This window comes from Patella vulgata, chromosome 5 (genome assembly GCF_932274485.2).
Source record: "Patella vulgata chromosome 5, xgPatVulg1.2, whole genome shotgun sequence".
Taxonomy (NCBI): Eukaryota; Metazoa; Mollusca; class Gastropoda; family Patellidae; genus Patella; species Patella vulgata.
Window position 1 is genome coordinate 16123476 of NC_065883.2, and position 144179 is coordinate 16267654.

General features: G+C 36.4%; 3 protein-coding genes and 4 long non-coding RNA genes across 8 annotated transcripts; 4 read left to right on the forward strand and 3 right to left on the reverse strand.

Moving 5' to 3' along the window:
• Positions 1-1725: 1725 nt before the first annotated feature.
• On the forward strand, positions 1726-2543 carry LOC126821878 (uncharacterized). Its single transcript, XR_007680522.2, has 2 exons — positions 1726-1823; positions 2228-2543. It is a non-coding gene; the product is annotated as an uncharacterized LOC126821878 (long non-coding RNA).
• A 10226-nt stretch (positions 2544-12769) lies between these two features.
• LOC126821830 (acid-sensing ion channel 1C) lies at positions 12770-31302 on the forward strand. Of its 2 annotated transcripts, XR_007680507.1 has the most exons (7): positions 12770-13166; positions 23541-23642; positions 25238-25385; positions 27215-27280; positions 27399-27564; positions 29187-29278; positions 30273-31302. XR_007680507.1 is itself a non-coding variant. In XM_050550339.1 (6 exons), exons 1-6 carry the CDS (start codon positions 13078-13080, stop codon positions 27575-27577), a joined length of 1146 nt encoding a protein of 381 aa, XP_050406296.1. In that variant the 5' UTR covers positions 12770-13077; the 3' UTR covers positions 27578-29110. The 2 variants fall into 2 exon arrangements, 1 of the variants encoding a protein (XP_050406296.1); XM_050550339.1 differs by lacking the exons at positions 29187-29278; positions 30273-31302 and adding an exon at positions 18627-19188 and having other exon boundaries at positions 27399-29110.
• A 3867-nt stretch (positions 31303-35169) lies between these two features.
• LOC130012955 (uncharacterized) lies at positions 35170-37569 on the forward strand. The gene is made up of 3 exons (XR_008788194.1): positions 35170-35362; positions 36720-36905; positions 37458-37569. It is a non-coding gene; the product is annotated as an uncharacterized LOC130012955 (long non-coding RNA).
• A 242-nt stretch (positions 37570-37811) lies between these two features.
• LOC126821575 (multidrug resistance-associated protein 1) lies at positions 37812-61054 on the forward strand. Its single transcript, XM_050550031.2, has 28 exons — positions 37812-37934; positions 39055-39186; positions 39561-39622; positions 39977-40114; positions 40946-41224; positions 41700-41880; positions 42394-42562; positions 43026-43177; positions 43895-44032; positions 44849-44995; positions 45721-45805; positions 46475-46541; positions 46839-46965; positions 48266-48442; positions 48945-49112; positions 49730-49928; positions 50523-50619; positions 51119-51272; positions 52088-52325; positions 52762-53072; positions 54126-54325; positions 55231-55354; positions 55669-55770; positions 56561-56707; positions 57566-57724; positions 58183-58349; positions 58968-59162; positions 60844-61054. Exons 1-28 carry the CDS (start codon positions 37896-37898, stop codon positions 60956-60958), a joined length of 4269 nt encoding a protein of 1422 aa, XP_050405988.2. The 5' UTR covers positions 37812-37895; the 3' UTR covers positions 60959-61054.
• Positions 61055-84289: 23235 nt separating this feature from the next.
• On the reverse strand, positions 84290-91276 carry LOC126821797 (acid-sensing ion channel 5-like). The gene is made up of 8 exons (XM_050550296.1): positions 90850-91276; positions 89257-89797; positions 88068-88166; positions 87697-87859; positions 86569-86613; positions 85862-86024; positions 84686-84777; positions 84290-84475 (listed from the first exon to the last, which is right to left on the reverse strand). Exons 1-8 carry the CDS (start codon positions 90936-90938, stop codon positions 84294-84296), a joined length of 1374 nt encoding a protein of 457 aa, XP_050406253.1. The 5' UTR covers positions 90939-91276; the 3' UTR covers positions 84290-84293.
• Positions 91277-95406: 4130 nt separating this feature from the next.
• Positions 95407-100886, reverse strand: LOC126821798 (uncharacterized). Its single transcript, XR_007680500.2, has 6 exons — positions 100693-100886; positions 100305-100461; positions 99962-100012; positions 97983-98145; positions 96073-96164; positions 95407-95873 (listed from the first exon to the last, which is right to left on the reverse strand). It is a non-coding gene; the product is annotated as an uncharacterized LOC126821798 (long non-coding RNA).
• A 21980-nt stretch (positions 100887-122866) lies between these two features.
• On the reverse strand, positions 122867-137973 carry LOC126821832 (uncharacterized). Its single transcript, XR_007680510.2, has 4 exons — positions 137699-137973; positions 133795-134158; positions 126415-126471; positions 122867-124952 (listed from the first exon to the last, which is right to left on the reverse strand). It is a non-coding gene; the product is annotated as an uncharacterized LOC126821832 (long non-coding RNA).
• Positions 137974-144179: the final 6206 nt, after the last annotated feature.

The following is a 144179-nucleotide window of genomic DNA, read 5'->3' on the forward strand; positions in this document are numbered from 1 at the left end:
AAAATGGCCGCCCTTCGTTCTCAAATAGCGTAAAAATATGGTTTATCAAGGTTGTAGACCCTATAGAGGTCACAATTTTTATCCGATTTTGTTGAAACTTGACATGTATGTTTATAACCCAAAGATCTCGGATCCTTTTGATATTCGCGCATATCGGACTGTAACTTCCTGAATTATGGCCCCTGATTGTACGAAAAATCGCGTTTTTAGCTTGTGGACCCTATAGAAGTCATAATTTTTATCTGATTTAAAAAACCGTAGTATTATATCACCGTTAAAACCTAAGAACGGCTGAGTTCGAATTTCGTGAAAATCGGCCTAAAACTGACAGACAAAATGGCCGCCGTTCGTTCTCAAATAGCGTAAAAATATGGTATTTCAAGGTTGTGGACCCTATAGAGGTCACAATTTTTATCCGATTTTGTTGAAACTTGAAATGTAAGTTTATAACCCAAAGATCTCAGTTCCTTTCGACATTCGCGCATATCGGACAATAACTTCCTGAATTATGCCCCCTGATTGTACGAAAAATCTCGTTTTTAGCTTGTGGACCCTATAGAGGTCATAATTTTTATCTGATTTAAAAAAGCGTATTATTATATCACCGTTACACCCTAAGGCCGGCTAAGTTCGAATAGCTTTTAAAAAAATGGTATATCAAGGTTGTGGACCCTATAGAGGTCACAATTTTTATCCGATTTTGTTGAAACTTGAAATGTAAGTTTATAACCCAAAGATTTCGGTTCCTTTCGATATTTGCGCATATCGAATTGTAATTTTCTTAATTATGGCCCTTGATTGTAGGAAAAATCACTTTCTTTTTAGCTTGTTCTCTATCCATCTCTCGAAAATGTGGGCGTATTCTGCCTGGCAGCCGCTGGTTCATTGATTGTCATGCGTTTTATGGAATTAATCACAATATTTTGTACTTTTAAGTATTGACTAATGTATAAAAAGCCATAAAGTGAAGAATCCAGTACAGTGTCACAAAATCAGTTGATATTCAGTGTTCCGTTCTATTATAGTTTACAACTACGTCAAAGCAGAAGCTGGAAAGATATGCAACTGTCCTAGACCGTGTAGAATTATAAAATATGATGCTGTGATTTCACAAGCATTATACCCCTCGAAAGCAACCCATCGATACACAAGAGATGTGCTACATATGAACGCTACTTTAGAGGATTTAAGGTAAAACTAGTAATACCTACTACACAAAATAATTAAGAGAAAAAGACCCCCTCCCCCCGATGCTGTTTTATCGGCAAAATTTGTCGTAAAAATCCATGCATGCATATTTAATGATCGATTATTTGAGTAAGCACCTCAGCATGATTTTATGCTTGCTTTTTGAAACTTCGTTAATGTGGAATATATAGTTAAAATTCCAAATCGACTTGTTGATACAGATTCTTAATCCAATTACCTCTGCCCTTTTTTTAATCTGCTGTGAGTAAACTGCCATTGTCATGAGCATAAAACACATGTCAGAGGTCAACGACAAGATCTGCAAAGATCAAAATCCGGAAGTTATCACGATAACAAGCAGCTAAAGTCCGACGCTGGTTTCCGAAAATTAGAAAGCAATACTATGTGAACATGATTATTTTTCTTATTCTAGACATTACTATAGGCTTTTAAAGTACAAAAAATTTGTTACTTTTACTTGGCTTGTGATCAATAGGTAGCTACATCACTATGCATGTATTTATTTACTTGATTTTCTTTTAGAAATAATTTAGTGGGTTTGAGGATATTCTTCCAAGATCTGACATACAATGAGGTGGAGCACGTACCAGAATTCAACTTAAAAGGAATTTTCGGTAATTAATCTCCTATACTCCCTTTTCGATGACTTCTTTTTAGTGATGCCCTGACATGGTATTACTCTTCGTTAGTGGTGCAGAAGACACTATACTTGCGATAATGTTGATAACTTTTAACATTATTTTGCATAAACTGCCTGCTGTTTATTTTTGTAGGATTGCATTTATCATCAGTCCTCTGGGCCTTTAGAAATTGCAATAAAAATAGAAATGATTGAATGTAAATCAGTTTATATACATTCATATATTGCATTATATGGGTTGCGACTCATTTGTATTCATTTCTAGTTGCCAAAGAATAGCGATTTAGCTCCTTTAATACATTCATTGAAATGCACTGTTTATTGATTGGGTTTGTATTTTTACTTGTGATTAATACCTCTTCCTTCGTTTATCAACAGGATCAGTTGGTGGTCAAATGGGATTTTTTCTTGGTGCCAGTATGATATCTGTCACTGAGTTCCTGCTAGCTATTATAAAGTTAATGACCAATGGTCTACAGTGGGTGACAAACCAACAACCCAATAAGAAAGTTAAACCTTTCATCGACAAATAACTGACTTCTGTATTCTATCAATAGGGATGTGATGATACACCGGTACAGTCGGTATACAGTGGTACAAATATGTCACGTTGTATTGTATCACATGAAAATAATACCGGTGTATATTACTTCAGCAAATGTAAACAACAGTAAATAAAGTAATTAACAATCAATTTTGTTATTATTGTTCAACGACCCCAGTGCCCGACCCCTGTGCCGAAAAGCCTGTCCTGTTCTTATAGCTAGGTTACTTAGACGACTCCATTAAAACCAGTGACATACTTTCAAACATGGGATTTGACATCAAGCGTACAGATAGTCCTTACCGCTGCCCAAAGAAACCTATTCTTGGAACAGTGTACCATCAAACTCCAAATAGCACTGATGACCAGTACCTTTTCCACTCGGCACTCACTTCAGTCTTCCAGGTATTGACTTGAACATTAAATCCATCAATAGAAACAAATATCGTACTAAACCCAACCAGACACACCTTGACAGACAACAGACAGACAATATCCCACAATTTCAAGGAACGATGCAAACCTGTTTCATCATTAGACGAAAGCGACCATGACATTATTCTCTGTGATACAACAATCGCCCCGTTTAGGTCAAAACCAGAAAGAAGAAAGATCCAACTGTGAAAGGGAGTATCTGCAGTGACCTAAGCCAGTTTAGAAATTACTTTATTATTCCATCCTTCACAGACAGTGAACCCTTCAAAACTGATGTTCACCAGACGACTGAGAAGGAAGGTCCTTCTAAACTGACATTGGCTCGACACACCTATATCAATAGATCAATCAAGAGGAAACGGAGCATATCGGGAATCCAGGTAGATCGACATGAGGGATACCTTAATAGATTCAAAAGAATCCAACATGAAGTTCAATGGGAGACAATAAGTCAGACAAGACTGCTAGGAAACCATAAATGCCTTTCGAGTTTTTTTCAAACGTTTAGGACAGGAGAGGACTGGTGTACCCCCACCGATTTACAAGGAGGAATTCTTGAAAAGTGACAGCCAAAACAAGGCCAACTATCTTAATGAAGAGTTCCAGTATGTCTATGCCCAGGAGGACACAAGTACTGTGGTTAATAATTATCTCTTGCCTTTTTTTCTTATCCCTAACAAAAACATTAATTATCACTTCTAAATGCGCTTCACTTTTATTATCAAACAATGAAATAGCTTGTTAAATAGACCAGATACCCGTTTGTTTTGAAAGGCAAAAGTGTTTATTGGATTTTGTTGTTAAATTAGAAACTCAGTTTATCTAATGATTATTTTCAGGTACAAATCCTCCAGCTGTCATTAAAATGGAAAAAAAAAACGACTCCAAAATAAATAGATTGCCACCAAACAAAACAAATAAACAACCTATATATTTGAATATTATTGTCAAAAACCACTATCAAAGGGAGGGGAAATGTTGCCCTAGATTTAGAATCAGCGGTTGCCACGCAAAATAGGCCCACGTTTTGCAAGAGATGAGCAGAGAACAAGCTAAAGAAAATGTGATTTTTTGTACAATCAGAGGCCATAATACCTCCCAATATGCACGAATATCGAAAGGAACCGATATCTTTGGATTTTAAACATACATTTCAAGTTTCATCAAAATCGGATAAAATTGTGACAAGCCAAAAACGTGATTTTTTTTTACAGGCAGGGGCAATAATCCATGAAGTTAATATCCGATACTTGCCAACTTCTAAGTTTCGTCAAAATCGGATAAAAATTGTGAACGGAAATCCGGACGTTCAATAGAAAATGTGGGCGTATAAAAAGATACCAACCTACCTGAGCTATTAAACTAGACAAAGGAAAAGGTGCGGTTGATTGCACTTTCTTCTTGGCCAATTTCAATGGAAATCCTTTTAAGAACAAAAACTTAAAATTAGTGATGACTTTAATTTTGGTAAATATGCAGAAGAAATGATAACAAATCCTCACCCACCACATATATATATTCATAGTTGTCAAAAAGCATCAAACACCAGTTTGTCTCAACCATACAGCTCCTCCAATTTGCCTCAGACATTCATTCCTAACCACACTAACTAAACTGTTCTAATTCGTGTTCTTAGTGACATTCGATGGGCAGTTAATAACGGTGCGACAATTGGTCACAAATTGCTCTTAAATCTCATATTTAACAGACTGACACCAATCCGTTGTTATCCGAGCATCTCACACATCAGAAGCTGAATTAGCATGTGGTGTACCACAAGTTTTCGCCCTTGGCAAGGCTTGTAGGGTGACCCACGCACCTACAGAAATACAGTCAACCGCTGATAGTTCGAGACTACCACTGAAGCGTGCACATTCGCCGTGTCGAGGCCAACTTTCTGACAGTATGATACTATAAATAGCCATGGCACGTGCAATTCTCTACAAATCTATCAACTATTACAGCCGTAAAAAAATTATTGTTGACGATTTTGAATAGCAGTAAAATTAAGCTTCTTGGTTATTACAGCAGATTTAGAAATTACGTTCGTTTCATTTTTTAAATCGCTTTATCATTAACTGTACCGTTAAGAGCGGCATCTTTTGGTTTAGTACAAATAATATCTCAGAAACACTCGGGTTAGACAGGAACATGATACTAGCAGTAGTTTCATTTTACTTTTACAAGCTTCTTAAAACAATTGTTGAGCTAGCTAACGTGCTCATTTCTAAATTCAATTTCTTGTTCTAGCTTTCTGTTATGGTTCGTAAAAAAGTAGTCTTGATTATCCCGACCTGTCAATCAGCCCTAGAATGGTCGATAGACTGGTTAAGCGAGACTAATTTCAAAACAAGGGCACGTAACCTATCTTTTACTCAAAATTGTCTGGATGTTATGGACGACACATGGAACCAGTTTTCAGTCTATTATTTATAGATGATTAATGGTCATAGCTTATTAAGTACAACATGATCGTTTATTTAATGACTATAATTGTGTGAAACTGATTTGAGGCTTGGCATATATATAAATATTGTAGCGAAATTGTCGAGATATATGGAGATATTTATTTATGGTGGGTCACCCTACCAACTTGGTCCTATTTTTTTAACTCTATATACTACATAGTTACGCAAGTAATGAACAATCGAAACACCACCTGTACGCTGACGATACAATCAAACACTGTTTCAACTGGAAGAGTGTTACCCTACGGCAATACTATGTACCGGAAAACACCGGAAAACACCATTTTATACTGAATACTGGAAAACACCATTTTATACTGAATACCGGAAAACACCCTTAATACCGGAAAACACCCTAAATACCGGAAAACACCCTAAATAGGTAACCCGGATCCTGGTCCTCTGTGTGCGGTTTTGGACCAAGTGAGCGCCGATGAAGGAAGGTCAAGGTCATTACGATGTTCGTTTTACAAATAGACCCCCCCCCCAATAAAAATTCCGATTTTTTTTTCTCCCAAATTTTTTTGAACAAAAAAATTTTCTGTCACAAAAAAAATGGAATTTTTCCGAGAAATTGATTTTACAAAAAAACATTCCGTAGAAAATAATTTTATAGAGAAAAATACGGAAATTTGGGAGAAGAAATTGTTAAAAAAAATCTGAAAAGAAATTTTTCTTTGACCGTAGGCGATCGCTCGCTTGTATGTTAATGAACTTATTTCATCATCGCTCACCTGGTCCAAAACTACACACGAGGACCAAACCCCGGGTTACTAAATAGCTACCCGAAAACTTAGAAGAGTAAACTGTGCCCGAGATTTTTTTAGAGAGCGCGTCGCGCCGCTCCGGGAGGGATCATCGTCAGGTTGGGACGGGGGTGGAATTGTCCAGTCACGTGACGAACATAGATCTTCCGTTCCTCAACCCACAATATTTCCACAGTCATTGTCATTAATCACAAATTACGGGATGATATACGAAAATGCAGGTTTACTTTGAAATAGTGCAAATGATACTTTTCTATCTACAATCTTCAGATCAAAGGATGCAAGTTCTTATACGGTGCAGCATAATTTGTGCAACAGAAGACATCTCGAATATCTATTGTCGGAAAAAACATTTTCTCGGGGACATTTTTTTCCGAATACGCATTCGGTGTAAGTCTTCAGCCACCAGGATGTGGTTAACATAGTAATGTTTTATTCCGATAGTAGTACATAAAACATTTCACAAACAAAAACAACAGTTGCTTCCTTGAAAGTTTATCGATCAACCCTTTTCACAGACGTCTAGCTTACCACTTCCCGTCAATGCAGTAAGATAGAATATGTAGTTTTCTCATGGACAATTGGGCGACAGTTGGGGTTTTCTCAAGGAAAACTGGTCAACAAGTTGAGGAAAAAAACTCGAAAAGTAATCCAGAAAAAAATCCTGTGTGCGGCCCTCGGGATATGATGGAATATGTTGAATATTATTATGGTTCAAGTGATTATATTTGACCCTGGAATGAAAGTAAGCTCAGAAACAAGTAGAGTTTTAGCCCTTCCAACGAGATGGATAGCTCTTGGAAAGGATAGACACTTTTCAGATTACAGCCTGTCCGAGAATTGCGTGGCATCCATTTCGTTTGGTGATTAGGACACATAGCGGTTAAACCTGGAACTTCAACTCAGAGATTTATTAACTCGCTTTTGATGATACTTGCTGTTTTATGATGCGATTTTTTCTTACCCAGGGAGGAGTTGGCCTAGTCGTGCCTTCCACTAATTCGCACAACCCTGATGCCAGCGTTACTGGTAAGAATCAGGAGACCGGCGCAACCGGCATATAATGGGGCCCTCCGAGGGCAGTGTTTAATCTTCTGAAATACTGAAACACTGAAATCTACTGAAATTTACTGAAAACTAAAATTAAAATACAAAATAAAATATGGTCAATGATGGAGGTAGACTGATTGCGTCTTTTAAAACATTCAAAACATAATAGGCATCAACAAAAGTTTGGAGAAAAAAAAATCGGAATTTGTTTTTTTTTTGCGGGGGGGAGGCTATTTGTAAAACGAACATCGTTATGACCTTGACCTTCCTTCATCGGCGCTCACTTGGTCCAAAACCGCACACAGAGGACCAGGCTCCGGGTTACCTATTTAGGGTGTTTTCCGGTATTTAGGGTGTTTTCCGGTATTCAGTATAAAATGGTGTTTCCGGTTGTTTTCCGGTATATAGTATGGCCCAACACCCTATGATCAAGACTTCGGTGAACTCAAACTAAAGGAAAACAAGACCGAAGCTATAACATTTGGAACAACAACAAAATGTGTCTAATTACAATACAAACCCCATTAAAATTGCTGACTTAAAGGAGCTAAATCGCTAACATTTGGGACCTAGAAATTGACAAAAGTGGGTCGCAACGCAGATAATACTGTAAAATGAATGTATATAAACTGATTTACATTCAATGGTTTCCGTTTTTACGCCAATTTCAAATCAGTTATGTTCGTCGAAATGAGCCAGCAGTCTCAAGCCAGTGCAAATTTCTAGCGTCTGGTTATTCCAGTCTACACACGCCGTTTGATTTGGTGCAATGTGTCTAGCCTCGTCCCTTGATACAACTGGGAATGAAGCGCAATATGGTACACGATTCGTTTACCAATGGTAAAATGTTTATTTTGTCTTAAATATTGGATATCAAAAGCCCATCTTTTTCCGGTAAGATCACAACATGAATGTTGATTTAATTTGACAAATAAATCGTGTTTTCAATGTTGGAGATTTTAGATGATATTGAGTTAGAGACTTAGCTACTTTAAGCATCTGCCTCCTGTCTTAAATGCCATCGAAAAATCTAAGATCTGGTAAGAACAGCCCTATTGTCCCAAAATATAAACTTAGCTCTTTTCGAGCTCGCTCATTTGATGTTGTTGCTGCCAATTTCTGGAACTGGGTACCTGAAAATCTAAAAAACCAGCCCATCATTAGACCCCTTTACATCCTGTTTGCATGGAAACATAATATACTTATTTGAGAAATATTTGCAGGAGTGATTGTGTGTTTATGTAACGCTATGTGCAAGACTATATGTGGAATTAGCGCGATGTAAATGGACTTATTATTATTACTATTATCCAGCTCTAACTTGCCCCAGACACCCGGACCCGACTTGTCTAGGCCCTCCAGCAAAGAACATGTCTCTGCCACCCAGCTTCAGCCATTCAGTTCTGACTTGACCCAGTCACATAACATTAGGTTGTTTTCGCCACACAGCTCCAGCTTGCCGCAACCATCCGATTCAAGTTTTTCGCAAAACCAAAGCTCCAGATTGTCTCCGTCAACCAGGTCCGTCTTGTCTCAAACACACAACTCCAGCATGTGTCTACAACTCAACTCCAGTTTGTCTCAGCCATGTGTATCTTTGCTCATAGTGGTTTGTCAGATTCAGAAGATGAACTACCAGATATACATCGAGATATACCCCTGTATTCTGTAACGTCAACGGTTAGTGAGCATTCCCCCACATGATTTCATTTAAAAATTAATGTAATGCAGCCTGTAATAAAAAAAAAAACACAAAAGAGCCATCTGTTTCAACTAGTAAAAATATACATAGGGAGAATAATTCGGGAAGAAACTAATCAGAAAAGGTCGTGTTTTTGGCTAGTTTTGTACCCTGCGTATGTTTTTCACGTTAACTTACAGGTCAAATCCAAAGGGTTTAAATTTGATTGACAAACCAATGAAAACAGTCGCCCGAATTGTTATCTACGTGTAGGATTGGTAAATGCGGACAATATATGTAAACATTTGTTATTTACATTAACATATTACAGATTCTATGCAATGGATTATAATCATTCAGTAACAAATATAATGTTTACTTAGCAGCCAACGAAACAAATTGCCAATAAAAGCAAAAACAGAAAAAAAAAGTTATATTATTGTACTACAGAATTATACAAATTATCCAAATTGAACTTAAAATATACCAGTAGACAGTTTCCTGGAGTTAGGTTGACATGAAATTCAAAATAGAAAGTAGTGATAAAAGAAATGAAATGAAATGAAATGGGGTTTAACGTCCTACTGTTCTGCTAGTGATAAAAGAACATAAATGGTTTATCAGTACTATCATTATAATATAAACCCTTTTTATTTCTAGAAAAGACAGTTTAGGGAAAGTTTAATCAGGGATGTATTCCCAAAGACAGGATGGGAATAAAAACGACGTCATTAATGTTGACCGAGAAGATGTCTTTATAGGCACAGACTTCAAACCAGAAACGGGGAATGGATAATGGGGCACCCAGTCGATAATTTTACCGTCTGGCACTACAAAAATTTCAAAATTTATATGACCACATTGAAACGTTTGTTATTCTCATTGTGTATGGATAAATGTCTTACAAGTACACCAGACCCTATAAACTGTTACTGATTGACAGATGTTTGTTACATCGTGCATGGGGCACCATCGCCCGCTTTTTTCTCCGAATTAATGTACAATTTAGTGACATATGGGTAGGGCCACAGTCCTGGTTACAAGCTGCAGTTAGTTGTGCAGCTATTAATGTACTCAAATATTTTAAAAACAATGTAGGTTTGTGTGTGGTGGTATGGGTATGGTGTGCATGGGGGGGGGGGCAGACATGAAATGCTACAATAAATTCCTGTCTTAATTACCGAAACGTGGAAGTTCTCCAATATAGCCTTTTATTTGAGTAATTTCCCACCTAAATTCCAGGTTTTGGAGTAGGGAGGCATAAATGAAATGACGAAATCATTATCCGGTCGCTAGCGAACGCAGAATGTGCAAGGCGCTATGTTGGGCATATCCGAGAAAATTTTGCCAATCATAAGACCACAATTCAATGTGTTACCGAAATTGCAAAACATCATCTATACTATTTGAGGAGTTATCAGCTGAGACAATTGTATATTTATCGTGAAGGTATTTAAGACTATCAGTAATAGTAGAATTAAATCAGAACCTGCATGAGCTATTTTAGACCTTTAGAGAAAAAATTCTTTCGTCAGTGACGAATGCCCATCTTTGTGGTAAATGAAAGACGACGACGAGCAGAATGTAGTAGCAATATCTTGAACATTGATGATATATAAAGGGCCAATACCGATAATAATTTGGAGGATAAAACTTCCTAATTTTGTATTAAAATCCTCTATCTCAGGGCCGAACAACTAACTCAATGTATGTGATATGTTTTCAAACCCGTCAGCCTGCATCTGGAAATGGAGTCCGGTGGCCAAAGCTGTATCATGTGGTGTCTGGAAAAATCAGACTTATTTCATAAAAAGAAAATGTGTAGTAGGAGGTTGTAACTGGAAAAAAAATGCTTGTTTGACTCCCATAAAGACACGTGTGGCAGTTGGAAATCAGTGCACCAACCAAGTAGTATTTGGCGACGGGTTGCAGCATGAGCTTCAAATTCTTCTTAAAGTCTAGGAAGGCAAACAAATTTATTATCTTTCCAAATTCCCATTCTCTTACACTTGACATTTGACAGTTGAAGTTATTTTCAGCCGCCGTAAGATTAGCACCTTTAAAGGGACACAGTAAATTATTCCTTACTGGATACGCAGGATCTCCATATAATGCCAAAGACTGACCATTTGAAGTTTTAAAATCTTTGGTTTCTAACTGCTCTAGTAATCTACTAAGTTTTAAAAGTGCAAAATCATGTCCCCTTCCCTCAACAGGTCCAAACATGTTTACAACGAGTCCATTAGGAGTGACTACCGACTGAAACTTGAGGGCATGGACGCGCTTGTGGCCATTGTAGCAGACTTTTTGATTCTCTCGTGGTCTACAGACAGCTCTGACAGTTCCATCAATAAAGCCAAATATATTGTCAAGTGGAGCCCTTTTCTCATGTATGGCAACCGAATACTCTCGTAGCTTTTCTTCCCCTAACCATGGTTGATCTAAAGAACTTAGTATTTGACCAAATTCATTATAAATGAAGTCGAGAGTTGTACTTATGATCAAAGAGAGGGTTGATTTCGGCCTTCCAAATAATTTCTCAAGGTCCACAAGCCTATTAGGATAGACCAAACGCCGTAGCAAAATGCATAAAGCATCAACTCCATTTACCCGTGCCCGGTTTACACAAAACATCTCATCCGGAATATGAAGACTTGTGGCAAGACGGTGAATTCCATTCCTATCAGATCTGAAATGACACCTAATCTGTTCGTCTGAGAGGTTATTTAGGTTAAATCTTGGCCAGTCTGGATAGTAAGTTGAATTGGAGACATGGCTGCCAATACCAAATAGGATGACATAGTTTGAAGTCTCTTCATCATCATTTTCCAAGGCTAACCTTAAAATTTCGTCAGCGTCCATGTTCTCGTGCCTATCGTCTGCTATTCTTAGTGTCGCCACCTACTAAGTGTAACTGTAAGTGTGAATTTAGCGAAACGTCATAATATACAGTTACACTTACACTTATCTAAATGTAAGTGTAAGCGTAACTGTTAAGCTGCGAAACCTCTCTATTGTTGTAAGAAAGAAATACCTTTATTATTTTTATAGGGTAAATAAGTAACGGCTGACTCGGGGTTGCACGGTTCAGGCCCTCAATCGTAAGTGGTATTATGTCACCAGTCATATGATGCGCCCAAATTTCAGCCACGGGGCACCCTTAGTGTAGTCAACAGAGATACAACTAGAAATGGTGAAAAGACATCCAATGAAAGACATCAATTGTGCATTAATACGTTTTCAAGTAATTATAATCGTGCTGATCTAACATGTTGTGTTGAGTATGTCGAGGTTATGTTATAACTCGCATGACCACCACTGGTAATGAATTTAAATATGATGAATCATCGAGTGGATTTAATGTATTGTTTAAACTTATCATAAAATACACATCCATTTAAGTGATATTTATTTGCCAACCAATTCGATTGATACTACGTTTATCAGATCTGTTCTTTATGACACTTTATTCTACAAATAATGTTTCTACTAGCGAATTAACTGATTGATTATGATAACGTTTACAATGGTGTCTCTGTAGAATTAATATTGATTCATTTGGTACCGAATAACAAAATCAGTTACGGATTGTTTTGGCTTAATGAAGAACTGATATATTCGATTTGTGAGTTTGACGGGTAAGTAATATATACTAATGTTATCTATTCCTTACACTCATCTATACACAATATTGACATATTTCTGCCATGAACGGTCGGTTCGGTGACAATCTTTGTTTTAAAAAAAAGTGGTGAAATTGTATGCTCGGAGATAATAACCGTATTGTTATTTATAATTTATAGATCACAAATCGGGATGTTATCTCGTTATTACGTTTCTATATTTAATGAATGTAAACTAGACACACAGGGGATTTCGCAGAGTGTATATGAAATAATCAATGAAATTATGTATAATGAAATTGTTTAATTAATTTCCTCATTTACGCTGTAACTTTGAAAGTTTGTCCTCAATGATTGTTCTCGGATAGAAGAAGACCTCAAGAAATATTATCGTGGAATATTAATAATTTTTGGTTGTTCACTATCTAAATTTAGAAGTTTTTCAACTGTGTGAATACGGCGTGGTGTTGCAGATAGCGCTTCTGAGAGTATAAGGAGGTCTGATGGTCATATTTTGTTATACAATGTTGCATATAATCGTGTAGCTTATTATTTACAGCAGTAATTTTAATTATATTTAGTGAAAGAACATAAAAACAAAACATGGATAATCGGATTTTGTTGGAAGCTCTTAATTGATAAAATTTTCCAGAAGTAAAAATGAAAGCGGTTTGGGAAGAATTTGCTGAGGAAACGACTTGCCATGGTTGGAAATACGTTGCCAATAAGTCGAGTTCTACATACAGCAGGTACGTGCTTTTGAATCAATCTTCACTGTGATCTACTCAATACAGGTGTGTCGTTTGTATAATTTTATCTATCTCCGTTAATCTTTTACTCTCTTAAATGCATATAAAAAACAGTAGGACGTTAAACCCCATTTCATTTCATTTCAATTGCCTATAAAAAATAATGCTTTGTCGGGGGCCGTTTGTCCCGACTTCTATCTTAAATCCAGTAGTTTAAGCGTCTAACTCTCACTCTGTTTATAAAAAATGAATGAAATGGGTTTTTATATCCTTCTATGCTGGACAAATGAAGACGGGAATTGTGCCCGGACAGATGCGTTTTAGCATATCTCTCTTCCAGTTTCAGCTACCAATGGTTATTGTATGTGCACGGGTATTTTATGTCCCATTAGAAACGATAAACAGCACTTGAAAATCCCGATGAACTTTCTCTGCTAACTTTAGCGGGATCGATCCTAGGACCTCCTGATTAGTCAGCCAGTGATCACGCATTCTTTGATGTATTCTGAATATTTCTTAACCATTTGATTGATGTCACTTGTCATTTGAGGAGTTCACATATTTACACTTTATGTTTACTTCGCTGATTCTGAAATTTTAAATTTAAAATCGCCTAAATTAAATAAAGAATCGGAATGAGATTAATTGATACTCTACATTATCCAAACTTAATGTCGGTACTTAATAATTTTTTCTTTCGATAATATCTAAAGTTAGACCCCGCATTCAGTCCCAACATTTGCACGTAGGCATAAGAATTTAAAGTTACAATTTCATATTTTCTAAGAAAGTCAAAACATAATTATTTCTATGTCTTTTGCTCAATAGGTTGTCAACTCACTATTATACGATCTCACACAATTACCTCCCTTGTTTTCCTATTCCCCACCATGGAATAGCTATCTGGAAAAACGTTTGAATTTGATGTTGAAAATGATATTTTTGCCAATTTCTCAACTGGCAATAGTGAATTATAGGATTAATAGAATTATTCTTTAACGAGGTAGGACTTTTATAGATACTATCTATTTTAGGGCTTTATTTTAATACATTTTAAAAATATAACTTAAAAATATGAAATTGTAACTTTAATAATCTGACATATCGACATGGAAATATTGTATAGTAATATCAATAAAGATTTCTTAAAATTAAATTGTTGATAAATCTTACAATCCCATATATTTTGAAACTTCTGTGGTGAGAAAAAACACAGACTATATGCGTTACGATAGGATTGTCCCTATTTCGTCCACGATCTGCTACATGCAGATACGTTCGGATACGTTTCGTTACGATTGCAACGGCTGACCTCAATATACTATTCAAAAAAAGTAGGGGATATTTGATTTTGGGGGCATAATACTAAAATATGCAAATGACTACGAAAAAAGTCACTATAGAACCTAACAGAAGAAACATTTCCAGTTACATGTGATGCTCAAACGCACCAATAGCTACCGCATGGAATGCAGGTGATGCTTGGGATCATCATGGGGGTCCTACCCAAGATTTGCACGACTCTGACTTTGAATGTTACAGTCATTGTGGCATTGAATTCCAGGGTGGAAACATCAGTTTAATTGTTTTAGTGACCAGAAAACAAATTTTGATATGCGTCGGCTTACCCAAAATGAAAGGTTACGTGCCCTTGGCATGCTACAGATCGGCACAACACAGGCGGTTGTGGCGCGGACGATGAATGTTTCTCAGTCTGTCATAAGCAGGCTATGGTCCAGATACCGTGATACACAATCTGTACAGGACAGACCACGCTCAGGTCGACCAAGGGCGACAACTCAAGCCCAGGATCGATTTATCCGTACCTTGGCCTTGAGAAATCGTGTCATCACAGCAAATCAGATCAGCGCTCGTCTTCAAACAGACACTGGTGTGAGAGTGAGTGGCCAGACGATTCGGAATCGACTGCATAGGGGTCACCTTCGCGCCCGACGTCCTCGCGTGATCCCTTGTTTGAGAGATCATCACATTCAGGCAAGACGTCGTTGGTGTAGGGATCGTCAACACTGGGATAATCGACGCTGGAGCAATGTGATGTTTTCAGATGAGTCAAGGTTCACTGTTGATTTTTTGGACAGACGTAGGAGGGTGTGGCGTCGTCGAAACGAGCGCTTCCAAGACGTTAACGTCATCAGACATGATCGATTTGGGGGTGGTTCTGTTATGGTGTGGGGAGGCATCACTGTTGCTGGAAGAACGGCTTTACATGTTGTTGCAGGGCGTGTTACAGGCCAGTACTACCGGGACAACATCTTGGCAGTCCATGTTGTGCCGTTCGCACGACGTCATGGCCGCCGTTTCATCTTCCAGGATGACAACGCAAGATGTCACAGGGCCAGGATCGTTACAGGTTACCTCCAACAACAGAACATCACCACATTACCTTGGCCAGCACTGAGTCCTGACCTCTCCCCCCATCGAGCATGTCTGGGACATGCTTGGACAGAGGTTACGTCAACGTCAACAACGTCCTGCCAATGTCCAGGAACTTGCTGCTGCGTTGCAACAGGAATGGGACAATCTGGACCAAAATGACCTTAGACGTCTCATTAGGAGTATGCCACGTCGGATCAATGCTTGTTTGGCAAACAGAGGAGGATTTACCCGTTACTGACTTGGTTGTGATGCTGTGGTAACTTTGCTGTTTGACCCCGGGTATCATTTTACCCTTATAATGGTCAGTCTGTGCCTTACTTAGTCTAACGATCATTTGGAATAAATCGATGAATGTGAACTTCATTTCATTTTGTCATTTGTTTCTTCGTCAGTTTCATTAGGTGACTTTAATAACACTTAAAAATCAAATATCCCCTACTTTTTTTGAATAGTATATGATAAGACCTGAAAGCAGGCCCGTAACGCAAGAAGTTTCGCCCCCTCTGTGAAAAAAATTTTCGACCATAAAAAAATAGATATACATTAACATGTTGATGTGGTTGTATGTACATGTATTTGTCACTCGGTCGTCTCGTCCGTTTGGTCACACAAATATAAGGTGGTCGTTTTGTTTAGCTCATTCAAGGAAGACGATATTACTGATGTATAAAACACTGTTAACACTCTGCTCTGTAAGTCTGAATTATACAATTTTAATATAGTGTTCCACCCGATTAGATTTTATTACATACTTCGAGAAGGTATTTGTTGAGTAATAAAACCTTCTAGTAGTTTATCGAGGGCTGGCCGTCCTTACCGCACGGTACAAATAAAACCTTCTAGTAGTTTATCGAGGTTCGGGTGCTACCGGAGTCCAAAATGGCCGCTTTATATAAATGAGAATTTTGGGGATAACTAACCCGAACCCTAACCCTTTTTAAAAGACTGAACTTGGGTCTAATTTAGTTTTTACTTCTCTTAAAAGGGTTAGGTTTAAGAATTTGGGGTTAAGGTTTAGGTTTAGAAATTTGGGGGAGAGGTTAAGTCTCCACATAAGCACTGACCTAGGATGATGAAAAATTAGTTCGTGATATTTCCTAGTTTTATTAAAAATACATACAATACATTAGATTTATATACAAAGGCGATTTCACTGTTTATTGGTGTTGGTGGCGCTGATGGTCTTCCTTGGATGATGCTTCTGGTATTCTGGTATTATTGTTTCTGAAGAAAAAAGAAAATAAATTTGAGGCTCTCGGGAGAGAGCCACATTAGTGTGTTTCTTACTACGGATTGGATTTTCTAAAAAATCGTGTTTGTTCCACGTCACCGGGTTCTTATATCTAATTTTATTTACTAACGGTTAGGGATAGGATTTGATATATGGTTTGTTTTGGGTCAGGGTGGAGACTGGTCTTATTTAATCTAATTTACTGTGCACTAGGATGTCGTTCAGATTTTTATTTTCAGAATATACAATTATAAGTTTCTGTGTGAATATATTCGGGTGATTTTCTTGGAGATCAGTATAGTGTTTTCTGATGATTTTGGATGCACTTGCTGCTGTTGCGCTAAATGGGACTACAAAAGGAGCTATTGCGCTAGCCGTATGAATATTCAAACCTAGGGGGCTGTTGTTTTCAATTTGTCAATCCAGAATTTTTCTCTAGTTAGCCTAAACGTTTTAATTTCTTCTGAAGTTTCAAAGTCGCTCTTTGTCTTTTCTATTGGCGTGACAATGAGATCAGAAATGTCATGATTCGGTTGGTTGAAATGAATTTAGACAGGTTTGTCTTTTTTGGTGACTATGTCTGACCGGTGACCGTTAATTCTTTCCCTAAGTGAATTTTGAGTCTCCCCTACGTATTGCTTGTCACATTTTCTGCATGAAATTAGATAAATTATGTTTGAACTACTGCATGAAAGTTGGTCTAATATTGGGAATTTTGTGCCAGATGTTTTGTTATGGAAATGGTCGGATATGTTTAAGATTTTGCATGTTTGACATCTTGGATGGCCACAAGTTTTGGTTTTATGTGCTGATTGTATATTATTTGTTTCTTTGGCGGCAAGCTCAGCGAGAGTGTTGTTTTTTATACGTCGTAGATAGCGTTTGGAGTATCCCCTTTCCCTTAGTTTGCTAAATACCAATGTACATGCTGACTCAAAGTCGGTCTTCTGAGTACATATCCTATGAAAACGGAGAATCTGAGATTTTATGATGCCAGAGAATGTATGTTTTGGGTGAAAGGAGCTTTTGAACAATAATTGATGTGTGTCGGTTTCTTTGAAAAATACTTTAGTTTCCAAATGGCCTGTGATTTTGGTGTTGCTACTTTTAAACACGGTAGTATCAAGGAAATCTATGCTGTTATGGCTTACATTTGCGGTTAATTTGACAGATGGATGATGATTGTTCAGAATGTTGAAAATCGTCCAAAATTCGTCTAGTGTGTACGTCCAGACTATGAAAACGTCATCTAAAAACCGCCTATAGAAATCTGGTTTTAATGGACAGTGGCAGAACTTCCCTTTCCCACTCCGCCATGAAGAGATTTGCATAACTCGGGGCAAATCGTTTTCCCATCGCAGTTCCGGAAGACTGAAGGTATACAAATACTCATTTGTATAAAGCGGCCATTTTGGTATGAGTTCTGGCTTGTTCTGGAATTTACTGCTTCTAGTGGTGATAATATTTGTACCGTGCGGTAAGGACGGCCAGCCCTCGATAAACTACTAGAAGGTTTCATTACTCAACAAACAGCTTCTCGAAGTATGTAATAAAATCTAATCGGGTGAGTGTTCAGTTCATTGATACGAAGATGCCCGGGTTACTCTCCTTGGTTTACGAAACTTTTAAACAAATCAAATGGTCGAAGTTAGCACTGATAATGACTTAACTAGTAACTCCTACTGATTTACGACACGATGTTATCATTTATGATCAGTCTATTTCCCGTTCATGAGAATCACGTTTATTTTCTATTGTTGTAACAAACTGTCCAGTCACGTCTTTGTGCTGTTTCTCTTGGCCTAACATTCATAAATGTAATTATTTTTCAGATTATTATGGGCTGTGGTTGTGTTCAGTCTGATCGGTGGTTTGGTTTATACTTTAGTAACAAGTTATATCGCTTACACAAAACACAAAATTTTAACTGTTACACGGACAGAAAAAAGGAACCAATTAAATTTCCCTGCTGTTACAATATGTAATAAAGGCACATATGATAATAGCTCTGGCCAGATCTCACAGGCCGAGGCGAACTTTTTTCTTCGGTATTCCGAGCTTTACAATCCGGCTACATTCAATTTCAATATAAGTGAACCGATTTTGAATTCTTCGATAGCGGCCTTTCAGGCTAAATCTTCATTTGACTGGTCAGCGATTATACATTGGGTAAACTTTCATTATCAGTTTTTGAATCACACTGGCACAGAAAGATTCGAGTTTCAGGAAAGCGGTAGTTTAGGACGATGTATGGTTATTCACGGCCCGAAATATTTCAAGAAATTCGGGGATCCTGTTGTACAGAGCGTAGGAAGAAAAAGCGGATTACAGTTACTTTTAAGCACTTTACAAGATGGCTATATTGTTAATAATCAAGGAGATGCTGGATTTGAGGTGAGGGGTGTTCTCTATTCAATGGATGTATTCAGTTTGGTTGAAATTCACATATTCAACTTGGATTGGTGGGAGGGGAGTCCTGATGTTAACGCGGCATAATATTGATTTAATTTGTCAAAGAAATTATAGTTGACGATTAATTTGAAGATACCTGGTATCGCTCCCTTTGCGGTTCACAAAAAAAAGTTATAAATTTTTACACCCGCTAATCGGCTTGTTATCGTAAACTGCGTCCAATTTTACACAATGGATAGAATATAAAAAAGTTTTGGAGATTGATAATCTATTTGGTGAGATTAAGTTGAAACGTGTCATTAGAGTTTGAAACACCGTTGATGGATGAAGTCAAACGTTGTTGTTTAACGGTGTTGTGGGAGTTAAAAATTTCGGTTTGTACCAGGGATGCCGACAGACTGTTAATCCGTTAATTAATCATAAATCTATACTCTATTTCAAACTTGTCACTCAGGTATAGTGGAGGACTGTTCAGCCGAGTTCAGCGTTAATGAGCTTGATCCTTATTAATAAAGCTTAATAATTAATGACAGTCTGAACACATGAATTCGGTTCACCATATTATTATAAATGGATGGTCTGTGTGGAAATTATATTTATTTCAAAATGGCAAACGCTCAGGTTTACATTCGCTAATAAAAGCTATATTTGCAACAACCAATGCAGTTTTCTGCTTTAAGTAAGAAATGTACTATATCTTATAATAACAAGCGCAGCTTGGGATCCCCACCTACAGAATGATATCAAAAGAATCGATATGGTCCAACGTCGTCATCATCTACACACAAACAGACATAATAAGTCTTTTAGCATGGATTCCGCTGGACATCAGACGAAAACAAGCAAGGCTGATTATGCTTTATAAGATCCACAGAGATTCCATCCTCCGACACTCTTCAAGTCCAGGGTGTCTCGGGCTATGTGAGCTTCGACACCACGTCAATTTTATACGCCCACATTTTCATGTGGGCGTATATTGTCGTCGCCCCTGTCCGTCCGTCCACAATTGTTTGTGAACAGTCTACAGGTCATAATTTTTATCCGATTTCAATGAAACTTGAAATATAGGTTTATCATCATAAGATTTCGGTTCCTTTCGATATTGGCATATATCGGACTGTAACTTCATGGATTATGGCCCCTGGTTGTACGAAAAATCACGTTTTTAGCGTAAAAATATGGTATATCAAGGTTGTGGACCCTATAGAGGTCACAATTGTTATCCGATTTTGTTGAAACTTGAAATGTAAGTTTGTAACCCAAAGATCTCGGTTCCTTTCGATATTTGCGCATATCGGAACGTAACTTCCTGAATTATGGCCGCTGATTGTACGAAAAATCGCGATTTTAGCTTGTGGAGCTCATAGAGGTCATAATTTTTATCCGATTTAAAAAAAAAACGTATTTATTTATTATATCACCGTTAGACAAGGACGACTGAGTTCGAATTTCGTGAAAATCGGCCCAAAACTGACAGACAAAATGGCCGGCCTTCGTTCTCAAATAGCGTAAAAATATGGTATATCAAGGTTGTGGACACTATAGAGGTCACAATTTTTATCCGATTTTGTTGAAACTTGAAATGTAAGTTTATAACCCAAAGATCTCGGTTCCTGTCGATATTCGCGCATGTCGGACCGTAACTTCCTGAATTATGGCCCCTGATTGTACGAAAAATCACTTTCTTTTTTGCTTGTTCTCTATTCATCTCTTGAAAATGTGGGCGTATCCTGCCTGGCAGCCGCTGGTTATCCTATTTTAACCCTTCATCCCGTTTTTAACCTTTCATCCAGTTTTTAACTCTTCACCGTCATGCCGGCCATGCGCAACCCACGCCGTGTCAAAATTATCAAACATGATTGTGGACACTACCAAGTAGAAGTAGAAACACCATTTTCTTGGATTAAATTTGGATTAGCGGCAAATTACCATTCGTAAGGCGGTAGCAAGCACACCATACAAAAGTCGACTCGAAAATACGAAATTAGCGCTCCTTGTTTTGTTGTAACATTTTATTTTTCTGAAGTAGAGTTGCCCGCAGGCTCAATTATCTGTACTATATAAACTGACCTGTTTTAACAGCATGTTGTCAGGCGGATAAAAACTTCGATTATGAGAAAAGTGCTCTCACGGGCTCGCTCGTGCACTGTAAGCAGCAAACAGTCGCCCAAAATAGACATTCACGTGACAATATTCATTCACTTATTTATCAATGAAGCCATGTAAAAACATTATTCTTTACTCGTTGGACTTTTAAAAATAAGTAGTTAAGAACTAGATTAAAATTTTGGCTAAAACTGGGCGATTTAATTTCTAAGTTAGTTGATTGTAACCAATGACGTATATATTGTAACGGTTCTCGGTTCAGAGTCAACACATGTAGTTTTACACTTTTTCTATCTTTTAAATCCACTCTCGTGGCAACATACCGACACTGCAAGACTGTGAAAGTTACTTTTATTTAACCGTAAAACATTGTTGCTAGCTCTAAATACGCAGAAAAAATTTGAGACTGGAAATTAATTGAACGAAATTATTTTCCCTAGTCTCGATTAACCAGACGTGTATGGTTAAAATAAGGGTGAGAGGGAGAAATGGGGTTTAACGTCCACTCGACACAAACTAGGTCATTTCGGGACTAACACATGGTTTAATTTTATTTCAATAATTCGCTTGCGCATAGGGGTCTTTAGCAGTGGGAGGAAACCGGAAGACCCGGAGAAAACCCACGAGGTTGGACAGGCGACCCTACTCCTTGCCACGTACAACCGGGGATTCGAAACCACGCTAGTTGACTCAATGACAGACTTTATGGTACAGCGCGCACGTGCTAACCATTCAGCCATCCACCCCCCCCCTGATTAAAATAAAATTACGGTACTGGTCACAAGACTCGGATTCTAATCATTTTAGGGCGCTGCGAATTTGGCCTCCGGTTTTGTGCCAAATTTAATAGGTGGATGTGCCATTATGGCTATGCCATTCGTGTTTAGTATCCTTATGCATTTGCCATTTCTAACATGGTGGTTACAAAACGTTTCAGTTATTATAAATCCAGCAACAACTCATTTTTCTAGAACTGAAATATAACCAAAAAGACGCGCATTGACTGTTTCATAATTATTAAAAATATGAAAACGCGACACGATGCGTAAATTGTGCGTCTTACTTTCGAGAACAATAGCTATAAAACAGAAATTTACAGATTGATACATGTACATAATACGACACAACCAACCATAAGTGGTAATTCAAACACAAAGGATATATTTAAACTGAAATTTATCTAACATTTCACTAAAAGATCCCTATTGTAGAACTCCCAACTTATTATGTAGTCATTGTCATGCCGGGTTTTTTTAATAACAGAATTTTCCAGTCATATAACAGATCAAAGAATTTTTCGAGACGCATAATTGTCACGTATCGACTTCTATTTTTGGATTATCTGGCGCCACAAATAGCCCAATCATATCAAAAAGCATGCAGTTCCACCTTGAAATGGGTTCAATTGATTTACGGTTTATTCTATAATTTATAACACAATTTAGAGCACAAAGTGGAGGAGTCGCATTTTTGACTTCTAAGTAGATTCTTATACGGAATTCCGGATGCAATGCTAGACATTTGGACCACTGCTGCCGAACCGATTTGAAAATGCTTAAGGCTTTTTTTCTTTGCGCATGTCGTGTGCTCTTCTGTTTTTGATGTGTATGATTTTTATATTGTGATAATTATTGAAACAAAATAGGATTATCATAAAGGATATTTAACATCTACAATATGAGTACGGTAAGCACTCTCTACAAACTGTGTTTGTAAACCACGAAATTCACCCCTTATTAGAAAGTTTTAACTATAGTCTATTGCATGTAAACGTTAAAAAAATCAGCTCAAAATACAGACCGACCTCTCTCTCTCTCTAAGGGCTGCGCATGCGTACAAATGTTAAATTCAATCGTTAATTGTACGTATGTAAAAAAACGAAGAAAGCCGACTGCGGAAATTAAGAATTCGTTTTCCAGATCAAAATTTGAAACTTTGATGTGACCAAGAAACATAACTCTTTTTAATGAAAAAAATCTACCGCTGTAACGCTACTTGGGCGATCAAATTTTCCATATAATTAGAAAGTCCCATTCAAATGGCCAATTCACACAAATATCCAACTTAGCAATAGTTTAATTGTTAATGAATGATGATTTTAATGGTAAGTCTTATCATATTTGTTAAAATAAGCCCCAAATATAGCTCGTTTATTGGATTTTTGTTATTTGCACAAACCACTCTATCTGAAGTCAAGATAAGTCCAGTACTGATATTTCCCATTTCAGGTTTTCATTCACGAATCACACACACCAGCACCTTTGAACAGTGGTGGGGGAATACCCGTATCCCCTGGCTTCAATACACATATTGCAATGAAGCCTGTGGAGGTAGGTTGAATTAATGAGTTACCAGATTTGATTTACAAAATGCCCGCCAGGTAAGGGTTGAGATGGGGTTTTGCCAGTATGAATAAAATTAATAATTTGTTTTTTTTTACACTGGAATTTAATTTTTTTTTGTTACCAACGCCGAGGTCAGCAAATAAAAGTCCTATTTACACCAGCCAGCTATATACATACACCAGCTAGAGTCAGTCGTATGTAATTCTTTTAAACAAGCTTAATGTAAGAACCAAATATGCCTCCTGCGGGTCTTTTTTTTTGCTCCAAGTGTCATAAAAACTATTATCTAAACATGTATTCACATGCCAGGTCTATAATCGACACTCTCTTGAACATCGGATGGCAGAGATTTAAACGGATTAAAACACGATCGCCATTTAATGGCGGGGTGGGTGGGGCGGCCGAATGGTTAGCACATGCGCAGTATCATAAGGTCTGTTATTGAGTCAACTGGCGTGGTTTCGATTCCCCGCCTGTCCCAACCTCGTGGGTTTTCTCCCGGTCCTCCGGTTTTCTGCCACTGCTAAAGAACCGTGCGCACAAGGTCATTATTGAAATAAAATTGAACCATATGTCAGTCCCGAAATGACCTAATCTGTGTCGAGTGGACGTTAAATCTCATTTCCCTCCCTCCCTGCCATTTAATGGTTTATTTTAAAAATGATAAATCAGGGCGTAGTCTCAATTAACAAGTACCGTTGGTACGATAAAAACAATAGATGTCACATAGTGTCAAAACTTCAAACAGTGAAAACTACACCAAGAAAAACAAAACTTGACAGAAATGTTCAATATATTCATTTTTCTATTGTTGAGTTATTATAGTAAGAACGGTCAGCTCTTTAGTTAAGTCTTACATAATGCATATTCAATTCCAAAATACAACAAAGCTCTACTTACCAGTACAAACCATTTGATTGGGAAATAAGATCAGGTGATATTTTTTTAAAAAACAATATGCCAATTAAGAACATAAATGACCTGACCTTATTTTGGTGTATTTTAATCATTTTCGCAAAGGTGGTCTGCGTAGGGACGATATCGCAGACAGGTATTTCCTGAGCATGTTGCGCGAGAAAACAAATAAGATACATGTAGTCTCTCCCAGGGAAGTCTTCGTGACCATTAAGGTTCCTTCCAAAGGTGTTGCTCCCGGTATAAGACTTACAAGTATATCCCCTGAGGGCCATGATCTCGACGAGGCTGGATTCATATTGAGGGTCTAACTGAACTGATAATTCATACGCCATACAGTATGTTATGGGGGACATTTCGCCCAGACAGCGGCACTACGGCCTACTCTTATTTCGAATTCCAACTGTCAATATGTACACGGGATCTCTAGACTAGACACTGTTTCTTGCCAGGCACTAAGTCATGTACCATCGACACGGAAAACCACACCGGATAATTCAGGGGGAACTTCTCGGTCAACACCGGACCCGAACTTTTGGCCTGGTTAACGAGCCACTTTCTTACTCACTGAGCCACCGCGGCTCCCAAACCAGAATAGAAAACCGCGTCAAAAAAGTCGCCGCATAAGTAACTGAAATGCTATGTTTTTGTGTGTTTCTCTTCAGTATAAGTTTCTACCCAAGCCTTACAGATCATATGGTGATGTATTTTGTGAAGAGACTAGTCCGGGCTACAGCCACACTGCATGCGTGGATGAGTGTATTCAAAATATGACTGTCGATACATGTGGTTGTAAGACCATGCTAGAATATGGTATGTAGACCACGCATTGTCACCTGTGATATGGTGTCCATTCACGAAATATATCGGAAAAGGTCCCAGATTTCCCAGGAAATTACAAATAAATCTGCTGTCGAATGATGAATGTAACGCAATAGTCTATTTACCCTGTTAGAAAGTTTTAAATGAAAATATTGAGTTCTTCTAGTATGATCGCTAGATTTGTTTAACCTAGTCGGGTAACTGATTTAAGGCTGCTATTACACAGGGGTATTCGGTAAATACGTTTAGAGGTATACGCGAATACTTGTGTTCGAACAACAGAAATTTGCTTAGCGGTTTACATCGGACGATACGCGTATAGGGGCACGCTATACGCGTATACATGGTATCGTGCATGTTCGTTTTCTTTTCGGCGTATACTTGCTTCAGGGAGGAGTAAATTCCATGGGATGTGTAGAAAATGGGGCATTTGTGTTGTAGAAAGTTCGAATCAAACGTTCTGAACATTGATGGACATATCTCTAATCTCTAGGCATGGTAGACTCTTCTAGATTATCATGAACAGTGATTTCCAGTTATTCCCCCCCCCCCCAATATTGGAATGAGCCGACTCAAAGCCTGACCTTCACTCCACCATAATTTACGCCTCCGCAAGTAAAAACCAGGTCAGAGTTTCCTCTTCTTCTGTATCCATTATGTTTGGATATGAATGAGCCTCGATGAGGGTACCAAAATCGGTTGGGAAAATAACTGACCAGGCCAATATACCTACGTATAGTATATGCCGTGTAAACCGCCGTGCCCGTTTACCTTATACCGAATACCGTATATCGTATGTCTGCATGGCCACAGTTAATGATAAATCTTTGTGAACGTGATGCACGACAGAATTAAGAATGACATAGAACACGCGCAGTTCGATTTACAGAAATTAATTTTAGAATTAGCAAGAGCGACTTTTCCAAAACATTAATCCATATAATCAATATATTGTCAGCTATCCTGTCCACGTTAAGAGACAGACAGGCCCATTTTGAAATGAATGCAAGCTGACTAGGGCCATATTTATGGCTGACTGGGATCATGTGATTTTTTTTAGACATTTCACTAATTAAGGGATTGATCTATTCTCTGAGCTTTGTTCATACATTTCAATAGCTCATCCAAACAGATTCATGGACCCAATTTCAAAACAAATATCAGCAGTTCTAGTAGCATAATGGAAAATATATAATATTATAGACTAATAATCGTAGAAAAGCAATTACACTATTTGGCTTACCAGGTAGCATTATAGGAAATTTGCTATGGTATTTGTTAAGCCATAATTAAGCCATAAGTCTTGATCAGGTACATATCTATTAAATTACTGCTGTGTGCCAGAGCCTGAAATCGGTCTTATTAGGTTAAGACTATCACGATTCGCGCTACGATTGAAATCGGGGCTTTATTCGTGGAGCAATCGTGGTGATTCTATAAGGTCTTATGATACATTGAGTTCAGTCGTTGCAATCGTGTTGATCGTATCAAAAAGAATCCGAACGTATCTGCACGTACCAGATCGTGGACACAACAGGGACCATCCTATCGTAAAGCATCGCACGACAATGGGAACCAATCATAAATGTTTGATTTGTGTGAAAATGCTATCGTGACAGTAACTACGACCTTACTGTCTGTTGGCATAATAACCGGCCTGGCAGGAATGATCCGGGTTGGAGTCTCAGTGTAATTGGAAAGAACCCCCTAGGATACCCAATTGTGACAGAACACATTCGATACAACTTACATCTTGAATTATCCTCTTAAGTCATCAATTAATACAAGTAATGGATTGAATGTTTTGTTTCATGTTACAGATACACACCCTTCAGTGAAAAACTGTACATTTAAAGAAACATATGATTGTTATCTTCAAATAATAAGTAAGTATTTTCGTTGGGAATTCTTTGTTTTGTAATTGAGTTGTAAGAAGTTAATTTCCACATGCTAAGGGGTGGTTACAATATTAAAAGGTGTATGTTATTTTTGTCATTATTGTAGTTGCGAATTACATTGCTGCAGAAGCTGGGGATATATGTAACTGTCCGAGACCGTGTAGATTTATAAAATATGAAATACAGACTTCACAATCATCATATCCGTCAAAAGCCACTCACCAATACCTTAGAGACGTATTAAATGTCAACACTACATTAGATGATTTGAGGTATGCTGGGTAAATACGAGGATATTTTCGGAGTGGGGTTTGGTTGCCGAATGGTCTAACATGTGAGCTTTAGATCGTAAGGCCTGTTAATGAATCAAATGGTTGGGTTTCGATTCCCCGATCGTATGTAACAATGTTTCTCCAAATCCTCTGACTTCTTTCCTAGAAAGACACCTACGAACAAGCGAATAATTGCAATAAAATTGAATCGCATGTTAGTCCCGTAATGACACAGTTTGTGTCGACTGGACGTTAAAACCCATTTCTGTCTTTCCTTCTAAAGAACTTTCAGCGAATAAAACGTTTAAAAATATTAATTATAAAGCACAACCCATCCCTTAAAAATACTACTCGCCAACAGCCACATGTATTACTTGATTTACTATATATGAGTGTATTAATTAGTATCGTGATGCTTACTTTTCATGGAACATCTGATACCATTTCGTATTTGAGGAGTGTATTTGTTGTACTAAGTAATGGCGAAGAACAATGACAAGATTACAACTGATAAGCACAAAACACCGGAGTGATCTTAACTGGCATGTTTTCAGAACGTAGAGAGCACTATTTTGTATTTTGCACCATCTTCAATAGAAGGCTTGATCTCGCTTTAAATCGGTACACCTTATCTATGCCTTCACGTAATACCCTGAATATTTCGGCATTAATTTCGATTGGGTATTGATCCAGCATATTTCGGCATTAATTTCGATTGGGTACTGACACAGCGTGGGAGCCTATCGGATTCCTCGATCATCGTTAATACCAAGTCTCGAGTTGCAAATTTCAAGGTTAGTTCAATGTCAAGGTTTCCGCTAAGGTCGCCATGTTTGGTTTATGTGTGTTTGTGTCTCAACCTCTGATTGGACGCTACTGTGGTACGCGGGTCTGTGGTAAAGGCAGATAGCGTAGCTATAAGTTCGGGAATTGCAAAGCATGTAGCAACATCTATTGTAAAACTCGCGGTCGTTGCTTCAGGAACATGATTTTCTAGAAACTTCCTTCGGATTTCAGTGATCCAGGACGAAGGACCTGACACGCAACGGTCGTATAGTCGTTTGTACGGGACGAAAATCGAGGTCCATTTACTCATTGGTGTGCACGTAAAGGAACCCTTGACATTTGTAATTTGAAGTAATCATAGCACAGTACAAGACGTATACCTGTACAAGACGTATGCGTATGAAGCACTGTTGGGAACATAAAAGTATGACTTGAAATTCCATTTAATTTCATTAACTATAGACAATATAATCTTATTTATTTTTTTATTATTGGGGGGGTTGGATGGCTGAATGGTTAGCGTGCGCGCGCTGTATCATAAAGTCTGTCATTGAGTCGACTGGCGTGGTTTCGAATCCCCGGTTGTACGTGACAAGGAGTAGGGTCGCCTGTCCAATCTCGTGGGTTTTCTCCGGGTCCTCCGGTTTCCTCCCACTGCTAAAGACCCCTACGCGCAAGCGAACTATGTAAATAAAATTAAACCATATGTTAGTCCCGAAATGACCTAGTTTGTGTCGAGTGGACGTTAAACCCCATTTCTCTCTCTCTTTTTTATTATTTCTTTAATTCTTTCAATATTTAGCTCTACAAATATAATTTTATGCTTATTTTTCCAGAAATGATTTAGTTGCTTTGAGGATATACTTTCAAGATCTAACTTATAATGAGGTGGAACATATCCCAGAATTCGACCCAGAAGGAATCTTCGGTATTGAATTTAGTGTACTTACTTTTCAGAAAAATCCTAGTTGTGTATGGCGGACTATGAGCGCTGTAGAGGTTTTCGGAACTTCGAATAATATTTTCCTATTTATCGTTAAAATGAAATAAAACATGAAGTAGATTAAAACATAAATGAAACTGAATTTTTTGAAATTCAATAAAGGTTTCAATTAATGAAAGCTAAAATGAACTTAGGCAATAAATCAAACTAAAATTATTGAACAAGATGTACCAGAAAAAATCAAACAAGGAAGGAAACGTGAATTTAAACATCACCATTGCATTCATAGGACCCCATTTTACACAAAATATAGCTATTTTTTTGAGACATTTGAATTACGTATATTATCATTCAAGAAAACGTACATGCCCTCGAATATTGTCCTCGCTGTTAGCTGCCGTTTTATTTCTAAGTGTAGTGCCTAGCCATACTTGAATTTGTTCTTGACCGCAATACTTCTTCTGATATGTTTATCAACAGAGGTCCGAGAAAAAATCGACCCCATTTGAGGACGTTAACTTCTATTTGTAACGTCTTTCAAATCAAAACAAAGATAATTGACTGAATTGTAAAGGGTGGCTTAAAAAAAATATTATGTATTAGGGAAGGTTATATGAATCGGGCCAGCCCTGAATTGTGGACCAACCTTGATATCTGAGCCTGCTAACTGAACTGTTATATAAACACAGCTATTTTACCATATCTTGACTAAAAATTAAGGGTTATCCCGATTTGGTGTCCTTCTATCCAGTTGGAAGGGTCAGCCTGCTTCCCTTACAAATACTGTTCTATAAATCAAACTTATTTAAATAGAATGGCATCATAAGGGTAAACCTTTTCCATGTGAATAAACTCATAGTAGATTTAATACCCGATTTTGTTTTCAAATCTGGTTGTGCACAATATTTACTGGTTTAATTGTTGCGAAAGGGTTTGTAGTTTACTTGTGATTAATGCTTTTTCGTTTGTTTATTAACAGGATCAATTGGTGGTCAAATGGGATTTTTTCTTGGTGCTAGTATGGTGTCTGTTGTAGAGTTCCTGCTAACGATTATAAAGTGTTTTATCAATGGTGTCACTTGGGTAACAACCCGACAAAGCAATGAGAAACAGGTTAAACCTTTAAACGACAAATAATATTGCTATCCATCAGTTAGATATACATTAGCTGCGAGTTGTATTTACATATATTGAGGAAAAATTATACTCAACTGTAGACATTGAACATGGCGTGGATTACAGATTATATAAATAAGATACCTTCTTGTTTTTTACTTGAAAACGGTTTCGTTCATTTTTATATTACAAACCAGGGATCTGTTTAACGAAATTTTAACTGAGATACAATTTAGTAATTTGATTGGATAATATTAGATTGATTTTTTTTGTGTGCTTTTCGTTCGTTTTAGAGTTTTACGTCCACTTCCGCTTAGCCAATCAAGATTGAAGTATCTACTAAAATTTGGATGTTATCTTTAGTTAAGATTTCAAGATACAGGGCCCTGTTTATAAACTTTCAATATTTATTGTTTTGTTTAATTTATTATGGTAACAAAAAGAACATAACAAATAAAAAAAATATGACCCACAATAATTGTCCTGCTGGCTGTTGTCCCTGTAGGCCGTATTCCTCGCCGGCATTTGTCTGAAGGCGATTGTCCTGACGTCAGTTGTCCTTGCAGACAATTATCCTGCTGCCCAGCAAAAATGTGGCCAGTAATACTTACTCTACCCGTCTCAGGTATATAACTGAACGTTTAATTAGAACTTTTCTAGTTACTACCGGTATTTCGAATAATCATTGCAAATTGTATGTATATATTTTGTATTCATTATGATTACTTACCCTGTCGGTCTCTAGTAAACGTTCCAACTTTCCTCTCAGAACCCCCTGGGTTTCATGTGAGAACGTGATTGACCCAGAAAACGATTATACTCCAAAGCAAATCTGCAAAACCACCCCCTAAAAATCAACCAAGCAGCCCTGTCCTTTAACTTGAGGGGACCGCGGTGGCGCAGTGAGTAAAACACCGACTCGCTTGCCAGGAGGTGTCGGGTTTGCTCCCCGATTTTGTCGAGAAAGTTCTTCGGTCTTTTCTGGCATGGCTTTCCTTATCAGTGGTGTAGAACAACGGGCCTAAAAAGTAACAATGTCTAGTCGTTCGGATGGGACGGCAACCTGGGGCCCCATGTACACATTAGCGTACACTTAAAAGAACCCTTGGCAATTTGAAATAAGAGTAGAATTTCTCCACTGTTCGGGAAAAATCTCTTATAGCAGACTGTATGGTGTATGCCGGTTTCATCATCCCAGTCGGTGCAAAAAAGTTGGCCGTTAAACCCCATTTCATTTCAAAACCCTTAGATATTAAGTTGCGAGGTTTGTTACAGTTATATTGTTTGGATTAATTACCGTTTTTACCTTAGTGACGTTGTTTGTAATTTCATCTCGGTGTTTCTTTATTAAAGTTATGCATTACCTGAGAACATTTAAATTTGGTTAAAACGAAAACTTAAGAAACACAGAGAGGGACATGGGAATGGGATTTAACGTCCACTTGACACAAACTAGGTCATTTCGGGACAATTGATTCAATTTTATATTAATACGGGTCTTTAGCAGAGGAGGGAAACCGGAGAACCCGCAGAAAACCCACGTGGCTGGATAGGTGATCTTATTGTATGAATCGAAACCACAACAGTTGACTCAATAACAGACCATATGACCTTCTTAAGCGCACACGCTACCCCCCACCCCCACCCCAAGGATTGGATGTAAAAAATACCACTGCTTCATAAGTTAAATAAGTGTATATTATTACAGTATTTGTTATTTTAACGAAAACAAATCAGAGCAAAAAGTTATTTACCTGTTATCGTCCTTATCCCGAAACGTTCATTTTGAAAAAAAAAAGCATCAGCAAATTTTCATTTCTATGGTGACAGGAGAATTTTTGGCTATTCCTGGAATTCCAACTGTCAATGGTTCTTTTAAATGCAAACTAATATATATACGGCTTTCACTCAGGTTTTTGGCCCATACGAACGGCTAGGCATATTTTTGTTGTCCGCCTCACAGAAGTCACCCAATTGGAAATGAAAACTCGGGCATTTGTATACAGACTTCCGATGCCAGACCACTCGACTACCCTGATCAACATGTAAACTGAATTTCGATCGAGTTCTCCCTTCTGACTAAACCATATAGTCACGTTTAGAAGAAAAGAAGCCCAGCGAACTTGAGAGTATTTATAAGGGTTTAATTACAGGGGCAGTAAATTTGCAAAAATTCGTTAAACAACTTTAATGCGGAAGGGATTCCTCCTTACGACTAACCGAACAAAGTAAGTTTTTAAATAATCACAAAAACTCTGATATGTCGACTGTTTATAAATATAAAATTATTAACCCATAAACAGAGTTGATGTAAACAAGTGCAAGCTTCGAAATTGGGATTCAGATCTTCAAAATCAACAGTTAAGTATCTAATTATCTTTCCGCAGCGGTCAAACACGTGAAAAGTTCACACAAGTGGAGATGAACTGTGACAAAGACATTCCCAAGCACGTATACTCCTTCTGTATAATATACTCAATATGCGTGAGAGGCATAAGACATGAGATAATTTTACAGCTTTCTTGTCCACTTTCCGAGGCTATTGCCCTGACGTCTGATGAGAGAAAGAATCCTTTAAGATCTGGTGCCAGAACACAACATGTAATTGCTTTAAACTTTGTCCTGTATTGGGTGGGTGTAATAAAGAGAAATCGTAGAGGTGTTTTAAAGGGGACACTATTTAACACTGATTAAGTTCCGTGACTATTTACGGAGTTATTGTGATTGCTTTACAAATTTTATTATCAGTGTTGGGTACTGCCATCAGCATCACCATTACATGTATGTATTAAAAACAGTAGAGACATAGATAAAGCGTCTACAGTACACTTCTAATCACATACTATACATTTTCTTCTATTTCATATTATAACATTAATAACTTAATGCTAATTCAAGATATGGAGAGAAAATTGATTCTTGTGCACCATTTTCCCTGTTATCAGTTATATCAATGCCCTCAACTGAGTACGTGATGCATTATCAGTTGTATCAATACATCATCTGCATCGTTTTAAAATAAGTATGTCATTTCATTTAATTTTTTGGGGGGTATAAAAAGATTAGCATCCAATCAATCTTTATGTAACCTGGGTCTTCATTTTCATTATAAAAATGTACTATTTTATACTATAAACCCGCGACATAATATGCGTCATTATGTCTCCTTCACTTTGCCACATCTTCAATAGTTAAGGCTTGATCTCGCTTCAACTCGGTACATCTCGTGGTCATTGCTTTAGGAACATGACTCTTGGTTTTAAGTTTCGCACCACGCACAATTCAATTGCTTGGCAATATTCACCGTTCTCTGAATTTGCGACACTGATATTTCTATTACTCGTAAAATAGTATTTGAAGAAAATAAAGTATGAAACCTTGAAGTTCCTTCAAATTGATTGCCTTCTCCAAATAAAATACGCATGATCGACGTTCAGAGAAAGATATGAGTAGATATTCTGTAGCCATTTTGGTTATGAAATACGCCCGTAAGTGTGTGCACTTGATTTACATAAGACAAACAACAATTTCCTATTCAGATTTTGGAGGGAGAGGGAGACAGATAGAGAGACAGAGAGAGCACATAAGCTACAACTAATCTTGTTCAACTCTAAAATTCAATATGACTCCTTAAGAACTTTAGCTTTAGCCAATGGGGGCAAGGTAGCTTTTTATAGGAGCATTTTTTGACTTTTCAACAAAATATATTTTCAGATCGTAGTATTTCTTTTTGCTGTGTCTTTGATAATGTTCCGTAAGCCTTTCGAGTGATAAAGGGTCTTGTGTTGTAGGATTCATATTTTCACTATGACTATGCAAAATCTTCAGTAAACAAAGCCTATTATGACTCTCTGGCCTCTTGCATTATATTATTTGTTTAGTAATCATTTTGGTAATCAGTCTGGTTCGCATTAATAATAATTTTACGATCAAACACCTGCACTAACACTAGGACAAACATTTAAAATCTTCGATTTAATTATATTTTATTTGACCGTGTACTAGATTACACAACAGCGAGACGGTCTATACTAAAGAATCTACCGAATAAAAATAATATCGATTGAAACGTGTGCATTTTTGACAGTACACATATTAGAAATTCCCGGTTTTCAAGAGTGGCTTGCTAAATTGTCAAAAGTAAAGGCACGAATTCGTTAGAATATGTCGCGTTGTAACATGTTTATGTATTTGTATCTATATACAGTGACGCATACTGTACACACTTTATTTGGCCCTGTGATGACTAACATATGTGGATAAAATGAAATGGGGTTAACGTCTTCTGCTCCGCCCGGGCTAATAAAGTGTGCTTTTAGGGAAATTTTGCCCAGACAGCGGCGTTGCGGCCTGTACACTTAAGTCGAATTGAAACTGCCAAGGGATCTTTTACGTGCACTCCAATGTGTACACTGGGCCTCGGTTGTTGGTCCCATGCAAAAGATTATAAGTTGTCACTTGCCAAACCCTTTGTACAGGGAAATACGCCGGAAAACAAATGAACTTTCTCGGTCGAGATAGACTGACATATGTACGAGGCCATTGACATCCGAGAATTTTAAACAGTCTTCACCCCCTTGCTGTATATAGATATATATTAACTACAGTTAACTAGCCAATGTCGTATCCTTAATGATAAGAAAATAGGGACTTCGTCACGTGATATGAATAATGCAAATTACGGGTCCAATTTGTGTATACGCTACCAACTAGTTACAATCAACTAGTTTGTTGTTGTACCCGAAACCCGCACGGAAAATCCTAGTTAACACAAGTCACATAACGATGTGGTAATTTCAAGTGTGTTGACAACATATACTACTCAGGGTAAAGGATTGCATGTTAGCTGAATATCTAATAGTATGATTGTGACTTGTTGATTTTATTCCATTTATAGACGTCTATAAACAGCCTGTCATGGGATTTCTGGAGTTTTGTGGAAGTGAATTTTGGGTGAGTCTATATTTATAAGGGATCGAAATGAAATGAAATAGGGTATAACGTCCTACTGTTCTGCTGAGACATGGGCTGAGAAATTCGCCAAACAGTGTGCTATGAGGGAAATTTGGCCCGGACAGCGGCCCTACGGCCTACTCTTATATCGAATTCCAACTGTCAAGGGATATTTTACTTGAACGCCAATGTGTACACGGGACCTCGTTTTTTTCGTCCCATCCGAACGACTAGACAACTGTCCTTGTCAGGCCCCCCGTCCTGCATCACTGACAAGGGGAAACCACGCCGGAAAATCTGGATGAACTTCCTCGGCCAATGCAGGGATCGAACCCCCGACCTACAGGTTAGCGAGCTAGCGTCTTACCCAGTTAGCCACAGTGACACCCTTTAAAGGATCGATAAACATTCTATTTTTGTACGCCAACCGACCTAATGACAACGGGCATACGCTATGAAGTGAGCTATTATGAGGCATATTTTGCCCGGACAACGGTGCTACGGTCTACTATTATTTCCAGTTCCAACTCTCCTAATATTTCCAGCAAATCTAGCAGGGTGCAAATAATTCATGAAATGATGAATTTTACTAGCATGCTATGAAGAAAACTTGCATAATTCTCTAATTTCTGTTTACCTTGGTGGCCCAAAAGGAAACGAATTCATTTGCCAGATTTCCTGGTAAAATTCCACTAGAGTCGAAATATTTTACAAAGCTGGGCGAAGAGAAAAACGAGTTCCAACATTATTACTTAACAGAACTGATTTCTGAACCAAGATACTCTGCATTCCGACAGGGTGCCACGGTGGCTGAGTAAGCAAGCGGTGGCTAATCTGGAGGTCACATGCTCGATCCCGGTGTTGACCGAGACAGTTGATCGGGATTTTCCGGCGTGATTCTCCCTGGTAAGTGATGCAGGATGCGCGGGTAAGGGACAACGTATAATAGTTGCTTGAATGACCCTGTTTACACTAAGACCTACACACACGACAGGTGGACGATTGGGCCGTAGTGCCGCTGTACGGGAATACTTTCTCTTATAGCACACTGTAATAGCGTATGCCTGTCTTTATTATCCTGGTTGGTGCAGAACACTCAACCCTTAGGTTAACACAGTACATACATAGGACAGGTGTTTAGATTATATTTAAAGGGCTGCATAGTTCTCCTTACGACAACATTTATGCTCGTACCTACATATATCTATTTCTTGAAAATTGAGTCTCACACCCTGGCTGTAATCGTCGACACGCAGGAAGCGTATTAATTTAAAAAATTGGCTGGCTTTGAAATTCCACATGTCAAAACTCCAACGTTTAGAAAAAACTTTAGAAATGTTTTTCGATTCCGTTTCAGAACACCAGTCTATTACTAGATGGAACTTGGCCACAATTTACCGATTGTTTTGTACATACAGTAGTTGTATGGATACCTAGTGCATTTATACTACTCATTTTACCATTTTATATCTACCATTTATACCACCACCACGACAATAATACCCCTCCTATACCAGTAAACCTACTGAACTCACTTAGATCGGTAAGTTATTTTATACCATCACCATGACAATAATACTCCTATCCGAGTAAATATACTGAACTCACTTAGATCGGTAAGTTATTTTATACCATCACCATGACAATAATACTCCTCTTATACCAGTATACGTACTGAACTCAAAAATATGTGATCGTTAGAAAATGCTGATACTATACTACCATATTCTGTACAATTTTTGAAAAATAAGTAAAAGTGATTTAAATATGTAGTCTACAAATCGACAAATCTAGACAAAATCTTTGGGGTATCAGAATGATTTATCAGAAATATCACGAGTTTCTCAATGTAAAGTAAATTTTAATGCCACCGATTTGAAAGCTTTTCAAATTCAAATTCCGTAGATGCAAATTGAACACAGTGTTGCGATCTACATGGACGTGCCAAAGTAACTGGCGTTCTAATGGCAAAGTGGTATCAGGTCTTCCGAAAAGAGTAAGCATACTCGCGACAATCATTAGTAAGAAAACGTCAATATTTGCATAATAACGTTGAATGTGGGTAACATGACAGCTTTATTTTATTTTTTCGCAGCTTATTACATCGACATTAGTTGTATTAGCATTGGTGAATCTTGTCCAAGATGAAAGCAACTTGAGTATCAACGGCAAACACATCCCTTTTTCTCATTTTCTAAGTGATACTTTGAGAGCATTTAGCTATGTGAGTACGACATTTTAATAACATGCTTAATCCAAGATGAAAAAGCATCTGTTTTCTAAGAATATGTCATTTGGTAGATGTCTGTATGACATATAGCATGCAGAATCCTTGATCAATTTGTTCTTTCAATATTTTAAAGAATATGTCGCTTGATAGATAGATATAACTTCATTTTTATGTGCCACACAATATCACAACCGGTGTATGTTTATATTTCAGTTCCTAGTTTTAGTTTTATTACATATTGAAAGAAAAAAAGGATGTACAACATCAGGAATTCAGTTTGTGTACTGGCTGTTAGTATTAACAATGGATACCATTCCATTTTATACTTATATCGAGCTAGAGGTATGTGTTATTAATACTAATATCGAACTAGCAATATACTTCTCAATAACATACCTTTAATTTTATACTGATATCGAGTTAGAGGTAGGTGTTATTAATACTAATAACGAACTAGCAATATACTTCTCAATAACATACCTTTAATTTTATACTGATATCGAGCTAGAGGTAGGTGTTATTAATACCATTAACGCACTAGCAATATACTTATGTAATAGCTGGTATTAAATTACGATTATTACATAAAAATTATATAATTATACTTCTCGATACTACTTTTCAAATAAAATTTTAACTTAGAAAATAATAAACTGCCATTCATACATATACGTACTTATGAAGTACTAACTGACCTCACATAAAGAATGTCACCCTTGATTATTTATTTCCTCTTAATTGCTTTTTTAAAAAAAAAAATTAAAGATACATTATGTAAGATTTAGAAAAAGAACTAGCCATTCTTGCTATAATAGTTCGAAAGTAGATGATGTAAAATGAATAATTTGAAAATTTCATTCAAATTACTCTATTGCAAGCGAAGATATTAGCCTTTGAAGGTTTGACATACGTGTGCAATAATTTCAACCACCGTACTGGATGATCGAAGCTAAGTCTTGGCCCTCCATATTTGATTAAATCAAAGTATCGCTGAGCCATTCTAATCTATTTAATATCGGAGAAATCTGATGCCATCGAGAGTTGATTAAGGCCTGGATCAGTTAATTAATGTCTAATTAATATTTTAGAAAACATTTCAGGCCTAAAGAAAAACCTGCAATAGGCCGATTTAGCTCTTGCATAATGCATGTTTAATTTCTTTTTTAATTATTTATTTTTAAAATTATTATTTTTTTAAAATATTTACACGGTGAACAGTCCATTTGCTGATTACACTATTGTGCCTATACCGTTTGTTTTGGGACTTCGAATTTTGTATAATGGTTTGGATTGTTCGTACTTGGTTTTATTTTATTTTCATGAGTCAATAAACTATTTATAAAATTTTTACAATCTGAAGTAAGCAACATTTTATATTGTGTATTGATTTAGGTTATGAATCAATGTTGTAATCATTTTCATTCGTTGTCAATTCTCGATACGTTTTGTATATTATTTTCAGAACCATCGGACAGATTTGATGAACTTTGTTTTATTTTATGCATCATACTTCTTGAAAATTCTCCAATTCGGATTAACATGTCTGTCAGATAGATCGAGCAGTGAAAGACATGGTTACAGTATAATAGGTGGTGTAAGTTACTTCATATTTTATAATTTGTTGCTCAAGTTACATTTCAACATACCTTCAACGGATATGTTTTATATCAGTATCACACCACATCGACATATGGATATTATAAAGCATCGCAATATCCGCAATATAACATGTCAACACAGCTGAAATTACAACATATCAACATACGAGGTATCCACAATATAATATTTAAATATTATCTATATTATATCTTCAATCCCAAATTATTAAGTTGCATTACACTTAGGTTGACGATTCATATTTTTTTACATTTCGTTTCGATTAAGATACCAGACACATAAATTAATAAATCCGTAACTAATATGTATTGGTTTGATTAGAATTGTATTATTGTTCTTGTTTATTTGTAGAACCAATGCCCTGAAGTTAGAGCTTCTTATCCAGCACAACTCGTTTACTCATGGGTGACGAGGTAAATTAAATGTTTGAGAAATTCAATTATTATGGTGTCTCTCCTAAAACCCGATGGCCTGTAAATTAGTATAGTGTACCTTATAGTGTGCTATTACGGTCCGAGTATGCAAATTACGATCACAGAGGCTGTTTAAAGAAAAGTCTGGTATTTATATAAATAGCAAGTAATATGGATCATTACCTGAGCATGACGCCATCTTGAAATTGTGATTTCATATATTAAATCGCAGCTCTTCAATGCCAAGATTCATGTGATCGCATTTGAGTTGACGTACCTTAGTTTTTTTTTTCGAAGAGCGTCGTCTGCAAAGAGTTATTTGATTTTGAGCCCAGTTCTAAATCATTATTCCAGTTTGGTTGTACTTGGTTACCGTAAAGGTCTAGAAGAAAGTGATGTGTGGGATTTAAATCCACGAGATACAAGTGAACGTCTTGAACCACAATTTGAAAAATATTGGAAAAGAGAATGCTTGAAAGCACAAAGAAAGAGGTATACGGGTTACATTATTGAATTGGTGTCAAAATAGAGTAAGCGACGAGGGTCTGCACCACACATACACAATTACACAAGACAAACACATGGACAGGACATATTATACACAGACATTTCAAACAATAAAGAACAAACGTACATATTAGATCCATTGAATGAATCTGGGGGCTATCCGTAAGCTATCTGTTGGATTTATTATTTGTTTAGTTCATCGTGCGACGCCATTGTCCCGCTCTATATTTCATGAATCAAAAATCATGACTCAAAACTGCCCTGGACAAAGTAAGAGTCTGGGATGGTGGGACACACATCCTAAAAAACACAAACCATGCGCCTTTGTCCTAGAGTTTTTTTTTCTCTATTTTATAAGTTTTTAAACATTAAAATGGTGAAATTATAATTGCAACGATTAAGTGGTGTGGCGTTGCTGTAACTGTAGGCACGTTTGGTATTGACCTTTAAGCCTAGTCTTTGAAGATTAACCCGACAGTTTCTATTAATTCCCGATTTATGGGAGCTGCAGTAGTTAACTTCATATAACCTACACGACTACAATTTCCTTCCATATTTTGTGTAAAGTTATGGATATGAAATAACATGCGATCTGAATAGTTGACGGTAGCTTTGATCACAATAAAGGGAATTCTAGAGCCGAAATCGAATTATGACATAAGTCATTTACCAGGGAAATGCACAATTTTCTGACATTTATATTTTGTACCCGCGAGTGGCGTGAAAAGGTTCAAATCAGTGTGATCGTACAAAACAAAATAGTGCGAACATTGAAACGAAAAATAGATTGGTGATCATTTTATTTTGAAATTTCAGTACCAGAAGTGAGATTTTGGTGGCCTTTGCAAATGGTCAAAGCAAAACGGAACTGAGTGAAAAATCACCAATGTTGATGTCCGGTCAGTTGAAATCCTACACCAAATCAACGTCAGCAGATGAATCTAATTCAAACCCTACACAAACATCCAAGAAAAAAGAAAAGAAACCTTCTTTGCTGAAAGTCCTGACAGCCATACATATCAAAGGGTTGACGATATCGTTTGTTAGCAAGTTCTTCGCAGATATATTCCAATTTATCAGCCCCTTGATACTTGGGTAAGTTAGTGCCTGGGATTAAATGCATCTGCGTTCTTTAGTTTGTGATGCCGCGGTGGCTTAGTGAATAAAGCGCTGGCTTATTTCAGAGGAAGTCCCTGGTTTGATCTCGGTGTTGGTCGAGAATGTTTCCTGGGATTTTCTAGCGTCATGCCCGGGGGTCTGGCAAGGACAGCGTCTAGTCCTGCTGGTGGGACGAAGTTGCCAAATCCAGAGTACACGTAAAAGAGCCCTTGGTAGTAGGAATTCGAAACAAGAGCAGACGGCAGCGCCGCTCTCCAGCCAAATTTTCCTCATAGCACACGCAGTTTCAGCTCAACACCATAAATTATCGGTCAGATCTTAATAGCCTCAAAATGTCCCTCTCCTCTAAACAATCAATTTCGGATCCGCGCTGGCCTGCGCATATCACAATTAATAAACCATGTCCCCTAAATGACCGGAGACTTTCATAATTTTTTAATTATTGATTTAGTGAGATGATCAGCTTCATGAGCAACAGAAATTCAATGCATGCATGGAGAGGTTATATTCTAGCTATTGGTTTACTTGTATTTGGCACTTTACGAGCAGTTCTATTTCAAATCAGTTTACATAGAGCTTCTGTTATTGGAATGCAGATGAAATCAGCGCTGATAACCGCCATTTATAAAAAGGTACAGTCACTTTTCTCTTTATTGCAAGGGTGATGGGGGGCAAATTGTTTAACGCTTTAGAACAAAAGGTCTATGGCGTGGTTTCGATTGTCCGCATACACGAAGCGAGTAGACATTAAACCTACTCTCTCTTTATTGCAAGACTGTGTTATGTTATAAGACAATCCACGATATATATGCACTTAGTCATAATTTGAAAACTAACTAAACCTCTTTGCTTTAGGCGCAAGTGAATTATTGAAATAAAATTAAACCATGTGTTAGTCCCGAAATGACCTAATTTGTGTCGAGTTGACGTTAAATCTCTCTCTCTCTATCTCTCTCTCTCTCTCTCTCTCTCTCGAAATATAGTTTGTGTTCAGTGGACGTCGATCCCCCACCCCCTGTCTTTGCTAAAAAATTATCACGAAACGGTAATCTTAAAAAAAATGATTATTCCCTGGTCAACTCCTAACAAAAAAAATCACGATATTAAGTTCTCTTTTAAAATTGATAATATTTACTGTGTTGTAGGCCTTAACAATGAATAACGAAGCCAAGAAGTTTAAAACTGCTGGGGAAGTTGTAAATTTGATGTCTGTGGATTGTCAGAGACTGCAGGAATTATTAAACTATCTAGCTTTACTATGGTCTACGCCATTTCAAATAATACTGGCACTGGTACTACTGTATACTACTATAGGTAAATGCAAACAATGTATATATTATACAAAATGGTGGTTGGATGGCCGAATGGTTAGCACATGCGCGCTGTATCATAAGGTCTGTCATTGAGTCAACTGGAGTGGTTTCGATTCCCGGGTTGTACGTGACAAGGTTAGGGTCGCCTGTCTAATCTCGTGGGTTTCCTCCGGGTCCTTCGGTTTTCGCCCACTATTAAAGACCCATACGCGCAAGCGAATTTATTGAAATGATATTGAACCATTTGTTAGTCCCGAGTGGACATTAAACCCTATTTCCTTATACTACTATAGTATACTACTACACCTAAATTGATACAAACTATGTATATATTACAAATAATCATAAATACACCAAAAGGAAACTTAAAAAAAATTTTGTTAATACCTTTAGCATAAATATCACCACGAACTTGACTAACGTGGCGGGTCATTGCTTTAAAAACCTCCATATTTATTTTGTAGGTCCGGCAGTTTTCGCCGGGGTCGTGGTTCTCATTCTAATGATACCTTTTAATGCCTATTATGTTGGTAAAGAAAGAAAACTTCAAGAAGAAAATCTTAAAATAAAAGATACAAGAATAAAATGGATGACTGAGATATTGAATGGCATGAAGGTATAGTTTTCTATAAGAAAATGTCTTTTCTCTGAATTTCTGTATATTGTTCAAGTCCTGTTTTGACCTTCGATTTATTTGTTCTCTTTAAATATTCCTACCCTCTATTTTTTAAAGGGTATGTTTTAGATTTCGCAGGACATCGTAAATAAATGTGAATTTAAGTATGTATTTTAAACGCCAAAATGTGATGATATGGACTATGTTATGTACCTTTACTTAAAATTCAAATTAAAAATAGAGCTATTCGGAAATGGTGGCTAGATTTGCTTAACCGGCTGACGTTGCAGTTTAAAATTTCATTCTGCAATTGACAATCGCCATGATGACTCTGCTATTATAAGATCATCCAGAATATAAACATTATTATCCTGGCATGTACACCGTACAATTTCACCCCAAGCCAATTACTGAAATCAGAAGACCTATTAAAACGCAAATTAACTACATTCCATTTGTTCATTTGTTTACAATGTTAATTTGTTTACAATGTTTATTTGTTTACAATGTTAATTTGTTAACCTTGTTAATTTGTGTACCGTGCTAATTTGTTTACCATGTTAATTTGTTTACCTTGTTAATGTGTTAATTTGTTTACAGTTTGAATTTGATTACAATTTGAATTTGATTACAGTTTCAATTTGTTTGCTGTGTTAATTTGTTTACCATTTTAATTTGTTTTTCATATTAATTTGTTTATCATGTTAATTCTCTCAGGTATTAAAGCTCTATGGTTGGGAGATGTCATTTAAAGAAAAGGTAGAAAAGATTCGAGCTAGCGAAATCAAAGTTTTAATGAAGATAGCATATGTTTACATTATGGTTGGCATGGGCTGGGCTGTAGCACCATTTATTGTAAGTATAACAAGCGGTTGTCATGCAAGATACGCCCACATTCTGCAAGATATGGACAGAAAACAAGCTTAAAAAGCGATTTTTCGTACAATCAGGGGACATTATCCATGATGTTATGGTTCAATATGCTCGAATGGCAAATGAATCGAAATCTCTGGGATGTAAACGTATATTTTAAGTTTCATCAAAATCAGATAAACATTCCGACCTCAAGAGGGTCCACAATCTTGATATTACATACTTTAACACTATTTGCATACATAGAGTGGTCATGTTGTCCCACATTTTCGGTCCAATTTTTACGAAATTTGAACTCAATGTTCCATATGGTGCAACGGTGAACGTATTTTTAAATGGGGACCACAAACGTGATTTTTCATAAAATCAAGGGGCCATAATCCAGGAAGTTGCGGTCCGATATTCACGAATATTAACAGGAACCAAGATCGTTCGATTACAAATATACATTTTAAGTTTCATCTAAATCGGATAAGAATTGTCACCTCTAGAGTGTCCACAAGCTAAAATCGTGAGTTTTCGTACAATCAGGGGCCATAATCCATGAAGTTTTGGTTCAATACATGCCAAAGTCGAAAGAAACCGTGATCTCTTGGAGATAAGCCTATATTTCAAGTTTCGTCAAAATCGAATAAGAATTGTTATCGAAAACAGTTGCTATTTATTTTGGGCGACGTTTTGAAGAGTATTCTCTCACCGTCATCAAGCTAATACAGTAATACAAAATTGTTTTGCATGCAGTGCATTTAGATACCCGTTTCTGTCGTTGTTTAGAATTACAACTTTGTACATTTTCAGGTAACTCTAGCAACGTTTGCCACCTATATTTTGATTGATAGTAAAAATGTTTTAGATGCACAGAAAGCCTTTGTTACTCTATCGTTATTTAATTTGTTAAGAGTTCCGTTGAATTTACTCGGCGTTATTATTAATTTCAGCATACAGGTAAGTCATTATGTACATTAGCAAATGTTACTCGTGTAGAAGCGATGGTGATTCTTTGCTTTGAAATGTGACAGAATCTATTGCTAGATAATCAATGATTCTTTCAGCGACCACGGAAGCGTTACTGGTAAATGGGACAGTTTAGTTGTATCTTTCGATAGGTCGAAGACTCGAACACATTTACAATGATGTTAAAACATGAACCAAGGTTTTGATATGCCTCCACAGCTCTAAAGTAGAAAAACATAAGGACACCACCCTATACATTTACCAGAAGCTGCTCAAACTAATGTTCATATAACAGTATTCAGAAGGAGCACAATACTGTAATTATATAAATCATTGGGGAATTGGATGGCCGAATGGTTTGCGCGTGCGCGCTGTATCATAAGTTCTACCATTGAGTTAACTGGCGTGGTTTCGATTCCCCGGTTGTACGTGACAAGGAGTAGGTCGCCTGTCCAAGCTCGCATGTTTTCCCCGGGTCCTAAACTTTCCTCCCACTGCTAAAGACCCCTACGCGCAAGCCTATCATTGAAATAAATTTAAGCCATATGTTAGTCCCGAAATGAGTCGAGTGGACGTTAAACCCTATTTCTCTCTCATATATAAATCATTACAATTCCTCAGTATATATATACAAGCATACATATAAATCATTACACGTCTTCAGTGATTTTTATAAACGTGTAAGAAGTATCCATTTATTTGTCCATTTTTTCCAGTCGTTTGTTTCTGTAAAAAGACTGAATGAATTTTTATTGCAACCCGACTTAGATCCAGATAGTTCAATAAAAGATACTAGATCTGGTAACAAACTTATACTTATTTACCTTTACTACAACGAACTTATACTTATTTACCTTTACTACAACAAACCTATGTTTATTTACCATTACAATAAGAAACTTATACTTATTTAACTTTACTATTACATATACTTATACTTATTTACCTTTACGATAAACTTATACTTATTTACCTTTACGATAAACTTATACTTATTTAACTCCACTATAACAAACGTACACTCATTTACCTTTACAACAACAAACTACTTATTAAACTTTACTAGAAAAAATGTTTTGCACTTATTTACCTTTACTAGAAAAAGAAATGTATACTTATTTGTCTTTATTAGAAAAAATCATATACTTATTTACCTCAACTACCACATACTTATGTTTATTTATCTTTATTATTACAAATTACTAATTAAAACAAACTCATTACTGTATTCTTTTGTATTATTTAAATACTCAAAACTAAACAAATTAATATTTACAGTCTTTGTCGTTATATTATTACAAACTGTACAATTTATTGCATAAAATAACTGTACATATAACTGAGTCAACTGGCGTGGTTTCGATTACCCGGTACGTGACAAGGAGTATATTTCTCTCTCTTTCCCCCTCTCTCTCTTTCTCTCTCTCTCTCTCTCTCTCTCTCTTCATATATGTATACTTATTATTACAGAATATGCTTTGTCTATAAATGATGGCCAGTTTAAGTGGGATAAGGATATGCCGCCTGTTTTAAATGAGTAGGTTTATTTAAATTATGTTAATATTGAAATAAGTCGAAGATTATAAAACTAAACAATTCTTTCATATTATAATGAGCAGAATAAGCAAATTTTGTCTTTCCAAGTTCAACTTAAAACGAAATGACCAATAGAACCAGATAAGTGTTATTTGAAATTATCTTTTAAACCTAGAACTGCAACAATTACCTATGGAATACTAATTGCACATCATAAGTTGAAAGTACACGTGAAGCGTTTCCCAAAAGTATGGTTCAAAAGAAGCGTTAGCATTTATTCATTTTCATTTTTGTTTAGTATTAATATAAATATACCCGAAGGTAAACTTATTACCGTGGTTGGACAAGTTGGGTGTGGCAAATCATCATTGATCTCAGCATTACTCGGTGAGATGGAGAAAGAACGGGGTTCAGTTACTGTTAAGGTAAGCAAAAATAATGTATCTGTTGTTTCTTCGCAGCAGCTTTCTATGTCTGGAAAAAACCTATAAACACCTAGGGCTATGGACATTCTTAAAATTCATAAATAATTTTAGTTTTACGACCTGTGCGTGTTCTCTATAGAATTCATGCAGGGCCATTCGAAATTTTAAATGTAAAATAAAATAATTCTAAAATGTTACAATAGCAATATTGTTATTAATTTATAACAATAGTTGTTAGTTAGTTGTATTTTACGTCCGCTTCCACCCAAGTGATATCGCAGACAATAAACCAATTTCAGCCTTTATAGGGGGTTGGATGGCCGAATGGTTAGCGCGTGCGCGTTGTATGATACAGTCTGTCATTGAGTCAACTGGCGTGTTTTCGATTCCCAGGTTGTACGTGACTAGGAGTATTTTCGCCTGTCCAACCTCGTGGGTTTTCTCCGGGTCCTCCGTTTTCCTCCCACTGCTATAGACCCATGTGCGCATGCCAATTACTGAAATAAAATTGAACCATATGTTAGTCCCGAAATTCCCTAGTTTGTGTCGAGTGGACGTTAAACCCCATTTCTCTCTTTCTATATATATGGAGTTAAAACATTGTATATTGTGTTGATCTACAAGTTATTGAATCTTCCAAACGTCTACATTTCTCAAATACAGCGTTTGAAAACTCTCTAATTCTTAAATTGTTTACAGTAAGTGACGGTATTGAGTGGTAAACAATGGGTGTTCCGGAATAGTGCAAGTACCTGGGCATCAAATATTAGAATTTATTTTACAAATTTACATTTTCAAGAATTAGTATGATTAAAAATTGATTAATGATGATAATTTTTCTGGCTTGCATATATTTAGTGTCACTTTACTTTGACAATGGTATATTTGCCAATTTCTCAATTGAAAATAGTAAATTATAGAATTAATAGGATTATTCTTAACAAGGTAGGACTGTGTATAAATGTCATCTATTTTAAGGCTTTATTTTAACACATTTTAAAAATATAATTTCAAAAATGCAATTTTCACTTTCAAAATTTACGAGCAAACATGAAGAGTTATAACTCATTTGCTCCGCGCATGGACATGATAACCCACATCATGTGTTTGCTGTAAATTAATAATTTAGAACCATTGTCTATCATCATTATGTAAAGTATTAAAACATTTGCACATTGTTTTAAAAAATATCTTTATAGCGTTATTGAAATAGTGAACGTCATTATGTGAACCCACAGAATTATTAACGTCAAAATCACTAACCAAATAAAAAGAAACGAATAATTTATTATATTTTTAGGGTTCTATAGCATATGTATCTCAACAAGCCTGGATGAAGTATGATACACTAAGAGATAACATACTATTTGGTAAACCCTTTAACCATACTAAATATAAAGCTACTATAGAGGCATGTGCTTTATCAGCAGATCTAGAGATATTACCTGGTGGTGATATGACAGAAATAGGCGAAAAGGTAAAACTAATTCATTTAATAGATACAACATACTTCGCTTGACCTTCACTGATCTAACCCCTATTTCACCCCATATACCGACCCTAAAGATTTGTTCAATGATTTAAATAGTGATAGCTAATTAAATTTACTAGATAGGCAACACAATGTAAGATAAATATTACTCTTTGGACAGCTTAATAATTAAAGATGTTTAGTGCAAGTGCCCTTGTTTTTCAAAAAGATCATTTGATTTTTTTCAAATAAATCCATTTTTAGCAGATGTTCTTAACAACTTGTTCATTTTTATCATTCTGGTTCCTCTTATTACAGTATATGTCAACTTAGTGTTCTGTTCTAAGAACATGCAAAAATACTATTTTTAGCAGATTTTGTGAAATGGCACGTGTCCACCTTATATCATTAGCATCCGCAATTGAATAGAATCCGTTAATTTTGGGGCTCTTAAAATCGAAAGATAATTCTTTCAAAGCATATTATCTAATATTTTGATTTTATTCAGGGTATTAATTTAAGTGGTGGGCAAAAGCAGAGAGTTAGCTTAGCTCGTGCATTATACAGTGATGCCGACATTTATTTGTTTGATGATCCACTCAGTGCTGTAGACTCACATGTTGGGAAACATATATTTAAAAAAGCTATAGGACCGTTTGGTTGTCTTAAAAATAAGGTAAAGTTATGTTATAGTTTATAACTTCATCGATTTAACAGTCAGAACTTATGTATTTAGACATATATCTGATTGTTCTTCTTCTTGGAGCGACGCTCTTCGAAATGAACTTAATAATGCCCCGCCAATTTTAAATACAATTGACGTGAAACTTGGCATGATTTTTCTTGGCATCATGATTCGGTATCGATAGACAGATTTTTATATAGATTCAAGATGGCGATGATGACTTCATGCATTGTTCTTGGTCCAATTAGAACCATCAAATTTGTTATCTGAATGTATGGTATTGATTTTAAGAGCATTGCTCATCGGTGGCATGATTTTGGTTTCTATTCCATGATCATTTGCTAACTGTACTAAGGTTTCTCTGGGTTTGTTGCAAATGCAATGACAATTTTTATCGCTAACCCCTGGCAGTGCCGTAACCATCGACTTTCATGACCGTCATTGGTTACATCGAGAGCTAGCTGTGTTTAGCAGAGATTAGACCTTATTCCTCGATCTCGTGTCAATTCAAATTAACATTTTGTGTATGACGAATATTTAAATGAACCAAGTTCAAGTTCGAGCTATTTCGCATATTTTTCTAAATCAAACACTTTTTATCTCTGTAGACCCGTGTTTTAGTAACTCATGGTGTACACTGGTTACCGATGGTTGACAATATTTTAGTTATGACGGATGGTCGCATTACAGAACGTGGAACATATACAGAATTACTCAAAGTTAATGGAGAATTTGCTCAGTTTTTAAAGATATATCTTACTCAAGGAATCGGACTAGAATCGGATGAAGAACTACCTGATGAGGAAAGTAAGAAATCTATAAGATGCGCTATACTTTGAGTTAAACAATCTATCCCGATCCCTTGCGACTTTTATGAATACTCTTCTTAACAGTAAGTGCAGGAGAGTCGCGGTACACGTGGTAAGACAAACCTACGGACAAAAAATGCACATGTACATTTGCATGTCAAAAGTCCGTTTACTGCCATTTACTCGTTTTATTAACCACTTGTTTTTTTTATTTCTTGTACGTGGCAAGGAGAAGGGTCGCCTGTCCAACCTCGTGGGTTTTCTCCGGGTCGTCCGGTTTCCTCCCACTGCTAAAGACCCCTACGCGCAAGCGAATTATGTAAATAAAATTAAACCATATGTTAGTCCCGAAATGACCTAGTTTGTGTCGAGTTGACGTTAAACCCCATTTCTCTCTCTTGTTTTTTATTTCCCCTTAGTATTTATTGCATATTAGCCTTTTGTACGAATAAGAATGTGAAGACTTAAATTCTGTTTGTAACAAACCCTTATAAATTATAACGCCAGAGTTGCATCTATAGCGCTAATTGTATATAGATTCAGCACAGTTGAAGTATGTTGCAACTATAACATTGATGTTTGTTGGTTTCAGTTGAAGATATGCGAGAACGAATGTGGGATAAAATTGAAGCTCTGACTTCTGATGCTATGACCTCGGGTGACGAGAATCCTATTACAGAACGTAAAAGGTTAAAACAAAATTTAAAAAACAAATATATAATGTTAAAACTCATATGTTACGTTACGTACTTTTTAAGAATATATAGATTAAGTATGATGTTATTGTTTTAATCTATTTTTTTATTTAATTGAAATAAATTTCTATTTTCTTTGGTCTCCTCTTGTCAGTGCTGTAGGACGGGAGGAATGAAAAGGAACAGAGTCTAGTCATGGGACGAAAAATCGATGTCACGTACTCATTAGAGTGCACATAAAAGAACACTTAACATTTGGAATTCGAAATAATAGGCCGTAGTGCCGATGTCCGGGACAAATACTCCTCATAGCACATAGCATGGTGTAGGCCTTCATTATCTCAGTCGGTGCATAAACGTTAGACGTTAAACTCCATTTCAATCATCCAGTCTATTTTCTTGTCCAAAATGATAGACTTGTTAAGTTTTGACGTTAATTTTCATTATTTTAACATGATCAACCCCTTATTCGCATATTTCTATTTGTTAACAGGAGAAGAAGCTCTTTCAGCGGGGTTAGTGGTCGCCACTCATTCTCCAGAATGTCTCTATCTGTGTCAATCAAACAGTTACCAAGAAGAGAAACCGTTACAGAAATCATAGAAAAGGGAAAATTAACAGAACTTGAAGTTACGGGGCAGGGCAAGGTACAGATACATTTGTTTATTGTGAAGTGGAGTTCATGGTTTCCTGCTGGGTTATGGTACTTTTAATTCGTCGCTTTGGGTTTACATGTGGAAAATCAAAGGGGTGCGGAATCGGGCTTAAACATGCATTAAACATGGATTTGAATACATTTTGTGATGGATAATTTAACGTAAAAATGGATAATCAAGAATTTGGTTATTATCGTACCAACGTTAGTAATGACGATCGAGGCTAGCCTAAAATGAAACGCTAATATCTCGATTCAGAATGAAGAAATTTGACTGAAATTGTCAGCATATTCTGTTTTTATTATCTATTTATTAACTAGTATAGGAAGAACTGTCAGCTCTTTATCTAATCTTATACCTAATGCCCATTTAATCGAATTTATTTATATTCCAAATTGATACACTCGAATCCCGATCGTTATGTATCATGAATCCCGACCGCTATGAATAGGACATTTTAACTGACCCAATTAAGTCTAGTAAACAAATAGTTTATCGGCTATTTTCGATTTCTTGATATCCTAAATTTCTATATTTCCTATTCAATAAATATTGATATTGCAAATTAAAATCAAACCAAATTTTTAAATTGTATTCCATCGAAAGAAAATCATGGGTTTGATTATGAGAAAACTCCACGATCCAAACAACAAGGATGCATTATCCTTAAATTGACTTCAGGTTTGCGGAAGAAATTCATTAAACAATATATGAACTTTTCAGTGTTCCCCCGAAATAGATAAACGACACGACAATACTGACCGACTTATTTGAAACATGTATTTTTTGTTCTCGCTTCCTTTCAGATACCATTATCTGTCGTCAAGGATTATGTAAATTCCGCTGGTCCTTTTGGGTTGCTATTAGGCGTGTTTTTCTATATATTGTTCCAAGCAGCAAGTGTAGGTTCAACTTTCTGGCTTACCTATTGGACTGGAGACTCCCAGATTAACGACCCCAACTTCCAACAGAATCAAACCAGCGCTTTTGTCAATAAAAACCATTTGTTTTTAGGAATTTATGGATTGTTTGGTGTTGTTCAAGGTAAGTGTTCTCTTGGATAGACAATTTGGATGTGCCTATGGCCATTTTCTCAACAAGAAAAACAAAGCAAAACCTCATTGACAAATGACTAAAATACAAATAACGGTAGGCCTACTGTTAATTTATGCAATTGTATTACTTTTATTGATGTCGTTGACAATCTGAAAATGCATAGAACTTAGTTGTGCTCTTGCTCGATCATACCCTTGTTCAGTTTCTCAAAATAGTCAACGTCGCCCCGCTCTTTTTGTATTATTATTTAATGACCAGACACAAACTAAATTAATGTTGATGTAATGCAAACATTTATGAAATTAAATTACATGTGTTTATCAGTCTGAAAATCCATGCGAAATGCGAAATAAAACAGGTATGGTAAACAGATTAACAATGACTGACTGATTATAATCCTTATATCTCTCTGTGTTTCTTTCAGTGGTTATGATTATTGTCCACAGTTTGTTTTACTGGACTAGATTAGTCCGGGCTGCCAAAACAATACACGCTAATCTGCTACAAAAATTATTCCGTGCACCCATGTCATTCATGGATACAACACCCATTGGACGAATAGTCAACAGAATTTCCAGGGATATTGAAACCATTGATTCCACTTTACCACAAGTACTGAAGATGTGGTTGTCCACCTTTATGATCGTGTTATCCACGCTGTTGGTGATCAGTATTACTACCCCGATATTTATAGCAGTTCTGGTTCCTATAGCTATATTTTATTATCTTATACAGGTAAAATTTTAGTTATTTAGCGTTAGGGTGGTGGCAGATTGGTTTGTCATTGAGTCAAGTGGTTCAGTTTCTATCCCACACAAGGGGTAAGGTCGCCTTCCAAACCCCGTGGGGTTTCTCTTAAATAAAAATTCTCTAAAATAAAAATTATCAGGTTCTGGTGAGTATAGCCGGTTAAACCACGTTTTTTTTATCTCTTATTTATATAACCACAACACTACATATCTGAAAGTATATCTCCCAGGGTTTAACTTCCTACTGTTCTGTTCCTACTGGGCGAATGAAAACGGGTAGTGAGAAAGGAGCTGACTTACTAACCAAGACGTCCAGAGATCGATCTCGGTGTTGACCTAGAAGGTTTCCTCGGGATTTTCCGGTGTGGTTTGCCCTTGTCAGTAGTGTAGTAGCAGAGTCGGACACGGAACAGCATTTAGTCGTTTGGGTAAAACGAACAACCAAGGCCCCGTGTACACGTCGCACGAAATAAAAATAGGCCGTAGCGCCGCTGTCCGGGCAAAATCCTCCTTATAACACACTGTATAGGACTGAAATGAAATGAAATGAAATGGGGTTTAACGTCCTAAAGGTCTACTCCGAACTGGGCTAATGAAGACGGGCATACGCCATACAGTGTGCTATGAGGGAAATTTTGCCCGGAAAGCGGCACTATGGCCTACTCTTATATCGAATTCCAACTGTCAAGGGATCTTTTACGTGCACGCCAATGAGTACACGGGACCTCAGCTTTTCGTCCCATCCGAACGACTAGACAGCTGTCCTTGTCAGGCCCTCCGTCCTGCATCAATGACAAGGTCGAACCACGCCGGAAAATCTGGATGAACTTTCTCGGCCAATGCAGGGATCGAACACCCGGTCTCCAGGCTAGCGAGCCAGCGTCTTACCTACTTAGCCACGTGATTCCCCACATTGTATGGCACATGCCTGTCTTCATTAGCCTGTTTGAAGGAGAACGCTATGACGTTAAACCCTATTTCAGTCATTCATTCATCCGGATGCTTTATAGTTTTCTTATGCAAAGTTTTATTATTTCAGTGTTTCTATATCCCTACATCACGTCAACTAAAACGAATCGAATCTGTAACCAGATCACCAATATACACCCATTTTAGTGAAACTATCAACGGTGCGAGTACAATCAGAGCTTATGGTGCAAGTAATCGATTTATAGAAGACATCAAAAACAAAGTTGACAAAAATCAAATATTCTATTTTGCTGGTCTTGTTTCAAATAGGTGAGTTGGCTTTAGAAATCGAATGATTATGGCTTACTTATTCAGAATCGTTTGAAACGCTTCATAGACGTTTAAATTAATAAGCCTTGACATTGCTAAAAGTTTAAGGTATCATGATTTCAAATTCGCCATTTATTTACTTCCGTGAATCGCACGTGTCTATTCAAAGTTTATATCGGTCATACGAACGATTTTTTTTTAAAAATTGCATATAAAAATGAATTATAATTTCAATTTAACTTAATGAATACCAGCGTCTCTCGGTGGTTATGCATTTAGTAATTGTGTTGAGTTTTCTGTAATCTTGTAAAAAGATTTCATATATAATGGGTTAATCTAAGAATGAATGGGTAATCTAAAAATTAATGGGTTAATCTAACAATTAATGGGTTCAATCTAATTAAAATACAGATCTATGTTTTGTTTCATGAAGATCTGACCAGATGTACTGGGGGGTCGTGTCAGGGGTCATACAAGCCACTTTAGACCCTATGCCACCAGCCATTGATTAATCAATCAGTGTTGACGTGTCTAGGGGTTTACCCACAGCTCCGTGTAGAGCACGCCAAGAACTCTCCGTAACAGACAGTTTCATTGGCTAATTACTCACAATAACTCGAACCCCTGTAATATAGCAACTCTTCCAGTTCCTAGTGCTGTACAGACAAGTTAAACGAAATTTTGAACTATAAAAAACGAAATGAAATAGGATCTGTGTTTTAGCCAAATTGCAATTGGTTAAAATGGTGGTTATTTTGGTAATATGCGTTAATCTAAAGATGACAACAGCCAATCCTACTAATATTGTATGGATGTACCCGAGTTAGCTGTTTTTGTTAAAATAAAATAAAAGTATGGGTACAACGCCCGTTGTCTAGTAATGAAAACCCCTTCTTATTGTACAGATGGTTGGGATTAAATCTAGATGTAGTATCCAGTGTGGTTGTATTTGCTGCTAGTATTTTAGCTGTACAGTCAACTGATACTGGTGCTGGAGATATTGGTCTTTCTGTATCATATGCTTTACAGGTATTATAATAATTGTTAAAGCGATAGTTGCATTTTGTAAAGTCAGATGTTTGAAATATGTTAAAATAAAGTCTTAAAACACACCGAATCTATGCACAGTCCCACCATTATGTTTTAACTTAACATATATGCAACTTCGAAGTCATCCCAAATTGACCTAACTCGCCCTTGAATATATGATAAATGAAAAATATTTAAATAAAAGGAAAAGAACAAAAGAGTAATGGTATTTTTTTTTTGTAAAGAATATTAGGTAATATGATTTATACATGAGTACTTGTATTTTGCCATTGAATGTACGTTTGTTATTTCAGATCGCGGCAGCTATATCGTGGATGGTTAGACAAATGAGCGATTTAGAAACTAATATTGTATCAGTGGAAAGGGTTTTAGAATATAGCAAGATAGATTCAGAGGTATCAATTTAACTATAGTTAACTGAGAGAAAGGTTTTGTTTTTATTTTTGGTTTTGGCAGACTCTGGATGTTAATGGGGTAATGCGTACATCCCAGTTTTACACATGACAAGGGGTGAGGTTTTCTCTGTTTCTTAACGAGTGGACTTTAAACCCTATTTCTTGCCCACGCTTTAACTCTTCGTAGTGAAATGAAATGAAATGGGGTTTAACGTCCTACTGTTCTGCTCCGACTGGGCTAATAAAGACGGGCATACGCCATACAGTGTGCTATGAGGGAAATTTTGGACGGGCAGAGGCACTATGGCCTACCCTTATATCGAATTCCAACTGCCAAGGGATATTTTACGAGCACGCCAATATATACACGGGACATCGTTTTTTCGTACCATCCGAATGACTAGACAGCTGTCCTTGTCAGGCCCTCCGTCCTGCACCACTAAGGGGGAACCACTTCGGAAAAACTCTTCATATTATGTTCATTCTCCTCGCGCATATGTTCTAACAAGAGAACGTATACCCTGAATTAACGCCAGTCAATGTACAATGCAGCAATCGTCTGGGGATGGAATTAAGAGAAACTGTGGGATATCTGACGGTGTACATTGTTGCATACTGGTTCATTTATTGTAGTAGCCCATATCTAGTAGGTTTAAGATAATTCCCGGCTAAGTTATTTTTTTTAAAGTTATTGTTCATTATCCTTAAAGAGGGGCTAACACGTCCACAGTTGGTGCTGTTTATTTTATTATTCTTAATTTTTAGTAGATGATTGTGTATTATTCTTCAGGCTGAATTAACTATACCCGAAAATCAACCCCGTCCAGATTGGCCGGATCAGGGTTGTGTTTCATGGTTTGACTATGAAACCAGATACAGACCAGGATTAGACCTAGTATTAAAGGGAATAAACTGCGACATCAATGGCGGCGAAAAGGTAGTCTTATAATGGAATTGTTTAATATTAATATATGCATCAATTTCAAATACATCATTTACTTTTGTCTATGCTTTAAGTTCAGGGCCAGTAAAAGTCAGCATATTAAAATAATAACGATATGAACTTTTGAGTTTGATCCCCTTTGGGATATTTTATTCAAATTTTATTTAGATCGTTCAAAACAAAAACCTTTTATTTATGGCCCTACTGAGTTTACATCAATTTCTCTCATCTTTATTTGATAAGATTATAACCATAATTATAATTCTGAAAATTCCATACCGGCTCCGGTTTCACAAAACATTCTCCAACTAAAGTTAAAAATTTACTCAAAATTGTTCGCCTTATTTTAACTAAAATATAGCCCTTTATAAAACGTTTCTTGCTTTAATGTATCAAATACATCAATAAGAAATTCTTAACTGTCTTCTATGTGCTTGGATTTAATTAACCTTTTGGCAGTTGCCACATGTTAATATTGACTACCCAGTTCCTTGAAGCAAATTAGAGAAACGTGATATATTAATACCGGTACATCCTCGGACAGACCGAAACTGTTGTTCCTTAGACCGCCTCAAATTGTCCAAGATGTGTGAATAGCTTTCGGTATTAAACGGAATAAAATGAAATGCGATTCAACCTCCTACTGTTCTGCACCGACTGGGATAAGAAAGACGACCGTATTATAGGAACATTTTCAGTTGTACACTTAACGGAGCGGTTTAATAAACCGTTCATATGGCGGTATAATTGCTAAAGGGCTAAATCGTAATAATGCGTTTCAGTAAAAAGTGAGTATGAATATATTAATATTTGTTATTGACTTTTTTCTAATTGTAATATTTGTATTTTCAGATTGGAATTATAGGTAGAACTGGAGCTGGTAAAAGTTCTATGTTTTTAACGTTGTTCAGATTAATTGAACCATCCAATGGCGATATTGTAATAGATGGTGTACATATATCTAAGATAGGCTTACATGATCTTAGATCTAAACTTACTATACTGCCACAGGTTAGCCCCCTTTCCAAAAATAAATATCACAAAATTTTCAAGAATACACTATGTTTACTATTATATGCACAGCACAGTAAAAACGCTAGATATTGTGTATCGTTAACCTTCAATGTTCGTGTTCGGTTGTCGTACCATATAGTCACACCCACCCCAACACCCGTTATAGCCCACAAGAACTGTTTAGATGGCTAAAAATCTGGGTCAAAAATCAAATTTGCGATTTCATTTGATTTTATGCGTTTTGTTGTGAGGTATCACTATCAGTTTGGTGCCGTTTAATAATTTAAATGTATTGATAGCCGATTTTATATTCGGCTGACGAAACAGTAAGACAAAAATGAAAATCAAATCAGTAACGGAGCCGACTTCCGCTAGAGCTATGCCAAAAGTAATCAAAATAACGTACCCTATCAAATACTTTAATTTGACAAAGATTCTACTTTCTCCAATTTCAGGACCCTGTTTTGTTTTCTGGTTCTCTCCGAATGAATCTTGACCCTTTCGATGAATATTCCGACTACCAGATCTGGACGGCTTTAGCTCAGTCACATTTAAAACCGTTTGTAGAAGGATTACCAGAAACTATAATGTATGAGTGTGGTGAAGGTGGTTGTAATCTAAGGTAAGTTTTATTTACGTCTTGGACCGTGGTAAGCGAGAGGTTAGTGAACGAGACCCTCTAGTATATTTTTCATAGGATTAAATCCCGGTGTGGCGCAGCGTACGAAACTATCGCTCGAAAACTAAATGACAACTGTATTTTCACCACGAATACAATGAACCACCATTTGGCTCAGTCTTCTCAGGCAGATTTAAGTCAGTATCTTAAAACCCATTTACGTAAATAATGAAGACGTTCCACGTTTAAGAATTTTAAACGTATTCGAGTTTCTCTTTGGGATTTGATGGCCGAATGGTTAGCACGTGCGCTCTGTATCATACCGTCTGCCTTTGAGTCAGCTGGCGGGGTTTCGATTCCCCGGTTGTACGTGACAAGGAGTAGGGTCGCCTGTCCAACCTCGTGGGTTTTCCCCGGGTCCTCCGGTTTCCTCTCACTGCTAAAGACCCCTACGTCCAACCGAATTATTGAAATAAAACTTAACCATGTGTTAGTCCCGAAATGACCTAGTTTGTGTCGAGTGGACGGTAACTCTCTCTCTCTCCCTCTCTCTCTCTCTCTCTCTCTCTCTCTCTCTCTCTTTAGTTTCTCTCACAATTTAGACTACAATTGTATTTACAGTGTGGGGCAGAGACAACTCGTATGTTTAGCTAGAACTCTATTGCGCAGAACTAAGATTTTGGTGTTGGATGAAGCCACCGCAGCTGTAGATTATGAAACTGATTCTTTGATACAGCAAACAATTAGAACAGCATTTAAAGATTGCACCATCATAACAATAGCACACCGAATTAATACAATTATGGATTACGATCGGTAAGTTGTTCAACATGCATTATGCAAGAGCTAAATCTACAGGCCTTTCTTTGTGCCTGAAATGTAATCTAAATTATTAATTAGACATTAGTTAACTGATCAAGACCATAATCAATTCTCGATGCAATCGTTAGCCGGCAATCTTTAGTGGATTTCAATACATTTTGTGATGGATAATTTAATTAAAACTGGATAATCGAGACTTTGTTAATTATAGAACCAACGTAAGTAATGAAGAGCGAGGCTAGGCGAAAGATGAATCATTTATATCTTGGTTCAGAGTAAAGCAATTTGGATTAAATTTTCAGCATTTTCTGTTTTCATTATTTCTATTTTCATTCCGACAATAATTGTTTTTTTTACTCTACATAAGATGGCACAGCTTCGTTGCTAGATATCATTTCATTTCAAAGATTTAATATAATTTCATGATTAGTTTACAGTTTACACGTTTTGAATTATTTTAATTTTTGAAATGCAAAAAATATGAAACTGCTTGTGTGATACGAACATTAGCAAAATTTAGAAAATTAATGCAGTGTAAGGAATAAATCATATAAAATAAACATACAGGTTAAAGATAATAAATCATATAATATAGACATACAGGTTAAAGATAATAACTCATATGATATAAACATACAGGTTAAAGATAATAACTCATAATATAAACATACAGGTTTAAGATAATAAATGATATATTATAAACATACAGGTTAAAGATAATAACTCATATAGTATAGACATACAGGTTAAAGATAATAACTCATCTAATATAAACAAACAGGTTAAAGATAATAACTCATATGATATAAACATACAGGTTAAAGATAATAAATCATCTAATATAAACAAACAGGTTAAAGATAATAACTCATATAATATAGACATACAGGTTAAAGATAATAACTCATATAGTATAAACATACAGGTTAAAGATAATAAATCATCTAATATAAACATACAGGTTAAAGATAATAAATCATAATATAGACATACAGGTTAAAGATAATAACTCATATAATATAAACATACAGGTTAAAGATAATAACTCATAATATAGACATACAGGTTAAAGATAATAAATGATATATTATAAACATACAGGTTAAAGATAATAACTCATATAGTATAGACATACAGGTTAAAGATAATAACTCATCTAATATAAACAAACAGGTTAAAGATAATAACTCATATGATATAAACATACAGGTTAAAGATAATAAATCATCTAATATAAACAAACAGGTTAAAGATAATAACTCATATAATATAGACATACAGGTTAAAGATAATAACTCATATAGTATAAACATACAGGTTAAAGATAATAAATCATCTAATATAAACATACAGGTTAAAGATAATAAATCATAATATAGACATACAGGTTAAAGATAATAACTCATATAATATAAACATACAGGTTAAAGATAATAACTCATAATATAGACATACAGGTTAAAGATAATAAATCATCGAATATAAACAAACAGGTTAAAGATAATAACTCATATGATATAAAAATACAGGTTAAAGATAATAAATCATCTAATATAAACAAACAGGTTAAAGATAATAACTCATCTAATATAAACAAACAGGTTAAAGATAATAACTCATCTAATATAAACATACAGGTTAAAGTTTCATAAGTAACATGAATTTATTTTCATAGGGTTGCTGTAATGGATGAAGGGAAGATTATTGAGTTTGATTCTCCTACACGTTTATTGGATAATAACAAGAGTCAATTCTACAGTATGGCGAAAGAAGCAGGGATAGTTACTTAGACCAATCTTGTTTATTAAATATGTTTATGGATATTTGTTATATTTCTCAACGGATTAACATTTATTATTATTGAAACTGTTCCGAGTTCTGTCTTATTTTTCTGTAATAGAAATACCATCAGTTGACGGATATTATTAGCGTTTTATCCAATTGCTTGATCATAATTGTTTCAAGATGACCCCCCCCCCCCCACACACACACACACACACACACACACACACACATACATTCGTCGTCGATTGGTAGGGCGTTTGAAATGAATAATTCAATAATGCATTCGGACATTCGGATATATGTTGAATTAGACTGTGTGGAAAAAAAATTGCGGCAAATATATGCCAATCCATAGCGGAGATATGATTGAATTACTGGTCATTGTTAAAATATATGACGAACTTCCTGATGGTTATCTGGGTATCGGTAGAAACAGTTGTTACAACGCCATTGCCACTGCCATATTATATTCATAGATAGTGTAAAACTGTACAAAAGATTTTTGAATATGGCGAATGAATGAATAACAACAAAGATTACATATATTAAAGGCTCAACGCGTCCTTTAGCGCTATATGAATCCTTTGCTAACTACAATATTGTGAGAGTTATATCACTGACATGAACATAAGCAAAAAAATGGCTCATTTTCGTTCAGTAGTTGTTATGATAAATTGAAATTTCATCGATCTATGTTGCTCGGACGTACAAAACGCCGCCATCTTTTATTGGTAGCTGGGAAACCCAATGGGCCTCAATTAAATCCGATGAGTCCAAGCCGGGAGATTATATAGCGCGAGTGTTTTGGTTTTGTTTTCTTAATTAAATGTTAAGTGTATTAAGTCGTGAGAAACTTTGTATTTTAGCGAAAACGCAAATAACACACCTCGCCTTTAATATTATCATGTGAATTGTAATTGGTAAACGTGTATATCATCATAAACTGACTATGAGTGTGTTATCCTATGGAATACCATACATACATGAAATAATATAAAAATCCAATTAGAAAAAATACATATAATTGCAGCAAATAATTATTTTGTGTTTATTAAATCTATGAAAAAAAATCCCACTTCAAGGAACATTGTTGATTTTGTACGTATTAGCGTACTACAGACAAGGAACCGAGCATGACTTGTGACGTCATATCAAAAAAAGAATTTCGTCAATCGACGTGAAATTGTTCAAGGAACAAGCGTGTCGATCGTAGAGACTTGGGCTGTAATTAGAATCTGACAATATTGTTTTGTATGTTTGTATTATAATTATGTAATTTATGAAAGATTTTCGTCTTTTTAGTCCATACTCGTTTTAGCAACTACTGTTGGTTCAAGGGTACAGGGACTTCCCATTCTGGCAGCAAAGGCAATAAAGAAGAAGACTAATGTTTCCAGTAGTTCAACAAGCGTAATCATACTTGCTCCCACAAACAAACCCATATGTCCTCCCAGATTACCTAAAACAGAAAAAAAACTCCTATGTATTTCCAATGCTGTCTTTTGATCCATGGCTTTGACATTCATGTGATTTAGGGAGGGGTGGGGGTGGTCAACGAGTTTTTCCAACTGAAAGCTGGATAGCAATATTAGAAACCTTAATATTTCAATAGTCAGTAATGTTTATTCTGTACACAAATCTAGGCCCCGACTTACCTAATATTGACATTGTATTATATTCAGCTACACTTTCTGTTTTCCATACCACTAAGTCCTCAAAGTTTATATACAATTCTAATAGGTTTCGCCTGAAAAATTATGGAAGGGGATTATTTTTTTTGTTTCTTTGTTAGTTGGTTGTATTTGGACTCACATTTCCGTAATAATATATACACAAAGAAAAAAGTTGAGCACCCGCCTCTATGTTTATTAATGACTTGTCTTATGAGGATTAGCGTTAACATCCTGATAATATAACCTCAGAAAAACATATGTGGTTTGCAAGAATACATCTTTGGCCATGAGAAAATATAACGAGTGTATCACATTTAAAAACTTACATGTTTTAACTATCTTATCCAGACTTAATTAATTGATATGTTTTTACTCCTTTTTGAAAGCGCTTTGAGCATGTTTATGGATGGATTTGGCGCTCTAGAAATCGACATTATTATTATTATTATTATGATAATTGGGGTTCTAAAATTCCGTATTTGAGCAAAAGAACGAAACAGAAACACAATTCTACCCTTCTTCGTCTCACCCCTCCAGTAAGCCATATTTGTTGAATGGGCAACAACTGCCATTCTCGACGAAGAGCTGCCTCCATGTGTGCCAGTCTGTGTAGGTGGGTTTAATGCCTGTACTCGACTCCTCAAGATGTTCCAACCATGCCCTAACAGGCTGAGGGCAGAACTCATTACAGGTTACGACAGGGTCATCTCAGCATCATTTTGATTTTCTGGCTGTAATGTTTCCTCTGGCGGGATGATGACCACAAATGAAAGCACATACTCTCTAAAGATAATTTTACGAAAGCCATGAGACAAATGTACCAATTAAAGATTAAATCTGCAGCCAGTCGGTATTATGTCAATGGTGTGTAATAGGCTTATAACTCTTACGTAAGTATATTTCAGCAAGTTGCATGTTATGTTAATAGCAAAATACGTCTGTTTTCGTCAGTGATATTGGCCATTTTGGTGACCATCTTGGATTTGACGATGACGCCATTTGTTTTTAATTCCACGTATAGTTTTAACAGATAGGCTTCACATTTCCTTCAGATTGGCCACTCGAGTTACTGTCACAGGGGTTCCCAACATGATTAAATAGTGAAATATAGTAATGCACACAGGCTAGACTATGTCCTATAGGATAGGGCAAACATAACTATCTTTGTATCGACAGGGACCCATATTTATCCTTACAATATTATAGTTGAGCCCTTGTTCTCGCCCAAAAAATGCAACATGGGATATGATTTTTGCACATTGTGTAGTTTGAGATTATACACCACGAGGAGCGCACACATCAAGATTTGTTGGTGCATTGTCTTCTTGATTTTCAGTTATGCTGCATTAATAACTAATGGCAGAGCTAACTCATTTGAGGGAACTTTTATTATTCATTCATTTTTTGTTGTACAAACCTGGCATAGTCGACAGAATCTATTATCCCATTTCTCACCAAATAACGTGACATGACGTCCGACGGGAAGTAAGCAAAACTGGTTTTAGTATCGTAAATGACAAATCTGCAGGGCCGTGGACACTTTGTAAGGCTTGAATTCTCCGACTGAGTGATGTATGTTGCTGCCCAGATATAAAAAGATCATGTATTTACTAATTGTTGATATTAAACAAAATTCTTAAATAGACCAAACTCCCACAGTACGATATATTATTTTAGTAACATTTATGTACGTATGTACATCACAAACACCACCACATTTGCATGACTGGAAATTTGTTAGAGCAACCAGCAACTACTTTTTATTCGTTGCCCATAAATTTCTGAAACTATTTTTGAAATTATCTAACAGAAGATTAATTGAAGCAACCGTATTTCGTAGTTACTGGCAATGGTAAAACACATTAGTACCCGCAAACATAAAAAAAAGTGTAATACTAAAAATTGATAATTCATTCCGGACCTGTTACTTGTATCATGGACCGTATATAGATGGATGGACAGGCAACGAGTCCCGTTGGTTGGTTTCTCTGCCGCTTGCGCGAGACACGACGAGATCTCATGTCAACGACAAATCAAGCGATGTGATTTTTGACATTGCGGGATTTTATACAGATTAATTTCTCGAACTCCTCCTTAGAATTTACGGTATTCTTATAGTTACATGGTAATTTTCAATGGATAAGTATTCCTATCCGGTAGTGACGAATTTCTCCAGTTTAGAAACTTGAAATTTCCAAATGCAGCAGTTAAGTAATAGTTATTAGCACACTTTCCGAGGTGTATCGGTGAAGATCAGGACAGTTTTGGTCGAGGGGCCCAACCAGTCACTTACATCACATTTCTATCGAGTATTGTGAAGCGAAATGTGAAAAATAGTATTTATTATCGAGTCGTGTGACGCGAAATGTGACAAAGACTTTCTACTCTTTCATTTATCCCTTTCTGTGCCCCACGTTACATTTCGTGGTAGAATGATTTTGCAGTGGAGAAACGACCTGAGTAGTATTTACACCTGCGTCTTGCTGCGTTACCCTGAGCGCAAAACAGTCACATGTTTTTCTTTAGACTGCACTCCGTATTGAAAGACGAAGTTGTTTTGACGAAGTAGTTTTGACGAAGTCAGTGAACATAGAGCCAACCACATCGTCAAAACAACTTGTCCCTGGCGTAAAGGAGTGCAATTATATTAAACGTAACGTAAAGGACACTGCACAACGTGGGTCTATCCTGGTGAAGTGTACATTGGTGGATGGTTTATCCGTTGAAATGTATTTGTAATAAAATTTATGACTTTCTAGGCGTTTGTTTTCATCCTGCTTGTATAAAAGTGTTCGTTTGTCGGAAATGAATAGTACTCTTTATGGAAAGCGTACTGTTCATTTCTGATACACGGATACTTTTATGCCTGTATTGGAAATAAACAGGACAGTTTATCAAAGGTTGCCAGTGGCAACGAGGTAGAAGTGGGATGTAAATATTGTGAAATGATCGATTTCAATATTTTCGTAGTTTTTGTAAGCATGTTTTTTTTTCGGATTCACATGGGCGCATCCGACGTAAAGACGATGTGTTGATACATTTAAACCCCAACCATCAGTTAGTAATCTATGTTTGGATTGCAAAAAAATAGAGTAGCAAGATTAATAAAAATATTATGAATTGATTTCTGTTTCTTTGCTTTTAAACTTTTATGTTAGTCACGATTGTTTGGTTTATTTTTTGCCGCGGCACCGAATTTTAAAGTCTTCGTGAACGTTGCCTGTCCGTCTGTACACGGTCCATGCTTGTATTTATACGCCTATATACCCCTACGCAAATGAAGTGACAACACCTCACTTAAACGAACCGATTTATGAATTTTAACAGATTGACTTTGTGTTATAATACTATAATACTGATTGTTATCTAATATATCCGGCTGGATGTGTATTGTTGTATTTGATTTTATCTGTGGTTTTAAACATTTAACATATATAAAGACTAAATAAGGGTGTTTATATCGCGTGTTCAATAACATAGTACCGGTACTGAAAGACGACTTTCGCATCATAAATGTGAACAACGTTTTGTGCACGACGTTTGGTCGTGGGTTTGCATTTTGAGCGTTTGTGATTTTAAGAATAGTTGACGTTACGTCATAATTCCAAGATGGCCGCGATGGCGTCATAGTACCCTCATACCTGTTAAGATTATGGGGAGTAGTTTGGTTTACAAAAACAATAAAAATAGAATGATTGCAGCGCGTGACGATCATGAAAGAGGCACATCCTTAAATCATAAACAATCCCAACGCATTAACGTTATTCTATAATATAAATCTACGTCAAAATAACAATCACTATTGTCACTCACGTGCACTATCTACACGTGAAAAACATAAAGCCATTTACATACTAATAATATAGTAATATATGCCCATACTTACCAAACTGTTGGTTATAACATATAACAGTTTTTGGGGTATCACACTCTGAAGCTATAAAAGAAAATTATAACATTATAGTAAATGAATGTCGACCTCATTACACGCAAACAAAACCATAAGATTTTGCAAGCAATAAACAACAAAAATCAAATCAAGTGAAAGGATCCAGGGCCAGTCGTAAGCCCCGACATATGCATTGAATGTTCTTCAGTTTTCAATAATAACCTTTACGGAACTGGACTAAATATTTCAAATGGTTTTGGAGAATAAGTCATGTGAAAATGTGTAAATCTGACTATTTAAGATACCATCGCTTCGCCCATATGATGTCAAAAAATCCGAATACACACGGAATTTGGTTAAAATCTATCAGGTTAGCGTTTAAGGAGAGTTGCAAATGTATGAAAGTCACAGAAATTGTCTACATTTTCTCATCAAAGGTGCAAATACAGCCCCCCACCTCCACCTCCCGTCCATTTCGAATCTAGACCATCCATGCTTCATCGAGATAATGGTACGGGCAACTTGCCAACAGTACATTATTTTATACTAGATGAAATATTGTACTCGTTGAAATGCACCTACTGGATAGTGTCTATATATTAATTTTCTGGGTTTCTAAAGCATCGTAGCATCATCATTCACGTAAATAAGTGATTATAAATCTTTACACACGCTAATTATTGCTACTATATAAACTTTGTTCAGTGCATGCATATGTGTATCTCAAATTCAAAACTAATACGCTTTTTAACTGTTTATTTTCCACAAATTGTGACATACCACTAGTAGTGTTGCCATAAGTGCAGTTACATATTTCTTTTACTCTATCGTCCACCCACGATACACGACATGACAGTCTACTGTAATCTTTATTCTTGTCTAAACTTGTGTCTATACAATACTCATCTTCGGTTATCTTGTGGGGGTATGGTAGAAAGCTATACTGTAAAATAAAATTCATAAAAATTCAGCCACAGGTAATACAAACGTACAATATAAATTTGTCAGCTGAAAGAATCGGCCCATTTATTACATATTGTCTTTACTTTTCTTCATAATAATGTCAATATTTCACTTATTTCTAGCAACGCAGAAAAGAAAACCGTCCTTGAAGAATTATTTCAAGGAGTTTATTATCTGTTTTGTGATATTACATGTCTGTAACACAAATAGATTCAGAATGACAACAAAAAACTCACCTCGTGTGTACTCATGGTGATCGAGGTTGATGTACCAGGAGCAACAAGTATGCCTTTATTTAATCTGTAAAAACTAGTACTGGGCGTGTGAATGAATATCTTAAATAACAAAAATTATATAATTTGTCTATGCCATTTAGAAGAATTATAAGTAAATGCATAATTAAATATACTTTTTATGGAGATTTATTACATTCTAAGTTTCGGAACACAATTAAAATAAGTAGCGAGTATAATAAATCACCCTAGTCGTTATTATCAAAAACAGTTCTTGATTGGTATTGAACCGGACAGGGGATCACGTGGCTAAGTGGGTAAGACATCTTGATTGAATTTTCAAATTGAATAGCACAACCTTTTAATACATATTTTAATTAACCTAATATAAATATATTTATGAATTAATATATTGATCCATTGATTTATTTGATTTATTATTTCATCAATGTGTGAATGTGTCAATGGTTCTGTATTTTGATTCAGGAATTTATTTCTTGTCTTTTCCTTTTTCTTGTTTTTAAAAATAAATAAATAAAATGTGTCAATGGTTCTGTATTTTGATTCAGGAATTTATTTCTTGTCTTTTCCTTTTTCTTGTTTTTAAAAATAAATAAATAAAATCAAATAAACAAAAATAATGCCTTTAATTAACTAAGAATGTTTTGTGCTATTCCATGATTAAAATGTATGTACAGTGTATTATGATTATATAGTTCATGAATAAACATATTTACAAGAAAAAAAAAAGTCGCTGGCTCGCTAGCCTGGAGGTCGTGTGTTCGATCCCTGCATTGGCCGAGAAAGTTCATCCAGATTTTCCGGCGTGGTTCCCCCTTGTCAGTGATGCAGGACGGAGGGTCTGACAAGGACATCTGTCTAGTCCTTCAGATGAGACGAAAAACCGAGGTCCCGTTTATACATTGGAAAGCACGTAAAAGATCCCTTGACAGTTGGAATTCGATATAAGAGTAGGCGATAGTGCCGCTGCCCGGGCAAAATTTCCCTCATAGCACACTGTATGGCGTATGCCCGTCTTCATTAGCCCAGCATAGGAGCAGAACAGTAGGACGTTAAACCTCATTTCATTTCATTTGAACCGGACAGTTTTAATCACCTATATAATCGACTTTACTGTCTAATTAGATTTCGACTGGCAAGGCACAGCCGATCAACATAAAGCCGATATAGAATGTGCCTCTATATTCTTTAGCACGGCAATGAATCCAAATCCTTGACTCCACGTTGTGTTCAATATAGACTTCACTACGGACGTCAATATGACTTTACGTTCAGTTATATTATCTTAAAGAGCAGAAAAACATCGCAAAATACAAAAGTTACAAACAGTATGATATTATATGGCTAAGCATGCGTCTAAACGTCGTCAATTACGCTACGCGGATTGTTCTGAGTAGCAACTTTAAGATCTCTCCATCTTTTTGGATAGTATCTGGCAAATCTTAGCGTGTACCCTCTTTTAAGGTCCCAAACGTGAATTCAACGGAGGTACTATTTACTTGATTGGTAGAATTCAAGAAATTCCCACCTTAATGTCTTAATATAGAAACTACATGAATAAACATGGAAACACCGTATACAAAACACCCGATATACTTTGAAAAAGAAGATGTTTATGACTTTTAGAAATTCCTAACATACCAGACTTCGTTGATAATGTTATGTTACAATCTGATTAAAACACAGATCCTATTTCGTTTCGTTTTTTATATATAGTTCAAAATGTCGTTTTACTTGTCTTTACTACACTAGGATCTGGAACAGTTATCATTGACGTGTTCTGAATGATGTGAGGGATTAGCCAATGAAACAGTCTGTTACGGCGAGATTTAGGCGTGTTTTGCATGGAACTGTGGGTAATCCACTAGTAATATCAATGCTGATTGGCTAATCAAATGTCTGACGTCATACTGTCAAAAGCCGCTCGTATGACCTCTGACGCGGCATATCGCTAGGTCAGATCTTCATGTAGTATAGGCCATCGAAAGGATAAAAAAAAAACGAAACGAAATATAGATTTGTATTTTAATCAGATTGTGTTATGATACAAATGCCTTCATCTTTAAATTAGAACGTTATATATCACTGTCAACTTCATGTCCTTCCGCAATTTTCTTTGGACATTCTGTAGGTCAGATTTCTTGAAATTCGCAGGCATTCTTCAATAACCTAGCGAAACTGATCATTACGCTATAATTAAGAACTTAGTCCACATTCAGAAATTTTAATCGTAAATTATGGATTTACGTTCAAATGCATGAAATCTTGCAAGTTATTGAAGAAATTGTATCTTACTTAGAAGATCACGAGGAACATTATCAAAAATTCAAAATATTTTGAAGGCGCAAATCTCAGAATGCTCTCCTTGTTTTCACTTTAACCTTTAAAGCTTGAGAACACCACGACTTCTTTAAAACTTGGATTTAAAGCTAAAGCAAACAAATCCTGATGTGTGCATCAGAGGGTCTGACAACCCTTACTGCAAAATCACCCAAATATCTGTAAACATGATTCAATATTTTTCTTCTCAAAACCATAGTGGACAAATTTTCTTCAGATTCATGATGATACATGCAAAATATAAGTATACTATGACATTGAAGCGAATTGCGAATTGGGGTTCGGTGGCCATTTTCAGAGCTACCAGTCTGATTTATTATAATTTGAAATTATCATCAGGGATATAGATCACAAACAACTTTTTGTAAAGATAACGTATTACGCTAATTGAGTGCGAAAATGGGCCGATTGTGGGGAAGGATAAATGTAAAAATTAACTCGCCTCAATAGATGATGAGGGAATAGGTCCGGCCAGGACCCGGTCTTGATGTACGTTGGCTAGGATACGAAGTCCTGTATGAACTCCGATTGAAGATGATATAAAGGTTTCATTTGTTTTTTTAGAGTTGAATCCAATACATTCCGGGTTGGCAGTAGATACCGGTTGTAGATAGGAGGGTGGGTCTAACCTCTTCAAGTTCCATGATATCTCCAAAATAACATCTTTAATATCAAAAGATGGGGTCATGCTTCTCGCTAGTGTAACATTAATATCAGATATGTTGGGTGGCTTGGGGTTCTGTAATGTCTTCCAAACACCTCTTTCAACCATAAATTCTTCAAATTCCCGGGCCTGGCTGAGATTCAATTTACTTGTATCATAGGGCTGTGTACAAATTGTAATTGAGGGGAATTCTAGAAACGATCTGTGCTCAAACTTGGTTGTACTTAACGTTTTGTACTTCACCACTTCTTGATAGAGTCTGACAACGAATACTAACAACACACTAACAAACGTAAGCACGACCACCATCCATATAATTCTAAAAGCATAACAAACAAATGAATAAAACAATTAAAAGGACAAAACGCCCCCCCCCCCCGCCTTAACTCCCTCAAGGGGGATAAAGTACACTTCATTCAAAAAATAAGAAAAACAAGACGATATTCGAAATTAATTTCGTGGCCACATTGTTTTTAAATGCAAATATATGTTCTCTTGTTATATTAATTGTACGTCATAAAGTTCATATTTCCTTAAATTAAACCTCAATAGCTAAAAAAAATACCACATCACGGAAGTTCAAAAGTAGAAAAGTTCATTAATCTAAAAATAACTACCATAAATATCTTATCAATGTCTAGAGTGGACACAATTCCAGACATCTTTATACTTTGTCGTGATGATATTCATAATATATTTCTATAACGACTGAATTCGCAAGCCCATAGCTTTGTCAAAATGTTGGATGGATGTCATAACTATTTTAACACAAGTGCAAACAACCCTTCTAGAGGACCCCGCGAGTGACATTCATGATGTTTGAAAATTATAAAATTACCCATAATTATAAGTTCAAATGGAATTGCAATAGTGGACGCGGCGGCAACCAAGCAACCATTTCAGAAATAGAATGGTCCCGGCAGACCAAACACCTCATTATTCAGTGTTCTTAATTCTTAATTCATAGTCCTTAATTCTTATTTCTCAAAAACAAATATCTAAGTACAAATCGCCAAATACAAATCTTGTAAAATATTTGTCCAAATAAATCCAGTCTGAACGCTAAAGATGAGCCGAAATGAACCTGGCATACAATAAGTCACCATGCAATAATGATGAATCAAGCAAGCAAACAATAAGAAAAATCGCTCGATGACTGTAGCGAATCCAGGTCCGTGATATGGCTAATCCATCGAGTTATGTTTCTATATATACAAAAAGAAAAAAATTAAGCACCCCCGTGATATGGCTAATCCATCGAGTTATGTTTCTATATATACAAAAAGAAAAAAATTAAGCACCCCCTGATATATTTTAACTTAATAAGGAACAACAAGTTTAGATTCTAATATTTATAATGATTATGGCTAAAACAGTGTAAAAGATATGCTCACACCGGTGTGACCATTATGTCTATATAATATCGACTTGCCACGCACGTGAAACATGCATCTCACGCATTACTCAAAATTCAGTATGTTAAAGATACATTATGGGAGATTCGGTAACGAGTTGGCAGTTCTCACTATAATAGTTAAAAACTAGATAATGTAAAGGCAATTTGGTGAAAATTTCATTCAAATTGATCCACTATGAACCGAGAACTAAGCGACTGAAATTCCCATAAGCCTCGGTCATCATTACTAAAGTCAGTACGATAAACAGCATATTCTCGATTATCCATTTAATCGTTTAATAGAGAAGGAAAGTTATGCAGTAAATCGGCTTACAATCCACTAAAGATCGCAGGCTAGCGCTGCCATCTAGAGTTGATTATGGCCTGGATAGGTTAATTTATGTCTAATTAATAATTTAGATAACATTTATACCGGAGGGCTTAAAAAATTATTCATTCCCTGTAAAGACATATTCCTGAAGCAATGACCCGAGAAATCCCAAAACACTGCGAGGAATATATGTAAAGATAGCACGAAGACGAATATCAGAAGCACAGAGGTGGCAAATAACCTGCATGCATACAGGAGGGATGTCATTCAGAGCTATTGGACGTCAGATGAGCTACCATTATACTGTAGTCACCCGACTGGTGTCAAAACACACACAAACCAACAACGTGATAGACTTGCCCAGATCCGGCAGACCACGGATAATATCTGATCGTGACGACAGGGCATTGCAGCGTTTGGTTAGACGGATGACATTCGCAATTAGTCCCATACTCAAGCAATTCACTGGCTGCCCAATAGACGCCTGGCAACAAGAACTGTAAGAGTCCGTCTAAAATCAGCGGGGGTAATTAAACGTCCACAGTTGGCAGACCGACATCGACGATCATGGTGTTTGGCGCGACGTGGTTGGAATTTAAGGACATTGGCGCAAGATCCATTGGTCAGATGAGAGTCGGTTTCTGCTTCACGTAAACGACGGCCGGGTGAACAAAATACAGCCTATACCCCAAGGAACATCCAACCAATTGTCCCTTAAGGTGGGGGCTCAGTAATGGTTTAGGGTGTGTCTCTCATGACTGCAAGTTGAATTTAGTCACCATATAAGGCAACTTAAATGGCGATCAGTACATCAGAGACGTCTTGCAACCAACCAGTTGACAATCACCCAATAGCTACAAGGCCGATGTACATGGATGACAATACAGGACCTCATCATTCCAGGGCAGTAACCGTCTATCTTCAAGGCGAAGCCATGACGTCTATTCCTTGGCCATGGGCCCGGATTGGAATCCAATAGACATGTTAGGACGTTGTGTACAGGCTCGGGAACCTCCTGCGCAAAACATTCGTCAGTTGGAAGCAGTATTACAACGGGAATGGCAGCAGCTAACACAAGAGGACATCCGACGGCTAACTGGAAGGATGAGACGCAGGGTTGGGGTTGTCATCCAAGCACGTGGTGGTTACACACGGTACTGACCTTTGAACGATAGATGTCTTCACGTGATTGAACAATAGATGTCGTCACGTGACTTATAAGTGACGGTTTGAAAGTGAAAAGCCTATCTTATCGTTTCTTTTGATTGTGAAATGGACATGTTTTGTTATTGTGCTTAGATAATCATTAAATTAAAATTTCACTTGATATTTTACCTTGTTTCTTAATGCCAATGTTTTGTCCTAACAGGTCGACATTGCGTTCAGAAAAAAATCTTGTCAGTAACTTTGTGATATCTGTCGTAAACTTTGTCATTTCGAAAACACATGGGGGTGTTTAACCTCTTTGTGTATGGTAACTGTATGGGCTAATCCGACCCATCTATCTATATATATATTTGTGACTGTCGTTTGTCTGTCTGTATGTCTGTCTGTCTGTTCGGGGTTGGCGGCTACACTAGGTCTGCCCCGAGTCTGAAATTTGGGGTATACGGGTAACTCGGACCGGGGAGTAACATAGGTCAGGTGGCGTTAGTCTACCACTTCCGGTTTTGGAGTTATGACCCCCGAGCGAAGCCGGTCTGTTCGGGGTTGGCAGCTACACTAGGTCTGCCCCAAGTCTGAAATTTGGGGTGTAGGGGTAGCTTGGACCGGGGAGTAACATAGGCCAGGTGGCGTTAGTCTACATCTGCCCCGAGTCTGAAATTTGGGGTAAAGGGGTAGCCCGGACCGGGGAGTAACATAGGCCAGGCGGCGTTATTCTACCACTTCCGGTTTCGGAGTTATGACCCCCGAGCGAAGCCGGGTATCCTGCTAGTCAATAAATAAAATAAATTGAAAGTAGTCTCATTTTAGTAATTAGGTTATTTTTTGATAGGGACATATTACTATGCTCAAACGAAAGGGGGTTTATCTCTTCTTAATTGCTGACAAGGAGAGCTGTCTAGTTGTTCGGATGGGAAGAAAAACCGAGGTCCCGTGTACACATTGGCGTGCACGTAAAAGATCCCTTGACAGTTGGAATTCGATATAAGAGTAGGCCGTAGTGCCGCTGTCCGGGCAAAACTTCCCTCATAGCACACTGTATGGCGTATGCCCGTCTTCATTAGCCCAGGTTAGGAGCAGAACAGTAGGACGTTAAACTCCATTTTATTTCATTTCATTTCTCTTCTTAATTTTCGACAGTGCCCTTTTTTACTGCTGAAAGTGCCTTTTCTCAGACTCAAATATGTCCGTTCCCAACCCGTTGTAGGGATCCCAAATACCTCAAACCATCGACTCAAACACACCAGTCTGGGAAATAGCTCTTGGAATGGCTACAGATGCAAGGAAATGACGGATAATTTTCTTAGCCCCCCCCCCCCCCCACAGCAGCGTGCCCCGTCTCCGCGGTCAATGCCTTCATTTTGCAGCGCCCCCCTTTTCAAAATTCGTAGATCCGCCCCTGTATGTAATCATGAATGTGGCAGGATATAACTAATTTCTCGAATATTCAAAGAGCGATAGAAAAATACATTCCGGTGATGTATTACACGATAACTGGAATTTTTATTTTGCTTTTAATACACTCCCTCCCCCTTCCCTCATTAAATATAGTTCAGTACGATCCAAATTATATCTGTTTTTACAATCCGCATCCTGACTTTAAATCGTTTAACTCATAGCCGGGAAGTATTTTTCTATCTCTCTTTCAATATATTAGTTATTTCGTGGCACATTCCTGATTACACAATTAAGACACGATTTAACACTTTTTTCTTTTGAGCAAAGAAATATGTCGCTATAAAACAAAAGCCTAATTACTTAAATAAGATTACTTTCTATTTTAGTGTTAATTTTGGTGTGAAAATGTCGAAATACGACAAAAAATGAAGAAATAAGATTTAAGGGCTATGAATTAAGAACTAAGAACTATGAATTAAGAACTAAGAATTAAGAACACTGTATAAAGAACGGTTTGGTCTGATATATTATGAACCTGTGTTGCTAGACTTCATACCAATCAAGTCTGGTTTTTATTCTTTTAAAATTAAATCAAGAGACCGGTGACACAAATAGCTACAGTACCACCCTGAAAATACTATAATATTAATATACATGGTAGTATCCTGCAAAATGTGATTTACTCATAACAAATTAATTATCCATAGCAAATTAATAATGATGATTTTAGGAAGATCGGAGTTATGGAAATAATCAAACCGAACTGTTAATCTAAACGTACCCGGAGTGACAACAAATTAGTACTTTCGGAGCCAGTAGACATACAGATTCTTACCTGTTGATCTTGGATCTGGACTGTTCAGGAATATTCTTACATCCATGTAAACTTGTATTATGGAGAAAATCTGTTATACTTTTAATCATGATAAAAACTGATGATCACTGTTAACCAGATCAGAAGGTGTTTATACACTGTTTTTGTTCGTGCAAATAATAGTAATGGTAATGGTAATTTAAGGTCCCGTCCCGTAAGCAAAAGGTAACTTTTCTGTCAGATCATCGCATCGCTCATTAACCGATAAAATGTTTTACGATAGTGAAAATTATAAAAATATACATTGATTATTTATCATCCATTAATTACTTTACTCTACCATTAAAGTGTCACTCTCGTTAAAAGTGCAGATTTATTATACTGGAGAGATGGTGTCAAGATTTCTTACAAGACCTCCATTACCAATTCCAAAGCCTTCTAGCTAAATTATTATCCACTTTACATTATAAGAGAGGAATTCTTTCGTAAAATGTGCGAAGGCGAATACCGACGATGCGGATCAGAAGCATGATTTCAACTAAACAAATAGCTCCGATTTATCTTATACAAAATCAAATGGTGTTCTCTTTTATCTGATTGAACTGCTAACATACAATGAAATAACGAATGTGAATAACTACCAATACATTTCGTTATTAAAGTTGGTAAAACTCATATTGCGAACTGCTGAATCATTATTCGTGGTTTCGATTCCCCGGTTGTACGTGACAAGGAGTAGGTCGCCTGTCCAACTTCGTGAGTTTTCTCCTGGTCCTCCGGTTTCCTCCCACTGATAAAGACCCCTACGCGCAAGCGAATTATGGAAATAAAATTGAACCACATGTTAGTCCCGAAATGACCTAGTTTGTGTCGAGTGGACGTTAAATCCCATCTCTCTCTCTCTCTCTCTCTCTCTCTGAATCACAATAGCCCTGAGCGGTTGGGATTACTATTTGGTTAATGACCAATATTCTCTACGGACGAGGAATTGATTTCAAATCCATTCGGTTCATACAATCACTGACAATCGGTGAGTGAAAATTCGATCAAACTTACCACAGACTTTTTTCAAATTTAAAATTCGATCCTTAAAATATTAGCACTTCTTTCTTCGCTGGTCTTTTCTGTCCAGTGGAACACGTGTGACTTTTTGTTTTATTATGGTCTACATCATTTCAAATATATTACTCGCATTCAGTTACAAAATGCCGCTTAAACAATTTATTCTGAATAAAAATAAATAATATTCCAGATTGGGAAACCGACTATCGGATACACACTACAAGAAAAATTAATATTTAACAAACCAGGTATCAGAAAATGGCGGATTTGATTCGTACTGATAACTAGAATATTTCTAAAACACAATTTCCTACTTATATTCCCCTTTATATTTATTTTGGTTAGAAAATATCCACCCTAACCATGACAACTGCACGAAAATATCGTAAAATTACAATTTTTATACTACTCCATAACAAAGTGAATTCTGAATGTCACATAAAATAAATATTTGGATTCTTTGCTACAAAAAAGTGTAGTACTAAAAGTGATATTTCAGTCCGACCAGTTACTTGTATTATACGCCTATATAAACAAACCAATTAAATAAATTTTATGAATCTTAATAGATTGACTATTTATTATAATACTGATTGTCACCTACATTTATTGCTAATGAAATCGGCTATTTATAGTTGTATTTGATGATTTTATCTGTGGTTTTAAACATTTAACATATATAGACTAAATAGGGATGTAAATATATCGTGTTCTATAACACAATGCTGAAAGGAGACTTTCGCATCATCAATGTTGAAACATTTAGTGCTCGACGTGTGGTCTGGGGGTCGAGTTGGGCATTTTGAGTGTTTGTGATTTGAATCCCCGCTTATGTCGCCTTACGACGCGATAAAACTGACGGCGACTAACGGCGGAAACGGAAAAATATACAATGTTGACAGTATGTGCCAGGCATGAGGCTGCGCAGACCGAGCGGCAGCTCGATAGGGAGTGTGTGGGAGGGTCACCCTCATAAATTTTTTTTTTTAAATTTCAGTTTTCTGTAAGCAGTGAAAACACTATTTGGCATTGTTTGCGGGGTTAAACCTAAAAATCACATTAATACACCTATTGCACGATATTGTGAAACTAGCTGACGAAGACAGCTCGGGCGGCGATTGTTCGACTCGGGGCTGCTCTGTCAGTATCTAACAAACGCATTTAGTTCGCGTACAACTTTTAAAAACCGAATGTCAGTATGGTATTTCTCACATAATTGGTTATCGCAAAAACAGAGTAAACTGAAAGCGAGTAATCTCGACTCAAACCTATAGTCTATAGCCTACTTACTACACTCGTCACTACGCTTCCTATATTATTGTTTGTGGACGGTTTACTACTCAGTGATAAGCCTGCGCCGCAAAAAGAGGTCTCGCCTTTTATTATTAGTATAATGACTTCCTCATGTGCGGCAGGTTAGTTTGCTTCTAAAAACACTGTTTTCCGTTCCAAAAAATACAAAAGTAATTTTCTACCAGATGGGGGGAAGGGCGGAAACGGAAAAATATACAATGTTGACAGTATGTGCCAGGCATGAGGCTGCGCAGACCGAGCGGCAGCTCGATAGGGAGTGTGTGGGAGGGTCACCCTCATAAATTTTTTTTTTTTAAATTTCAGTTTTCTGTAAGCAGTGAAAACACTATTTGGCATTGTTTGCGGGGTTAAACCTAAAAATCACATTAATACACCTATTGCACGATATTGTGAAACTAGCTGACGAAGACAGCTCGGGCGGCGATTGTTCGACTCGGGGCTGCTCTGTCAGTATGTAACAAACGCATTTAGTTCGCGTACAACTTTTAAAAACCGAATGTCAGTATGGTATTTCTCACATAATTGGTTATCGCAAAAACAGAGTAAACTGAAAGCGAGTAATCTCGACTCAAACCTATAGTCTATAGCCTACTTACTACACTCGTCACTACGCTTCCTATATTATTGTTTGTGGACGGTTTACTACTCAGTGATAAGCCTGCGCCGCAAAAAGAGGTCTCGCCTTTTATTATTAGTATAATGACTTCCTCATGTGCGGCAGGTTAGTTTGCTTCTAAAAACACTGTTTTCCGTTCCAAAAAATACAAAAGTAATTTTCTACCAGATGACCATGGTTCTTTTCACCGAGACTAGATAATTTCTCTCGGTGTAAGGATATAGCTATGGATAAGTTCATACAAGGTCAATAAATCCGCGGTCACTTCGGGTCACACTGTTGAGAAAATAAACCGATGGGTTTGTTTAGTAGCAAATCGAGCGTGAATCAACTGAGTTTGTACTGAAAAATTTTTGAGTGATATGTATGAACTGTCTTCACACATTCGGTTTATAATTAGCGATACACAGGTACAGTGGCAAGTGTTGTACTTCACAGACTGTTTACCTCCGAACTACCTCCGCACGAAATCCCCGATTTGGGTACTTGTTAAAAGATAAGAAATAGTACCTGTGCGCATGCCAGTAAAAAAAACCTAAGAGTTCGCGCATAAAAATGCCCGAACGTACCAGGCGCCAGGTCATCCAGTTGATCATAGTCGTAATTAGTGTGCTCATGTCGCCCGGCGTCAGTTGCAGAATCGGGAGCCACAACTGATCACATGACGGTCACGTGATAACCTTCAAACTGGTTTCATTCCACTTGTCCGCCATGTTTGTTACCGCCCCCCCCCCCCGGGTACCACGTGACTAAATAATTGAGTCTTATTGGCTACCTCAGCGAAGCGCCGGCTCAAGGCAGGTGTAGGTGCGCCCAGGTCCCCAATATGTGCGACTCCGAGAAACTCCGACTCCAAAGAATGCTCAGGTTGCCCAGGTAGTCACGACTGATCAGTTCCACTTGGTCGTAAACTATTCGCCGACTTCGTGTTGGCAACACGCCAACAGTACATTATTTATACTAAATGAAAGATTGGACTAGTATGACTATTTCATTGAAATGCACATGCTGGATAGTGTCTGTGTCTTAAGGTGTTTATGGGAGTTCGATTTTCTGGCTTTCTAAAGCATTTTGTAAATGCCGATAATAATGTTCCTCCATATTATTTGCCACTGCAATGAATCCAAATTATTTACTTCACGTTGTGTTCATTTCGGACGTCAATAAGACTTCACGTTGTGTTATATTATCTTAGCTGCCCGGGCAAAATTTCCCTAATAGCACACTGTATGGCGTATGCCCGTCTTCATTAGTCCAGTCGGAGCAGAACAGTAGAACGTTAAACTCCATTTCATTTCATTTCAATGTGAAGAGTTAAAGCGTGGGCAACAGTAGGACGTTAAACCCCATTTCATTTCCTTTGTACTATCTTAAATTTGAATACATCGCAAAGTACAAAAGTTATAAACAGCTATGATATTACATGTATAAGCATGAGAGTAAACGTCATCAATTAAACTAAAGGGATTGTTCTGTGTAGCAACTTTAGGATCTCGCCATCTTCTCGGAATGATATCTGGCAGATCTTAGCGTGTGCCCTCTTTTAAGCTCCCAAGCGTGAATACATCGGAGGTACTAATTACTTGATTAATAGAATTCAAGCAATTCCCACCTTAATGTCCTAATATAGAAACGAAATGAACAAACGTGGAAAAAACATATACAAAACAGCCGATATACTTTGAAAAAGAAGCTGTTTATGACATTAGGAATATCCTAGCATACCGGACTTCTGTGATTTCAATTCAGCCTGTCAACCTTATGTCCTTCCACAATTTTCTTTGGACATTGTGTACGTCAGATTTCCTGATAATCGCAGATATTGTTTATTGTGTCATAATGAAGATTCATATCGTTCTAAATTCGTAGAGTTATCCCCTGTTTAGTTTCAAAATAGCAGGGATTGTTTATTGGGTCATAAGGAAGGCACATATCAATGATTATGTATTTATAAGTTGCATATATATATATATTCCCCTATTAACTTTCAGATTCTATGTGTGTTTGTGTTTTAAAAGCGAGATTGGTCATTAATCTATAATTAAGAACTTAGTCCGGACTAGAAATTTAAGTCGTAAATTATGAAATCTCGCGAGTTATTGAAGAAATGGTATATAATGTGTGCATCAGAGGTCTGCCAACCTTTAGTAATGTTGCTGCAAAACCACCCAAATATTTGATGCGGGGAGGTGGCGGTCGGGCTGGAATTTCTCGAGACGGCCTAGGAAGGGAGCCTTTAAACATGATTCAATGTGTTGCTTCTTAAAACCACAGTGCACAATTTTTAATAAGGTTCATAACGCTGCATGCAAAAGTATAAATGTACTATGATAATTTATTTTAATTTCAAATTCTCTTAAGAGTTATATCTCATTGCGGGGTAAATCATACATATAAATCACGAACTATATAAGATACAGTGTTCCGCTAATAGTGAGCGAAAGTGGGGTGGGATAAATGTAAATATGAACTCGCCTCAATAGATGATGAAAGAATAGGTCCGGCCAGGACTCGGTCTTGATGTACGTTGGATAGAATGCGAAGTCCTGTGTGAATTCCGATTGCACATGGGGATGAGATAAAGGTTTCATTTGTTCGTTTACATTCCGGGTTGGCAGTAGATACCGGTTGTAGATAGGAGGGTGGATCTAACCTCTTCAAGTTCTATATTGTCTACAAAATAACATCTTGAATATCCAAATAAGGGGCCAAGCTTATCTCTGGTGTATTATTAATATCAGATATGTTGGTTGCCTTGGTGTTCTGTAATGTACCCCAAGCACCTCTATCAACCATATATTCCTCAAATTCCTGGGCTTGGCTGAGATTCAATTTACTTATATCATAGAGCTATGCACACATTGTAATTGATGGAAATTCTAGAAACGATCTGTGCTCAAATTTGGTCGTACTTAAATTTTTGTACTTCACTACAATACACAAACAAAGGTAAGCACGACCAGCGTCCATATAATTCTAAAAGAATAAGAAGCAAAATAAATAAAACAATTAAAACGACAGTAAGACGGAAAGTTTACAAGTCCATATTATTCAGAAAATAAGATAAAAAAAAGAAGATGATCGAACTTAATTTCGGGGCCACATAGTTTTTGTAAACACATTTTGTAATAAAACTCATGTTTGCTTAATTTAGACCTCAATAGCTCAAAGGTTTTCCCAGCTCAGAACTGCGAGCGTGGGCGCAGCCCTAGACATCTTTATACTTTGTCGTGATGATATTGATAATATATTTCTATGAAGACTGACATTACATTTTACCAACAGAGAAATAAATTCGCCAGCCAAAAACGGGTATGGTGCCATTCGTGATGTTTTAAAATGATCAAATTACCCATAAGTTCAAAGTTTGTTGCAATAGTGGACGCAACACTCCGAGTCCTCCGGTTTCCTCCCACTGCCAAAGAGCGAATTATTGAAATAAAATTGAACCGTATGTTAGTCCCGAAATGACCTAGTTTGCGCCGAGTGGACGCAACAACCATTTGAGAAATAGAATGGTCCCAATAGACTAAATCTGGGTTGATTTCCCTTTAAAATTAAATCAAAAGGCCGATGGCACAAATAGCGACTGTACCATGCTGAAAATAATATTAATATGCATGGTAGTATCCTTTGTTTCTGAAACAGGTATTTATGCATAACAAATTAATTATATTTGGAATGATTACTTAGAACGATCGGAGTTATGGAAATAATAAAACCGAACTGTTAATCAAAACGTACGCCAAATGTACACATATAGATTTTTACCTGTTGAACTTGGATCTGGATTGTTCAGGAATATTCTTACATCCATGTAAACTTGTATTATGGAGAAAATCAGTTATACTTTTAATCATGATAACTACTAATGAATTATGTTTGTCCGATCAAAAGGTTTTGTACAATGTAATTGTTGGTTCAAATGATGTAATAATAGTTTATATGATCATGTATTTATAGTCCGCCCCGTGAGTAAAATCCAAAACCGTATACATTGATTATTTATCATCCAACAATAACACTAATTGAGAATTAAACCGTCAATTAGGAGAGAGGAACTCCATTAAAAACTGTAGTTATCGCGTTCAAAAGGTTGCATGATGCTAAAAATCGATAGGCTTCGCCCTCGGATGACCCCAATAATTTAAATTGGGGTCAAGAAATATTGAACCCTATCAATATTCAGCGATCAGCGACTTTCAATTCCAGAGTTATGCCCCCTTATGAAAAACAAAACTTGTCAACCCGATAAAGGCAGTAGTTTTTTGATGGGTTGGACGATTTACCCAATACTACCCAATACCACCCAATACCACTACATACTACCCAATACTACAACATAATGATGCAAAATAGACATATCATTTGATTTGTTTCAAAAATAGAGAGTTATATCGCGAAAAATTTCTGACTATTCCATTTGCCTCCCTATACCACACAAAACAAGCCATATTTGGCTTGAAGCATGGGTCATCGATCCTTATCGATATTCATTATCCGCAGCATTCCGTTCTCGAGTTATCTCCCTTTGTTGTAAACCCTGCGAATGTGATAGAGGTTATAGGTTTAATCAGATTTTTTTTCTTCAAAATTTGGTTGGAAGCAATGGGGTCATAAGAGGATGAATCCCAGAGATTAGATTTATTCAAGGATCCTAGTTTTTTCGGATAAGCTGCAGTTGAGACAAAGCTGCTGTGTGGGTGTATTTGACGTTTTGCTGACTATCTTTTGAAATATATTTGGTCCTAATTATCCGGAATAAGGTGATAATAAATCCTAATTAGGAGTTACTATCTCTGAATTAGAAATTACTATCTCCGAATTAGGAGTTACTATCTCTAAATTTGGGGGTTAATATTTTTTTTTATTATTATTTGACCTTATTACGATTCCGTAAAAAGCACTTTCCTAAATAAACCTTGGATTTTCATTTGTATACGCCTTATATGAAAGCTTTATTAAAATGTTCACATTTTCATAATAGTGCGACGATAGGTTTTCTACTACAAATATTGACTATATACACAATGTAAAATATCACATTACCAACTAATGTCATTTAATTGATTGAATTGCTAAGAGACAATAAAATAACGAATGTGGATAACTACCAAATACATTTTGTTGTTAAAGTAAGTTGATTAAACGCATATTGGGAAATACTGATCACAATAGCCATGAGCCGTTGGGTTATTACTATTTGGTTAATAACTTATTCTCTACGGACTGGAAATTAATTCAAAAATCCAGTCAAAAACGGCATACGGTCCACAATCGGGTAGTGAAAATTCGATAATTTTTACGACAGAATTAATCTCGATTTGAAAAGATGAACAGTTGTGACTTTTTTTTATTTATATAGGATCTTTTCAAATACATTAGTTCAAACATTAGTAAATTTTCACATAAAGAAACGCCTTATATATACATTAAAATTAGATTTACTGGTCATTGTTAATCTATGAAAGATTTTCGTCCTTTTTGCTCATACTCGTTTTAGTAAGTATTGCTGGTTCAACGATTCTAGGGCGACCCATTCTGACAGCAAAGGCAATAAAGAAGAAGACTAATGTTTCCAGTAGTTCAACAACCGTAATCATACTTGCTCCAACAAATAAACCCATATGTCCTCCAAGACTACCTAAAACAGAAAACAGCCACAATACATATTCTCTCTATTAGACCTTTACAATTTTTCTTTTGGTCTATGGATTTGACTTTCGTAGGATTAATTGAAGTTTGGAATTTGGTCAACGAGTTCCTCCAACTGAATGCTAGATACCAATATTATAAAATAATGTATAGTCAGTACACAAATAAATAGTATTTTGAGCTATGCGCCCCGACTTACCTAAAATTGACATCGTATTATATTCAGCTATACTTTCTGTTTTCCATACAACCATGTCCTCAAAGTTTATATACAATTCTAATAAGTTTTGCCTGAAAAATTATGGAAGGACATTATTTTTGTTTCTGCCCCCCCCCCCACCACTATCATTGATAAGCACCAACGCATTGACGTTCGGTTGGTTTGGTAAGGGACAACATATTGCTATTCGGATAGTACGAACAACCTTGCAATAGGACATTAATGCCCATTTCAGTATATCTGTAAATATTAATACCCCTATATCCAGCTGTTTTGTATATACAATTCCACTGGCGAGGTCATTACATTATTACTTTAGTTTGCAAGCACACAATAAGCACTTATAGACAAACATAGGTGAGTGTATAGACAACTATAGATAGATAGATAGATAGATAGATAGATAGATAGATAGATAGATAGATAGAAATGGGGTTTAACGTCCACTCGACACAAACTAGGTCATTTCGGGACTAACGCATGGTTCAATTTTATTTCAATAATTCGCTTGCGCGGAGGGGTCTTTAGCAGTGGGAGGAAACCGGAGGACCCGGAGAAAACCCACGAGGTTGGACAGGCGACCCTACTCCTTGTCACGTACAACCGGGGAATCGAAACCCCGCCAGTTGACTCAGTGACAGACCGTATGATACAGCGCGCGCGTGCTAACCATTCGGCCACCCCTCACCCCCACCCCATCCACCCCCCACTCCCACCCCAACCCCACCCCCCACCCCCCAGACAACTATAGATAAGCATACATAAAAAGTTTTATGGACAAGAAAATGCAACAGTAAAATTTTAGACAGGTCGATTACACACTGAGAAAATATCCACACGTATGGAACGCCATCTTGGATTTCCGCCATTTAGGATTTTCAAATCTTAAATTCAACGTCACCAATGACCTCAGTGGCCCCAAAATCCCTAATATAGAGTCAAGATGAGGTTTATACAGGGAAAAATAATGATTTTAAATGACATCTGAATTATCAGACAAACTGAATAAAATATTGTTTATAAAAAAAAATCACGCTCAGTTTAACCCCCACGATCTTCAGGGTTGTGTACAGGGGACCCCGAAAAAAATCATATTTAACATCATCCCCTATTCGAAGGAATGTTTATTATTCATTCATGTTTTGTTGTACAAACCTGGCATAGTCGACAGAATCTATTATCCCATTTCTCACCAAGTAACGTGACATGGAGTCCGAAGGGAAGTAAGAAAAACTGGTTTTAGTATCGTAAATGACAAATCTGCAAGGTCGTGGACACTTTGTAAGGCTTGAATTCTCTGACTTTGTGAAGTAGTCCGCTGCGCAGATATAAAAAGATCATGTGTTTATTAATTGTTGATATAACACAAAATTCTATGACATGTGATAATGGTTTGTTTTTCAACAACAAAAAAATAAAACGAGGATGGCTGCAGTGGGTGACCGTAATGAAAGCGCACACTCGTAGACTCATTCTTAAGTTTATAAACATTCGCCATACATCAATATTATTATATAATAAAAATCTACGTCAAAATGACATTTACTATCTTCATGCTCATACACCCGATCTGTGTATTACCAAAGCTTTCTATTAACTCTGTATAAGATGCGTCAGATCACGAGGAGCGTCAATCATTGGGGCTCCACGGCGCGTGCATTGTTCACATCCAAAAAATGTTCTAGAATTTAATTTGCAGAAGGAAAAAAGTTAATATCGCGAGCTCATTAAACTCGCCGATGTCTTCCCTATCAGTGATTGCAGCGGCTTAGCGAATATTCACTGCTGATCAGTGTGAGGTGCACGATGTACAAATGAGATTTATATACTAATAATAAATAATAAGTTATGCCCATACTTACAAAATTGTGGGTTAAAACATGTAATCACTTTTTGGACATCACATTCTGCACCAATAAACAAACGTTATAACATTATAGTACGTGAATGGGGACAACACTACACGTAAATAAAGCGACAATTCTGCGGACAAGACACCCGCTATACAGATCTTGCAATCAAAAAACAACCAATCGTAAACGACGTCCATGTATGTATTGAATGTTCTTTAGTTAACGGAATTAGATTAAAGTGATTTAGGAGAATAAGTCATATGAAAAAAAAGTGTAAATCTCCTCATTTAAGCTGCCCTTCGCTTTACCCATATAGTGCCGAGCAATTCGAACATGTACTACCAAGCCACGGAATTTGGTTAACATATATCAAGTGGGAGTTTAAGAAGATACAAATGTGAGAACTTGTCTACATTTGCCCATTAATCGTGCACATATCCTCCGTTCCAGTATGTAGCAGACATCGACATTCCGAATCAAGACCACCCTTGCTATATTGAAATCCATCGAAGCAGTTCAGAATTAGAAATCGAGCATATAATACAGGCAGACAGACATAGTCTTATGAACTAAAATTTATTAAAATGCTTATGTGGCAGCATCTTCTGATGTTGGCATACCATTATTTCAAATAATGATACAGGCAATGTGCCAACAGTACATATTTTGTACACTAGATGAAATATTGGACTCACGTGGCGATTTTATTGAAATGCGCGCGCGGGATAGTGTCTGTATTCTAAGCTGTTTAATGACCTAATTGATACAGTCCTCAGACTAATGACCTCGAGCATTACCAATATACTACTTAATGTCCCGCCGCTCTCCGCCATTAAACAACACATATGAGCGGTTGACGGCTATCTCTAAAGCATTGTGACAACCGCAAAAGCGGCACAGAGCAGTCATACTGACTGAATGTTCAGCCACTCTAAAAAGAAATAGTATTATAATTATTGTTATTAATCTACTTCACACACTAATTATTGTTATTTAACGTATCTCAATAGCAATATATTTTGTATAATTTATGCACAGGTATCATTTTAAAGCGAAAACAACTATTGTAGACATGAACTTATAAGCGTTGATCATACACTCCTTTTATTTTATATGTTAACACAAATTGTGACATACCGCTTGTAGTATCGCCGAAAGTGCAGTTACATATTTCTTTTACTCTATCTTCCACCCACGATACACGACATGACAGTCTATTGTAATCTTTATTCTTGTCTAAACTTGTATCTATACAATACTCATCTTCGGTTATCTTGTGGGGGTATGGTAGAAAGGTATACTGTAATAGAATATTCACAATAATTCAGCCAAAGGTAATACAAAAATACAATATAAATTTGTCATAATAATGTCGATATTTAATTTATTTCTTGCAAGCCAGTAAAGAAAACTACCCTTGAAGAATTATTTCCAGGCGGGTAATATCGGCTTTGTGATATTACATGTCTGTAACACAAATAGATTCAGAATGAGAACAAAAAACTCACTTCGTGTGTATTCATGGTGATAGAGGTTGATGTACCAGGAGCAACAAGTATGCCTTTATTTAATCTGTAAAAACTAGTACTGGGCGTGTGAATGAATACCTTAAATAACAAAAATATATAATCTTTAAATGTCATTTAAAAGAATTATAAATAAATGCATAATTAAATTAATATACTTTCTATGGAGATTTATTACATTCTAAGTTTCGGAACATAAGTAAAATAAGTAGCGAGTATAATAAATCACCCTAGTCGTTATTATCAAAAAGAGTTCTTGATTGCTATTGAACCGGACAATTTTAATCACTTGTTTAACCATCTTGACTGTCTCGTCAGATCGCGGCTGCCGAAACATATACGATCGACAAAAATCCGGAAATCGTGCACAGTCATATTTCATTGGCACGGTAGTGAATCAAAATCATTAATTTGTAAAACAACTTTAATATCCCCCTCCCCCATCTTGTCGGAATGGCATGTGGCAAATCTTAGCGTGTACATGAATGGGTTTGAGATACTAATTATATAATTGGTTAAATTTAAGATTAAAATGTCCTAATATAGACGACATAAAAAAAATTGAAATAGCTTCTACAAAACACCCGATATACTTTAAAAAACAAGTTGTGTATGACTTTATGTTATTGCTTTCATATCTTTGGGTCATTTTTGTCAAATGTTTGGAAAACGTAAAATGCACATTAACAGAACACGGTTTTATGGGATACAATCTCTAGTGTTATTCTAAAAGCACGACGTTTTTAGAATAAAACTAGTGATTGTGTCCCATGAAAACTGTGTTCTGTTAATGCGTTTCCAGATCGCTAAATGCCACTCAAAGATTACGCACATTAACAATTTGAACAAAAGTTAATGTCCGTACACTGATAGCATGAGGTACCCAAATTAAGACTTCATCTGAAAAATCATTCAAATATTTATAAAAATTATTGAATATTTTGCTTCTCAAAACCACCGTGAACAGGTTTTTATCCGGTTCATACAAAAGTATGACAGTGAAGCGAAATGCAAGCATAAGAATTCTATTGCAGGATAAAACATACAAACAACCTTTTAAAAAATAGTTTAAATATCTCCACGAAATTATGGCTACATGTCTAATGTTCCACTAATAATGTGCAAATATAGGCGGGTTGTGGGATGGTATAAATGTAAAAAATTAACTTGCCTCAATAGATGATGAAGGAATAGGGCCGGCCAGGACTCGGTCTTGATGTATGTTGGCTAGGATACGAAGTCCTGTGTAAATTCCGATTGAGGATGAGATAAAGGTTTCGTTTGTTCCTTTAGTGTTGAATCCTACACATTCCGGGTCGCGAGTAGATACGGGTTGTAGATATGAAGATGGGTCTAACCTCTTCAAGTTCCATGTTATTTCCAAAAATACATCTTTAATATCAAAGGGGGGAGACAAGCTTGTCGCTAGTGTAATATTAACATCAGATAAATTGGTTGCCTTAGGGTTCTTTAATGTATTCCAAACACCTTTTTCAACCATAAATTCTTCAAATTCCCGGGCCTGGCTGAGATTTAATTTACTTGTATCATAGGGCTGTGTACAAATTGTAATTGAGGGGAATTCTAGAAACGATCTGTGCTCAAACTTGGTCGTACTTAATGTTTTGTACTTCACCACTTCTTGATAGAGTCCGACAACTGATACCCACAATATACAAACAAAGGTAAGCACGACCAGCATCCATATAATTCTAAAAGAATAACAAACAAAATAAATAAAAGAATTAAAACGACAAGAAGACGGAAAAGGGTACGAGTCCATATTATTCAGAAGATAAAATAAACACGAAGATAATCGAACTTAATTTCGGGGCCACGTTGTTTTTACATGCCAACATATATTGTCTTATGATCTTAAATGTATGTCATAAATTTCATGTTTGCTTAAATTACACCTCAATAGCTCGAAAGATGCCTCACTTCAGAACTTCAATAATGCGAAAATTCAATAGTAGAAAATGTCATTAGTCTAAAAATAACTACCATAAATACCTTCTTAATGTCGAGAATGGAATTGGCACTTTGTCGTGATGTTTTACATAATATATTTCTATGGAGACTGACGTTATATTTTACTAACGGAGAAATAAATTTGCAGCCTTGAAAAAGTTGTATGGATGTGTTTTTGGCCTTTGATAAGAGATCTAAATCAAATTTGGTGGGAACTACATGTAGCTCGGACTCTTTAGATATATATGTCCAACTGTATTTTTGTGTGTACATGTATGTGTTCTCTATATGTAATGTATTATCAAATGCATGTACATGTATATGTATGCAGGTTGTCATTATTGGCCCTCTCTCTCTCTCTCTCTCTCTCTCTCTCTCTCGATTGACATTCATTTTTTAAAACAATTATTAAATAACCGATAAGGTCAAAGTGAGTTGCAATTGTGGTCGCAGCAACTATTTGAGAAATCGACTAAACCTGGGTTGATAGACTTCATACCAATCAAGTCTGGTTTTTATTCTTTTGAACTTAAAACAAGAGACCGGTGACACAAATAGCAACAGTACCACCCTGCAAATACTATTAATATACATGGTTGTATCCTTTGTTTCTGTAAGAGTAAGCATTTCCTGCAAAATGTTATGTATATTTATAACAAAATTAATTATTTTAGGAATGGTGACTTTAGGAAGATCGGAGTAATGGAAATAACAAAACCGAAATGTTAATCAAAACGTACGCGAAATAACAAGAAATTAGTAATTTCAGAGTTAGTAGCATTTAGATTCTTACCTGTTGATCTTGGATCTGGACTGTTCAGGAATATTCTTACATCCATGTAAACTTGTATTATGGAGAAAATCTGTTATAATTTTAATCATAATTACTGATGATGATTGTTTGCCTGTTCGTGCAAATAATGTTGTCGTTTCTCTATAACAGATACTGTCCTTAATTTATAGTCGCGTCCCATAAGCAAAATGTGCTTATTCTGTCAGATCATCACTATGTAACTGATAAAATGATTTACAATAATAATATGTGAAAACCTATATACATTGATTATTTATCATCCATTAGTTACTTTACTCTACCAACAAAGTGTCACTCGCTAGCAGTTTAAATTTATTATATAGGAGAGATGGCGTCACGATTGCTTACAAAACCTCCACTACCAGTTCCACAGCCTTGTGAAATTTACACCTATTCTGGAATACGAAAATATCTAAGTTATTATCCACTTTACATTATACGAAAGGAATTCTTTCGTAAAATATGTGAAGGCGAATTTCCACGATGCAGATCAGAAGCATGATTTCAACTTCTCTGTTAACTAAACAAATTGCTGCGATTTATCCTATAGAAACTGTGCGACGTCCTTTATTTCACTAACTGGTTGTAATACAATTTTTAAAGTCAATAGAGAGATGGTCTTGTTAACCTTAGTTCGCCACCAATATTTAAGAAAATATGGTATACTTTTAATCGTGATAACTACTAATGAGATTTGTTTGTCCGACCAGAAGATTTTATACAATAAAAACATTAATTGGCCAATAAACCGTTTACAATTTAGATTCACCATATTAAGCCCTGTTTAAACAGAGTTTTGAGCAGTTTCACCGTTCAAATAGGGCGCGAACCCGAACGCGGAAAACCGTCGACGACTTTCGTGATGGCTTGTCTTTTTCTAGCAGTGAGAGATAAATTTTGTCATTTGCAATCATGGCCCAGGTGGAATCAGACACAGACTAGATCTTGGCACTGTATTTGTACATAAAACAACAAAGGAAGAGAAAGAGGCGAATATCAGTGCATGAAATTTTACAGAGAAGAAGTGAGTTTGGAGAATACCATCACCTCGTAGAAGAACTATATTTTTGAATGACAGAGGAGCAATTTGACTACATATTGCAATGGATTAGAGACGACTGTGAATATTGCACGCTAGTGGGAACGATCAGGCCTAACGGTTTCTATTCGTGGAAATGATGTCATGGGAAGTGCCCGCTGATTTGTTCATTGGGAAAAATTCGCGCGAACTTCTGAAAAATTCGCTCGGGAGGCAATCAAGGCGGTCATTCGCGCAAACCAATATTTGTTCGGGTTCCGGTTCGCGCTCTGTATGAACGGGGCCTCTAAAAATGACTAGAGCATTCCAGGACGAAAAGCCGCGTTCGCGTTCGCGCCCTGTATAAACCCCCCTTAATACAGATGGCGTCAACGCCAAAAAACCCGGGTTCAAGATTTGGATGCAATATTTTGTAGTTAGCCTCGAGTTTGTCAACAACTCAACTGCAGCTGAACACTTAATCTCCAACCCCCGCCATAGAGTCCAATGGTCAAATATCAAAGCCCTGGTTAATCAGACGAGTGTCTGGTTAGTCAGCATTAACCAAGTATTTTTGTGTACATGTATTATATTGTTTTATTATATTTTTATATTTTATCATAGCTTGATAATGGCCAGAGAAGCCTCGTCGAAACGTCGCTCAGTAATAAGCAGTAATTGTATTCCATAGAATTGTAACATTGTGATGATGGGTTGTATTTTACAAATATTGACTATACACAGTACATATTAATGTGTGACTAATGTACAGTCTATAAAACATCATTTTGCCAATCAATTAAATATAAAAGATACATTACTGATCTAATTGCTAGCATACAATAAAATAACGAATGTGAATAACTTCCAATACATTTCATTGAGAACTGTCGAATCCCAATAACCCGAAGCGGTTGAGTTATTACTATTTGGTTAATGACCTATATTCTCTGTGGGCGGGGAATTGATTCGAAATCCATTTTAGCAAAATTGGTAGAATTTTGTCTTTAAATTAGTAGCATTGTATTAATAATATCTTTGGCTAATTATTAGATTCGCACATTGTATAGAAGTCATATTGTCTCATATGCACTTAAATCAAATGAGTGAATGGCTGACATTATAATTTGGTAAAAATATCTGGTTTCCGTGGGAATCAAAATATAATATGTCGTAGCCTACACCATACTTAATTTCTACAATTAAGTACAATTTTTCCTTATTAATCCCATGTCGTGCCGCCATGGTACCCATTGCTATAACAAGAATTTGCATGTAATTTATAAATATTGTTAGTTATATTTATTCGTATGACTTTGGGGGTGATATTTTATTTAAGTTTCTCAAGATTGCATTCAGGTTGTTTGTCCATCTAATATTCTACGGCATAGGTCATGGAAACTATTGCCGTACATGTCACAAGCATCCATGATTATGAAAAAGTCACAATCATTTAGGTTTTGGGACAGTGTATTAACAAAGTCTATGTCAAAACGAATAACCGATTTTATTTCTAGCACGTGGCCACTGACTTGCCTAGTACTCTAATTTCCGCAATGATTCCGTTTGTTGTCCGTCAGATCATTCTTATAGACTTGGTTACCCGTTTATTAAACAAATTGGTCTTTTATCTATGATAGTTAATGTTCGTTTTACGTCAAGTATGTTATGGACGTTGCTCCCATAGTGTCCCTCCTTATATTTTCCATTAATAAAAATCCTATCGTAATATTTCAAAGAATTGATTGCACACTGTTCATCTGTAGACACATTTGATTTTGCGTTGAGTTTTATAGGCAGTGCTAACTTGGTTAAAAAATCGACGAAGCTATTCAGCGTCGCGTCCTTGGATTGTCTTTGGTGTTACTGGTTCTGGCGATTGAATAATGTGTGTAAATTCCTGAATTGACACTGACATGGATCCTGTTAGTGGGGTGTACTGAGATATTGGTCGGTGTGCTTGGGCTTGTCCTATCTGAGCATATTGCCCCCATGGCGTTGAGAAGGGGGCTAAGCCACCATACATATCTCCCAGTTTGGTCGTGCACATTCTGGATTTTATTCACTTTGTCTTTCGGTGTTCCTTTCTCCAACTTTGGTTTGTGTATATTCAGAGGTTTATTTTCATTGTTCCTCTGTGTTCTGGGTTTCGTCCTTGTTAGACAAGTGTTCATATCTGTATGCTGCAATAAAGCAGTATGTCAAACCCCATTTCATTTGTAGATACGTTCAACGACATGTTCCATCCCGAGGTTATTACCTAGCAAAAAGATAACTTGGTTATGTCGGAATGTTTTAATAATGGATTTATGTCACAGGTTATGAATTTAAAGATTTGAATAAGCCGTTGATAATTATTTATAGAGCAATTTATTCATACGTCTCGGGCTGTGGGTGGCAATCTATATATATTAATATGACACAAGTGGGTGTGCAAAATGACGTCCACTTCAAATATACACAGCAACTTACCCGAAATAAAAGCGTGGATGTGGACTAAATTTGATTAGGATCATTTATGCCTTCAATAAATGTGATATTTATTGTGCTCAAAAGCCTTTACTGACTCATCAAATATCTGCGGAACAGAAATTCCCAGAGGCTGAAAATCAACAACGCGTATCCTCTGATAGTCCCAATCGGTTAACAACTACGGCATATATCGCGTACGGAAATTGGGAGGGGGTAACTCCCAACTCTGAAGACAGATCTGGCTCGTACTGTTATGACCTTAAAGTGTCAGATACAATATATCACGATCATCAGTAGTACTTAAAATGGTTCGTGTTTGTATTCATATTGGTTATTGCTACATGTCTAAAATTCAAACAAATTATACCATTATTCATATACAATATTAACATATAATAATAGTTATTAAATCAGTATGAATCAGTATACAAAAGTTGAACATGAATATAAATGTGACCCACGCCCATAAAACCAGGCGCTTGTCGCAAAACTGCCTTTTTACTACGGGCACAAAAGCATAAACTGTATGCCTTTTTATTGCTGTGAAATAGCCGAACTCAACTCCAGATGATACAACAAACTTAATAATTGCATTTTTGGAAAGCTTAGGCCGTGGACTATTCATATATGCTGCCAGCTATATTTTTTTAAAATTGACCAAGAGCCTGTTTTGTGGGAGCAGCTCACAAATTATACCATTATTGATAATATACAATATTAAAATGTAATATTCTTAGTCGTTAATCAGTAAGAATCAGTATACAAAAGTTAACCATGAATATACATTATACTAGTAAATCCTTCCGAAATGCAAAACAGAATCCATGAAACGTACTTTTCATTATTATGGATGTATTTTATGGAACAATCTGCCTTTTGATATAAAGATGTGTAAAATTGTTGAAAATATTAAGATTAAACTGAAAACTCATTTATAAATTTATATTCAACTTATTGTTCGTGTATATTCAACTTGCAACTGCAGTCTATCTTATTTTGTGTAATTATATTGTGTAATTGTCTTTGTAGCTTATGGGGGTCTTATGAAAGATTAGTTTTTTTGCAAACTAAATAAGTTGCCTCATTAAATAAAGTTATTATTATTATTATTATTATTATTATTCATATACAATATTTAAATGTAATAATCTTAATCGTTAAATCAGTTTCCATGAACATGCAAAAGATGAACGTGAATATAAAACTATAAAAGGATAGAAAACATTTGAAACACACTTGCTTTGCTGAAACTTGTTGAGTGATATGCCATTTCATTTCAAACATAAATATTAATTAATAGGGACACATCTCGTGTATTATAATTATGTAATTTATGAAAGATTTTCGTCTTTTTTGTCCATACTCGTTGTATCAAGTACTGCTGGTTCAACGGCCCTTGGACGACCCATTCGGGCAGCAAAGGCAATAAAGAAGAAAACCAATGTTTCCAGTAGTTCAACAACCGTAATCATACTTGCTCCCACAAATAAACCCATATGTCCTCCAAGATTACCTACAACAGAAAACAACTACCATACATATTCTCTCTACTTGACCTTTACAATTTTTCTTTTGTTCTATGGCTTTGACTTTCATATGATTTAGAATTTGGCCAACGGGTCCCTCCCACTAAATGCTAGATACCAATATTAGAAAAAATATTTATTCAATAAACAAATAAATGGTATTTTGAACTATGCGCCCCGACTTACCTAAAATTGACATTGTATTATATTCAGCGATACTTTCTGTTTTCCATACAACCAAGTTCTCAAAGTTTATATACAATTCTAATAGGTTTCGCCTAAAAAATTATAGAAAGACATTTTTTTTATGTTTTAGTTCTTTATTTCTAAAAAAAAGGGTGTTCTGTTTAATATAGAAATTCTTTACCTACATGATGTGTGACGAAAACTAAGGTAATGAAGTAGCTTGCATTATGCTACTACTATCTTAGACTAACTCACCAACAATTATGTAAGTATCCATGTCTGGAAGTAGAGTACTATAGTCCAGTCATCTCGTGCACGGATTGGTACAATTAACTAGAATAGTGTTGACGTAAAACGGTACCTATACGAAACACATACACAAAAATGGTAATTGTTCCGCCCTAATAGATGACGCATTATACTTCCTCTATAGGAGAGAGCTTGTTTGATTTACCATCAGACCATCACTTAGAGCTCAGGGGGGGCCTTATACCCATAGCCTCCTCAGCTTAGAGGCTAGGGTGACCACATCATATAGAACTAGCTAGAAGTATGTGGCTCTTGCCACGTTTAAGCCGTTGGGTCTGAGTTAGAAAGGTTATTAAACTCAGACCGTGGATATTTTAATAACTCGAAAAGTGCTATCATAGATTTAACTTTGTACTTTGCTGTATTTGTTATATAAACTTAGTAACAACATAAACAGTGTTTCAGACTCAATTGATCATTGGAAATAGTTATCACAACGTGGAGTCGAAGAAAGTGTCACATCTGTCCCAATAGTGTCACAACATTTCGCCTTAGAAATACGCCTAAGACCGTAAAGGACAATGTGGGTATCAACCAATATTACATATGAGATAGACCTGGTTAGACACATTCCAAATGTAATTTAACACGGAGATCTTTGCTACGGTTTGATTGATAACAAATATATATTTGAAGAATGAGGAAATGGGGCAAAAAAGGAAAGCAAGAGTTATTCTTACTACTGAAGTAGATAGCGATAAAGTTGATGTCGTTGAGTAAGCAACAATTAACTTTTATAAATGAAAATATACGAAACTCACAGATCACAGTCGTCATTTTAAGGACATAGTGTGTATTAGTCAGTTACAATAGTTAGTAATCTAGTAGTAGTCATTAAGTAGGTGTTAGTTTACTAAGGTGTTAAAACCGTGACTATTGAATGGTATCCACCGCTACTGTCCAGGTTTGTGTATTCAATAGTGATGGGTGTTATAATAAGACATACTCTTACCCCAGTAACGACACCTTTTACAGCTAGTCACTTACAGGCTAATTAATGACAACTGTATAATGTCTAACCACTTTCTATACATACTAAACATTAGTTTATAATAATAACTACTTATATGATTGAATGACATAAAATGTCATTATTAAACGGCCCAGGATCGTAAGTGAATGGTATCAGCTGTCCAGTGATACACAGTCTATTTTCAGCTGTGCATTTATTTAGATTATCGTCTTTAGCATAACGCGATGTGGTGGAGATCCCGGGTAGGGGCAATTTAGTTATGTAAATTTTCCTGTGAACATTCTCGGCTAGTGAAAACACAACGAAATGTATGTGATCTTTCAACAGCAGCTTGGACTGGTAGGTAATTTGGAACCAGGGTCAGGATAATATTACCAAAGAAAAATGTTTCCGGGGGCAGAAATTTTACTCACTGTAGCCCAGAAAAAAATCACTTTTTAAGATTCTCTTTATAGAAAACCTAATGACAATGCGCCTGCCTAAAACTGTTGCTGTTGAGATCGACTCGTTGCGTTGTTTCAGAGCACATTGTCTACTAGGAATTCAGTTATGTTCCATGAATAGCCACTGACAGATCTAGCTCGTCTAAAGAAATGTTTATTATTATGTTAATTTTTGTTGTACAAACCTTGCATAGTCGACAGAATCTATTATCCCTTTTTTGACCAAATAGCGTGACAAGGAGTCCGACGGAAAGTAAGAAAAACTGGTTTTAGTGTCGTAAATGACAAATCTGCAGGGTCGTAGACACTTTGTAAGACTTGCATTCTCAGACACAGTGAAATATTTTCCTGTCCAGATACAAAAAAGATGGTGTATTAATTAAACGTTGATATTACGCAAAAATTGTAAATGGGTAAAAATCCCATAGGACGAAATATAAAATAATTATATTAACATTCATCTTACCACTAGAAACATTTGAATTACCATGGTTACTTATGTATATATATATGTTAACAGATTGACAGAATGCTTTCGCATCTTTAGTGTGGAGACGTTTGATGCTAGGCATGTGACCTATGGCATTTTCAGTGTTTGTGATTTAAAGAATATGGCGCGTAAAAAATGATTGATACCTGGCGGTAATGAAGGAGCACATTCGTGAACTTGCCATAAATCAACATTATTTTGCAATATAAATCTAATTCTTAAATGACATTCACTATCGTCAAACTAGTACACCATGTGCATGAGAGTTATATAATACTAGCAGGATACCCGGCTTCGCTCGGGGGTCATAACTCCGAAACCGGAAGTGGTACACTAACGCCAACTGGTCTATGTTACTCCCCGGTCCGAGCTACCCCTATACCCCAAATTTCAGACTCGGGGCAGACCTAGTGTAGCCGCCAACCCCGAACAGACCGGCTTCGCTCGGTGGTCATAACTCCGAAACCGGAAGTGGTAGACTAACGCCACCTGGCCTATGCTACTCCCCGGTCCGAGCTTCTCCTATACCCCAAATTTCAGACTCGGGGCAGACCTAGTGTAGCCGCTAACCCCGAACAGACAGACTTCGCTCGGGGGTCATAACTCCGAAACCGGAAGTGGTAGACTAACGGTACCTGGCCTATGTTACTCCCCGGTCCGAGCTACCCCTATACCCCAAATTTCAGACTCGGGCCAGACCTAGTGTAACCGCCAACCCCGAACAGACCGGCTTCGCTCGGGGGTCATAACTCCGAAACCGGAAGTGGTAGACTAACGTCACCTGGCCTATGTTACTCCCCGGTCCGAGCTACCCCTATACCCCAAATTTCAGACTCGGGCCAGACCTAGTGTAGCCGCCAACTCCGAACAGACCGGCTTCGCTCGGTGGTCATAACTCCGAAACCGGAAGTGGTAGACTAACGCCACCTGGCCTATGCTACTCCCCGGTCCGAGCTTCTCCTATACCCCAAATTTCAGACTCGGGGCAGACCTAGTGTAGCCGCTAACCCCGAACAGACAGACTTCGCTCGGGGGTCATAACTCCGAAACCGGAAGTGGTAGACTAACGGTACCTGGCCTATGTTACTCCCCGGTCCGAGCTACCCCTATACCCCAAATTTCAGACTCGGGCCAGACCTAGTGTAACCGCCAACCCCGAACAGACCGGCTTCGCTCGGGGGTCATAACTCCGAAACCGGAAGTGGTAGACTAACGTCACCTGGCCTATGTTACTCCCCGGTCCGAGCTACCCCTATACCCCAAATTTCAGACTCGGGCCAGACCTAGTGTAGCCGCCAACTCCGAACAGATCGGCTTCGCTCGGGGGTCATAACTCCGAAACCGGAAGTGGTAGACTAACGCCATCTGGCCTATGTTACTCCCCGGTCCGAGCTACCCCTATACCCCAAATTTCAGACTCGGGGCAGATGTAGCCGCCAACCCCGAACAGACCGGCTTCGCTCTGGGGTCATAACTCCAAAACCGGAAGCGGTAGACTAACGCCACCTAGCCTATGTTACTCCCCGGTCCGAGGTAACCTTATACCCCAAATTTCAGACTCGGGGCAGACCTAGTGTAGCCGCCAACCCCGAACAGACAGACAGACAGACAGACAAACGATAGTCACAAATATATATATAGATAGACAATATAATAAGTTACGCCCATACTTACCAAACTGTGGGTTAAAACATGTAACCATTTCTTGGGCATCACAGAGTCCAACTATAAAATAACATTTTTTATTGAATTTTCTTTGATTTGGCGAATAAGTCATGTGATGACAGAGTTGGGTTAAAATATTATGTCAATTGGCTTTGGCGAAGAAGTCATGTCAAAATATATAAATATGCTCATTTGAGCTCCCTTGTCTAGCCCCTGTGATGTTGAACATCCTATTTTGGATAAATCCACGTAATTTGGTTAACAGTGGGGGTTTAAAGAGAAGAAGTAGAACCTATTGTATGATCATATAGTATTATCATTTATTATCTATTGTCCACAAATTGTGACATACCGTTAGTAGCTGAAACGTTGCCATAAGTGCAATTACATATTTCTTCTATTCTATCTAATATCCACAATACACGACATGACAATCTATCGTAATCTTCATTCGTGTCTATACAATATTCATCTTCGGCTATCATGTGGGGGTGTGGCAGAAAGCTATACTGTAATAAAATATTTGCAATTACGTCAGTAAAACACTTTACTAATTCAAAGGTACAACATGCATTTGTTAGCTAAAAGAATTAGCCCAATTATTGCGTTTTGCCTTATTTATCTCATTTTAAGCAAAGCAGTAAAGAACCCCATTCTTGAAAATTTGCAGTGATTTTCAAGGAAGACATTAATGGTTTGCTGTTATTACAATGTATTTAGAATGAACAAATAAAACTCACTTCGTGTGTATTCATGGTGATCGAGGTTGATGTACCAGGAGCAACAAGTATGCCTTTATTCAATCTGTGAAAACTAGTCCTGGGCGTGTGTATGAATATCTTAAATAAAACAAACATTTTATCTTTCTACATTTTGAAAAAAACCATATTTCTAAATACACAACTAAACACATTTACTATTGAAATACTAAATACCATGGCATGTTTCCCTGTAGAACGCATTTAAATATATTGATACAATAAAGCACAAAAATGACATAATAAAAACAATGAACATAAAATATCTACACCTTCTTTATCCGGAAACGACATAAGCTACTTATAATTTTTATTAACCGCTAATCGTGAATTTATGAATTTATCAAACTGTCACATTTTTCATTTTACTTTTTATTTAACACCGACTCACACGCCACTGGTCAAATCAAAGCAGGGGCGTGGTGACCCATGATTTTGCATGAGGAACAAGACCCCGTCGGGACCCCCCCCCCCAACCCCCACTCCCCAAAAGAAAATCAATAAAATAAAAATAAAAACAGTATTTATATGTGTGTGCGGGTCGGGGGGTTCCCTCCCAGTGCCGCCGAGTAATATTATGATTATAATGTTGAAAACCGCATTGAAACCGCGTGATTGTTTGCCATTTCCGAGGGGGCGCAAAAATACAAAACCATGACGCAAAGTCCGTCATTGCGCCCCTCTCACTTAGTACCTGATTCAAGCCCCGAGTCATTCAGTTATAATTCCCTGGTAAAAAGCTAACAGATAAATCTCACTCAGGTATACAAAATTAAATATAGATCACAAACAAATTTCCACAAAGATATTTTGAATATATCCATAAAATTATGGTGTAATACTAATAGGGTGCTAAAAATGTGCAGGGTGTGGAATGTGAAAAATGTAAATTAACTCACCTCAATAGATGATGAAGAATACGGTCCGGCCAGGGCTCGGTCTTGATGTACATTGGCTAAAATACGTAGCCCTGTATGGATTCCGACGGAGGATGAGATAAAGGTTTCATTTGTATTGAATCCTACACATTCGGGATGGATAGTGGATACCCGTTGTAGATAAGACGACGGGTTTAACTTCTCCATGTTCCATGTCATCTCTAAAAATACATCTTTAACATCAAAAGTTCGGGCCATCTCTGGTGTAATATTAGTAACAGATATATTGGTTGCCACTAAGTTTTTAAATGTATCCCATGTACCCTTTCCAATCATAAAGTCTTCATATTCCTCGCTGATGTTGAATTTACTTGTATCGTGTAACGGTGTGCAAATCGTAATTGAGGGAAATTCTAGAGAATGTCTGTGCTCAAATTTGGTCGTACTTAATGTTTTGTACTTCACCACCTCTTGGTAGAGTCTGATAACGTATACCCACAATACACAAACAAAGGTAAGCACGACCAATATCCATATAATTCTAAAAGAATAACAAAGTAAAAGAAATAAGAATAAATTGTTTAATCGACAGCCCTTTTTCCAAAAAAGGAAAAAATGCCAGTTTTTTATTCAGAAAATAAATTAGTATAACCTAATATACAAATATAACGTCATTCTTTGCTGTTGGCGTACAATTTTTCAAATAGCAGCTTGCAATTTAATTTTCTTTTTTTTTATATAAACTAGATGGAATGCACGCGCGGGATAGTTAGTGCACTATATACATCGTGTAATATATTGAAACAAGACTCTGACTAACGTCCTCGTGAATTATCACGAAAATTGGCGTTACATTTTACGAAAAAGAAAAAATTTACCTTCTCTGTCACATATATTTTTATCTAAGTGAGAAATAAAAATGTTAGAACTTCCCATGAGTGATGAGTTTTAAAGTTATCCAATCACACATTAGTTCAATTGAAGACATTACCATTGGAGAAATGGACATATTCCCAAAAGACTACAACCTGGCTGGATAGTTTCTGTTTCAATCAAAATCTCATTTCCCATTTAAAGGAGCTAAGTCGCTAATATTTGGGACCTAGAAATTGACACAAATGGGTCGCAACGCATACAATAATGTAATATGAATGTATATAAATTGATTTACATTCAATCGTTTCTGTTTTTACTGTAATTTCTAATCAGTTAGGTTCGGCGACATACGCCAGTATTCTCAATAGAATTTCAATCTCTAGCGTTTGGTTTTTCCAGTCTACGCCGATAGTATTTATTGGGCATTTATACCCTCCAGATAAGAATATAGCGTCACCGTTTGACATGACTTTTGGAATATGCCTAGCCTCGTTTTTCGAGTCCCTTATTACAAATGGCGCTGAAACGCATTATGGTACACGATTCGTGTACCAATTGTAAAATGTTTATTTTGTCTTAAATATTGAATATCAGAAGGCCATTTTTTCTCGGTAAGATCACAACATTAATGTTGATTTAAAGCGACAAATAAATCGTGTTTTCAATGTCGAAGAATTTGGATGATATTGAGTTAGAGACTTAGCTACTTTAAAATTAAACCAAGAGATCTCTGTCCAAACAGGATGAACGGAGTTAATTCAATTTTACCACAAAAAAACCCAGCAATTTCGTAAGTTCGGACATTTCTAGTCTTACCTGTTGATCTTGGATCTGGATTTCTCAGGAATATTCTTACATCCATGTAAACTTGTATTGTGGAGGAAATCTGTTATACTTTTAATCATGATAAAAACTGATGATTACTGTTAACCAGATTAAAAGGTATGTATTTATACAATGTATTTGTAGGCAACTTTATCTGATCCCTAATGTGCTAGCTTCTATTACCGCTAATTTATAGTCCGCCCAGTAAGCAGAAGGTGAAGTTTCTATCCGATAATTACTAAGTAACCGAGAAAACGTTTTGTGATACTATGTACAAATCAGAAAAAAATATACATTGATTATTTACTATCCAATAATTACTTTAATATGCCATTAAGGTTTCACCCAAGTCAATAGTTTAGATTTACCATGTAAGAGAGATAGTCAAATAAAAACAAACTGAGGTATATGTGTTTAAATTATAATGGTTTCGTTGCAAACGGGGATATTTTTAAACGGTGACAAGGAACCGCAGCATATCGGGTTCTAGATTTCTTTGAGGACCTCCGTTACCAGTTTCAGATATGGTGCAACACGAAATTAATACCTCATTCCACATAAGAAAATAGTTCCTTTTTTAAAAGATGTGAAGGTGAATACCGACGATGTACATTGACGGCCGATTTTAACGTTTCTGTTTGCTACACAAAATTAAAAACCCACTCCATATAAAATAATAGTTCCTTCTTAAAAGGATGTGAAGGCGAATACCGACGATGTAGATCGAAGGCTGATTTTAATGTTTCTGTTTGCTACACAAATATATGCGATTTATATCATTTGCCTTTTATTTCACTCACCATCATTGCAGATATACTGGTACCAATAAAACAAACAGATTGCGTTTTAGACTTAGTTTGCAACCCATATTTAAATTTGCGTGTAATATTTTGTACTGAACTCTGTGTTTGTGAACTGTATTTATGTTATTTATGGAACTTAAAAGATCGGCTGTCAATTAAATAATATTGACTAAACACAACACAAACTAATGGGTGACTAATGTAAAATATTATATTACCAATCAATTAAATATAACGAAGGACTTAATATGTAGCACCATAGGTCTTTTGTCTGACTTGGAGAGCGGACGTTGTCAAACCAGTCGCCACATCCTACGTAGAACCCATGCATCTTTTCTTACTACATATTTCTGTAGCCTTGTGATCGTCTAGAATTTGTCTCTAGCTGTCTTTACTTCTGCTTCACGTTGTGTATTTACTTCTTCCAGTTTCTTAAGACGTTTGTCTTACCAGGAATAATAATGCATAGTTCGCTTCTACATTTTATATAGCATATAACTGAATACAGGTATACAAGCATAGCACAAATTACAATACTATATAGCTAAAACCACTTCTCCACCCTATCCAGCCTCTCAGCTGTCTAGGAACTCAGATGTACCCTCGATCTCTGGAATCTAATGCAAGTCTGACTTACAGGGTTCCCCGGTTTCTTTTAAAGGTAAGTGAATATCATGCACAATAACGCGTGATCATGGCCCTGAACTTGTGTAATTAACAAAATGGTTGGTTACTTTAAATCAAATGATGCAATTAGAATAATTCCACTCACGTGTAATTCTGGTGGTAAATGAGTGACATATGTTTTCGATAAATAACTCTGTTTTATGTGTCAACTGACAATTACAGACTAAGTTGATTTAGTGCACACTATATATGTGAATATGTTTGAAATTACTAACTTGCCAAAGATATTAATTAATGAAATATAAAGGCATCTTATTTCAAGAGCAAAAATTCTAGCAATATTATTACATTCGTCCCTTCCTTTAAGACTTTTTGCTCGGTATTGGGTAAAAGATCCCTTGAATCCTTTACAATAACCATACCAACATCTGTAGAATTATATAACTATTCATAAATGTAGCAGAAATCTAGAAAATCAACATATATCACCTCCCCCACTTGCAAGATTTATGCTAAATGAACAGGTAGGAGACTCTTAAAAACTTATATGTGCTAAACCCTATAATTATTCATGCAACAGGCAAATATCAATGATACTATACTATATAACAAAACTGTGAAAACACAGACACACATAATCAAAAATCAAAAGTTGCATGCAAAAGTTCTCCAAAAAGTTCATCACTGTAAAATCCTATGAAAATTCACTAAGCCTAAGCACAGAAAACACAAATTGTCTTTTTTAAATCTTCAAGTGTCCTAATTTCAAAAAACTATAACACATCACGTAATATTTATAAAGTTCAGGTTTCACTTTAAATTCTGTCTCAGGAAATGTCAATTTGGTAAACTGGTAAACCATTTCTTCTTCTTGGATGTATTGGTCTGTTTCAGCTACCATAGTGTCAAGTTGAAACTTTCTTTTTTTCTTCTAAGTATGATTGGTTTGTACAATTTTATCCGTCAATCAAACATGTCATTGCCATCAGACCAAGAACTAACTATTCCTAAATCTTTGTTTTTAAAACTTTATGTTGCTATTAGTCTAACATTATTATTAATATATTATTTCGAAAACGTATTAGCAAATCTTACTGTAATTAAAATTAAACTTTATTTAAGTATTAATAAACTTTGATGTGTCTCTTTAATTATAAATTTTCAAACTAAGTTTGACCTCTTGACCTGAACTGAGTAATGGACAATTTTAGAATTACGTTTATGTTTTATAATTTCCGTTTCTGTTTTAGAATTCCTACACTGTTATTTTATATTTCACCGTCAGTAATGTGACCTTTTTGACCTAATCATTTACAATTTTGTATTTCGGTTTTTTTTTATAAACCTTCCACTATTACATAAACATTCCCTTTATTATTACATTAGCCAGGATGACACACAGATATGGCCACTATCCGAATGACATCCCATTTTATCCTACAGTAGGACGTTAAAGCCCATTTTATTTAATTTATGTACAACTATGTCGAGAGAAAATGGCCGTACGCTCCATTCAATCAGAACACAGTCCATATTTATATAATCATGACAATCAGAATATACACCTAGCTTTTAATCACACATATAATTTCATTCACTAACCACTGAAGTCACGCGACTTTTACACACATCAAATTTAACACAGTGTTAGAACCTATTGTTTATAATAATTCGACCTCATGTCAAATTACACATTCTAATCCTCTCGTGTCGACAGCTTAAAGCAATTAGCAGTATATATTAAACGTTAATATTACGTTTCTAAGCAAAAAATTAAATTACATAAAATTATATACGGACAAAATTTACCGTATACTCCACTTTTCTAAAAAGTGTCATATTCTTAACTTAACCTCCTATTAAACTCGTATTGATGACTTTGCGATAATCTCACAATTTAACGAGCCAATAATTTTAGTTTTTTCCCCAGGAAAACTATAACCAACATCCCTAGATTAACCATATGGGATTTTCAACATAACCTAACTTTTTAATCAAAAGTTAAATTACAACAACTCTAAGGCCTGGACTAAGGGCCTTAAAATTATATAGCTAATTAACCACACATACGAACGACACAAAAAAACACAAATTAACGAATCACAGTAGAAAGTACGGCCAACTAGGAAACTAGAGTTAATCACTCACAAACGTCATCCTTAGATCTGCCGTCTTTCCACTGCGATCCAGTGACAACATTAGTTCCTGACTTTATTCCCTATTCCGTTTCCTTATTATTCCTTAGTTATATCAAAACATTTATTTTTTTAAACCTACTCCCTAAAGACCCTCACTTTAACTTTAATTTTACTCTAATTTACTACAGGTCATGTTAACCTGGCAATATACATACCTAAATCATGAAATTATATTGTTTAATAAACCTATCAATCATAACATATGAATGACTCTAATTTATTCTCTATACAGTTAAATTTTAAATACTTAGATTCTAATCAGATTTTAACTTTAAATTAATATTATTTGGTCTTTAAACAAATTTAACACATTTAATTTACCAAACAAAATGTATTTACCCAATTTTTCGAATATCCCCACCAGATTTTTTTTTTCCACCATAATTTTTCTGTTGCTGGATTGTACAGATCTTTTCTTCTTCTTAACATCTTCAAATATGTATTCTTCTTCTAAAGTGACTTCTTACCCCAAAGGTATCAAATTAGAATATGTAAGACTATGCAGTGCTATGCAGTCACTGATTAGATGTGGGAAATATGTGATGCTTACTCTCTTTTCTTCTAGTCTTCTTCCAAATTTTCTGCTTACCCTAAAGGTCGAAACTGTCACGGCAACCAAATAGAATATGTACCACCATAGGTCTTTTGTCTGACGTGGAGAGCGGACGTTGTCAAACCAGTCGCCACATCCTACGTAGAACCCATGCATCTTTTCTTACTACATATTTCTGTAGCCTTGTGATCGTCTAGAATTTGTCTCTAGCTGTCTTTACTTCTGCTTCACGTTGTGTATTTACTTCTTTCAGTTTCTTAAGACGTTTGTCTTACCAGGAATAATAATGCATAGTTCGCTTCTACATTTTATATAGCATATAACTGAATACAGGTATACAAGCATAGCACAAATTACAATACTATATAGCTAAAACCACTTCTCCACCCTATCCAGCCTCTCAGCTGTCTAGGAACTCAGATGTACCCTCGATCTCTGGAATCTAATGCAAGTCTGACTTACAGGGTTCCCCGGTTTCTTTTAAAGGTAAGTGAATATCATGCACAATAACTCGTGATCATGGCCCTGAACTTGTGTAATTAACAAAATGATTGGTTACTTTAAATCAAATGATGCAATTAGAATAATTCCACTCACGTGTAATTTTGGTGGTAAATGAGTGACATATGTTTTCGATAAATAACTCTTTTTTATGTGTCAACTGACAATTACAGACTAAGTTGATTTAGTGCACACTATATATGTGAATATGTTTGAAATTACTAACTTGCCAAAGATATTAATTAATGAAATATAAAGGCATCTTATTTCAAGAGCAAAAATTCTAGCAATATTATCACAATTATGACTGATATAAATTAAACAAGTGGTATTGTCTTTTATTTGGTAGAGCTCTTTAACAGTAAATAAAATAAAATGTGAATAACTACCAATGCATTGATTTGTTACAGTTGATAACATACACAGTTGAGAAATTTTGGTTCACAGCTGAACACTTTTTATTTTAATTATGTAGTGTGTCATTTCAAATACATTAGTTATCGGTAAACATCAAAGTGATACATTGCATTTTACGCACATGCACCCAGATCAGAAATGACAGCATCCTTTGATTGTTGGTTTTGTTCTGGGCATGAGATGGAGAGAATATAATTATTTCAAGTTTGGTATACCTTAAGAGTGGATCTGGCAACTGGCGTATAGCGAAGTCTCAACAGTGAAAGTGCGCACAGAGTACTCCGAACATACGCTTTTAAATCTCAATGAAAGAATTGTGTAATTTTTGTCAACCCTGGGGTATTTGTCCCACTTTTTCTAAGGAATCGGAATCCATTTTATCATAACAAAACGTTAATCTTGCAACTGGCGTATACCGAAGCCGTAACCGAGGAGGCGCGTACAGAGTAGTCAGACTAAGACACCAAACTTACGGTATAAAATTCTCAACCTTGTGTTGGTTGCTAGAAATCAAGCCAGTTAGCATTTTATCATATAGCTACAGTTGAGCAGATAGCTGACGTACTGACTGGCAGAGATTACATCTAAATCTACTATACTTTCGATGATAGCACACAATCAAGTTGTGTGTTACTGTCAAAGGAACATGACAGTGAACACATTCTGGTTGAGGCTCTCGCTTCAAAATGAAAATGAGAAGTAAAAAGATATGATCAATGAGAGAGCGACACAAAACAACTTCGTCACTACTGTTAGACCTGTTGGCCAATCTCCAAGGAGGGGCTTAATGTGATGAAATTTGTATGTGCCTACAAGACCCCAAGACCGTTGCCTGCAGTCATAAATGAAATTATTAATACAGAATTTAAAATCCGTGTATGGAGTTAAAAATGAGATAAGGGAAGATTTAAGGCAGACTTAGCAGCCAAATCTGCTTGATAGTTCCCTTCTGTATCCATGTGTCTTGGGAGCCAGCGAGGGACAATGTTCTTGTTGATGAACTCGTATGATAGAAGCAGACGATAAATGTCTGATATTAAAGGGTGTTCAAGCCGTTATTATTTATTGCTTGTAGTGAGGACAAGCAATCAGTAAAAATGACATATTTTAAATCAGATGATAATTGAATGAACTCCAAGAATAGCTTATAGCTCAGTTGTAAAAATGAAAGCAGCAGATTGGAGACGAATAAGCCTCTCATTATATTGACGGCTTTCATACATTTCTTTTTGAGGCTTTTAATGTGGGGAATACATGTAAATGATAATTTTTATCAAATATCAATCCCAGAAATTTGGTTTCATCCACAACTGGAAGGCGATTGCTATCCAAGAAAAGTTCTGGATCTGGATGTTAGCCTCGTTTCTGACAGAAATGCATGCAGACAGTCTTGGATTTCGAAAAACGAGATCCATTTTCGGTTGCCCATTGTTGAAGAGAATCCAAACAAAGTAGCAACTTACGTTCAATTTTCGGCATGTCTATAGAACCATAGCACATCTGAAAATTATCAACATAAAGAGCGCCCTTTGTACCTGGTTTAAGGCACGCCCGGATTGTATTAACTTTATCGCAAAAAGAGGAAATAATATGCTTCCCCGAGGAAATGGGTGAGAGAATATTCATCCCAGTCGTACATTAAATGAGCCATCTTCCAGGAAATTATTAATGAAGACAGGTAAGCGACCTCGTAGGCCGAGGTTATGGTGGTCGCGCATGATACCCTATTTCCATGTGGTTTCATAATTCATATGCTTTCTCCAGATCAAAAAATATTGCTTCTTTGGATAAAAGTGTCCCTGGCGAACGTTTCAAATCTAACGAGATGATCAAGAGTGCTCCTTTGGGACCGAAATCCAGTGTGAGAATGGAATAGTACTTATATATTATTGCTATTATTGCGTGTCATTTTATATATAACACAGTTCAATCATATTCCACTTAAATTACACATTACTAAATATAATCATATTGAACATAATGTATGTCGATTCTTTTTCACAGTTTTATTCACAGCTAATTTGATACGATTAATAGTTTATTTATTTAAATTATACTGTCTATATTGATTGGCTGTCTTGCATAAAATTGTAACAATTATCACAATATGTTTGGCAAGGGCTACTCTAAGTTTTTGAAACATGCGCCTTAGCCTTTTGATGTTTGTCAATAAAATATGTTTAAACTAAACATTTCTGTCTTTTTGAGACTAACCCTAGTAATTTTGTATTTGTACTGCGATGTGGAGGTCGTTACATGGACACCAGCGTTTCTGCCTACTCATCAACAGCCAAGGGTTATTTTATGTGCACACAGACCCGTTTTGTGACCCAATCTCATAACATACTTTAATTACTCTTTACTGCAGACTCCCAACACTTGGCAAAAGAGATTTAACTCCTTTAAAACATATTCAAGACAGGAATATGTGCACCACCTCTCAAAGTTTTTCTTTTTTAAACAGAAAAATATATAACATAAAAACCTGGTATTATATGAAAATAGCACTTTATATAACAAAATTCATCTGAGTAAAATAAATTATTGAAAAGCCAATACAAAATGATTCAAGCAACAATTATTGTACAGGTTATTTATGATCAAAGGGAGATAAGTCGAATTTATAATCATTCCTGTTGACAAAAATTTAGATCTTCCAATTTTAGTTTATTTTACATCTTCATATAAATTTAAATACTATTATTATCATAAATTCAGCACTGTCGGGGTGGGGCTTAATATCCTTACTACGGTTACAATATTTGGATTGACTTATTAATAAAATTATTACAAAAGTCTCCTGAATGGAGGAAATAATATTCAGATCTCCTTTTGGCTACCATAACAAGAGGTAACAAAAGCTTATGATTTACATATGAAAACGTAAAAATGGCTAATAATACAAAATACAACAAAAAAAATAATAAAATAGATAATATATAAAAGAGATAATATTGAGTCAGAACAAAGAACACAAATCTTTAGATCATAAATTCTGTAAAAACAGACATGTTCATATATCTTAGGGTTGTTTTTTTTTTAAATTCATAAATTAATAATATTACACATTATATGAAATTCAGTAAAGTAAGTTAGTGCTTTGATTTTTTGATAATAGACAACACAATAGTTATTTTGAATACAGGATTCAAAATCAATTAAAATTTTTTTTGGCTAAAATTGAATGATAATGTATCTTAAATAGATGGCTGTCAAAAATGCTTTAATTTCATGATGTGTCCATCACCCAGACTAATACTAACTAAATATCAGAGCATCTAAGTTACTATGATCCAAAAAGAACATGAATTTTTCACACAGAGAGAGAAATGGGGTTCTTATGAACACCTTAATACACAAACTAGGTAATTATGAGACTAACAGATGGTTTAATGTGTATGATAAGCAATAATTTAGACTAATTGTTTGCATAGTAATAGGAATGTGAAACCTAAAATCTGGTCTTTTAACCAACAATCTGGACTGGAACAGCAACACACCAAATAACTTGTTTTGTCTGATCATATAAATACCACTCAACTACAACTCTCACCTTAAAAAAAGAAGACAATTTTTATCAATTTTAGCAAAAAATTTCCCTCAAAATTTGTTGTCATTGGTTAGATTCGGGAATAATGGAAAATCGTTTGATGATTCCAATTCTTCGCAGTTGTATTATATATGAAGTATATCATGCGAACGTAGGACAACTCAGAAGTTACATATTTCGAAACCACTGGTTACAAACAGAAAGAGAGAAATGGGGTTTAACTCCCACTAGACAAAAACTTAGTTATTTCGGTACTAACATATGGTTAAATCTTTTTTCAATAATTCACTTTGGCACAGGGATCTGCACCAGAGGAAACCAGAGGACCCAATGAAAACCGAGGAGATTGGACAGGTGACCATACTCATTTTCATGCACAAGTGGGGAATTGAAATCATACCACTTGACTCAAGCAGACATGCCTACCAGGTACGTATTATCTCAAGATCAGTATTAGATGGCAGGAAAATGCCATGCCATGAAATGAAATGGGGTGCAACATCCTACTGTTCTAATCTGAATGAGATATAGAAATGGGGTTTAACGTCCACTCAACACAAACTAGGTGATTTCGGGACTAACATATGGTTTAATTTTATTTCAATAATTTGCTTGCGCGTAGGGGTCTTTTAGCAGTGGGAGGAAACTGGAGAAAACCCACGAGGTTGGACAGGCGATCCTACTTCTTGTCACATACAACTGAGGATTCGAAACCACGCCAGCTTTATGATACAGCGCGCATGTGCTACCATTCGGACATCCAACCCCCCGAATGGGCTAATGAAGTGTGCTATGAGGGAAATGTTGCCCGGACTGCGGTGCTACAGCCTACTCTTATACTGAACTCCAACTGCCTAGAGAGCTTTAAACATGCATGCTTGTGTAAACAGGATCTTGGTTTTCCATCTCATTCAAACAACTATACATCGTCTCTTGCATGTCCCTCTGTCCTACACCACTGACAAGGTGGAACCATGCTGGAAAATCCCAAAAGAACTTTCTCAGCCAACACCGAGATTGAACACAAGACCTCCAGGTTAGCAAGCCACAGTCTTACTAGTTACTGACTGAGCCACTGCGACTCCCTTTAAAAGAAACACATATCCTTACTTGTCTGGCAACATATGTGACATGTCTGACCACAAGTATTACATCTTCATGATAATCCGATTGAGATATGATTCTCTTAATCTCTCTTCCAATACAGTTGGTAACAATGCAAATAAAATTTAAAACCGACTTACATCTGGGAAAACTTTCTTTACAGGAATACTAGATTTGTACTCAACATTTTGTCCTGATTTAAGGGGACAGGTCAAGCCTGAATTTTTGCAGCCATCAGTGTTTGGTATTGGAAAATTTATTTTTGCAGGACCTATCACACCGTACACCTTAGCTGTTGCAGCTGTTATTACCTCATCTGTAATACAAAAATACTTTGTCATAAAATTCTATTCCAATCTCGACTATTTATAAATATTTTGTTTAATTGTATAGTTAAGTCACAGGTCATCACACACTGCACGTTTCATCTATAAATACATGTGTGGTCCATGACAACAGAGAATTGTTTAAATGAAATGAAATGGGGTTTAACGTCCTTCTATTCTGCTCCGAACTGGGCTAATGAAGACGGACATACGCCATACCGTGTGCGATGAGTGATATTTTGCCCAGACAGCAGCACTACGGCCTACTCTTATGTCGAATTCCAACCGTCAAGGGATCTTTTACGTGCACGCCAATGTGTACACTGGACCTTGTTTTTCGTCCCATCCGAACCACTAGACAGCTGTCTTTGTCAGGCCCTCCGTCCTGCATCACTGACAAGGGAGAACCACGCTGGAAAATCTGGATGAATTTTCTCAGCCAATTATGCAGGGATCGAACACCTGACCTCCAGACTAGCGAGCCAGCGACTTAGCCACCGTGATCCCCCAGCGAATTGTACTTATGTGTAAACAGGGGCATTGGTCATCATACACTATTTACTATATTTAAAAAATAGGATCAGTAAGCCGGTAACCATGGTGACAACTGACTAATCCAGAATCTAAGACTGTAGCTACTGTTCTGTATATTCATGTATAAACATCACTTTACTCAGCTTCACTCATCCTTAACTTTTCAACTTACTTGGCGTGAACTTAACATCAAATTCCACATTATCTCCTTTTTTCAGTTGGAAGGCATTGTCGACAAAGGATGCCGAGACATTGACAGCTAATACTTTTCCTTTCACTGAACCTATAAGAAGATGTAAAATTAGTTTAACATTATTATAATTAGACTTTAAGTCTTGAATGCAACATTTGAATTTCCATAAAATATCAGATTTCTCAACGCTACCCATTTAACATTCAATTAACTCTTTATCTTATCCAAGTCGACTTTTGTTGACACCTATAACATTACTGTTAAGTACCCACAGCAACTTTTATCGACAAAACCGGTTAGCCGAATGCAACGTTCCTAGCGTAATGAGAGTCACTTCGCTTATGAACAGATGACTTTCACTACTTCCTATTTGACAGTTTGACAGTTAAAAATCATGCCATTAATAATAAATCTTGAAAAATTATAATAAAGCTGTGATATTGTCTAGGCCTACACAAAAATGTTCTCCTAATCACAGATTACCATTATGACATGGTTTTTATGACGTTATGACATCAAACCTCTGGGTCACTTAACAGTTATGAAAACAAAATCAAAATACCAGTTGGCACTAGATAATCTTCAGGATAGGATTCAATCAGATTTATACTAGGCCCTTTACATGTAGGATTCTCCACTGCCAATAAAAGTTGGTGGAGTCTTTCTCGGATCAAGCAGCATAGATCCATAAAATTTCATTTGATCATGACTTTGTAAATACTGATATTGTAGTTTGCAAGGCTCAAAACGACACCTCGAGACTTCAATCACAAGTTTATGTTACCTGTCTGTAGATGTGGAAATGCACTACCACACAGTCCTATTTATAGTTACGTTACGAATATAAATTCTGTCTTCATGTTCGGAGTCTTAGATGCATTTAGCAATCAAGTACCTTGGTGAGTGTAACTTTAACCACCATTTGGGGTAATTTTGTTTAGCGAACAGAAATAACAGCGAACATCCAAATGAGAAAAACGATTTTGTACTCCCACTCACTTTATCTTAACAAAATGGTGACTTCAAGCTAATATACTATTCAAAAAAAGTAGGGGATATTTGATTTTTAAGTGTTATTAAAGTCACCTAATGAAACTGACGAAGAAACAAATGACAAAATGAAATGAAGTTCACATTCATCGATTTATTCCAAATGATCGTTAGACTAAGTAAGGCACAGACTGACCATTATAAGGGTAAAATGATACCCGGGGTCAAACAGCAAAGTTACCACAGCATCACAACCAAGTCAGTAACGGGTAAATCCTCCTCTGTTTGCCAAACAAGCATTGATCCGACGTGGCATACTCCTAATGAGACGTCTATGGTCATTTTGGTCCAGATTGTCCCATTCCTGTTGCAACGCAGCAGCAAGTTCTTGGACATTGGCAGGACGTTGTTGACGTTGACGTAACCTCTGTCCAAGCATGTCCCAGACATGCTCGATGGGGGAGAGGTCGGGACTCAGTGCTGACCAAGGTAATGTGGTGATGTTCTGTTGTTGGAGGTAACCTGTAACGATCCTGGCCCTGTGACATCTTGCGTTGTCATCCTGGAAGATGAAACGGCGGCCATGACGTCGTGCGAACGGCACAACATTGACTGCCAAGATGTTGTCCCGGTAGTACTGGCCTGTAACACACCCTGCAACAACATGTAAAGCCGTTCTTCCAGCAACAGTGATGCCTCCCCACACCATAACAGAACCACCCCCAAATCGATCATGTCTGATGACGTTAACGTCTTGGAAGCGCTCGTTTCGACGACGCCACACCCTCCTACGTCTGTCCAAAAAATCAACAGTGAACCTTGACTCATCTGAAAACATCACATTGCTCCAGCGTCGATTATCCCAGTGTTGACGATCCCTACACCAACGACGTCTTGCCTGAATGTGATGATCTCTCAAACAAGGGATAACGCGAGGACGTCGGGCGCGAAGGTGACCCCTATGCAGTCGATTCCGAATCGTCTGGCCACTCACTCTCACACCAGTGTCTGTTTGAAGACGAGCGCTGATCTGATTTGCTGTGATGACACGATTTCTCAAGGCCAAGGTACGGATAAATCGATCCTGGGCTTGAGTTGTCGCCCTTGGTCGACCTGAGCGTGGTCTGTCCTGTACAGATTGTGTATCACGGTATCTGGACCATAGCCTGCTTATGACAGACTGAGAAACATTCATCGTCCGCGCCACAACCGCCTGTGTTGTGCCGATCTGTAGCATGCCAAGGGCACGTAACCTTTATTTTGGGTAAGCCGACGCATATCAAAATTTGTTTTCTGGTCACTAAAACAATTAAACTGATGTTTCCACCCTGGAATTCAATGCCACAATGACTGTAACATTCAAAGTCAGAGTCGTGCAAATCTTGGGTTGGACCCCCATGATGATCCCAAGCATCACCTGCATTCCATGCGGTAGCTATTGGTGCGTTTGGGCGTCACATGTAACTGGAAATGTTTCTTCTGTTAGGTTCTATAGTGACTTTTTTCGTAGTCATTAGCATATTTTAGTATTATGCCCCCAAAATCAAATATCCCCTACTTTTTTTGAATAGTATATGTAAGAAAAGTCAAATTTTGAGCATTGTAATGGCATGCAAAAAGGAGCCTTTGATCTATAAATGATTGAAGAACTGGAATATTACAACTATAGACTCTTTACAAATTATCAGTTCAAACTGTGAGCTTATTTTGAATTTTATTGGAAGAAATAATTGTTCTACGCAGCCAATTTAATAAAAAGCAATTTATTCAGCTTCAAAATTCACTATAAAAAATTTCAGTTTGAGAAGGTTCTTCCTTACTTCACTTTTTGTCTCATGCTCTAATGTTGTTGATAGAGGGTATTATATAGTCTCGAGCAGGTAGTAATTCTACAGCTATAGGCCTATTGCCCTAGGTTTGAGATCAATTGAATTCGGGTATATAGTGGAGAGAATAAAAAAAAAAATGGCATATTTCCAGTCATACATACTGAATAGTCAAAAGGGATTTCGATAATTACTACATGTTGCCTAAATTTTGACATAGATCTAGATACCGGTAGTTTTAACTTTTTTAAAACTGATGGTGTTCACGTCATGTGACTGATGTATATGGCCACAGCTCACCAAATTTTCTATGCCGCCACCCAGTCTTTCTCTCCCTTTCCCTTTCCCATGGTGATTTTTGTTGAGTTTTTGGTTTGAAAATACATTTTCTGTCTGGTTTTGGTGAATATTCATTATTTTGAGGCGGAAGGATACAAGAGTTTAGAGGTTGGTTATGTTTAAATGTACTATGTAGGTAGGGCTAGTAGGGCTGAAAATTGCATGTTAACTGTGTATCTACTTCCAGCTTGTGTATCTCAAGTTTTTCATGAAGAACCTCATCAGACATAAGTCACAAGTGCTTATGGGAAAGGGGTTGCCACATGTTGCTCCATCTGTGGTAGAAAGCGTTCTACCCAACGAAAATTTGGGAAAAAGTTAGAGCCGGTTTAAGAGACGAGAATTAACATTAAAATTAAAGTCAATGCGGAAATCATTTCGTTGTCGTCTGTGGCCATAGTATAGGCATAATACATGTCATGTAGGCTATAGTATATATACCGTACTATCTATAGGTCTAATATAACAAAAAAAAAACAAACCACAATCCTTAAATCTTGGTGTGGCTGAACAAAGCACTACAATGTTGAGAAAAAAGGCTGAGATGAGAAGTACATATCGTCTCTCCATTACGATATTTAAAAGTTAATTCTCTGGATGTATCTTAGTATCTGGTGATCGACAAGTCACGTGATCTTTCGCAGCGATGAGTGAATCACGTCCCGGATACACGAAGGGGAATAACTCTGAAAAATAGAGACGGATGCAGACCACCACCAATTTTTGTCACATTTTCCCAAATCTTCGTTGTGCTAAACACTTTTTTCTTCACCGAAGACAGAGCACCAAATGACTATGTCCTTGCTCCAAAGTTTTACCAATGAATTTTTAGATACACACACCTAAAGTAGCATTAGAATATGTAACTAGCCGTCGTGGGTTATAGACATACGGCCCCAAACCATACGGCCAAAACAAAAAATTTGGTCATAACGGCCAAAGAAATTGGTCATAACGGCCAAAAAAAACCAACAAAAAAAAAACAACATTTATAACATGTACGAAATAATATTTATTAACATACGTGTAAATATTGCATAATAGCATAATATAAATGGTTCATTCTCACCCAGCTCAAAACTTAAATAATCATGTTAGCGTGACTAAGGTGTTAATTGGAATTTCTAAAGAAGGGTTAGCTGTAGTCTGTTTCACATTGGGCACTGTTTATTTCATTAGGTTAATCCTAAAAGTAAAACAAAATCACTTGATAATGTTTTATTCAACATTTATTATAGTAAAACATGTTTATTTTAACACTTTTAATGTAAATGGAAAAACTTAATATAAAAAATAAATAACTAAATAGCACTATGAAATGAGCATCAACATTAAAAATATATATTTCTTATGGGCAAGTAAACATTTCATACTTTTTACTCTAAATGGACAAGATGAGATACCGCATCTACATAAAGCATGATGTCTCTTTGACCATTTCGGAACTGATCTTTCAATGCTTGAAGTCTCTCTTCTAGTTCAAACACAGTTCACATGACACTTATGAAAAGATTAATCCATATCTAATTAGGTGAACACATATCAGCTACAGACCATAATCCCCCAGCCCTAAACCCTTAATCCTCTTAATCAATATTTTGAGCTGGATGAGAACACCCCATATAAATACATACATTAGGCTACATAAACATTAATTTAATACGTAAATTTACATAGACATTTAACATAAGACAAACTATAATATTTCACATATGTACAACATTGTATAAAACATACAAACTATAAAATTTATTTCAATAACATATCTAAATACATAATATACAGTGTATAGATACAAGTTGATAAAAGTCCCATCACTAACCCATTGGCCGGATTTAGCAAGCAAAGCCAACTGTCTTGTGGTTGATAACATAAATTGTCTTTCTCCTTGAACTTTTTATATCGGCACGTAAAAAATCAGGTATTGCATCGTCATTTACCTATAAAATGACTTTGTAAATAAGGCTTAAGTTAAAATATATAACTAAATATAGCTTAACCGAATAGAAAATGAATTTTGTAACATTACAAATTTTGTAATATTGTAACAAAATGTTGTAATTTATAATTATAACTTTCAACTCCATAAATAACTTATAAATTTTCTAATGCATCTGAATGGATTGGAGATGTCCTTTTTTTACTTTTAGTTGATAAAAAATAAATGATTAATGTTTATCTCATATATTACCTAATCAGATCAGAGGGTGTGAAGTACCTAATAAGGGATTATCCAATCAGTTGATTAAGCAGTACTCACCTCTTTTCTTTGAATAACAATTACACTTTACAGCATGTAATTTTCCAGGTTGGCTGACAAATTCTTCAGCATCACATCGATGTTTTGTTTAAATATATCGTTTTGGCCGTTATGACTAAAGTAGGGCCGTTTTGACGAAACCTGTTTTTGGCCGTTATGGCATAGGGCCGTTATGACCACATCCCGCCATCGTACATAATATGGACCCAATCTGTTTCACAAAAGTAATGCGAAAGCATTCTCCTAACTCTGTGTAAGATGATTGACCTTTATAAGTCCAAATGCATTCTACATGTGACGTAACATCGCACCGATAGCGTGTGCATTGTTTACATGGTCAGGGAAGAATGGTGCCATTTATTAATTTTACGCCTTCGCGTACTGTTTTATATATCCATTTATCCTAAATATTTCTTATCCAGATATACTTCAAACAAATTTATCTATTTATCTGATGCTTCAAAACAATGTTTTGGAATTTAATTTGCAGAAGGAATATATTGTGAGCTAATTAACAGAAAGAGTTGGATATTTCTAAATAGTGTTAGGGATTTAGCATAATAATCTGAACATAAACAATGGTGTTTTACACTGACAACGTGCGTAACTTCCTATAAATAAATGAAACAAGGGGGTGACCCGGCGTACTAGCACGACTAAAGCCATGAAACGGGCGTAGCGTAACTTCAAAACAGGAAGTGACCATGCTGTCTAAATCTATTTGTTAAGGTAACTGCGATGTAAATAAGGTTAGGGCGCGTGATTGTAGGTTAGGGTAAGCAATGGGGCTAGGTCCAAGGTTAGGGTAGGGATTAGCTCTAGCCCTTTCTACATCTTGTGATCTATGGCGTAAAATTGAGCTGGCCTTATACATTAGCACTAACCGCCATTGGCTAAAAGGCCTATGTTACTCCTCGAGATACCCATATACACCAAATTTCAGCCTAGGAACAGCCCTGCTGTAGCTGCCAACCCTTACCAGACAGACAAACAAACGCCAGTCAGAAATATTAGTATAGATGAACAGATATAGGCCTAAGCTGGCGAGGGATGTGGTTAATTTCATAATATTTCAATGCTCACATTTCGTAGTTAGTTCCCTTATTAGGGTTTGTTCTTCATTCCCAACGTTTATCTTTTTATACAAATTTCGAGACATAGAAATCGAATGATATGAACATTTAATATAGTTATGTCAGCAATGCGAGTGAATAAGTTTACAAAGACGGTATGGAAATGAAACTCGGTTTAACGTCTTAGTTTTCTGCATCGACTGGACTAACAACGACGGGTTATGACTGTGTGCTATGAGTGGAATTTTGCTGCGCTACGGCCAACTCTTTTTTCGAATTCCAACTGGCAAGGGTTCATCCCACGCCACTGACAAAAACAGTATGGGGTTTCCGCTTCGAAATCCAACCGAGCAGTCATCGTTTACGTTAAGACCCCCCGCGCCCTTGTCACAGCCCAGCAACACAACATGTACTTAAGAGGGCAGCATTGTGCTTTCTATGAAAAAAAGTTAAATTATCTATATATCCTCTCATAGATGTAATCTGATAGCCGGGTGGTTTATAATATCAAACTGTTTAACTCAAGGTTATAAGCCCTGCATTTAAAGATACATTATGGGAGATTAGATAAAGAGTTGGTAGTTCTCAAGTGCTATAATAGTTAAAAACTAGATAATGTAAAGGGAATTTGCTGAAAATTTCAGCCAAATTGATCCACCCTGAACCGAGAATTTAGCGATTGAATTTTGGGCCTAGCCTCGATCATTATTACTAAAGTAGGTAAAATAAAATACATAGTCTCGATTATCCATTTATTGATGAAATCATGAATGAGAGTTGAGCAGCAGATCGAATCCTAATCTAGTAAATATCGCAGGTTAGCGATGACATCGAGAGTTGATTATGGTCTGGACAAGTTAGCGTGTATTTTGGTTTCCAACATGTTTGAAAACAATTAATAATGATTTATAATAACAGACAGCTTTATGGGTAGCATTCACTGGGTTTATTAACTGCAACGTTTCAATGATGGTACTCTTGCCGTCATCAAGGGATAATACAATCAAACGTGTAACAGAAGGTCAAATACTGACGGGTAAACTAATCAACAAGTTAGCAGACGGAAGCCTTAATTCAGACCTAATAATTAGTAGGATGGGATAAGATACCCGTAAAACAACAATTAATTATGATTTCCTGGTGCTGTACTAAAATTCAACACTGGGGAAACATGTTTTAAAAACCTCGTTAACCACATAAACATAACCAGTTTGTTACTTGTTAGTTGATCCTTGCACCTATATGTATTTAGAAACACCTCAAAATTAAATCCTGCTAGCTGCTTCATGATCTCTCCGGGTGTAGGGCGCTGGGGGCTACTAACCAGGAAATCCGAGATTTGGTCGAGAAAGTTTCCCGGGAATTTCCAGCGCCCACTTCTACTGTCAAGGAACAGTGTCTAGTGTAGAACTTATAAAGATCAGTCATCTTACACAGAGTTAGAAGAAGGCTTTCGTATTACCTTTGTTAAACAGATTGTCGAAGTGTGACTGTACAATCTTGAGCAATTGTGTAAAATGGCAATATATTAGAAACCACACCAATCCACCGCCACAACACCGCGGCTATTGAATGGGTGATTCGGTTGTGTCCCTCTGCTAAAGAGCCTTACGCAAAAGCGAATTGTTGAACTATACCATATGCTAGTCATGAACTGACCTACTCTGTGTTAAGTGGACAGTAAACTCTAGTCTCTGTAATATACCTGCACCTCCCTAAGTTTATTTTTTTTTAAAAAAAAACCTGTTTGAAACATGAAGATAAAATAGCCAACAATCCTTGGAAAATGAAATGGGGTTTAACGCCCTACTATTCTGCTCCGACTGGGCTAATGAAGACGGGTATACAGTGTGCTATGAGGGAAATTTTGCCCGGGCAGCGACACTATGGCCTACTCTTATATCTAATTCCAACTATCAAGGGATCTTTACGTGCACGCCAATGTATACACAGGACCTCGGTTTTTCGTCCCATCCGAACGACTAGACAGCTGTTCTTGTCAGCCCCTCCCCCCGCCCTGCACCACTGACAAGGGGATACTCCGGATGAACTTTCTCGGCCAAAACGGGGATCGAACACTTAGCCACCGTGGCTCCCACAATACTTGGAGTCTAGATAAGGTGTGCGTGCTATTACTGCTTTGAAAATCCTCCTGGCCTCCACTTTCCAAATATGAATCTGGAAGTTATTGTTCCGATTCCAACCGCTGGACAACTCCATATCGCCATGAATGGTATCAATTATTTTTATTTGTGTGATTTCAATAGCTTTATTTATCTTGTTGAAAACGTGACATAATAAATACATAAAGATAACATTAACATGTAAGCATGGAATGAAAATGTGATAATATGTAAAATAAATCATCCGTTTTTAATTTATTTTTTTAAAAGAAAAAATAATCTTTAGCAATATAAGAATAATTAAGTCAATTTAAGCACAAGTTCTATTATTTACAAATCTGGAAAGAGAAGATAACTCTTAAACAGGGTCCACCACACTACCATCATAGAAATGAATTCAGCTAACTGGCCATAATTTGGTGATTCAGTAAAATTTGTTCATTTTGTGCCTCCCGATATCTATTAATGGATTATTTATGTTTTACGGAGATAAACTGCAAGGAACAGTGGCGTAATTAATGTCTACGAGAGTGGCAGATGAACGGCAGTAGGCCTACCTAAAATACTTGCTTGAGAAGATGTATCTATATCAAGTAAGTGAACCACCACAAACCCAAGAGACAGCTGAACTATTGTATTTTGAATTGTGAATTGAGCAAAATAATTATTAATTACCTTAAAGGAGAACGTTTCTTTAATTCAACCTTTAGTTATTACGAAAGGCCACAAAGGTCAGTCTTATGAATATTTCTGATTATCTCGTAATTTAGACTTAATTATCTTATAATTACGGCTTACGTGGAAGCCCATAAGGGTCGATCAAATGAAACAAATTTGGTCATCTCATAATTACGAATTATCTTTTTCTCATCTGATTGACCCTAATGGTTTTTCGTAAGTTATACTATAAAAGAATACTCAAACCGGATAAAATCTTAATATCTTCACGAACTCGCGGGTTACCGCAATAGGCCCTTTGCGGATACGACGTTTTGGGTTCTTGATTAGGTCTGCGTTGTCAATAAATGACCATAAAATAGAAGAATGTATAGAAAATGGATATTATATACATAAAGTTGAAGATCGTTTAAAATTCATACACAAACACGTAGATTGTAAATGCACTTTTCGACTGCCACCGAAGCCAGAATTGTTTAATAATTATGGGGCTAAGTAAGCAAATTCCAATTTACATGTGAAAACTATTTGTCTTATTTCGCTATATTTAGTCTTGCAAAATTATTATTGTGTCTAACTGGTATAATAATAATATTAAAAGATATTATGTCTCAATTAAAGTCCCGTTCCGCCATTTTAAGCAATAGGAATAACACTACAATGACAGACGAATCTCTGAAGGGAACACCAGTCCACAAATGGTTCAATTCCGTTCAGTATTTACAAAGATATGTGGAAACGAAATTACAGTGATCTATGCCCCCCCCCCCCCAGTCAATAAGACCCGAACCCGTCGCCATTTTGTTGTCCACGAAAATTTAATGTTAGGCCTGTTTCAAATCCGATTGAATTGGTTCCCAGTCGGGGGATTATCTAGCTATGAAATTTTGATTTTGCTTGCTTAATAAAAAGCTAAATAATCAATCTAAATAGATATTAGCGTGGCTTAAGTCGTGAGCAATTTTATATTTTAGCTACAAATCCCAATGGCGCATCGTCGCTTTGAAAAGGAAATATAATGTACACATGTAAGTTAGTCCAGTTTAATATGACAACCTCCATTATAATGTATTTTGAGTAAAATCGTGGTTTAAAATCAAAACATTCCCTGGGCAAATTGGACTTAAAATATGAAATAATATTACACTTTGTTGGCCAAATGAAAAAAGTTAACTTGATCGTGAAAGTTCAACAGCCCCTTTTAAGTAAATAAATATATATATTTGTAACCAAGGTTCCATTCTGTTTCAGTTTCAGAATGATTGAATTCGTCCAGAGCAAGCCGAACAACTTTTCTGGCAAACCCACATCATATATTTCCATGAAAACACAATGGTCGACTTCGATTTTATGTTGGCCAATATTAGATTACATAAAACGTCCTGAAAAAGTATATAAATATGATGTGAATGGACGACAAAGAGAAAAATGCCATTAGAAATTGTTGGATTATATGCACATCATTTTCTCGGCTGGGTGTCCACAAGTCTTAGCACTGGTCTTTTGATATTATGGTCAAGCTGTTCAACTCCATTTACGTTCAAATTTTCATCAAAGACATCAGTACACTGAAATTGGAAATAAGAAAACATGTTATTTAAATTTTCTTCAGAAGTTATTATAATTCCCGCTGTGTGATAATACATTTCAATTTTTAATGGAAACCTCCTGTTCAGAACCTATATTTGGCAGCAGTATTGGAAAAAGGTTTGGAAGCACTCACACTGTGTAAGAAACAGTGTTATTTAATACTCTCTTATTCTTAGTCGTAATCTTCAGAATGTTCCTGGTCACTGAACGATATCGACCTCGTAATACCATTAAAGAGTTCTCAATTTGTGAAATGCAGGCATATAAAAATACCCCCCAGTGGTCAGCAAGGCACCTCGAGATTCGGGCTACAATATTTTCGTTTCATCTTTGTGAAGACTTAGCTATTGACATATATACTATCTTCCGAGATTCCTTTGATTTTCTTTGATACATCTTGGCAAATGGAATAAGAAAACAACAAGCGAAATCAAATAGATGTTCTGAGCAGGAGATCCCTGAGTCTGAGGGTGGGGGCTCTATTGGGGTCTTTCACCTCGGGCTCTAGAAATTCGTTGTCAAAACATACTGTAAATAGTGCTTTCTATGGTATATCCCAATGTTTCTAGCTTTGCACAAATTTACCGTGCGACAATCTTACCAATTCATAATGAACACGGAAATTCAAGACTTAAAGAACAACCAAACTAACAAAAATGCTCCTTAAACTATATGAGAACATGAACTTCTTTAGTTACACCGAGCCTACACACTCGCACGGCCCGCCTCATCCCACCCCTGGTTCTGGGGTAAAGAGGGAAAAATGGCCTTTTCAAAATTATTACATAAGTAAACATATTCGAAAGTAAATAATTGAAGATGAGTATTATTAAAGATACTCATACATAATAACTGTATCTAAGATAAATATACTTATGGTAACAACGCCGATGTGCTGAGCAGTATTAAAAAGTCATTAATGTATAAGTTTAAACTAACAGAAAAACAAACAGAAAAGCTCAGTAATTTATGATTACCAAATGATTTAGAATTTCGAAGTTTAGCTCAGAAATTGTTATTGCACAATTAGGAGATCCTTTAGACTTGAGTACGCTAAACAGCAGATGATTTTGCGATTCTGTCACTTGACAATGAAAAGTGATACGAGTAACCACTAGATATTGGTTTCTACACCTGATGCCAGATTTAATATCTAGGTTAAATAGCTGCATACATTACTTGGTGCTATTTCCCTCTCTATAAGCTGTACAACCGCAATTCGTGTTTTATTTTTCACAAGTAGTCTATAAGGAAATGCCTAGACACTAATGACAACCTGATATGTTATTTGTAGGTTGTATGTGCCACAATATGTAGAGGAAGTGTGCCTATCAAACAAAAATTGCCGGCTAAGGCATTTGAAAAAAAAAGTGATGATTTTCGCCAGAGCGTTCAAATCAACCTGCTAAGCTGCCTACTAGTAAGAATGTATTCGCTTACCTTAGCCCCGTACAGCATGGAAACCAAAATCAGGTTGACGTTTGTTATTTAACATTTCTGAAAATACACAATAAAGACAACCCTATAGAATATCCAGATAAGCATAATGGCTCATTCATCTATGTGCATACGTAATCGGACATGTTTACCGGAATATAAAAAAAAAGAATAAAAAAAAGATGTGATTAATAAAAGCACAGTGCAGAGTAGATATATCTATATGATTTCAAGAAAACCCCAAAGTAGTAAACAAACGAAATGAAAATTCATTGAATTATTCCACTTCCGTAAAGTGATTTAGGCCCATCTCCGAGAAAATTTTGAAAAGGTGGGGCGTCGGTGGTAATTTGTGCTTGAATTTTTTGTACTGTTATTTAGGCGGACAGGCCCCTAGAGCCCCCAAATTGACCAGTCACTGCTACTCGTAGCGATACGGTAGACAAAACACTAACAAACAGGACCTGTTCAATATTAAATATTTATTTTTACTATGTTGTTTTAAACATAATCACGCTGTATAATTTGTTCAAACAATACTCGACGAGGACTATGTTGATGACCTTACAATTACACCTAAAATTCCACGAGAGTGATAATACATATAACCATCCGGGATTTATTTTTTTCTATCCCTGATAATAACAATAGTCGTTCCAATACAACATGCAACAATAGATGCTTATAATTATACGCCGAATGAACCCCTGAATACAAAACAAAATCCACCGGGAAATCTCTCTGATATGATTAAAATACTGTTAAACCGGATAGTGAAAAGAAAATGCATCCGTTGTTGATTAAATCTCCATTTATGAGCCTAATAATCAATTCCTGTAAAATCTACTGTAAAATAAAAAAAAAACATGTCTGTAGCTGTTGTCACACGAAACTATTTGCTTTTATACTTACTAAATGAACCTCATAATGGCAGTAATGACATTTCCGGTCATCCGGTACAATAGTTTACATGGGTTGTGATTAATTAAGATAGGATGTTAAGTCGTTGCTCCCATCAACTGCCTTACAAAATTTTATAACAACCAATTCCTAAACATATCAACTGCCATACAAAATCATCACACAGGCCCACGTCGTTTGCACGATAAATTTGAAAACAAATGGGAGTTAAGGTCCCACGTTCTACATCAACCGGGTTAATGAAGATGGGCATCGTGTGTGTACCAAAATCAAAAAGGTTCATGTTTTTGCACGTCTAAGTGGAAAACAAATGGGATTTAACGTCAGTCTTTTCCGCGCCGGGGGGTTGAATGGCCACGTGGTTAGCGCGTGAGCGTTGTATCATAAATTCTGTCATTGAGTCAACTGGTAGTTGGTTGTACGTTACAAGGAGTAGAGTCGCCTGTCCAACCCCGTGGATTTTCTCCGGGTCCTCCAGTTTCCTCCCACTGCTAAAGACCCCTACGCGCAAGCGAATTATTGAAATAAAATTGAACCATATGTTAGACTAGACGGACATACGATGTGCTATGGGATACGTTTTTCCCGGACAGAAATTGAATTCCATGTGTCATTGGGAGGGTGGCTGAGGAACTACTGCATCGGAACATATCGGGCTTTCAGTTCCACGTGAGAGAGAGAGTCATGTTTAACGTCCATTCGACACAAACCAGGCCATTTCGGGACTAACATATGGTTGAATTTTATTTCAATAATACGATTGCGCGTAGGGGTCTTTAGCAGTTGGGGGAAACCGAGGGACCCGAATAAAACCCACGAGGTTGGACAGACAACCCTACGCATTGTCACGTACAACCGGGGAATCGAAACCAGTTGACTCAGTGACAGACCTTATGACACAATGAGCACGCACTACCTATCCCCAGTTCCAGTAGAAAGCGTGAGGATTTATGCAGCGCCAAAATCATTATACATGTGGAATGCGAGTTAGGAGAGAGGTCATTTAGGGTATGCCTCATCCACAACCCCATTTAATTTTGAAATAAAGTAGTCTTTTCAAAAATACGAGTTAACGCAAGCATAGTTCATTTTAGTATCCACCTATTTTAGTAATTCACAATATTTTTTATGAGTAAGGCGTTGAATGGATGAGCGCTAGCTTTGCAATGCCGGATGACCCAATTTTAAAGTATCCCTTACTGACTAAATCACATTTGATTGAATTATCGTATAAATCGATTAATTGGGTTTGTTTATTATTTAAGCCTAATTTCCCGTTTCTCTATAACCTTAATCAGAATCCATGTCATGTATAAAAATGTAGATTAACATGTATTATGTGAAACATGACTAATCGTGGCCATGCGCTATCCACAAAGCCCCCCAGCCCCAAATAAAAAAAAACAAAAAGCAAAAAACAAAACCAAAACCCAAAACAATCCGTTGTTCCGTAGGCTTAATGTTTCAACAACACAACAAACTGCAAATGACAGTAAAACGAATTTCGAAATATATTAATAATAGCCAATGTTGTTTTTAATGAGAAAAAAAAAAGACTTAACACAAAGAATATCAACAGGTCAAACACAATTCATTGTAATCTTTAGGACAAATCCTACTGCTGAATAATATATTCGCTGATAGCTGGGGTCTGTCAGGTGCATTTGCCAGAGGCTGGGTTATGTTGAATTGTTAATTGAACGACATTGAATATATGTTAAATAATTGATTCCCATTTCTTGGTAATTAGTTCTTTCAAAAGTAGGCTAAACCAACAGGGGACTAATTGTGTGACCGTTCCATCTTTACCGGGTCTTACAGACTATTAACTAACAGAATCGCTAAGAACTAATCTCAACTCGTACACATAATTCTCAGCTTGCTAGCCAATTAAATTTCAAATTCTTATCCCTTTCTTTTCGGATGAAGCTTACTTGGTTCACCTTTCGGATAATAATCCACATCAATAATCTACATGGTCCTATCCATGTAAATCTTTAATATTAACAAAATGCAAATATGGCGCATTTTAGACTAAGGAAATGAAATAAAATGGAGTTTAACGCCCAACTGTTCTGCGCCTGATTGGGATAACGAAAAGGGTTTAGTCCCAGAAATGTCAGTTGGTGAGCTTTATTATGCGGGACGTTCAACTTATAAGTTTATGAAATATTTCTATTTAAATCATATCTCACTCTGATTCTGGTATTCAAGTAAAGACGTTTACACACTTATATATGTAGGGAGATTTTAATGTAGTCCAACTGAACTGATGTCTGCATTTGGTTCAGAATGATTGTAAAATATACCGGAAACCAAAAGAAACACGCGTTTGAATTTGTATTTCGACTTTCAATGTTGCCTGTTTTGGTAGGTGAGTGGGGATGTAGATAATCCACCGACAACACACTGTTGTATCCACAACCTGGATGAAACATTAAGGGGTGGAAGGGGACGAATTGAGTCAAGTGGTGTGGTTTCGATTCCCCTCTTGTATGTGCCAAGAAGTAGAGTCGCCTGTCAAGTCAGTGGGTTTCCCCCCCCCCCCAACTCACACTGCTAATGACCCCTAGGCCAATACGAAATATTGAAATAAAAGTGATCCATGTTATTCCCGATATGACCCAGTTTGTGTCGGGTGGACGTTAAGTCTCTCTCTCTCTCTCTCTCTGGTGGACCATTAAGAGTCAGACTAGACTACATCAAACAGTTGTTTTCTTCTTAAACAAAATTGTGACATTTTATGACAACCACTGAAAGTTAATGTGTCAGTGGGTAGACCTACATTATAACAATTGTTGATCAACGACCAAGTTAAATGATTAGTTGATGTAGCGCGGTTCTCCACTCAATAAACAATAATGAAACAACATACAAACCCCCGGACAAAGCTATAGTGAAGACATCTAGTAACTGTAAAGATAATAGGTATACGGCTAATGGTTTTAAATACTAAATCGACGTTACGGCATGAAATAAGTGCTAGTTAAGTGGCTGGGATAGAAAAGTAGAATAAGAGTACTATATAGAGTCAGCTCTATTGATTTGGGAAGGGATAAATAGATATGGACAGATTTCATTGAAACACGATTGCGATATAATAGTAATCGTCCGGCCTAAATGTTTCCGCTTAAGCTTTTCACGCCTACATAACAATTAAATATATCGTGTTGTTCTGGCTTTATTTTAGCGACAAAATAGAGACAATGTCCCCAGAAGCACGTTTTTCTTCCAATGACGGATGATTCCTAATTTCATCCCGGAGCAACGGTAATGACGAAATACAAACTAGTGTGATCATTGCCCCCTTTTATTTTTGTGTTGTTTTTCTGGGCCTTTAATTTTAGTTTATTGAAGGCAGAATGAAACATACTCTTATTGATAACTCTGTTGTAACAGCAACTCTCTGCTATTTGTTTTTAATCGAACAAACACAGAACAACCAACCGTAAGAACAATTGTTCCGCAATTGACGAATACTTGGCCACACTACCAATTTTTCTTAAGACTAATAGGTCTAAAAGTCACATGACTTCGAGAATTCATTTACATGCAGAGAAGTATTCATTCGAAATTAATTGAAAAATAGCAAAGAGAACAGTTTGTCACACCGATTACTAGTTGCGTGAAAGACGACCACGACACAGTCAGTAGCGGATCAAGCTCCACCAAGGCCCGAGGCGGCAGTTGCTGGAGGGCCTATTTAGTTTTTAAATAGAGCCTATTTAAAATGGCGTGGGCCTAATTAATTTCGGGTCAGGGCCTATGTTGATTCCCGTTGGGCTTAAACCCAACCCCCCTAACATTCATTGTCTATGCGTTTTTAATCGTATCAGACAAGTCTAAAAAAAATTTGTTTACAAAATCTTTGGGCCTGAGGCTGCAGCCTCATCAGCCTCACTGATAATCCGCTACTGGACACAGTAATCGCTGCATTTCACGATCGTTATTGTCTATAAATGATTGATATTATGAATATATAGTTTTGATATTGAACTATTAGGATAAATTACCATTTTAAGAAAAAGATCATGTACGCCTGTTAAATCAGAACCAATTTGAAAACAAAATGCAGACAAAATAGTTCACATACTATGATAAAAAAAACAACAATTCTAACTGACCACATAAATATAAAATTTAATGGACAACTTCGGGAACCTTGTTTCCATATACTGCATGTATATTAAATTTGTGTGCTTTATTCAACGATTGATCTATTGGATCTTTGGATCCCAGTCGCCTAAAAAATGGCCATCCCGTAATGAACCTTCTTCAATCGTACACCAGCTTCTTAAAATTATTAGGGTTTAATATGGTATCTTCTTTGAGTTAATAATTTTAAGAAACTCGTGTACGTCCTTTTATTGTTCACCAATTTGCAAATCAAATGCTGAATTGTTAGTTTAGGTGTACTTTAGGTGTATATTTTTGAAAATAAAATATTACATTAAGCAACAAAATAAATATTGTTCTATCCATGATTACATAAAACACCCTACTTGGAATTATATCGTCCATTAGTTACATGCACTAAATTGATATTTAGCAATGTGTGTTGCTTTCGGGGAAAAGAGACTAAAAAACACCCCACTTGGTATTATATTGTCTATTAGTTACAGGCACTAAATTGATATTTAGCAATGTGCGTTGCTATCGGGGAAAGGAGACGAAGGAAATCCCTTAATGCTAAAGCTGCTCGTAATGTTAAATATGAACACATCTGATTTATCGGAGGGTTTCGGCAAGACAAGATATCCTGCAAAAAAAAAGCCCGGCAACCTAATAATCCGATATTCGCTCAACTTTACGACCAAATATTCCGATTGTAACAATCAAGACTTATCAATCAAATCACAAACTTCATCTTTGTCGGAACTGCGGGTTGTCCGTTTCCAAATTCAATGCAGCAACTTTAGATTTTCGGAGTTTTACCAAAGTTTGGCTTGTGGATGTAAATATTCAATGCTTGATGTATTGGATGTCGTGATCTGAACCCCTAACAAAATGGCCACTTATATCAAATCTCCATCTCTCTATCCCATAATGAACCGTTGTCGCAACCCGTTTGGTAATAGCGACGCGTTTGGTAACAGTGTCTTTACCAGAATTGTAATAGCGAATTTGGTAACTATTACCAAACGCGTAGCTATTACCAACCGGGTTGCTATAAACCTTCGCGATGTCACAATATTACTTACGCCCAGTAGGATGAAAAAATAACGATGCCGATTACCATGAAGCTTTCCATTTTACACCGAATAAACTAGGAAGCGTTCCTCGCACGCAATTGATTTACACTTACATACCAAACAATAAATATCTTAAAATTGAAACGAACATAACAATATAGCATTGTTATGCATTTGCGACCGTTTTCGAGTCATTAGGTGTCTATACGATCAAAATTAATGCATGCCTAGCGGCCCTAGAGAAATCTTTCATTTAATCGAATATATAAATATATATATATATCTTTTTAATACTCGCAATTGATATAGAACTTGACAATTCGATTTAACTTCACTCTCATGAGTACACTTATATATACTTTTAAAAATAATGTAGGCCAACTCTTACTTTTAATCGAAATGACTTGATGAATTCGATTAAATTTACTCTACCCGTATTGTAAGATATACCAATGTAACGTTAGATCGAACAAAACAAATACTCCAGTTTTTTTTTCTATCCTAATGGAAATCAAATCTACTTCTATCCAAACAAAAAGGTACAGCTTGGAAATACATATAACATCTTGAGTATCTTGTTGCCTTTGATTGTCAAAAAAGGTGAATCTGAAACGGTTGATCAGGGCCGAAATCATATGAGGTCTATTCGATTAAATTAGTAGTGTACTGAATTTCGAAGCAACCCCTCCAGATTATAGCTTATTTTAAAAACAAAACCTTATCTCCGAAACAAGTTTTGGGTGTGATAAAACAATTCAAGCTGAATAAACCATACATGTACATTTGTAGTACTACTGGACTTCTTTGTTGTGTTTTTTTTTCCGTGATCGAAAATACAACTACAGTTCCTCGTTCTCAATAAAGTGTATACAGCTTTGGATGGCTGTAATGAATTTCGCTCAACACCCTCTTTTATAACACCTAATTTCTTTACATCATAGACTGACCGTGGTGTTAATTTCATTCCCAAATATAGAATATACACCCCCTATACTCCAAAGACCGGGAGGAAAACATTACCTTATTTGGTCCACCAAACCCATTTCATGAACAAAATCGATAGTATTTGGTGGATATGTTGACCATGGAAAGAACGTAACTAGCGTTTTTACCAAAGATACAATATGGTCGCAAAGACCACAGTAGTACACATTACGCATGCATATAAGCCAAAGAAGAAAAATATTTAACGAGAACAGACATCTGTGGCCAATGGATAATGTAATGGCAATGGAATGGACGGTCTCGATTTCAAAATAAAACCACCAACCTTGTGAATGACGGCGGGATTCCAAAAGTCTAGCAAGGGGTGAAATAGCTCTGTCTAATCCCGGACGTATGGCATTTATGAAGTCTTCGCCACTGTGTACAATATTTTCTTGCATTCTTTTACCACGATTTCCCATAAAGCCGAAGTCGTGTCGTTTAGAAATTATTTCTGGCCCGTCATATTCTTCTGCCATGACTGGTAACTCTTGTAAAAACGCTGTTAATATTTTAGACTTAGTCTTATCATCAGATGAAAGCCATGTTTCTATCGGTGAGAATGCGTCTTCTTCCAGAATCTGTGATGATTTTGACGTTCGTGAAGGCACGCTCGGCTGTAGCGATTCCATTGTATCATCTATTGATGACTAAAGAGAAAAAAAAAGATAATAAAATTAAAAGTAGTTTCATGCTGAGAAATTACTGAACGTGTCAAAAACAATTTGCAAATGGATGAAACCCTTAGATATATAATATATTCCTGCAAAATAACGTTGAACCAAATAAATACCGAATAATATTCTATCGTAGATTTAAACCAGTACACGTGGTCTATGTGTATACACACGCTGAAAATATGATTACGCCAAGAACCCCGTTTTCAAACACAAAAATTTATCAAGGGTGGGTATAAATCCATCTAGCTACAAATTTAGCCCCATCATTTTTTCCGCCGCACAAAAGGTGTCTCTGTATATTGAATCATGTCTGTAGGAGTGTAGTTTTTATTTCTATGTATTGTGCCCCTCCCCCACTTAATATTACTTCTTTATCTAAAGCCACTATACAATAACAAATGTACATATCAGGTTAAACTAGAAATTTTTAACAGTCCTTCTAGCTAAAGATTTAGCTCCATTATGTTTTCCGCCGCACAAAAGGTGTCTCTGTATATTGGATCATGCCCGTAGGTTTGCCTAGCGTAATTCTTTATGTGTATTGCGCTCGCCCCCCCCCCTCCCCGAACTTAATATTACTTCTTTCTTCATCTAAAACCACTGGGAGTTGTTAACAGTAATCTACGTAACACAACCATTCATGAAGAGTTTTGCCTTGGTGGTTTTCATCAACATTATCTCATCATCAACATCATGCACTTTCAAATCGTGTATGAATAGAGATGTATGGCATACTTAAGGCAAATTTTGTACGAAATTTACGGAAACGCTTCCACCAGAAATCACCATTTATTTATATTACACGTATAGTAATAACTTGGTTAGAACCATCGGCCATATTTGTGTTTTCGACTAAAATCGTCAAAATGGGAATGAAAATGTCGGCGAACTTTCTTGGGTCCGTTTTTAAGCAGGGCCAATTGTAGACACTCGGTTGCATTTTACAGTTGCTTTTGTAACGCAGTGAAAAGTGAGTATAGAAGGCAATATAACTAAAACAAATGCAGAATTTAAAATTGAAACCTCTTTACAGATGAGAGAGTCGTCAATTCTGGGAAAAAATACTGCTGCGTGTTACATTACAATTGATCTTGGATCATTACTTGATCACGGAAGGGTGAAATAAAAGACCATTGTATATGGGAATCACAAAATTAAATAATAGCTATATTGGTCTTCGTTACATAAATCTTTCAAGCACAATGCACACAAATCTGGGAACTAAGGACGTGATTGATTAAAAGCTATCCGAATGTACATTAATACTTAATATAAATGTAAAAATAAGACTGTTCATCATCAACCTATTAGATAGGGTAACAAATGTTCGTATCAGTAAAATAGCAGACTCGAGTATTCGATTAAACAAGCCTGTTTTCATCGGATTCGATTCCAATTGGGATTCGAATACTGGGCCTGACATTTATTCACGCGTGAGTATAATTCTTTGAATGTGTTTGATAAAGACTATAAGAAAGGTATAAAATACACCCACCAATAGCTTTGTGGTGTATCGAAGGGCGCCAGTGCATGTTGCGATATACGTAAACCGAGCAAAAAGGTCCAGTATTTAGGTACTGTGAAACCTTAATTATAATAATACAATAATCATTTATTAAACTTATATAGGGCACAAATCCAAGTCTATCATCTACAAATACTGCACTATTATTATTGTCTTCGTACCAGATCATCTTGTGAAACTACCCATTGAAATCACCAGAAATGCACAAAACTGGCTATAGGTCAGTCATCAAGTACCTGCAAGGGGGTGATGTCCCTTCCTTTTCCAACGCGAAGAAGTGGGCTGTGGAATTTAAGCGTGGCAGAGACCGGCGTGACGGTAGCCCGCGTTCTGGAAGGCCACCAACAGCAACCATTCAAGAAACCATTACCTCGGTGCATGACGTGGTGATGGCTGATCGACCACTCCATATATTGCCAGTGTTGGGGGAATCGCCCTTGAGAGGGTTGAAGCACATTACCGCCAACGAATTAGGAATGACAAACGTTTCTGCAAGATGGGTGCCAAAGCTCTTGACCGGGAATCAGAAACGTGTAAGATTCCTGACGTCCTGTGTTAATCTGCGCCGTTTTGTAGCCGATTCTGAAAATTATTTTGCCAGATTTGTAACCATGGGTTAGACCGGCTTCCAAAAATCAAAACGAAACTAGCCGGTCGCCATTTTACTAATAGTTGTGAATGACTGTTTTAGGGTGGCTGAAGAAATTTTTTTCCTGGCCGGCACCCAGGCATGGCAACATCGTTGTCAAAGTGTATACACCTCGAAGGGAACTATGTAGAAAAATAAATGGAAATCATCAACTTTGTACAGGTCTTTCAGAGAAAGGCTTAGAACTTTTCGGTCAGCCCTCGTATTTGAAACAACTAGACGTCGTTAGAATGTATCCCAAACAAATGTCAAAATTGGAGATTTAGTAAGCTAAGTGTTGTGAGGAATCTTGGTATTAAGATTCATATTTTGCCATAAGCGTCTTATTCCTGATGCTTTCATTTGCGGCACATCAGTGACATTGGACATTGATGCCGTCAAATCTCTAATTCAGTCATTAGTTCTGTATAGAATATATTGTTACAGTTTGCCACCTCTTCAAGCTACATGTAATATAAAATACAGCAGCCACTCCAAATTTCCGCTCACATTGACTTTAAGGTCTTGCACGTCACATACCTGTGTCTAAGAAACCTTGCACCCAGCTATTTATTTGCACTACTAACACCAGATTAGTTAAGCGGGTTTTTGTGATCGTATATATTCAAGGAAATACCGACATTTCATTTTATTCCCTCTTTTTGCAAAAAACAACCATCCCTTTTCGAAAGTCAACGCAGCACTTCTCGTAGCGGCAACCAAAATACACAGCGCACTTCATTACTGCTGCGAGAAATACATCTTTTTCGAAAGTCAATACAGCATTTCTTGTACCAACCTGGAAAGTTTCTTCCGGTCAAGTTAAATGGTTTGATGGGCCTGGCTAACGAAGACAGGCACACATAAGTAACAACTAAGACAAGGTTGTTTTAAGACAAAATAACCCCTCAAAACATTACCGTTTATTAACTACTGTGACAAATATTAATCGAAAATGACAAACTTATTCGAAACATAACAATGAGGTCAAACCAATTTGATTTTCTATTCTTCGGAAAAACTTGTAAAAAAGATGTCTTCGGGAAAAGGGATTTGTTTATAAGACAAAAGTACCTGATTATCCTGTTCAAAAGCACCTAGTTCAATTTTTGTAAGTTTTGAAATTTTAAACAAAACACCTTTAACGTTATTTAATCGGCTATATATTTTTATGAAGACTTCGATGAACAGAAAATCAAAATGGTGTGACCTATCGATGGTCTTTGTCTGTGTCAAAAATAAATAACAGCCAAGACTATGTTACTTGGAGACTAAATAAGCCTTCAAAATATCATTGCTTTCTGACAGCAGCTGTCATCAATCAAAAATTAAAAACATTTTCAAAATAAACACTTACCTGGGTCTGTCTGTTTGTGTCAAAAATAGAAGCGCTGTTTATAAAATTTACACAACAAATAAGCCACAATGAAAAACTGGTTGAGATATTCGGCATCATGATGTTTGTGGATGGAGCTTAGTTCTGTTAACTTAAAAAAAAGTCCTTGTATTTTATTGTCTTGCACTGTTGCTCTGTAACTCCTGTCCGCTGTCCTGCCTGAATAAGAAAGTAAAGAGATAGGTGCAAATCGGTTCGCGCGTTTTATGCTGTAGATAAGAAATGTTCTAAAACTCTTATAGATGGAGCCAGCGAATTAATTATCGACTTGAATTCTTGTGATCACATTATTATCTGCCCACATATGAATGAGAGGCGTAGTAGAATGATGACAGATTCACGATCAGTCACAGAGCGTCTTATATACACTATATTTCATCAATTCCAAAATAATCAAACTTCGCAATACAATGTATAATATATAAATGTTTTCTGAAGTTCTTAAACATACGTACTACAAAATGAGAAAAATGAAAGAAAAGTAAAATAAATATTTGTATTAATGAATTTACGCATTATTTGCACTTGATTTCGAACAAAATGAAATGAAATGAAATGGGGTTTAACGTCCTACGATTTCGAACAAATTTTCTTGGTATTTTTATAAGACTTGATTCTAAGAATATGCTTTTTTTGTGGAATTAATTTTAGACTCTGAATTATATTCCAGATGGTCTCCTTTTTAGACCTTGAAATGAAATGAAATGGGACCTCATGTTATCACCCACCCGCCATGCACTACTGACAAGCGGAAACTACACCGAAGCCATTCTCGGTCAACACCAGAAATGGAACCGGGACATCTAAGTTAGCGAGCCACCGCATTACTAGTTGCTCATAATTGTTAAACGCACCGTAGGTAAATTACGGGTTTTCAGAGACACGTTGATTGGGGTATTTTATATACAAAATATATGCATCAATAAAATGAAGCTTGATTTTTTTTATTTATTTATTTATTTTTTAACTGTGTTTTTGTCGAGTGGAAGTTAAACCCATTTTTCCCTTCCTCCCTCCCTCTCTCCCTATATTCGTCGATACTCCTTTAAGATAATTAATGCAATAGTAAGGGGGTATTAATTTCTACATTTGCAGAGGATACATGCAGGACGAACGCATAATAACGAAGACCCTTTAAAACTGTATTTTCCCCTTGTCAGTGATGCAGGACGGAGGGCCTGAAAAGGACAGCTGTCTAGTCGTTCGGATGGTAAGAAAAACCAAAGTTTCGTGTACACATTGGCGAGCACGTAAAAGATCCCTTGGCAGTTGGAATTCGATATAAGAGTAGACCGTAGCGCCGCTGCTCGGCAAAATTTCTCTTATAGCACACTGTATGGCGTATGCCCGTCTTCATTAGCCCAGGTTAGGAGCAGAACAGTAGGACGTTAAACCCCATTTCATTTCATTTAAAACTGTACAATTTAATTGATAGTTACTCACTGGAATAGCAAATTCCCAGCATTCATACATGCTATGAACTTTTTTAGAAGGTCGTCTTTTTCAATCTTTATTGTAAATAATAATGAGACGTGGGGTAGAAAACGAAGATTTTGTAGTTATTTCTATTTTAAAATCGATTTTCAATTTGTTCATATTGTTTATCATATCGACAAAGATCAGCTAGAAAGGTGACAAATAAGCCACCACAATGCTCGGCACATATCGACAAGACTTAGTATGGATTCCCATCTTCCAGTTGAAGTGCGAGTATACCGCTGGTTCACTAACAAGAGGTCAAGGCTTCCTTAAGGGTGTGGTCCTAAAAAGGTTCTCTGGATTTGTCATTCCGTTTTACCCTTGTCATTAGTTCTTGGTTAGACAAGGAAAAGCGTCCATTCTTTCGGGCAGGACTAAAAATTGTGGTTTACGTTTACTTCAATGATTGGCTTGCACGCGGTGTTCTTTGCAGCGGGAGGATAAATGGTGCGCCCGAAAATGTATCCACAAGGTTGTGCATACGGCTGACAAGCAGATATTTTGCCAGGACCATCTTGAACTTAGGTGTATATTTGCACTTATGCAAACTATTCACTTGGCATGTTAAAGTTTTAGCAAAACTTCAGGAGGTTTACATTTGATAGCTGATTTCAACCCAGATGAGAATCTTTTGGAGGTTTAGAAGATGCACATGTCCAAATAATGTTGCCTTGGGCTTTGGGAGCAGTAAGGAACTCTTAGCACTACCAAGCGAACATTTAGTTGTGATCAGTGGAGTGAGAGCTTTCGAATAAGAAGGAGGGCCTTTGGAGACTTATGCCTTGATCTTCAGCATTTTTTGTCTTGTTTCCAAAAGATCTGACTTTGTCAGAACCTCTTGAAGTACAGAAGCGGGTGACAATTGTGTTGTATTGGGTGTCTGTGGGTAATTGCCTGTGTGCATAAGGTTTGAGAAGCTATTGTGAACTATTCGGGAAGGGTATAAAGATACATGGGGATTGTTGAGGCGCCATTGATGGAACACATAATATATAAAAGTACATTTGCATCTGGGTCTGACATGGTGCTGATAAGGGTAAAGTTGCATCTGTTAAAATGCATCCACGCGGTCAAGCATACACCTGAGTGCAAATGTCTAAATGCGATCATGTGAATGGGGCTGTAGAATCTTCTCTCTCTTGTCGATGTGTTGTGTGTGTATTTCTAACCAATGTATATGGAAGGATAACGATGCCAATATTATTTCAATGTTCACGGTGCAAAATGCATATGTCAGCAGTTCAAAATACGTATTTTAGTTTTACAATTTGCAACTTCCATTTCTCCACAATACCAATATCACAGTGTTAAAATATATAATACACTTTTCAATAATACAAAATACAGCATAATAGTTATTTTGCACATTACACTTCCCCGTTCTACATTTTGCACAATAGACAGTGAACATTGAAATAATATTGGCAACATTATCTTTCCATAAATGTACCTTTGGCGTGACAATAGCGAGCGCTCTCTATAAGTCTGGAGTTGTGCCCCAAAGTGATAATATATTTAACGTGTATTTCTATAATAGAAAAAAAACAATCATATTTTTTAACGCTTCATTGCCCAACAGTATGACATTATTTGAATATCTTATAATGCTAGGCAGAAGGAATAAGTTTGTTACAAAACAGACTGATTTATGAAAGTTATATATAGGGAATTTGCTGCAAGGGACTTACGTTCAAATTAGCGATTTTTCGTACCGATAAGCAAAAATTATTTCCAATGCCGGTAGTGGCCTTATTGTGTATGTCTACTAACCTATAAATTATAGATCTATGATGTAGAGGAATGTATTGCTATCAGCATTTTTTTGCCCAGACAAATTAAAATATAGGAAGAGACATTCATTTCTTTTTCGTTTTTTTATGATTTTTACATTTACCCTAAGGTAGGATCTATCAGAAATTGGAGGTCACGGTGGCTAAGTGGATAAGACGCTGCCTCGCTTGCCTGGAGGTCGGGTTTTCGATCCCTGCATTGACTGTGAAAGTACACCCAGATTTTCCGGCGTGATTCTCCCTTGTCAGTGATTCAGGACGGAGGGCCTGACAAGGACAGCTGTCTAGTCGTTCGGGGGCGGGGGGGCGAAAACCGAGGCCCTGTGTACACACCGGCGTGCGCATAAAAGATCCCTTGACAGTTGGAATTCGTTATAAGAGTAGTGCGGCTGTCCGGACAAAATTTCCCTCATAGCACACTGTATGGCATATGACCGTCTTCATTAGTCCAGTTCGGAGTAGAACGGTCAACCCCATTTCATTTCATTTCAATAAGAACTTTTAGACTTCAAGTAGAACAGAGAATATATATTTTAACTTGTCTGCGCTACCACTATTGTGGACGCAAGCGTTAAGGATCAAGATGCTACTACTAGACAGTTTAGAGAAACAAACTATAAAAAAATAGCCATAAACTTGTGGCGCAGGACAAGTACCGTCTGGACAATTGCCGGCGGACAACTGCCTACAAGAGCGACTGACGGACAACTGTCGGAGAGGACTACCAAAATAATTTTAAAAATAACCAATAAATACTTAAATCCTTTTATATCTAAGGCAGCTGTTTGCATTTTCTTTTTGTCCAAGACTCGAGAGCAAATACAATAAGAAAAGATGACAACACGCACAACAACACGACAGCTAAAGTACACGATAGAAATGTTATGCGAAATTGTCTCAAGTATATGAGAACCCCCTTTAATGTCCATTCTTGTTACATATGATGTGTCTTTTACTGTCAATAGTTACCATACGATTTTTGTGTGATTTGTAGCAGCAGTGACTCAGTAAGGTGCTGGTTCTATAAACAGAGGTAAGGACAGTGTATTGTCGATCGGGTGTGCACGTAAAAAAACAGTTGGAATTCGATATCAGTATGTCGAAGCACCGCTGCCCGGGAGAAATATCCCTCATATAATACAAATTATGAAGTACGCCAGTCTTCTATCCCGGTCGGTGTAGAAAAGTAGAATGTACACATCATTTCATTTCATTTTCTATACGATATTTTGTCAATACAGGTGATTTTTCCTTTTCTAACTTAATAAATGAGCATGGAAATGAAATAGGAGGGAGTGTTAGCAATAAACTCATCTTTATCCCATAAAACATTTTTTTCTGACACATTCTGAAACAAGACTCTTATTTGTCAGGTAATAAACTAATACATTTTAAATGGAACTGAAAGCTTTCTTAATGAAGTATTTTAGCACTCTCCGAAACACGTCGATAATTATAGCAATCGTTCTCAAGGTTTATCCATTTTTACTCGAACATTTCCTTTTTGCATTGATAGAATAATGATTTATCATCCGTGACAAACAGATAGATTAAATATTTTTGACTGTAACATATTTCTATATATCAAAAAAATGAAAGCTGTTTCACATTCGGAAATATATCCCAATGACATTCAAAAATTCGTGTACATGTACAGCTTAATAAATCAGAAAGACGGATTGGAATATTTACAGTGTGCATGGACTTTTGAAGACAGATATTATCCTATTTTTGGAATTATTAATAGCATATATATTTCAAACGATGGGACGTAAATTGGATTGTAATGGGACTGGTCGTATTTCAATGACTGCATACCCATTTACATGGATTCTTAATGTATTTGTAGCAAATTCTGTTGAATTTACATATTTGTCAATCACATGTAGTAAACATGTATAACTTGTTCTGAACCTTTTTGAGAGGAAGCGATGCTTTATATAAACCCATATAAAATGTCCCTTATATTACCTCATTGTACTAATTATTTATTGAGCCAAGAAGGGTGTGGGTTCGCCCCAGGGAAAAACATATGGTATTCTATACACAACATTTAGTTGTTTATGATGTCCTATAATGGTTCTCTCTTGTCCTTTCACTTCAGAGGAAATTACACCCGATCCTAATTATTTGCTAGATAATTATTACAATATATAGATGTCTACTTATCGACACCATAAATAAACAAAGTTTCTACTTCACTAAATGCTCTCCTATTTATTGAATCAATACCATTGTTTTATTGTGCTAATTTATGTCTTTATAGAATATCATTCCCAACGCCTTCTTCAAACAGCTAGTTATCGACGAGAAGAGAAAATACATGTTGATTTTTTGTTATAAATGTATGACTAATGCACAATTATTATCTTCAAATAGATCACTGCTTTTAACATTTAAAAGCAAATAAAGGGGTTATAGTTTTGCCTTTGTGAAATGTTATGCTATTACAAAAGTACATGTGATAGAAAAATATTAACTTAAACTCTTTTACTCGTATTATCATATCGGCAAACACCTTTTTTGTTGCCTGAAATAGTTGCGGGTCTCAAAATCTAAACATGTTTGTCCATAAAATCTTAGCTACATCATACAATGCAACGGTTCGGTTCGTTAACCTCAATAAATACCGCTAACATATACCCACCCTCCTCCCACACACACGAACACACACACACACACACACACACACAATGATACGAAAGAGGCAGTAGAGAATATCCTATAAACAATTCAAGGTCAGTTTCATGCGGGTCGTTAATTGACTAATATAATGCCCACGAACTAGTGTGGTCGCTTTGGAGTACACCTATAGTAAATTATTAATGATAATAAAATTTCAAACTAAAAAAAAGTAACAACAAATGATTGATACTCACTACGATTATCTGTGTAACGATGAAATTAAAAGAATTTAAAAGTAAGCCTTGTTTAGATGTGCAATAAAAACCCAGCGTATAGGAATACAAACTGTTTTGTTTGGAAATGTTTGGCATTGTTTTATTAATATGGTGTCATCATCTAAACAGTATCAGTAACGTGAATCTGGAATGTATGAAATGAACCGTATAAATAATGTAAATATGTATTCGGTTGATACTGTATATCCATCAATATAGAAATTATTCAATCTGATAAAAAAAAAATAATGTCAATTTCTTTTTTAAATACCG

Bases quoted from the DNA above. Each gene is read 5' to 3' on its own strand.
- LOC126821797 (XM_050550296.1), bottom strand. From the start codon at position 90,938: ATGATTAAAATTATAACAGATTTTCTCCATAATACAAGTTTACATGGA. The intron at 87,860-88,067 runs GTGAGTTTTTTG...ATTCTATTACAG, and splicing joins TCACCATGAATACACACGAA to TATACCTTTCTACCATACCC. The intron at 84,476-84,685 runs GTAAGTCGGGGC...TTTCTGTTTTAG, and splicing joins TAATACGATGTCAATTTTAG to GTAGTCTTGGAGGACATATG.
- LOC126821830 (XM_050550339.1), top strand. From the start codon at position 13,078: ATGAAAGCGGTTTGGGAAGAATTTGCTGAGGAAACGACTTGCCATGGT. The intron at 13,167-18,626 runs GTACGTGCTTTT...ATTATTTTTCAG, and splicing joins TCGAGTTCTACATACAGCAG to ATTATTATGGGCTGTGGTTG. The intron at 25,386-27,214 runs GTATGTAGACCA...TTCATGTTACAG, and splicing joins TAAGACCATGCTAGAATATG to ATACACACCCTTCAGTGAAA.
- LOC126821575 (XM_050550031.2), top strand. From the start codon at position 37,896: ATGGATACCATTCCATTTTATACTTATATCGAGCTAGAG. The intron at 52,326-52,761 runs GTAAGTGTTCTC...TGTTTCTTTCAG, and splicing joins ATTGTTTGGTGTTGTTCAAG to TGGTTATGATTATTGTCCAC. The intron at 55,771-56,560 runs GTATCAATTTAA...ATTATTCTTCAG, and splicing joins ATAGCAAGATAGATTCAGAG to GCTGAATTAACTATACCCGA.